Here is a 144,179-nt window from a genome sequence, read left to right on the forward strand (position 1 = left end):
CTAAGGACATCACAAACATCCATGCCCGAGGCAGGATTCGAACCTGCGACCGTAGCGGTCTTGCGGTTCCAGACTGCAGCGCCTTTAACCGCACGGCCACTTCGGCCGGCCGCCTGACTGCATATCGAGGAGAACGCATGGTCAACTGCTACCTCTCTCTCTCTGTTGCAATCTTTTGGAATGACAATTTTCTAGTCCATCGTACATGTGTTGCATTATGACCCACTGATTACGAGTGCAGGTTGTTTTCGTGGCAGCTTCGATGTATAATTAGAACAGTGAAGCATCTTCCAGTAGCTTGTATTGGCTTCAATTACCTGGCTGCAGGTTGATTGTCGATCAATGCAGGAGGGGGGTGTCTGTAGCAAACTCTGATGTTAATCGTATGCTTACAGGTGATACAATTATAAAACCCCTCTCTGACCAACATAAGCATCTCGTCGGCTGAGCACAATTTCCGTCAAAGAAATAAAGATAGTACGTTCCATTCCAGCCTTTCTCTCACCAGCTTATAGATGGGGGTAGAGTTTTAGTATGTCTGCTACTAGTTTCAAGTAGCACTCTGAAATTTTTTCTGAGCAGTGGAACATCAATTGTATGTTATCGTCAGTTTTTGACCTATATTGCGATTTTAGATACTACTTATGTAGCATTGTGCATATAGCTGTGTTATTACGATTGGTCTTTATCATTGGCTGGCTCTTAGCACTATGCGACTTAACTTTTGAGGTCATCAGTCGCCTAGAACTTAGAACTAATTAAACCTAACTAATCTAAGGACATCACACACATCCACGCCCGAGGCAGGATTCGAACCTGCGACCGTAGCGGTCGCTCAGCTCCAGACTGTAGCGCCTAGAACCGCATGGCCACTCCGGCCGGCGACCTTTATCATTAATTATGTAATTGGACCAGTGTTTACTTCACTTTCCCAACAAAAATAATTATATTATACTAACCTAACCTTCCTTTCCTGCAGCTGGACAGTTTCCTTGTGTCTGGAGGGTGGGAGGAGTACGCTTGGGCTTTCTGTCCAGAATGACCAGTGTTCAAGTCCTGGAAAGGGCACCGCCATTTTTAATTTCACTCCAATTCCCGGGTGAGGGATAGTGTGGGATTTTAGTACAGGACTGGGACAAAGAAATTCCCACCAAAATTGGGAATTCCACCGAAAACCGAAATTCCTGCAAAAGTTTGAAATTCCCACTAATAGGGTAGGTGGGAGTGGTGGAGGGGAGGGGGCGGGGACACACACGCTGGCTGAGAAAAACACATGACATCATCTGGGAGTAGGGTGGGCGTTGGATGTGGGGGTAATTAATTAATTAATTGGTTCAAATGGCTCTGAGCACTATGGGACTCAACTGCTGTGGTCATAAGTCCCCTAGAACTTAGAACTACTTAAACCGAACTAACCTAAGGACATCACACACATCCATGCCCGAGGCAGGATTCGAACCTGCGACCGTAGAGGTCGTGCGGTTCCAGACTGTAGCGCCTTTAACCGCTCGGCCACTCTGGCCGGCAATTAATTAATTAATTAAATTAAGTTGCATATCAATTTGATATCAAAACTCGGCTTGTGACGCCATTACCCTACTACTCATGTCTTTTGTACCAAAACTGCAGATACGGCAGGTACTTTGCAGTGAGATTGGCACAACTTCGACGCAAACACAAGAGATTCCAGCAATATCTACCACATGAACACGATCACATCTTTTTCATGTGAATGCGGCAGTGAGGAAGAGGTTAACCACAATTTTCTTTCAGTTCTGGCAGACGATACGGTCCTGTACCCACAGAAATGACAGCCCGATCTTGAAAGCTAATAACACATGAAAGCTTCACGAGTATAACAAAGGAAAAGTTATGAGGCAGGCAGGCAGCACCAGAGCATGACAATAGGGCTACATAAAATGTCAGATACTTCAAGTCACGTAGAAAGAATTTATCGATCCGGTCACACCAGAGGGATGCCAGCTGCACTTAAGAAATAACACTGCAAGCCGTAAATATCACTCAGAATAAGAGTAATAGAGACGTAAGGAAGACAGTCTCTGGAAGGTCTGGAAGGGGTTCATATTCGTCATGAAGCACTTATTTACTACAGAAGCCTCCTTCCCTCCCTCCTCTCAACTTCTAAAAAACTGCACGATTAGAACCAATCAGTCGGGAAGAGTTCTTCAACATTACGCCAAGTCAGGTACTGGCGGAGGCAAAGGTGACATTGATTAAAACTCGGATGCAGACGCTCTGAGGAGAGAGTGACGGCAGTTAGAGCAGACAGGAGTGGAGGACAGATACGACAGGCAGGTCCTAGTGGAAGTGGAGAGATGGCAGTATTTGTAGAAACAGCTGATATTATTAGCCGAACAGGGCTGACCAGAGTTACCTGCGGTGGATCGGAGATGTAGATGGTTCTAGCTGGGTAGCTGAGCACATTGCTTGTCGTGTCATGAGTACAGATGAAGTTAGTATCGACAGGTTCTTTTAATGGATGGAACGGTGCTATTTAGTCTCTGTGTAAAGACTTGCGCTCTCGTGGATACAACTCATTTAGACCAAAGATATACTAGGTTGACGGTATTCCCTGAATAAAATCAGAAGTTATAAAACACTCATAGTGATCGTCATTCGGTATTTTTTCAAGCCTTACGTTTTGTAGTATGGGAATTTAAACAACATCATCAGGTCAAGACTTCTCTCTCACTTAAACCAGTCGACTATTTCACTTTATTCCCGAATCCTATCGCCCAATCCCAAACTACAGCACCAAGAAACTACGAAACTAGTAGTGTCTGATGTCTTCTGGCTTCACCAACAACTATTCAAGTTCTTGTAGCGACAAAAGACATAAGAGTGTACAAACTCCTAAATGGTTTTATAGTAGAAGGACAAATGAAAAATAGAAAAAGCATTTGTTTTGTTTTCTACAATATACTACAGTAAATGAATCGGTATGGTTTGTATTATAAATCTTCCTTTGAAATTAATGAATTTTCTTAGATCATCAACTTGATTTCATGTTAAGTAAATGTAATGGGTAATTATTTTTTAACTTTTCAGGCTGTCATATATTTAAATGTTAAACAATCATTCTGTAGGTGCATGGGTGATTTCCAAAGGCCATTAACAAATTTTTAAAACAAAATTTCCTGCTTTGCGGCGGCTGGACATGGGTAAGGGATGGTCAACGGAGAGAAGTTGCTTCGTACGAAACACGACCACCTTGTCTAAAACGTAATCTGTGTATTTCCATCACGAATGTTAAAGTCATAAGTTCTTCAGTGTAAGTGAAAATGTTTCTTTGAAAAGATGACAGTTCACACCATTTACTTAGTTTATTGAGTTCGTAAGTAACACACTTCCTAACAATGGCCAGACCAATCCATGTCCATATTACCTGTTAAAGTTAGCTCCACTCTCACACTGAAGTTTGCCATTTGCTACACAGCGTTTCCATGTTAAACTATCGCGTTACAGAAGTTCATGGCAGCCATGATAAGCATTAATATAGCCCGCCAACTGATGCTACTAACTAAGAATGGCGATACAGAATTGTCTACTGATTTCGAGAGTAATTGCGCAAACCCTCCACGAATTTTATTTTATCAGTATATTTAGTTCGTTCAGTATTGATTGGCACTTCCTCTATAACTCCTGCCAAGTAGTTGTTTGAAGTGTGTGTCGATGTATGCATGATGGTAGTCTACAATATTGTCTTTCACCGCCAAATGGTGTTGCTACTTCCGATAAGTGGAACATTGCAGCAGAACTTGTTTCTGCTGCGAGTACGCTGGCGGACACCGATAATACAACATGGAAGCATACAAGCATGGGCGACGATGGACAGTGTGCTTTCCATGGAAGGAAGGAGTGACTGCTTCCAAGTATCCACAAATTATTAGTAGCCATAGGTGGGGAAACCGGCCAAATCGCAGATCTGTCTTTCGTTGGCTATCAGAATTTAGAGATCGCAGGGACTATGCTGAATAACGCGAAAAGCACCGGGCTTCCAACAATTGCACGCAAACCAAACAATATCCAGCGTGTCAATGACTTGATGAGGCGCAGGCGCATCGCGTTTGATAAATCAGAGAAGGCAACAGGTCTATCACAGGGAACTCTCCACACCATCATCCATGGGGATTTGAAGATGAAGAAGACGTGTGTCCACAATGGGTGCTCCATTCCCTCACAAGCATAAGCGTGTGGCGGTACGGCAACAGTTGGTACAACAATACAGTGCGAATCCAGTGGAGTTTTTTGAGCGTTTGGTCACCGTCGACGAGTCATGGTTCTTCCACGAGACTCTAGAAAAGAAACGCCATTCTATGAAGTGGAAGCATATTGGCACCCCTCGTTCCAAGTAGTCATGGCCGGGACTATTTGTACAGAAACAAATCGCGACTGTGTTCTGGGATCAAGAAAGGATACTGCTGTTGGATTGGCTCCCTCCCAATATGACTCTCAATAGTGATCGGTACTGCAGTCTGCTGCACCAACTCTGCCGACGCATTCAACAGCGCCGACACGAAAAATGGCCCGTAATGTTCTACTCCAACACAACAGTGCACAGCCACATGACAGATCATTGCCACCGTGCGTGAACTAGGGTGTACTGTGCTGCCATACCCCCCATATTCGACGCATCTGGCTCCGAGCAATTGCGGCCTATTCGATGCAATGAAGAAGTCATGTAGTTGTCCACCAGCTGTGCACGGATACACGCAAAGCATGGTTTGCTACGCAAATACGGAAGCTGCCAGAACGATGGCAACGGTGCATAAACACTGGCGGGGAATACGTGTAATATAATCTGCATTCGTTTGTTCAGTAAATGGTCCCTGTCGACACTAAAAATAGTGGTTCCAATCATTTCTGAACACCCAAATACAAGCCGTTCACACGACGTGTGTGAGAAAAGTCATGAGACTGGCAACACTGCAAGCGACCTGTCAACGCTGTGTTGTTTTATTCGTGCAGACCAGTGTATTCATCTCTTCCAGTCCGAGTTTCAGCTCTGTACAGCCATAATTTGATTTTTGAAAACGCCCTCAATGAAGTTGTGTTTTCCATGTGTATTACGAAAATGGAACAGCGGAATTTAAAGCACCATTATACCATCAATTTTTGTGTACAATTACCGAACCAGCGAGCTTGACCTCTGAAAAGTTGAAAGAAGCCTACGAGGAACATTCCTTACCAAGAGCATAAATTTTTCGCTGACACAAATCATTTTTGGAAGGCCTAGAATACGTTGAAGATGAGCCTTGTTCAGAAAGACGTTCCGGGGACATGTTAAAACACTTTTACCGTATATCAAATTTTGACCGAAGTTTTGCACATGAGAAACGTTTCTGCCAAAATAGTGCCGAAAACCCTCACCATTGAGCAAAACAACAATCGAAAAAACGTTTGCGTTTCTTGGTAGTGTGATCAGAGATGAGACAGCCAGAATGAGCAAATCAAAGTCAAAACAATACTGATTTGCATTTTGACATTAGGAGTATCGTGCGTAAGGAATTTGTTCCTCCAGGACAAACTGTCAACCAAGTGTTTTACGAAGGTGTCCTTGAAAGGCTGAGGAAAAGGGTGAATCGAGTGAGATGGGACACTGCGGGCAAGTGGATGTTGCATCACGACCGAGCTCCGTGTCACACGGCCACTGTCATCTCCGAACTCTTGGCCTCAAAAGGCATTCCTCTACACAGCCGCCCCCCCCCCCCCCCCCCCCTGTTCACCTCATCTGAGGACATTTTTCTTTTTCCGAAATTGAAAAATGTCATAAAAGGACGCAAATTTAGGACTCTAGAAAACATGTACACAACGTGACCGACATATTAAAGATCCTACCAGGTGAAATCTTTCAGCACTGCAGCCAATACTGGAAACAATGACGCCACCTAAGGACTCAGCTAAAGTGGGAGTCCGGGGGTCCAGACGCAGCCTATCACCTGCGTTAAATTACGCGCGACCTACGTACCACGCAGTGAAATTGAAAGGTGTTTTGATTTTTGATCATACCAAAGAAAGGGATATGCACTTTCGATACTAAACAAGGTCATCGATAGCACTATCGGCTATCGCCCATCCACATTTTCGCCAAGACCAACTCTGTACATTGATGACCTTACTTGAGCTCAGTTGTTGTCTCGTTAGTTCAGTTCTTACTAGCAACTGAATTTAATGTAAGGGCTGCCGTTTGTTGCCATTGTGCTGTACACTAACCTGACAGATTCTAATTATTATGGATAACTTTGCAACAATAAAGATGAGGAAAACCGATCTTATAAATTAAATATATGTTCGCACTACTAAGGCAACCTAATTACGTATCTAAAGCAATTTAATGTTAGCTCTGGAGTCGTTATTTGGAGACTGGTAGAACTTTGGAGTTGCAATAATTCAGTACTTCGCAAGGCAGAGGAGCGGTAAACACCATCACATTAATAGTAAATTAAAATCAGTTTATGCATGTGCTTGTGTCAGCCAAATATCGCGTTGATCAACAAAATAGCGCCTACACGACGATGGTTGTATATCCTTAAAAAATTACTCAAAATTCTATCGTTAGTAGCCGAAATGGCGAAATATCGACCACTCAGGTCACCCGGACGGTATTCAGCTATGAAAACCAGTTCCGGTACGGAACGGTGTGCAGGAATTTGTGGAGAGACGAAGGGGCATATTGTACATGACGACAGCAATTTTTCAGCTCTTTCATTTCTAAAAGATTTCTTTCAGCATGTTGCTTGAATTCTCTCGAGCTGCCTGCGCCCTGCCTTCCCAGCCGGCCGAAGTGGCCGTGCGGTACGGTCGCAGGTTCGAATCCTGCCTCGGGTATGGACGTTTGTGATGTCCTTAGGTTAGTTAGGTTTAACTAGTTCTCAGTTCTAGGGGACTGATGACCTCAGCAGTTAAGTCCCATAGTGCTCAGAGCCATTTGAACCATTTTGAACATGCCTTCCCGCCTCGCTCCCCCATTCGTCCAAAATCTATTTACGCTCTTGTAATACATTACCAAATGGAGCTTCTTCAAATTTTCTATGATTATCTTCTAACTGTATGTTTTTAAGTTGTAGAAACAATCATATAAGAAAATAATTTTTTCGTTACTTTTGTGGTTGTACTTATTTGATGTCGATAGTAGTTATTTATTTGTCAGGATGACAATTTAAATTTAATGTTGGTTTGCGTAAGATTTCGACAATACGCTTAGTTAATTGAAATTTGCATTGGAAAGTAGCTAGCGATCATCATTTTGTACTAGACGTATCTGTGCATAAAGATGGCTCACTGGTGGAACGCCGATATACGATGTCTTCAAGCTTTACTATATGAACGATATTTTGCTGTGAAATGTCTTATTCGTAATATTTAAGGAAGAGTGAGTCCAATTGTCACAACTCTAACGTATTTGTAAATAAACGTCGTATAAACGACATTATGTTGTACATCATAGAGAAGTTTATTGGCATCAAAGATATTGACTAGACACACACACACACACACACACACACACACACACACACACACACATATATATATATATATATATATATATACAGGGTGAGTCACCTAACGTTACCGCTGGATATATTTCGTAAACCACATCAAATACTGACGAACCGATTCCACAGACCGAACGTGAGGAGAGGGGCTAGTGTAATTGTTTAATACAAACCATACAAAAATGCACGGAAGTATGTTTTTTAACACAAACCTACGTTTTTTTAAATGGAACCCCGTTAGTTTTGTTAGCACATCGGAACATCAAATACGTAATCAGTGCCGTTTGTTGCATTGTAAAATGTTAATCACATTCGGAGATATTGTAACCTAAAGTTGACGCTTGAAATCTCCAACGTTCAGTTGCGTGTTGTAACAAACACGGGCCACGGTCGGTGAGCGGCATCTGCAGGGACATGTTTACGATGACGACCGTGTTTACGAGTGTGGCTGTAGTGCACTGTTGTGGTTTGGTCTAGCTGTCGCAGTGTCCGCATGTAGCGCTTGCTGCTATTGTTATTCTGCATTCGTCTCCGCACGCAGACCAACTGTACTACACCGTGTTACCAGATGTCTGTGATAGTGTAGTGTTGTAGGAACTGTGACCATGGTGTATTCGAACTCTGAAAAGGCGGAGATGATACTATGGCGAGTATCGATGGAATGCAGCTGAAGCCTGCAGGGTGTATGCAGAACGGTACCCGGACAGAGAGCATCCAACGTGCCGCACATTGCAAAACATCTACCGCCAACTGTATGCAACAGGTATGGTCGTAGCACGCAAACTGGTCCGTAACAGGCCCGTTACAGGAGAAGCGGGTGCAGTTGATGTGTGTTCTGTTGATGCCATGAACCCACACATGAGTACACGGGACATTGCGAGAGCCGGTGGACTGAGTCAAAGTAGTGTCATGCGCATACTGCATCGTCACCGCTTTCACCCGTTTCATGTGTCGCTACATCAGCAATTACATGGTGATGACTTTAATCATCGAGTGCAATTCTGTCAATGGGCATTAACAGAGAATGCGTTGCAGTTCTACCTGTTTACCGATGAAGCGGGTTTCACAAACCACGGGGCAGTGAATCTACGGAACATTCATTACTGGTCCGTGGACAATCCTCGCTGGCTCAGACAGGTAGAGCGACAGCGACCGTGGACTGTAAATGTATGGTGCGGAATCATTGGCGACCACCTCATTGGTCCTCACTTCATTGCAGGGGCCCAAACAGCTGCAACATACACCGCGTTTCTACAGAATGATCTGCCAACGTTGCTCGAAAATGTCCCACTGGAAACGCGTCGACGTATGTGGGATCAGCATAATGGTGCACCTGCACATTCCGCAATTAACACTAGGCTGACCCTTGACAGGATGTTCGACGGGCGTTTCATAGGACGTGGAGGACGCATAAATGGGCCAGGCCGTTCTCCTGATCTTACACCTCCGGACTTCTTTCTGTGGGGTACGTTAAAGGAGAATGTGTACAGTGATGTGCCTACAACCCCAGAGGATATGAAACAACGTATTGTGGCAGCCTAAGGCGACATTACACCAGATGTACTGCGGCGTGTACGACATTCATTACGCCAGAGATTGCAATTGTGTGCAGCAAATGATGGCTACCACATTGAACATCTATTGGTCTGACATGTCGGGACACACACTATTCCACTCCGTAATTGAAAACGGAAACCACGTGTGTACGTGTACCTCACCCCTCATGGTAATGTACATGTGCGTCAGTGAAAAAGACCAATTAGAAGGTGTTAGCATGTGGACGTAATGTGCTGTTCCAGTCTCTTCTGTACCTAAGGTCCATCACCGTTCCCTTTGGATCCCTACGTAATTCGGTGCTCTCCGATACACACGACTGAACAGCGGAGGAGTGGTACTCAAGCGTCAACTTTAGGTTACAATATCTCCGGATGTAATTAACATTTTACAATGCAAAAAATGGTTCAAATGGCTCTGAGCACTTTGGGACTTAAAATCTGTAGTCATCAGTCCCCTAGAACTTAGAACTACTTAAACCTAACTAACCTAAAGACATCACACACATCCATGCCCGAGGCAGGATTCGAACCTGCGACCGTAGCAGTCGCACAGTTCCGGACTGAGCGCCTAGAACCGCTAGAACACCGCGGCCGGCTTTACAATGCAACAAACGGCACTGATTACGTATTTGTTTATATGTTCAGATGTGCTAACAAAACTAACGGGGTTCCATTTAAAAAAACGTAGGTTTGTGTTAAAAAATATACTCCCGTACATTTTTTTATGGTTTGTATTAAACAATTACACTAGCCCCTCTCCTCACGTTCGGTCTGTTGAATCGATTCGTCAGTATTTAATGTGGTTTACGAAATATATCCAGCGGTAATGTTAGGTGACTCACCCTGTATATACAAAATCATTTATAAGGTCGCATACGTTAGACGTCAGGTTGAAATCAATGCGCAAATTAATATTAAGTTCCAAAAATTGTAGGTCGTAGCATTTGTGTATTGCACTTTATTTTACAAATATATTTGCTTGCTAAAATTTCAACTTCACTGCTGGAATAATGATTTAAAGAGACGTTCTTGATCGCTTAAGAAAACTGAAGAACTGCAATGAAATGAATGATATTTAATAAAATTTGAGAATCAACTGAGGAACTTGGAAAACTTTGATGCGCTGTAGGATTTCTGATTTGGTATCAAATTAGTGGTAAACTTAGATACTAGAGTGTAATAGGACAAAGATAGCTGTTGTCAAAAGAGGTTTCAACCTACAGGCTTTCTCAGTAATTTTTTGACCACAGGAACTCGTAACGTGTGACAGAAATAGAAGAATACATCGAGCATGAATTTTCACTCTCCAGTGGAGTGTTCGCTGATTTGATACTTCCTGGCAGATTAGAACAGTGTGGCGGGCCCGGATTCGAAACCAGAACCTTTTGTCTTTCACTGAAAAGTGCTCTGCCGACTGACCTACCCAGACAGGCGTCCGAATCTGCTTCCGGCAGTACCTTGAAAGGTAGGAGATGAGATGCTGGTGGATGTAATGATGTGGGGATGGGACACGAGTCGCGCATGGATAGCTCACTCGGTACAGCACTTGCACACGAAAGACAAAAGGTTTCAGGTTCGACTCTGGGTCCGCACACTGTTTTAATCTGCCAAGAAGTTTGAAAAGTAGACGTACGTTCTTCGTGCTGCTCAGTAGAGTACACAGTGTCAATCGTGTACGCGAGAATGAGCCTCCTAGGGTTATTTCTACGTCAACATCTACATGACTACTCTGCGATACACAATTAAGTGTCTGGCAGAGGGTTCATTGAACCACCTTCAAGTTATTACTCTACTGATCCACTTCCGAACAGCGCGTGGGAAAAAAACGAAGACTTAAATCTTTCCACACGAGCTCTAATTTCTCTTATTTTATTACATTGATCACTCCCCCATATCTACAGTTACATCATACTCCGCAAGCCAGCAAACAGTGTGTGGCGGAGGGTTCACTGGTATAACTAACTGACCCCCCCTTCAGTTTTCCACTTGCGGGATGCTCGTGGGGACATTGATGGACGGTAAGCTTCTGTATCAATTCTAATTTCTAGAATTTTCTAATTTTGGATGTAGGTGGAAGCCAACAAAATATTTTCGCATTCAGAGGCGAAGGTCTATGACTGAAATTTCGTGAAAAGATCTCGCCGAGAGAAAAAGAAAACTTTGTTTTAATGATTGCCAACCCAACTCGCATATCCTATCCATGACTCTGTTACTCTATTTCGCGATAATAAGAGGCGAGCTCCGCTTCTCTGACCTTTTTCGATGTCCTCTGTCAATATTATCTGATACGGATCCAATACTTAACAGTACTTCAACATAGGACGGACAAGCATAGAGTAGGCACTTCCTTTGGTAGAACTGTTGCATCTTCCGAGAGTTCTGCCAACAAAACGTAATCTCTGGTTCGCTTTCCTCCATAAAATTATCTGTATGATCATGCGCTTATTGTCCCTTTACTCATGAAGGTTGCCAGTTCAGGAGGCTGAAGCCGTATTGTCAGTTATCACAACGACATCATTCGAATGTTTAATCCCTATAGTGAGAAACAAAAGCAACTAAACATCTTCCTCGTAGTGGTCACTCGCGGCAGACAACACCAGATGATGACATATTATGGCACGTTAGTTGGGTTGGGGGTTGTTGTGGGGGAGGAGACCAGACAGCCAGGTCATCGGTCTCATCGGATTAGGGAAGGATGGGGAAGGAAGTTGGCCGTGCCCTTTCAAAGGAACCATCCCGGTATTTGCCTGGAGCGATTTAGGGAAATCACGGAAAACCTAAATCGGGATGGCCGGACGCGGGATTGAACCGTCGTCCTCCCGAGTGCGAGTTCAGTGTGCTAACCACTGCGCCACCCCGCTCGGTCTGCACGTTAGTACACATTGAACTGTGCGACCTCGTCGTACTTCAAGATCGTCCATTTCCGTCCTTAATCGTCTCAGCTGATGAGGACATAGACTGGCGCGTAGTCACTGTGTCAAATGCGAAGGACATAAAGGGACGGTCTTAAAGTGAGACGAGGACCTGTAGTTCAATATGTTTTTATGTAAATTGAAGAGGGAAGAGGGAGAAAGGAAAGGAAAAGAAAGAGGAGGAGCTATTTATGTCAGCTGCATCGAGACTTCCTGAGGAATCAGCGGCGAGGAGTGAAAATGTGTGTGGGACCGGAACTCGAACCCAGGATCGCCTGCTTACTAGACAGTTGCTCTAACCACTGACACAGTGTGTATCGCACTTGCACAAATTATCTCAGCACGCTTCCCGGCCGACCCATATTCCCACCTAGCGTCACATATCCGCAGTTCCGGACCGTACCCTCCCTGCTGATTACTTGGATATTCCCACAGGAGTCGAACATTATTGTGCATCCACAATGAAGGCGGTAGATTCATTGCTCATCGAGGCGAATCAATTACATGAATGTGGACATTCCGAAAGAACAGACATTGCAGACCATTCGCCTCGATGGGTAATGAATCCACAACCTACAATGCGGATGCACATTTACATCCGACCTCTTGCAGTAATCTCCAAGTAGCGAGTATGGAGGACATGTGTGAATCGGCCGAGAGGCGTTTCGAGGTAGTCTGCGGAAATGCGATAAACAACATGTTCGGATGGGGCAATGGTTAACACAACTACCTAATAAGCAGGAGATCCCGGGTCCGAATCCTAGTCTGGCTCACGTTTTCAGCGTCGCCGCTGATTCCGCATAAAATCGCGATGCACCTTAGATCAGCTGAATTCCTTGTCTTACCTTTCCTTTCTACTCCCTCTCCCTTCAATTTACATATCATAGCTGCGGATTTCACCTGGCGTGAATTCTTTCTGACGTGTACGAAAGAACAGACACAACATAATGTGCTTTTATTTTATTTTACTTCTTGAAAGCCACACATGGGTTGTTACGGTTTTTATTACTTTAACCTTATATACTGAGTAACGGCACCCTCACTGTGAGAACCTTATCTCTAGAAAAGAGTTGCTGGGTTGTGTTCGAATGTTACCACTTATTACTGACGTCTACTTTGTTGTAGACTTCTTTGTTCGGCCACGAGGACAATCTGTGCAGAGAGTTGTTGATTGGCAAGCCACTCCGGGAAACAAACCCGCCCATCGCGTACAGGAATAGTCTGTTGCGTGCTGTGTCGGTTGCGAGGCTACGTAGTGACGACATTCGGAATATCGACGCTTGCTGACGAGCTCGCACCAGCGCGGTTTCTAACTCACTGCGGAAAACTTTGTTGCCTGCAAATGCCCTCCGGCCCCTCGCCAGTTCCTCAACCTCTCCCACGCGATCAAGAAGTATTTGCAATTCTATGCATTCGCTTTAACCAGTCACGTAATGACGCTAGTTCTTGGTACGCATTTTGAGTTGCATTTGTTTATAACGCAATTCGTTGCCATATTTTCCTTGGTTTCAAGGGATTTTCTTTTTTCTTTTTAATTTCCCCTTTGAATGAGAAACAAAGTTCTGTCTCCTCTGTTTCGGCAGGAATTCTAATATTTAGTCGATTTATAAGCTTTTTTATTTTATGACGAAGTATTGTCTTTAATCCATATTGTGTAGCTTGTATTTCACTACAGACGTAGATATGTTTCTATGATGCTTGAATCGTTTTATTTCCGATTAATAGTTGCATTTCTTCTTGTGATAGCCATTTTTATCTGCTGCAGGCATATTCATACCTTATTTAAGAGGTCGTATCACTTTAGCTGTATAAGGGAGGAGTGCTTAGCTTCAGAGGAGTGCTTAGCTTCAGTTACTTTACAATTTTTTTTTAAAATTTAGCACCATGTGTTGCCGTATCCTTTACAATTACAGACGTTTTCTTACGATAGCGATATTCGATCCCCATTACTTCCGATAAATGTTTGTCTTGAAAAGCTGTGATTGATCATCGTTGTTCTAACTCAAAATACTTCGCAGTGCAGTAAGTTCTTGTTATCGATATTGACTGTCGTACACTGGGGTGACAAAGCTCATGGGATAGCGATATACACATATACAGATGGCGGCTGTATCGTGTACACAAGGAATAAAAGTGCAGTGCATCAACGGAGCTGTCATTTGCTGTTAGGTGATTCATGGGAAAAGGTTTCCGGCGTGATTATGGCCGCACGACGGGAATTAACAGATTTTGAACGCGGAATGGTAGTTGGAGATAGACACACTGGACATTCCATTTGGGAAATCGTGAGGGAATACAATATTTCGAGATACATAGTGTCAAGAGTTAGCCGAAAATACCAGGTTTCAGGCATTATCTCTGACTACGGACAACGCATTGGCCGACACCCTTCACTTAACGACTGAGAGCAGCGGCGTTTGCGTAGAGTTATCAGAGCTAACAGACAAGCAAAATTGCTTGAAATAACCGCAGAAATCAATATGGGACCTACGACGAACGCATCCGTTAGTATAGTGCGGCGAAATTTGGCGTTAATGGACTGTGGCGGCAGACGACATACGCGAGTGCCTTTGCTAGTAGCACGACATCGCCCGCAGCGCCTACGCTGGGCTCTTGACCACGTCGTTTGGACTCTAGCCCAGTGGAAAACCGTAGTCTGGTCAGATGAGTCCCGATTTCAGTTGTTAAGAGCTGGTGGTAGGATTCGAGTGTGCTGCAGACCCCGAAAAGCCACGGACCGAAATTGTCAACGAAGCACTGTGCAAGCTGGTGGTGACTCCATAATGGTGTGGGCTGTGTTGACATGGAATGGACTGGGTCCACCAGTCCAACTGAACCTGAATCGATCGTTGTCTAGAAACGGTTATGTTCGGCTTCTTGCAGCCATTCATGGACTTCACGTTATGGATAACAGTGCACCAAGTCACGGGACCGCAATTGTTCGTGACTGCTTTGAAAAGCATTCTTGACATTCCGAGCGAAATATTTTGTCACCCAGATCGCCCGACATGAATCCCATTCAACATTTCTGGGACATAGTTGAGAGGTCACTTCGTGCACAAAATCCTGCACCAGCAATACTTTCTCTATTATGGACTCCTATAGAGGCAGCATGGTTCAATATTTCCGCATGGGACTTCCATCGACGTTTTGAGTCTACGCCACGTCGAGCTGCTGCACTACCTCAGGAAAAAGGAGGTCCATAACGATATTATGAGGTATCTAGTCTCCTCAGTGTATGTACAGTTCAGAATTTGCCCAAAGAATGACTCCACGCTACTAGTCAAAGCCTTAGACCATAGATGATTCAAATGGCTCTAAGCACTATGGGACTTAACATCTGAAGTCATCAGTCCCCTAGACTTAAAACTAATTAAACCTAACTAACCTAAGGACATAACACACATCAGTGATCGAGGCAGGATTCGAACCTGCGACCGTAGCATCAGCGTGGTTCCGGACTGAAGTGCCTAGAGTCCGCAGCTCGTGGTCGTGCGGTAGCGTTCTCGCTTCCCACGCTCGGGTTCCCGGGTACGATTCCCGGCGGGGTCAGGGATTTTCTCTTCCTCGTGATGACTGGGTGTTGTGTGCTGTCCTTAGGTTAGTTAGGTTTAAGTAGTTCTAAGTTCTAGGGGACTGATGACCATAGATGTTAAGTCCCATAGTGCTCAGAGCCATTTGAACCATTTTTGAAGTGCCTAGAACCTCTAGGCCGCGGCGGCCGGCCTTAGACCATAGATGATAAACACTAGGCATGACCTCATTATATTGAAATCAACACCTCGATCAGCTGTCTGGTGGCTGCATCCATTTGCAGACGACATCTGGAATATTTTTCAGATCACTTTAATTGTAGTACAGTATTCAGTAAAAGTTTCTTTATTACATTGGTGACATATAGTGCAGCGCTTGGCTGCAGCGAAAGGTATGTGAAAGTTGTGTCAAAAACACACACACACGAAGAAACTAGGAACACATATTTCGAGATTAAGTTAGTGAATTTGCAGGTTGAAGCTACGGAGTGATCTCTTTATCAAGGAAAGGTGAACGAGCTTCTATTCAAGAGTATTTATTTGTGTCTAAATAAAACTGAATGATGAGGGTAATTCTGTACCTTTCTGGTTAAAATACGTTGGTGTTCAGATCTAAAACTCGATGAATGATGAAGATATTTAGAAGACAGTATGCTAATTTGTTACTCGCTACAAGACTTTTTTCTATAGTCAACGTTTTGTAATATACACTGATGGAAAAGGAAATGGCAGCACTAGGAAGGGGTTGGGCGACATTAAGGAAGTTGGTAGGGTGTTTCTACATCTCAAAGAGAATGTCTATTCAAATTTCGCGCCAGTCGCATAAGACTGGAGCTTCTGCGTCACTACGAAGATGCAAATCAGGTTTGCTTTAAAATACGCACCATACCCGTCGTGAGCGTTAGTAATGTTTGACAATGGGCGTGGTGAGTTGATGTCGGTTAAGAATGCCTCTAAGATGACAGACGCGATTATCAACACCTCACTAAGTTAGAATGAGGTCGTGTAATAGGACTGCGAGAAGCTGGATGTTCCTTCTTCGATACTGCTGAAAGGATTGGCAAGAATGTAGCCACTGTACAGGATTACTGGCAGGGGTGGTCACGAGAATGTACTGTTGCAAGACGCCCGGGCTCCGGACGGAAATTTGAAATTTGTCGTAAGATCGTATCGGGACAAACTGTTGAGCTCATCGGTCCCTAAGCTTACACACTACTTAATCTACCTCAAGCTAATTGAATATATAAAACTACTGGTACCAGTAGACCTAGAAGAAGGCTGTTGCAACCGTGGCTGAAACGTTGGTTTTTGTCCAGCAGCAGTAGTTTTATACATTATGACGCGGTACCATACCCAGTCGACTAACTTAAACTAACTTACGCTAAGGACAACACACACACCCATGCTCGAGGCAGTATTCGAACCTGCGACGGTAGCAGTCGCGCGGTACCGGACTGAAGCGCCTAGAGCCGCTCGGCCACCGTGGATGGCGTGTGAGCAACATCACTTATTTTACTGTCTAAATAGCAGAACTTATCTACAGCTTTTAATGTCTCATCTCCTAAATCCAGTTCCCTTAGCATTGTCTGATGTAATTCGACAGCATTCCATTACCCTTGCCGGTGGTTGTGGCCGAGCGATTCTAGGCGCTTCAGTCCGGAACTGCGTTGCTGCTACGGTCGCAGGTTCGAATCCTGCCTCGGACATGGATTTGTGTGATGTGCTTCTAAGTGTAGGGGACTGAATACCTCAGATGTTAAGTCCCATAGTGCTTAGAGCCATTTGAACCATTACCCTTGCTTTGCTTTTGTTTACCTCAACTGCTCTTCCAAGTTCTTCGCTGTCTCTGACGGAGTTACAATGCCGTCAGCAAACCTCAAAATTTTTATTTTTTCCCCTCATTTTTATAGAACCGTAGTAAAGCGTTTCGCACTTGTTAAGAAATCTTCGGGAAACTAAATGCTTCCCGCCAGACCGACATTTTATCTTCTGCTCCTATTGAGCCTGTAAACGAAATGACCCACAGTGGAACAAAAACAGCTGTTCATTGAAGAACTGTAATTCTGTGGTTAGTAAAAAGAAAGAAGGGACATTACTATGCTCCAAACTGTTTGTTGCCCCATCATCTGGTCAGACGTAAAGACTACAACCATAACATTAAAGTTGTTTTGGTGCACTACATAAACGGCGCAGTAAATGGTAGGATTACCGGTGCTTTCATTGGCCGGGAGGCCCCACTCAGGATAGTTCGGCCGCCAAGTGCAAGTCTTATTTCAGTCGACGCCACATTGGGCGACTTGCGCGCCGGTGATGAGGATGAAATGATGATGACGACAGCATAACACCCAGTCCCCCAATGGAGAAAATCTCCAACCCGGTCGGAATCGAACGCGGGCCCTCTTACATGAGAGGCGAGCACGTTACCACCCAGCTAAGCAGGCGGACACAGATGAATGTGTAAGAGAGAAACTGAAAGCCGACGACTTCTCTTTGTTTGTTGTGTGTTTGATTGTTTGTTTTGCACATAGCTAGAATCGCACATCATTTTGTGTTAGTCCATTGTGTATTTTATATCCTTACAGTAATTGCATTTTACAGTAATAAAAATTAGTTGATCGCGTAACTTGTGCATTTTTATGTAATCATAGCAATTGAACGGAATGGATGGTGTCTTGAAGGGAAGATATAAGATGAACATCAACAAAAGCAAAACGAGGATAATGGAATGTAGTCGAATTAAGTCGGGTGATGTTGAGGGTATTAGATTAGGAAATGAGACACTTAAAGTAGTAAAGGAGTTTTGCTATTTGGGGAGCAAAATAACTGATGATGGTCGAAGTAGAGAGGATATAAAATGTAGACTGGTAATGGCAAGGAAAGCGTTTCTGAAGAAGAGAAATTTGTTAACATCGAGTATAGATTCAAGTGTCAGGAAGTCATTTCTGAAAGTATTTGTATGGAGTGTAGCCATGTATGGAAGTGAAACATGGACGGTAAATAGTTTAGACAAGAAGAGAATAGAAGCTTTCGAAATGTGGTGCTACAGAAGAATCCTGAAGATTAGATGGGTAGATCACATATCTAATGAGGAAGTATTGAATAGGATTGGGGAGAAGAGAAGTTTGTGGCACAACTTGACAAGAAGAAGGGATCGGTTGGTAGGACATGTTCTGAGGCATCAAGGGATCACCAATTTAGTATTGGACGGCAGCGTGGAGGGTAAAAGTCGTAGAGGGAGACCAAGAGATGAATACACTAAGCAGATTCAGAAGGATGTAGGTTGCAGTAGGTACTGGGAGATGAAGAAGCTTGCACAGGATAGAATAGCATGGAGAGCTGCATCAAACCAGTCTCAGGACTGAAGACCACAACAACAACAACAGCAATTACTCTTGATGCAAGTACAGTTTACATGCACAAACATAAAATATGTATACAACTGTTATTGTTAGTTTGTACTCAGTAGAACGCTCTTCATCACGGTCAATGCCAAGAGTTTCCTCCTGTTACTGATAAATTAGAAGGTTGTTAAGAATAACAGAAACAAGTTTCACATAATTTCGACGAAGTATTAAAATGATGTTACATACGTTTTTGTTTTGCAGTTTTGTCTACTTTATCTTTTTGTCTGGGAAATTGCATTTCCTAGATCTATATGACAAATCTTTATTGTTTTCTTTATTTTTCTTTAGTATTCCTCTACTTCACGTAACAAATCAACAGTTATCGAATAAAACCTGTTTTAACATTGACAAGATCAGTTTTGCTACAAATACTGTTTATTTTTAAGTAACAGACAGGAGGATAAGTATGCAGAACAAAAATGTTCCGTAGGTCACACGGCCCTTTGTACATCCTCATGCAGTTTTTGGACGGTATACCGCTTCCGGTTTTTGGGGGACTCTATTAAGACTTGCGATGGTTATGAAGTAACGTTCGATAGGTATGCAACACACCTAAGGTGCAGATAACGCGGATACGAAATTAACTGATCAAAGCTACTAGGAAAACTACCTTAGTCCATGCATACTTATGACAGTCTACGGTAGCATACAGTAGAATTAAAACTACATGTGTAATTGTAATACAAGAATTTGTTCCGTTACTAAAATCAAGTCTCGACTTCAGCTATTAATGTAAAGAACAGTAACTGTCATCTCGTATAGTGCGTAATGACAGAAACACGGTTTTTTGCCTTCTTCACGTGACTCAGATGTTGGTTTGAAACCTTCAAACGGCGGAGATTAGGCTGTGCGCCTCATACCAATATCGCACTTTCTCTGAACCCACAACAGCGCGGCATTCCAACTCACCGCGAAAAGCTCTGTGGCCTGTACGTGGTCTCTCCCCCCCCCCCCTTCCTCATCCTTTCCCCTCCCACAGCCGCCTCCCCTCCCCCACTGCGGACGGGCGAGGACCTCACCACGTCTGTGACGCAACGCGCTTTGCTGACTGGCTAGCGCACGAAGACACGCGATACTCCGCCGCTGGACAATAGCTCGTCATAAGACACCGAGACGCCATTCTCCCGAGTGCACGGATATCATACTAACCTCAAACTCGTTGCAGCGCCGGCCTACCTAAGGTGAGTCGAGAGATTACACCCCGATGTGATGTAACTATCGCCGTGTGTGTTACGCTCGTTTTCTTCAGTGACCACGGTCGTCGGTGTTGTACCATAATTTGAAGATATGGAGCAATACCGGTACCGATAGCTTTAAACGTTTAGCTTTAAACGTTTAGCTTTAAACGTTTTTCGTTATACTAGTGTTCAGCAAAAAAATTTTACAATCCTTGTAAGCGGATTGCGCACGAGACAGGTTTGCTGATACGTGAACGAATAATGTATTTCAAACTTCTGACAGGTGTTGTTTTGGTTAGTTGCGATGTAACGCTAAAGTTCCTTCAGACACCTTAGCACCATGTGCATTTAATTTATAATCTCAGAGTTTTCGCAGAGAACGAAATTATCAACAAAAGAAGATATCTGATAAAAATTGTGATAACAGTCAGTGGAAGTGCGAAATATTAGTCTGGTACAAATAATCGCTACTAACACCAAAATGCAAACTCTGTTAAGTTGTGTTCCTATGCAACAAAAACTTTTTTAATAGCCTTCGAAAAAATGAGAAATGAATGACAAATGGAGTCAGTCATGTCGTACCTGAGAGTAACATTTCAAACTGCAGAATCCAAGTTTGAGGTAAATTCCTGGCTCAGTTCACCGATTGTGTTTCTGTCTCTTTCTTATCGATTCTTTCACTTCTGGCAATGATCCGAATCGGCGAAATATACCAAGTTAGCGTAGTTCGGATTCCTCGATTTCTAGGGTAAATCTGTTCCAAGGTCAGAGGAACGGAAGGAAATACTACCACCTTTAGAAAAAAGCGGTTTGCCTCTAAAACCAATAGCTTACAAAACACTTGGAGAGTGCATAGTGGAATGTTTCTAAAGTATATGGAATCCACATCAGGTCGAAGTAACAGCAGGCAACCAGACTGACAAAGGAAGGGCTGAGAGAATAATTAAATGTTAATGAGACTGACGAGGACATGGGAGTGAAATAATGAGTAATTTACAGAAAGACGGCAAGGGCGTCAAGGAAACCAGCTTACGAGGGAACCTCCCCATCGCACCCCCCTCAGATTTAGTTATAAGTTGGCACGGTGGATAGGCCTTGAGAAACTGAACACAGACCAATCGAGACAACAGGAATAAGTTGTGTGGAACTATGAAAAAAATAAGCAAAATATACAAACTGAGTAGCCCATGGGCAACATAGGCAACATCAACGAGAGCTTAAGTGCAGGAGCGTCGTGGTCCCGTGGTTAGCGTGCGCAGCTGCGGAAGGAGGGGTCCTTGGTTCAAGTCTTCCATCGAGTGAAAAGTTTAATTTTATATTTTCAGTTTATGTGACAAACTCTTATGTTTTCATCACTTTTTTGGGAGTGATTATCACATCCACAAGAAAACCTAAATCGGGCAAGGTAGAAGAATCTTTTCACCCATTCACCAAGTGTACAAGTTAGGTGAGTCGACAACATATTCCTGTCATGTGACGCACATGCCGTCACCAGTGTCGTATAGAATATATCAGACGTGTTTTCCCGTGGAGGAATCGGTTGACCTATGACATTGCGATCAAATGTTTTCGGTTTCCATTGGAGAGGCACGTCCTTTCGTCTACTAATCGCACGGTTTTGCGGTGCGGTCGCAAAACACAGACACTAAACTTTTTGCAGTGAACAGAGACGTCTGTGAACGAACGGACAGATCATAATTTTGGGCAAATAAAGAAAGTAAAATTTTCAGTCGAGGGAAGACTTGAACCAAGGACCTCTCGTTCAGCTGTTACTCACGCTAACCACGGGACCACGGCACTCCTGATCTCTCGTTATCCTTGATGTGGCCTATCTTCTGCATGGACTACACAGTTTGTATATTTTACAAATTTTTTTCATTGTTCCACACAACTTCTTCCTATTTTCTCGATTGATATTTGTTCAGTTTTTCAAGGCCTATCCACTGTGCCAACTTATAACTAAATCTGAGGGGGGTGCGATGGGGAGGTTCCCTTGTTAAAAAAGCCAAGAGTCTGCTTTCGGAGCGGAATTTACAAATATTTTCCAGCTACCTGCCTGTCCTTTCAGTAGAAACCGCCGAAACAAGATTAGACTAATCTTTACTTGAAATGAAATGTGTGAGAATCAATAAATGGAACGTCAAGAAACCTTATTTTGTGGCAGCATATAAAGTTCTTTCTAACATTCTGTTTATAGTGATTCGCAGAAAACAGATGCAGACATAGAGCAACAATGAGATGGCAGAACATACCTCTTTAATTGTTCTTTTTTCTTTTTCATGCAAACTCGCACTGAAGGACGACACTAACAAAATATGCGGAATATTCGATTTTACTCTGAACCGTTATGGAGCCGACCTCATTGTCAGTTACGGAAGTCGATACAACTGAAGTTCTGTGTCATTAGCTGAATCACTTCTCTGACGCAATGGAAAATATTTTCTTCTGTCATAGCGTTATCACGGAACAATAACCGCTGGTATCACCGACACACTCTCAGACCACAAATACCGAAGCGACATTTATACAAAACATTCAGTTAATGCACCATCAGCTGAATGTTAACAAGCCCCATTCTCTCAGCAGTAGATTCGTGTATGTAAATACAATACACGCTTCTTTACATTGTAATACCACCACAGTGTTTCATTTTGTTCCCCTAACCAGTGTTTCAGTTATGCATGCACTGCGTTATCTCAGAGCTGGTTCCGTAGCGAAGATAACGGGCGATACGTTACGTGAATTAATTTTGTACGCGACATTTCCCTGGCGAGATCTCGACGCATGTTTCCGATGATGAACTGCGAGTCTGCGAATCCAGAAGCGGCAGATGTTCCGATCGTTTTCATTTCCATCAGATAGTTACTTATTTCTCGATTTATTAGTATTCACATCAGCAGAAATTGGTTTCCAGCGGCAAAGCGGGGAGTATTTACTTACTGTTCGACAGTAAAGCAGTCGCCAATCGCTTTCTATAGCCGCATTTCGAAGAGGTATGTCTTTGCCTTCGGACGGCCACGTTCTGTTCATTTACGTGTATTTCGAAACACAGTGTTTTGTTTTTCTGCGAATATATTCATTTGGAAGTTGCCAGTTACTGTAATCACGTCTAGATTACAATCATTTAGTATCGAGATGTAAGCCTGAGATGTTTTGTAGGATTACTTGCATTTTCAAAATGTTCAAATGTGTGTGAAGTCTTAGGGGATTTAACTGCTAAGGTCATCAGTCCCTAAGCTTACACACTACTTAACCTAAATTATCCTAAGGACAAACACACACACCCATGCCCGAGGGAGGACTCGAACCTCCGCCGGGACCAGTCGCACAGTCCATGACTGCAGCGGCTTAGATGCATTTTTCACGAACAGATACTTCAGACAGTGTCAGCGACATACCGAGCTCATTGTTTATCCCAGAAGTCAGGCATATTCACGGAAGTTGTGGATATGAAGTAAGATTTATCTATAATCACATGTTCCTGAATTTGAAGTGATCTGAATAATTTCAGTGGTATCTGTCGCAAGGAAATAATTCGAGAAAAGCGCGGAATTACAATACAGTTTCACAGTAGGCCACAACTCACTTTGGAGTCTAGCTTGATTTCCTGTTAAAGTGTGTGGGACAGAATTAGCATTCTCAGTTATTTACATCATCCTGAAAATAACTGCTTCCCATCCAAACAATAAGTGCTTTCCAGTTGAAATAAAAAGGGCTTCTTTTTTTTTGGAATGGCTAAATTTGCTGCCAACTAAAACTTCGAATCAACATCCGAGACTCGTTCGGATAGCTCTGCTGGAAGAGCTGTTGCTCCGCCCACAGTTACAGCTTGTCGCAAAGTTAAAGTGATCTTTATTTCGGTTTGCTGATTTCTTCAAGTTGAGAATGTGATAGGGTGAGATACGTAGCTCAAAAACAAATTTGCATTACCAGTAGACTATGAGGGCTATTCGGAAAGTAAGGTCCGATCGGTCGCGAAATGAAAATCAAAAAAGGTTTACGTGCAACAGTTTGCTACACCTTACAGCTACTTCTGTATACAGTCGCCGCTCCATCTTAGACGTTCGTCGTAGCGTTGTGCCAACTTTCCGATACCATCGTCACAGGAGGCAGCCGCCCGTGCTTTCCTGCGCTTCTCTACGCTGGTCTGCAGTTCGTTGTCTGTACCGAAATGTTGTTTTCATAGCCAGCGGTTCATGTGAGCAGAGATGAACATCAGAGGGAGCCAAGTCCGGACTGTGTGGTGGGCGACCACGCACTTCCCCTAGGAAAGGATGCTGGGACGTCCTCAACGCCCCTGCAGTGTGCGGCCCCGAGAACTGTCATGAAGAAGGAAATGCATGACAGTTAACGTTGTTCGGGGTTGAATGAAATCAGTCGAAACCTCTCAGCGGGCAACCATACTTGGCGGGAGACACTATTGTTCTAGGTATATTTAGGTGCTCATTGTGTACTCAGAACTGAAAAGAGCGACGAGACGCGATCGACAGGTGTACTAGAAACACTGCCCAACACATCTGTGCAAAGCATCACCGGATTTTCACTATTGTTTCCATTTCGCGACCTATCGCAAATGGTTCAAATGGCTCTGAGCACTATGCAACTTAACTTCGGAGGTCATCAGTCGCCTAGAACTTAGAACTAATTAAACCTAACTAACCTAGGAACATCACACACATCCATGCCCGAGGCAGGATTCGAACCTGCCGACGTAGCGGTCGCTCGGTGCCAAACTGTAGCGCCTAGAACCGCACGGCCACTCCGGGCGGCGACCTATCGCACCTTACATTCCGAATAACCCTCATATATTTTTGCCTACTTGATTTATACACGCTTACAGTAGTGGAAGAAGTTTACTACTACTCAGAGGTACTGTTTACATCCTACAAATTCTTCGAAGAAGATTAGAGATTTGAATTTCTTTGTAGAAGAAGCGCTTTCTGACAAATCTTGTTCGACGTAAGGCGTTAACAAACCGGAAAAACGTAATCTCTATAAATTGTGTTCCTGCGTGAACGACCTCTGTTTCTGGGTGAGCAGTATATATATATTTAAAAAAAACTGCAGGTGTCTGCAGGTTCACTCTAACAAGGAACGAGGCGCAGCTGATTAGTCCTGCTTCAGTAGGTCACTGCTAAGGCGCGACTTCCGCTTGCAGCATGACTAGCTGCTTCCCGCAACTCGTGACCATCCGATCAGAAATGGAAGTGGCTGCATCACTGTGGAGTAAATAGAGAGGGGATTTTACTGCTGTGCCGTAGGCTATACGCGCTCGTAAATGTGTTTATTGAAAAGGAAACTGGCCGTAATGGTCTCGCCTGTGACCTTGAGCGAGAAACTGCCGTGGCGTTGCCCTAGAATGCTTTAAAAAAGACAACGTCCAACATTTTAAAACCGTAGGACCTCCTTGTGTCTTGCAGGTGTCTGACAGTCCGGTTAAAGTTATTCTGAGCAACGTAAAACGTGTTAACGAGAAGTACTATGGAACATTGTGCACTTGCGGCTCGTTTTGGACTTGCCGGCCTCTTATGTAGAGACAAACATGAATTATCATTTCAGATGTCTTCCGTCATTAATGAATCGCTAAATTGATTATTATTATCGTTTTAGTTAACAAAAAACAGACAAATACCGAGGAGCAAGTATATACCAAATCACTGTTAAAAATTTAAAAACATGGTACAAAAGACATATAAGAAGCCAAATATATCCATATAGCTATTCTCCCTTGCAATACATCGGATAAACCATAGACACGAAGCGTCGACAAAAGTGCACGTATAATCCACGGCTTTTCCGTTACGTGTTGCTGTTGATAAAAATGGTTCAAATGGCTCTGAGCACTATGGGACTTAACATCTATGGTCATCAGTCCCCTAGAACTTAGAACTACTTAAACCTAACTAACCTAAGGACATCACACAACACCCAGTCATCACGAGGCAGAGAAAAGCTGTTGATAACGTTTCGCATGATGAATGTTGGGTAGAGAACACGACGAGTCACGAGTCGGATGTGGGTAGCCAATCACGTTGCCCGTGTGTTATTTTCTATTTTTCGTAAATGAAATTAGCTGGTATTTTGTTTCACGTGCAGCAGTTAGTTAAGTTGAGCTATTAGGTCCCCGCTTAACCACCAACTCGGAAATCGCTGTATATTACAAGTGACTGTAAACATGTCTCTGCTCGTTTCAGTCGCACCAAATTAAACTGTGCTCTCAGGTCCCATCTTAACCACAATCTCGGAAACTGTGACACATTCCAGAAAAACAGCCAAATATTTGCGGCAACCAAGATTATAAATTTAATTGCCGCTCTTTCCGCTCACAGGAATGCAGTCTCTGCTGTTAGTTTCCAACCTTATCACAATCTCGGAATACAAGAAATATTCGAAAAAAAGAATCCGTGATAGAATCAGCGATTCTTATCGCCCTCCGTTCACTGTCGCCCGAATGGCTTCGACCAACAGTACACAACGGAAGAGCCGCGGACATCGTATGTGTACTATAGCAGGAGCATCTAATATGTAACGTGTGAAAGTTTTTAGCGTGGGCAGTTCTCAGAGAAGGATGCTTACTTTCCAGGAAGATTCTCATATGCAAAAATCTCTTCCGGTGATTTAGAAAGTAAAATTTGACTAAATTAATATAAGTAATAAGTCATTGATCTTGTTAACTGCTGAAAGAATAACAAACTAAGGTACAGAAAAAATCATACTAAATAATAACGCTCCTAATATAGTCTCGGGGAATGGCCTTGCCGCAGTCGGTACACCGGTTCCCGTCAGATCACCGAAGTTAAGCGCTGTTGGGCGTGTCCGGCACTTGGATGGGTGACCGTCCGGGTCGCCATGCGCTGTTGCCATTTTTCGGGGTGCACTCAGTGAGGATGACACGGTGGTCGAATGGCCCCGATGGGCCACTTGTGGTCTGAAGACGGAGTGCGTAAATATAGTCTCACCAGCAATTCCATTCGTATTAAACTGAACTGCACCTACCTGTCACAGCTTTAACAAAAGACGACAGAAAGGCACGTCGCGGCAGTCGGTAGTAATATAAACAATAAACACAATAAAAAAGCACGCTATTGATAAAGGGCGTTAGGTGTATATGTGTAAGTTAGTAACAGAACATCGTGGACTATATAGGTTAAGTAAAACACAGTTTCAACATGGCATAGATAGGAGGACAGGATCACACAAAATCGTTCAGTAGAACCAACGCAATGTTAAAACACTGATTAGCTTTTGCGTCAAACAGATGTTTTCCTTATAACAGAAGGAAGCTAACTCCAAAAACTTCAATATAGGAATGTCATAACAACTATTTAATCACAGACTAGAGAAGTCTAGAACAAACGTATAGTAAAAAGCAAAATACGTATTTTCGACACTGAGAATGCCTCGATAATAAAAGAAGAGAAACGTGTATGGTAGATAAGCGAAAAGCTTTATTTCGTGCTTGTAAAGATGTATGTTATTTACAGATAATACTACTAAAGCTGAGCCGGCCGCTGTGACAGTGCGGTTCTAGGTGCTTCAGTCCGGAACCGCACTGCTGCTACGGTCGCATGTTCGAATCCTGCCTCGGGCATGGATATGTGTGCTGTCCTTAGGTTAGTTAGGTTTAATTAGTTCTAAGTTCAAGGGGACTGATGACCTCAGATGTTAAGTCCCATAGTGCTCAGAGCCATTTGAACCATTTTTATTAAAGCTGAGTCCTGCTGAAGAGTTATTACCCGTGCCATCCTGCGGCGATAGAGGATAGCAGCAAGAATATCCGTTGCTCACGCCAGAATATGTCTGACAGTTTTAATTTAAATAATTTCCTGCACAATTAGAAGACAAGCATCTTATCAGTGGTAGTTGTCTACTTTGTCATCGTTAGGATGGCTACGTTCATCGACATACAAGACGTTGTTTTCATTGTTAAACGACGATTTGTAAAATTGTAGCTAGTTTCAAACGAAAATCTGTTTGAAATAATGAATGCAAAACAATGATTTAGTTTATTTACTTATGATTTAGTATATTTAGTTGCATGGAAAAGATCTGAAATGGTGGACTGGTGATCTAGGACAACTAACTGGATTAACTATTCTAATTGTATTTTTAGAGTTTAGCCTGTACCACACTGTGTGAGTCACTGTGATATCATTAGTACTATGAGATTACAACTTCTTTCTCCCCAAAACACAGCTATCAATCTGTAAGAACCTAGCTATCGACAGCATATAATACATTATATAGCCAATGAAATATACAGGGTGGTCCATTGATCGTGACCGGGCCAAATATCTCATGAAATAAGCATCAAACGAAAAAACTACAAAGAACGAAACTCGTCTCGCTTAAAGGAGGGGAAACCAGATGGCGCTATGGTTGGCCCGCTAGATGGCGCTGCCACAGGTCAAACGGATATCAACTGCGTTTTTTTAAAAATAGGAACCCCCATTTTTTATTACACATTCGTGTAGTACGTAAAGAAATATGAATGTTTTAGCTGGACCACTTTTTTCGCTTTGTGATAGATGGCGCTGTAATAGTCACAAACATATGGCTCAAAACTTTAAACGAACAGTTGATAACAGGTAGGTTTTTTAAATTAAAATACAGAACGTAGGTACGTTTGAACAGTTTATTTCGGTTGTTCCAATGTGATACGTGTACCTTTGTGAACTTATCATTTCTGAGTACGCAGTCTGTTACAGCGTGATTACCTGTAAATACCACATTAATGCAATAAGTGCTCAAAATGATGTTAGTCAACCTCAGTGCATTTGGCAATACGTGTAACGACATTCCTCTTAACAGCGAGTAGTTCGCCTACCGTAATGTTAGCACATGCATTGACAATGCGCTGACTCATGTTGTCAGGCGTTGTCGGTGGATCACGATAGCAAATATTCTTCAACTTTCCCCACAGATAGAAATCCGGGGACGTCAGATCCGGTGAACGTGCGGGCCATGGTATGGTGCTTCGACGACCAATACACCTGTCGTGAAATATGCTATTCAATACCGCTTCAATCGCACGCGAGCTATGTGCCGAACATCCATCATGTTGGAACTACATCGCTATTCTGTCATGCAGTGAAACATCTTGTAGTAACATCGGTAGAACATTACGTAGGAAATCAGTATGCATTGCACCATTTGGATTTCTATCGATAAAATGGGGGCCAATTATCCTTCCTGCCATAATGTCACGCCATACATTAACCCACTAGGGTCGCTGATGTTCCACTTGTCGCAGCCATTGTGGATTTTCCGTTGCCCAATAGTGCATATTATGCTGGTTTACGTTAATGCTGTTGGTGAATGACGCTTCGTCGCTAAATAGAACGAGTGCAAAAATCTGTCATCGTCCCGTAATTTCTCTTGTGCCCAGTGGCAGAACTGTACACGACGTTCAAAGTCTTCGTCATGCAATTCCTGGTGCATAGAAATATGGTACGGTTGCAGTCGATGTTGATGTAGCATTCTCAACACCGACATTTTTGAGATTCCCGATTCTCGCGCAGTTTGTCTGCTACTGATGTGCGGATTAGCCGCGACAGCAGCTAAAACACCTACTTGGGCATCATCATTTGTTGCAGGTCGTGGTTGACGTTTCACACGTTGCTGAACACTTCCTGTTTCCTTAAATAATGTAACTATCCGGCGAACGGTCCGGACACTTGTATGATTTTGTCCAGGATACCGAGCAGCATACATAGCACACGCCCGTTGGGCATTTTGATCACAATAGCCATACATCAACACGATATCGACCTTTTCCGCAACTGGTAAACGGTCCATTTTAACAAGGGTAATGTATCACGAAGCAAATACCGTCCGCACTGGAAGAATGTTACGTGATACCACGTACTTATATGTTTGTGACTATTACAGCACCATCTATCACAAAGCGAAAAAAGTGGTCCAACTAAAATATTCATATTTCTTTATGTACTACACGAATATGTAATAAAAATGGGGGTTCCTATTTAAAAAACGCAGTGGATATCCGTTTGACCCATGGCAGCGCCATCTAGCGGGCCAACCATAGCACCATATGGTTTCCCCCTTCAAACCAGACGAGTTTCGTTCTTTGTAGTTTTTTCATTTGATTGTTATTTCGTGAGATTATTGGCCCGGTCACTATCAGAGGCCTGAATGAAAATCATCTCTTTGAACTTCTGGTCTCTACAGAATCGTAAATCTCTCATTCTTCGGGTGGATTGTTATGGAGCGAAGTATTGAAATAGCAGTTAAAAATTCTGTTGCCCTATAAAATCCTCATTTTAGTATCACTGTCTGAGATGGCAAGTTTACGCATAAAGTGAAGAGTCGTTTTATGGAACAAGACTCATCTCCTCTTGAAAGTTGCTGTTTGACCTTTAGCAGTTTGCGCGAGTTATCTCTCCGTGTAAACCATGCGTCAGGCACGCACACAAATCTAATTTATCTCGCTCGGAGCGAAAGTCTTACTCTTCTCGGAATTTTCCTTAGCCAGGTCAAAACATCTTTATTCTTTTTATATTATCACGCCTTGTGAAATATTCGGTTTTCATCAGTCTTTCAACCAGTTTTCAGCTCTCGGTCTGAACCTAATTTTTACATATTTAGACTGTCTTACAGTGTGCATAGTTTGTTTTAAAAATTCCAGTCTCGGTCGTCCTCGGGCTATCCTGCCTTGTTCTTTCTAGGACATATACAAGGAACTGGTTGTGTCGTATTATGCGACCAATTCTCCCGTGTCTTATCCGCTCTGTTTGTCTCCTAAGTGACCTTTCTTCGCCAGTTCTTTGAACAGAGTCCTTACTGATGGTTTTATCTGTCCTCTTTATCGTTAACAGGCTTTTCCAGTACCATACCTCAAATGCTACAAGAGCTTCCATTTAATTTTTCCCTACCGTTCTGTCTCGCAGTCGTACAGCGCTACGCTCGAAATGAGGATCTGAACCGCCTTTTTTCTCGATTCAGTATTTATGCAGTTTGAAGAAAGTATTTTCCTGTTTTTCACGAACATGCTTCTCCAATTCTTTATTTTATGTCTTATTCGCTTATCCCGTCTTCAGTGATCTGACTTCCTAAATAGTTGTATGAGTTTGCTCGTTTTATATTATTTCCTCTAATTTTAATATTAATTTCTTTTGTTTCCTTTGAGCGCGTACTCAGTATTCAGCGAAAAAGAGTGATTGTTGTGTAGTGCCACCGTTGGGTTCCAAAATTTAGCTCTGACTCAATGCAGTTAGTGGAAATGAAATGTTGTTATGATTTTCTTCATCTTCGCAGCTGACCGCAGCTTTGTTACAGTGTCCGTCAAATAACAAAAGACTTCAAACATCGTATTTCAGTCTAAAGCACTACTAAAAACTTACTTTTACGTAGCATAAAGGATTCAGAATTCAGAATGACAGAGCAGTTTTGTAAATTTCAATACCAGTAAAGCCAGTCATATTTTCTTGCGTTTTATTCTGGGACCGTCGCGCTTCTCCAACGTAGGGCAGCATTACACGAAACGTCTACAGGGTGATTCCGTGATGGTTTCAAACTTTCAGGGATGATGGAGAAGAAAATGTGAATGTATCAATTTGAGGTAAGATACGCTGGTTCGGAAACGACCGAGTCGAAGAAAAGTATAAGCGAAAATCTACTCAAGTTCGGCTTTAGCTTCACGCAGCGCTCAAATTAAGAGCCCCAGCTTCCGAACCCTTATCGTGACGTACAGAAATCCTATTGAGTACTCCCCAGTAGACTCAGATAATTTCCTCTGCTGATGGTCAAGTAGTGCCGCACGTAACTTGATGTTAGAGAGACCGAAAATTCTAAATCTACCGTTGTTGTTGTTGTTGTTGTTGTTGTGGTCTTCAGTCCTGAGACTGGTTTGATGCAGCTCTCCATGCTACTCTATCCTGTGCAAGCTTCTTCATCTCACAGTACCTACCGCAAGCTACATCCATCTGAATCTGCTTGGTGTATTCATCTCTTGGTCTCCCTCTACGATTTCTACCCTCCACGCTGCCCTCCAGTCCAACCGATCCCTTCTTCTAGTCAAGTTGTGCCACAAACTTCTCTTCTCCCCATTCCTATTCAACACCTCCTCATTAGTTATGTGATCTACCCATCTAATCTTCAGCATTCTTCTGTAGCACTACATTTCGAAAGCTTCTATTCTCTTCTTGTCCAAACTATTTATCGTCCATGTTTCACTTCAATACATGGCTACACTCCATACAAATACTTTCAGAAACGACTTCCTAACACTTAAATCAATACTCGACGTTAACAAATTTCTCTTCTTCAGAAACGCTTTCCTTCCCATTGCCAGTCTACATTTTATATCCTCTCTACTTCGACCATCATCAGTTATTTAGCTCCCCAAATAGCAAAACTCCTTTACTACTTTAAGTGTCTCATTTGCTAATCTAATTCCTTCAGCATCACCCGACTTATTTCGACTACATTCCATTATCCTCGTTTTGCTTTTGTTGATGTTCATCTTATATCCTCCTTTCAAGACACTGTCCATTCCGTTCAACTGCTCTTCCAAGTCCTTTGCTGTCTCTGATAGAATTACAATGTCATCGGCGAACCTCGAAGTTTTTATTTCTTCTCCATGTATTTTAATACCTACTCCGAATTTTTCTTTTGTTTCCTTTACTGCTTGCTCAATATACAGATTGAATAACATCGGGGAGAGGCTACAACCCTATCTTACTCCCTTCCCAACCACTGCTTCCCTTTCATGTCCCTCGACTCTTATAACTGCCATCTGGTTTCTGTACAAATTGTAAATAGCCTTTCGCTCCCTGTATTTTACCCCTGCCACCTTTAGAATTTGAAAGGGAGTATTCCAATCAACATTGTCAAAAGCTTTCTCTAAGTCTACAAATGCTAGAAATGTAGGTTTGCCTTTCCTTAATCTTTCTTCTAAGATAAGTCGTAAGGTCAGTATTGCCTCACGTGTTCCAGTATTTCTACGAAATCCAAACTGATCTTCCCCAAGGTCGGCTTCTACTAATTTTTCCATTCGTCTGTAAAGAATACGCGTTACTATTTTGCAGCCGTGACTTATTAAACTGATAGTTCGGTAATTTTCACATCTGTCAACACCTGCTTTCTTTGGGATTGGGATTATTAAATTCTTCTTGAAGTCTGAGAGTATTTCGCCTGTCTCATACATCTTGCTCACCAGATGGTAGAGTTTTGTCAGGACTGGCTCTCCCAAGGCCGTCAGTAGTTCTAATGGAATGTTGTCTACTCCCGGGGCCTTGTTTCGACTCAGGTCTTTCAGTGCTCTGTCGAACTCTTCACGCAGTATCATATCTCCCATTTCAATTCATCTACATCCTCTTCCATTTCCATAATATTGTCCTCAAGTACATCGCCCTTGTATATACCCTCTATATACTCCTTCCACCTTTCTGCTTTCCCTTCTTTGCTTATAACTGGGTTTCCATCTGAGCTCTTGATATTCATACAAGTGGTTCTCTTTTCTCCAAAGGTCTCTTTAATTTTCCCTTGGCAGTATCTATCTTACCCCTAGTGATATATGCCTCTACATCCTTACATTTATCCTCTAGCCATGCCTGCTTAGCCATTTTGCACTTTCTGCCGATCTCATTTTTGAGACGTCTGTATTCCTTTTTGCCTGCTTCTTTTACTGCATTTTTATATTTTCTTCTTTCATCAATTAAATTCAATATTTCTTCTGTTACCCAAGGATTTCTACTAGTCCTCGTCTTTTTACCTACTTGATCCTCTGCTGCCTTTACTACTTCATCCCTCAAAGCTACCCATTTTTCTTCTACTGTATTTCTTTCCCCCATTCCTGCCATTTGTTCCCTTACGCTCTCCCTGAAACTCTGTACAACCTCTGGTTCTTTCAGTTTATCCAGGTCCCATCTCCTTAAATTCCCACCTTTTTGCAGTTTCTTCAGTTTTAATCTACAGTTCATAACCAACAGATTGTGGTCAGAGTCCACATCTGCCCCTGGAAATGTCTTACAATTTAAAACCTGGTTCCTAAATCTCTGTCTTACCATTATATAATATATCTGATACCTTTTAGTATCTCCAGGTGTCTTCCATGTGTACAACCTTCTTTCATAATTCTTGAACCAAGTGTTAGCTACGATTAAGTTATTCTCTGCAAAAAATTCTACCAGGCGGCTTCCTCTTTCATTTCTTACCCCCAATCCATATTCACCTACTACGTTTCCTTCTCTCCCTTTTCCTACTACCGAATTCCAGTCACCCATGACTATTAAATTTTCGTCTCCCTTCACTATCTGAATAATTTCTTTTATTTCATCATACATTTCTTCAATTTCTTCGTCATCTGCAGAGCTAGTTGGTGTATAAACTTGTACTACTGTAGTAGGCGTGGGCTTCGTGTCTATCTTGACCACAATAATGCGTTCACTATGCTGTTTGCAGTAGCTTACCCTCATTCCTATTTTTTATTCATTATTAAACCTACTCCTGCATTACCCCTATTTGATTTTCATCATCATTAACCATACAGTAAAGCTGCATGCCCTCGGGAAAAATTACGGCTGTAGTTTCCCCTTGCTTTCAACCGTTCGCAGTACCAGCACAGCAAGGCCGTTTTGGTTAATGTTACAAGGCCAGATCAGTCAATCATACAGACTGTTGCCCCTGCAACTACTGAAAAGGCTGCTGCCCCTCTTCAGGAACCACGCGTTTGTCTGGCCTCTCAACAGATACCCCTCCGTTGTGGTTGCACCTACGGTACGGCTATCTGTATCGCTGAGGCACGCAAGCCTCCCCACCAACGGCAAGGTCCATGGTTCATGTGGGGGAGGGGGGGGGGGAAATCTACCGTACAGTAGCAATTAATTCCATTTACCTGTGTACGTTTCACAAGCTTCCACATTTAGAGCAGTTTTCAGCATGGCGTCCCTTAGCGATGCCGGCAAGGCATCGTTGCAAAAAGTTCTGTCACACCAGTTATAATATCTGTGGTGTCGTTTGAACAGTGCCACAGGCAGCGAGAATGCTTGGCAGTCAAAAAGTGAGGTGGCATTCCACCATGTTGGAACCACATCCGTTGGCGAATAAGAAGTGAGATATATTCCAGGAACCTGGGCAGAATGTCTTTGAAGCACACAGCGTTCACTGGTGCAGTTTAACGACGAGGTCATAGAAACTGGTCTAACACGTAATCATCGACTATGTCTGCCCACGCGTTGACTGACAATCCGTATCAGTGGCTCTTCACAGCTGTAGATGGGGTTCTCATTGGCCCAAACATGACTGTTCCGACTATTCAAGATTCCGTATGTGGTGAAACATGCTACACCCGTGTGGTGAAAAGTACTTACATGTACACAGGAAAGTGAGGATCGACTGTAAGACGCTGGAAGAACAATTGGCTGAAAACGACACGAAGTCGGAAGTTAGCAGTAGTGAAGTCATGAACTTTCTATGGATGGCAGTGATGCAGTTTCAAACTCCGCAATACTCGTCACATGGTACTCTGCGAAATATTCATTTCATGTGCATCTGATCGAGTGCTGATTGCTAGCGCCTTATCTACTCGAGAAAGTACTGTATCTTCTAAATAGGGAGACGGTGTAGTTCGTCGTCCCCGGTCGTTGTACTGTGGTACCAGCTGCCCTGTTTCACTCAATCATTGGAAAACTCTTGGAAACATGGTGTTCAAATGGCTCTGAGCACTATGGGACTCAACATCTTAGGTCATAAGTCCCCTAGAACTTAGAACTACTTAAACCTAACTAACCTAAGGACATCACACACACCCATGCCCGAGGCAGGATTGGAACCTGCGACCGTAGCAGACCCGCGGTTCCGGACTGCAGCGCCAGAACCGCACGGCCAGCGCGGCCGGCAGGAAACATGGTAGAAGCAGGGTGTCTTCTACGTGGATATTTGGTCCTACACAACGTTTCTGCTACTCTGCTGCTTTCATTTGCTTGCACATGCACGAAAATCTTGTCTACAAGTTCCGTCACCGGGCACAACTCCATTTGGTTAGGGTTGACTGACGTTAGTACTTCAATTTATAAACACAGACTGCAGTTACTAGAGCACAGACAGTGTACATCAGGATTGCTCATGTCAGTACACAACACGCCATCTGCATTTGGTTAGTGCTAACCCTACGAGCCCAGCAACAACTGTACCGGTACACGCAGTGTCAGAGTTACCGTAACGACTTTCGATTATAACTTTCGGCTCGCTCGTTTTCAGACCAGGGTCCTTTACCTAAAATTGATACATCTACCCTTCTCCGACATCCCTAAAAGTTTGTAACATCACCACGAAATCACCCTGTACGTCGCGCCCTCGACGGTAGTGCCTGTCGCGAAGTTACTCGTATAGCCGTTCCATCTTGAAGACACGCCTTGTCCCCAGGCCTAGTTCTCCGCATGCACACAAAGCAAAAAATCCGCACAGTAGCTGTGCTGTTCTATATAATAATTTATATTATCGTTCCGTCGCTCGCGAGCATCATTCGTGAGTAAGGTGTACAAAGGTGCGCATTTCACTCTTCCGGAGTGATAGGTAGCACCATAGTTGTCACTGACAGGTTTGAGGTTCCTCCCACATTATTTGAACATGCGACGGGCCCAGTCAGTGTGCAGACTAATAAGCGCGTCTTTGTTTGTGGCAGATACTCAACGTCAAACGAAGATGTCTGGAAATACGGATTGGAAGTCAGCATCTACCATCTACGACTTTACGGCACGAGACATCCAGGGCAATGACGTGTCCCTGGAGAAGTACCGCGGTCACGTCTGCATCATCGTCAATGTCGCTTCCAGGTGCGGCCTCACTGCTACCAACTACAAGGTACGTAACTAGCCCTTTGCTGACAGAAATTAGCTGCCTGCTCGACTGCACAGTTTTTAAAATGATTTTTGAAGTTAAGGAAATGCACGAAAAGAGGTAGGATGTGAGCCTCTTTGGACGTGGACAACCAACTGAAAGTCGTTGTTGTAAACAATATTGTTATTTACTTTACTCACGCCTCCAAAGAGTAAACCAGCCGTACGCTTATGTGTCAGACCTGTGTAGCGTCAAATTTGGAAAATTATGAACACTCCGCTGCAGAGTGATTTGTTCTGGAAACTATCGATAAGGCCGTGGCTCAGCCATTTTTCCGCGGTATCCAGTCCCTAAGCTTACACACTACTTTACCTAAATTATCCTAAGGACAAACACGCACACCCATGCCCGAGGGAGGACTCTAACCTCCGCCGGAATCAGCCGCAGCGCCATTGACTGCTCGGCTAATCCCGCGCGGCGTCCATTCTCCCAGGAGTGCTAGTCGAACAATGCATGCTGCAGAACATCTGCAGAGTTTGGTAGTAGGAGACAGGTACTAACAGAATTGAATAGACAACGGCCGCTTGTGAATCATACGTGGATGCTCAGCCCGTAAAAAAAATATCCGCGAAAGCCAAAGTTCCCGGTTCGAGTCGCAGTCCATCACAGTGTTTTAATACACCAGGTAGTTTTCAAAACAGCGCACACTCGGCTGCACAGTGAAAGGTTCATTCTACGAATTTATAGCGGAAATAGGAATGATACACATGCGCCAAGATTACTACTTGTTTCATCGGAGAAAAATAATACACTCCTGGAAATTGAAATAAGAACACCGTGAATTCATTGTCCCAGGAAGGGGAAACTTTATTGACACATTCCTGGGGTCAGTTACATCACATGATCACACTGACAGAACCACAGGCACATAGACACAGGCAACAGAGCATGCACAATGTCGGCACTAGTACAGTGTATATCCACCTTTCGCAGCAATGCAGGCTGCTATTCTCCCATGGAGACGATCGTAGAGATGCTGGATGTAGTCCTGTGGAACGGCTTGCCATGCCATTTTCACCTGGCGCCTCAGTTGGACCAGCGTTCGTGCTGGACGTGCAGACCGCGTGAGACGACGCTTCATCCAGTCCCAAACATGCTCAATGGGGGACAGATCCGGAGATCTTGCTGGCCAGGGTAGTTGCCTTACACCTTCTAGAGCACGTTGGGTGGCACGGGATACATGCGGACGTGCATTGTCCTGTTGGAACAGCAAGTTCCCTTGCCGGTCTAGGAATGGTAGAACGATGGGTTCGATGACGGTTTGGATGTACCGTGCACTATTCAGTGTCCCCTCGACGATCACCAGTGGTGTACGGCCAGTGTAGGAGATCGCTTCCCACACCATGATGCCGGGTGTTGGCCCTGTGTGCCTCGGTCGTATGCAGTCCTGATTGTGGCGCTCACCTGCACGGCGCCAAACACGCATACGACCATCATTGGCACCAAGGCAGAAGCGACTCTCATCGCTGAAGACGACACGTCTCCATTCGTCCCACCATTCACGCCTGTCGCGACACCACTGGAGGCGGGCTGCACGATGTTGGGGCGTGAGCGGAAGACGGCCTAACGGTGTGCGGGACCGTAGCCCAGCTTCATGGAGACGGTTGCGAATGGTCCTCCCCGATACCCCAGGATCAACAGTGTCCCTAATTTGCTGGGAAGTGGCGGTGCGGTCCCCTACGACACTGCGTAGGATCCTACGGTATTGGCGTGCATCCGTGCGTCGCTGCGGTCCGGTCCCAGGTCGACGGGCACGTGCACCTTCCGCCGACCACTGGCGACAACATCGATGTACTGTGGAGACCTCACGCCCCACGTGTTGAGCAATTCAGCGGTACGTCCACCCGGCCTCCTGCATGCACACTATACGCCCTCGCTCAAAGTCCGTCAACTGCACATACTGTTCACGTCCACGCTGTCGCGGCATGCTACCAGTGTTAAAGACTGCGATGGAGCTCCGTATGCCACGGCAAACTGGCTGACACTGACGGCGGCGGTGCACAAATGCTGCGCAGCTAGCGCCATTCGAGGGCCAACACCGCGGTTCCTGGTGTGTCCGCTGTGCCGTGCGTGTGATCATTGCTTGTACAGCCCTCTCGCAGTGTCCGGAGCAAGTATGGTGGGTCTGACACACCGGTGTCAATGTGTTCTTTTTTCCATTTCCAGGAGTGTAGTTTCTAAAACCGTGTACGTTTTTTAACTTAGATATTCATGACTAGATTTCAGAAAGTGAGGAGAGCTGATTAAGACGTCGATTGTGAAACTTTTCTTATTATAGAGGAAGAACTGCTCAATGCTCCTGCTTATAGGTACTAAACCACGAACCGTTACATCTAAAGCTAAGGAGATGAAGTATACTTCCATGGAAATAGGGCAAAAGATTCAAGATCGTTCGCGTCATACACCAGCCAGTATTAAGCTAACTATTAATTGGTTTCTCCCATTGTTGGGAGGGAGATGAAGTATAATTCTATGGAAACAGGGAAAAAGATTTAAGATCGTTCGTGTCATACACCAGCCAGTATTAAGCTAATTATTGACTGATTCCTCCCATTACATTGATGCGCTAATCTCCCATATGCTGCCCATAAAAACACCGCCTAGCAAAAAAAGTGAAGCTCCCACAAGAGAATGTGGAACAGTGTAACTTTGAACAGGTACACATCACCATCGGGTGTCCAAATGATTAGAATTACAATTGTCAGTGACAGGTAGAATAGCCACAAGAGAGCATTAGTGTCGTTCGAGTTTAGTGCTTTTACGGTGTTTGGGAGGGTCAATAAGGGGCGTGAACAGCGTCAGATACTGAGTGATCACTGTGGGAGACACAGAGATGCGGCGTACTTGTCTGAGACAGTGTTGTCTGAGTTTGAAATGGGCCTCATTGTGGGTCCCCATTTGCCCGGGTTGTCGAATCTGCAATAATCAGATTGTTTGGTCGATGCTGGACTGCATGGGAACGTGAGAGTGGACATACTCACCACAAGCACATCGTAATATTTTTCGGATCTGCACATGCCATCGCAGAACAAATAATGGATTCTTTACAACGTTCTGTGTCATCCCGAACCACTGACCGGATACTAACTGCAGTAGCGCAAGGGAATTGCCGTCCCATGCGTTAGTTGCCGTTAACGCCGCAAGACAAACAGCTCCGTTTGGAGTGGTGTCGTCATCTGGAAGCACTGTCTGCTGATGAAAGGTACCACATTGTGTTTTAGCGATGAATCGCGGTTATTCCCCAACACGGATGTGAGCAACGAGTATGACGGCGACCTGGGGAGAAGTCCCAGTTTTTCAAAAGAAGGAGGGGCATAGCGGTAGTTACTGCTGGTGTCATTGTGTGGGGAGACGTCGGGTATGACCGCGTCGTGGGTGATAGTGATCGAAGGAACTGTTGCGGTGTGCCACAGATATTCTGCTTCCTCATGTGTTGACTCTCACGCAACAATATCGTGGTACCATTTTGCAACAGGACAATGCTCGTGCACACATGGCACATTGCTCTATGAATTGCTTGTGTGATACTGATGTACTGTCCTAGACAGCAAGATCCCCGATTCCCAACGGAGCGTGGGACCAGCTCGGACGTCAGTTCTGTCCCATTCTCTCAGTATCCGGGATGTCAAGAACCGATTACAACAGTTGTCGACCAGCTTGTCTCAGGAGAGGATACAATGGCCTTATGACGTCCTTACCAACCGAATTAGTCTATTCACCCGCAACAGAGTGGGTACGACGTCATGCCGATAAGTGGGGTCACACAACCAGGTTCTTTGTATGTTTTACTCGCTTTTGTAATCACTGACATAACATAACATACACTTTTATCGAACTGTGAAGTTTCGTTCTGTTCTCCTCATACTGGCTGGTGTCGATCGCGCGGCGTATATGTCTAGCTGCCGCTCGCCTGAATAACGGCGTACCCGGACAGAACCATCATCGTGATTCAGCTGACCAGGCGACACGTTTCCATTGATCCACGGTCCAATTTTGATGATCCTATGCTACTGCATTCATAGCGATATCATTGCCTCCAAATGGGAACACGGTGATTGTCTGCTGCGGGGCTTCATATAGGATAAACCTACCTAACTTCGTGATATTAAGGATCGTAAATGAACAAACAGAACAAATATTCAATTTAGAAATTGTATATTTTACATATAAGAGACAAATACTGGGTGATCAAAAAGTCAGTATAAATTTGAATAAATCACGGAATAATGTAGATAGAGAGGTACAAATTGACACACATGCTTGGTATGACATGGAATCAAAAAAATACAAAAGTTCAAAAAATATCCGACAGATGGCGCTTCATCTGATCTGAATAGCAATAATTAGCATAATAAAGTACGACAAAGCAAAGACGATGTTCTTTCCAGGAAATTCTCAATATGTCCACCATCATTCCTCAACAATAGCTGTAGCCGAGGAATAATGTTGTGAACAGCACTGTAAAGCATGTTCGAAGTTATGGTGAGGCATTGGCGTCGGATGTTGTCTTTCAGCATCCCTAGAGATGTCGGTCGATCACGATAGACTTGCGACTTCAGGTAACCCCAAAGCCAATAATCGCACGGACTGAGGTCTGGGGACGTGGGAGGCCAAGCGTGACGATAGTGGCGGCTGAGCACACGATCATCACGACGCGCGCAAGAGATCTTTCACGCGTCTAGCAATATGGGGTGGAGCGCCATCCTGCATAAACATCGTATGTTCCAGCAGGTGTTTATCAGCGAGGCTGGGGATGATGCGATTCTGTAACATATCGGCGTACCTCTCACCCGTCACGGTAGCAGTTACAAAACTATAATCACGCATTTCCTCGAAGAAAAAAGGGCCGATAACGGTGGATGTGGTAAATCCAACCCATACCATGACTTTTTCGTCGTGCAATGGAGGTTACACGACAGTTCTAAGAGTTTCGGTAGACCAAATTCTGCAGTTGTGGGCATTTACAGACCCTCGGAGCGTGAAATCAGCTTCGTCGGTCCACAACACGTTACTCAACCAATCGTCATCTTCCGCCATCTTTTGAAACGCCCACACCGCATATGCCCTCCGCTTCACTAAATCGCCAGGTAATAGTTCATGGTGCTGATGGATTTTGTACGGATAGCATCGGAGGGTACGCCTAAGTGCCAACCAAACAGTAGTGTATGGAATGCCGGTGCGACGTGCGACTGTACGAGCGCTGACTTCCCCGTGCATAGACGAACCCACTATAGTCTCCATTTCTTCCTGAGCTGTCTCAGCAGCATTACGCCTTGTGCTCGGTCGGCCACTACGGGGTCTATCGTCTAAATAACCCATGGCTTCGAGCCGTTACCCGTTCGAATCCCCTTCCTATGGCGATAGGATCGTAACGCTGAACTAGCACATTCCCCATTCTGATAATAGAGCTTCACTAAAAGCGCCTTTTCAGGTAACGTCAACATGCTGCGACTGCTGGCACTCTCTCTCATTACAGCTCCTTATATACACGCATATATATGCGCAGTCACTGACGTTTTGCTGTCCAGCCTCTTCTGTCGGAATTTTGTGAACTTTTTTTTTGTTCTAATAAAACCTCATGTCATTCCAAGCATGCGTGTCAATTTTTACCTCTCTATCTACATTATTCCGTGGTTTATTAAGTTTTCAAATTTATACTGACTTTTTGATCACCCGGTACATTGCTGTACTAATCCACGATAATGAACATTCAAGGAATAAAAAAGTGTTGAAGTTAAAACATGTAGTAAACAAACTTCGTTATAGCGTACCTAATTCTGTGACACTATATACCTAACTTAGTGATAATGTGCATAATTCCGTGGTAATTTTCTTTCACTTAATGCACTTTTAATTCATTTTCAGCACTTTGCACAAATATCACACATAAATACCGTAGCGTCAGGTGAATCGATGGACGTACAATTTTCATAGAACCATTGTACAAGAAAACAGTACTGAATTCAAGCACTTTTATTGCTCCCACAGCTGTAGCTCGCTTTACAAGTGGTGCAGATCTCATCATTTCTTTTGTTCTTTGACTTCCATTTTCCATTAGACACTAATTTCACTGTTACAAGGTTAGTGGATTATCTGGTTAACGTTCAGAACGAACCCTATTTCCTGCATTTAGATTATGAAATTAACTTCCAGTTCACTCGTAAAGGCAAAGCGTCTACCAATTTAGCTAATGATCACATTCTCTTTGTCACTATCGCTGCGGTCTACATAGTCTTTTGAAGTACTGCATGGAATGGAGAACCGTTTAGCACTTTTGTACATCGACCACTTTTCTTCCGAAACCTTCTGAAGTGCTTCACGAAAGTCATCAGTTGAATAGGATTGTCTTCTCTTGCTCACATAACCCACTTTTGACTTGTCCTAATTCGCACATTTGCTTAGAGATGGAGCCATTGTCTCTGGAACTGACACAAAACTTAAAAAGAGTTTTTTTCGTTATGCTAAGGGAATGATTCAGTAACAAGGCATTAAAATCCAATTATGATGACTAGGATTCCATTGGTAATACAACATCATATAACTGACTAATTACTTGAACAATTTACCTTAATGAGCTTGTATTACAAGATCAGTGCAATAGAGGAAGTATTTCTCACCATACAACAAACAATAAACTACCCGTTCCACATACAGCGTTTGTTCCCGCCTAGAATGTCTTTCTCGTGTGAAGGCATTCCTGCCATCTGTTAAGGATGATTGGAACTGTCTGTAGAAGTCCTGCCTTAATTAAGAACGAGGAATGTGAACCATATCACGAAATAAAATACGTCATGAAGTTAGGTTTGTTTACCCTATAACAATGTGCACTGGTCGGCTTGCTCCTAAACACTTGTGCCTACTTCAGTATTAAACTCTGTTGTCAGATGTGCTTCAGATCGCCTCCAATCCTCGTTTAAAGAGCGAGCGAACTTCCACTTCCTCACGACAACAGCAGTAAATGCATGTTCACACCTACGTCATACTCCTCAACCCACCTACTGGTGTGTGGCGGAGGGTACTTTCGGTACCACTATCTGATCCCTCCAACCTTGTTCCACTCGCGAATAGTGCGTGGGAAGAATGATCGTCGGTAAGCCTCCGTATTGGCTCTAATTTCTCGAATTTTCTCTTCGAGGTCTATACGCTAGATGTATGGGGGGGGGGGGGGGGGGAGGGGAGTAATATGTTGTCCGAGTGTTCCTGAAAACTGCTGTCCCGAAATTTCAATAGTAAATCTCTCCGTGATTCACAACGCCTCTCTTGTAACGTCTGCCAATGGGGTTTGTTTAGAATCTCCGTAATGCTCTCTCGCCAGCTAAAAGATCCCTTGACGAAACGCGCCGCTTTTCGTTGGATCTTTTTTATCTTCTCTATCAGTCCTACCTGAAAGGGATCCCAGGTAGATGAACAATACTCAATAATCGGGCGAATAGGCGCCTTATAAGCCGCTTCTTTCGTGGATGAGTTACATTTCCTTAAGATTCTTTCGATGAATCTGAGTCTGGTGTCTGCTTTCCCCACTATCTGTTTTATATGGTCATTCCAGTTAAGGTCGCTCTGGATAGTTACGACTAGATATTTTAAGGCAGATATTTGGTCATCAATAGTGTAGCTGTACCGTAGTGGATTTCTTTTTCGATGCATGCGCAATATTTTACATTTATTTACGTTCAAGGTCAACTACCAGAGTCTGCACTGTTCATCAATTCTGTGCAGGTGGTTCTGCGAATTCTTACTATCTTCTGGCGTTGCTACTCTGGTACAGACAACTGCATCATCTGCAAACAGTCTTAAAGAGCATCCGACGCTTTCTCTAGATCATTTATATATATTGTAAACAGCAACGGTCCAATCAGATTTCCCTGTGGTACTCCGGGTATTACCTTTACATCTGTCGATTCAGCTCCGTTAAGAGCGACTTGTTGAGTTATATCTTCAAGAAAACCTTGAATCCAATCGCAGGTCTGCTCCGATACTCCGTAAGCACGTATTTTTTTCATTAAACGGTAATGCGGGACGGTGTCAAATGCCTTATGAAATCAAGGAACACTGCATCAACCTGAGTGCTGTTGTCCACTGCGCCGTGAATCTCATGGAGGAACAGAGTGGGCTGAGTTTCGCAGGCTCTCTGTTTGCAGAATCCATGTTGATTTTTGTAGAGGAGATGTTCATTTTCCAAAAACGTCATAATTCTTATGCATAAAACATGTTCCATAATCCTACAACATATTGACGTCAAGACATAGATCTATAATTGTGTGGATTTTTCTTACGGCCTTTCTTAAAAACGGGAATGACCTGCACTTTTTTCCAGTCGTTAGGTACCTTTCGTTGCTCAAGAAATCTACAATAAATTGCTATTACAAGGGGACCAAGTTCTTTCACATAATCTTTATAGAATCTGATAGGTATCTGATCCGATCGTGAAGCCTTTCCACTAGTAAGCGACTGTAGCTTTTCTTTCACATTCCTCTGTTTTCCTGCATTTACTCATTTCTGTTTATCTCATTGATATTGCATAAGGTCTTCATATATTCTGTGGTCACAGTTCATAATTATTTCTTGTAATGAATGGTTTATGTATCACTTCCCATATTTTATATCTCTTGAAGTAGCCTTGTCACGTACTAATTTCATTTTATTTTATTGGTTTTGTTTATTAATACAAACCGTTACGTAGATATGCTTTTTCTGCTTTGTGTTAAGGTTTTTTCCTGTTTACTCCCTTTATATTTATTCATTGTGAACTTTTTTACCTTTTATGTTGCATTACCATCACACTGTCAAACATACAGAGTGTCCAGAAAAGGACTCCCTGATTTCAAAATGAAATATCTCGAAAACAAAGATCTATAGAGGAATGCAGTAAACGGTATGTTTATTGTGAAAGCTGTAAGAAGTTTATACAGCTGTTTCAAATAATAGTTACGAAAGCTGCTAACAGATGGCGCTGTAATCGCCATACGTAATGCCTAGTATAAATAGTGATCCGAAGCCCAGAGCGATCAGTTCCACTATTGAAACGTGAAAGGAGGTTAGCGTACCGAAGGAAGAGATTAACAACGCGTACTCCATTGAACAACGCGTTTTCTGGTGCTAGAGTACCACAGGTTAGAAAAGAGTCCTACGGCAACAAGGCGAAGTTTTCAAGCACGATTTAATGTTCCAAAAGGACCCGATGCGAAAACCATTCGTCCGCTCTTCGCAAAATTTCAACGAACAGGCAGCGTAACTGATGATGTAGTGGGGCATGTTGGCCGCAAGCAAACCGCAGTTACGCCTGAAAGTATCGCCACAGTTTCTGGAATTATTCAGCGAAATCCAATGTCATCCGTCCGTAGAACTGCATCTGAGACTGGTTTGAAGCGTTCCAGCACGCAGAAAATACTGAGAAAGAGCCTACACATGTTTCCATTCAAAATTCAAACGCACCAGGCCATACCCGTACGAGCTGTGCAACAAGGGGTTGCCTTTGCTAATCAGATGCTCACAATGATTGATAGTGAAGGATTTGATGTTGGCTGCACCTGATTTACAGATGAAGCACAGTTCCACCTGAATGGATACGTGAATAAGCAGAACTGGCGATTTTGGGGTTCCGAAAAGCCATATTGGTGTGAAGCGAAACCCCTGTATTCTCCTAAAGTTACTGTGTGGGCTGCAGTATGCAGCAGAGGCATTATTGGCCCTTTTTTCATTCGAGAAACGGTCACTGGTGCACGTTACGTTGCAATTTTGGAACAATTTGTCGCCACACAGCAAGCGTTAGAGGATCGGCCAGGTACTGAATAGTTTATGCAAGATGGAGCCCGACCACATCGGACCGGACAAGTGTTTCGCTTTCTTGAGGAATACTTCGGGAATCGAGTCATTGCTTAGGAATATCCCAAATTTACTGGTGCAGGCATGGATTGGGCTCCATATTCGCCGGATTTGACTCCCTGTGACTTTTTTTTGTGGGGCACTGTGAAAGACGTGGTCTACCCGAAGCATCCCGCCACGCTGGACGAGCTTGAATCGGCGATCTCTGTGGCATGTGAATCCATTTCGGTTGAGACACTACGAAATGTGATGGCGAATTTCATTCTTCGTTTGCGCCACCTCTGTAGTACCAATGGTGAACATTTTGAAAACGCTGTGATGTGATTGTTTGCAAAGGTTGTTTTCATACGATTGTTTCACTTATGTATGCTGATATGAGCTGTACAGCGTACAGCGCCATCTGTTAGCAGCTTTGGTAACTATTATTTCAAACTGCTGTATAAACTTCTTACAGCTTTCACAATAAACATACCGTTTACTGCATTCCTCTATCGATCTTTGTTTTCGAGATATTTAATTTTGAAATCAGGGAGCCCTTTTCTGGACACCCTGTATTATTTATTGTACTTTTGTGCTTCAATCTAGATGTGTAACTTCTTTAACAATGTCGTGTACAAAAATGTAACTTCTTTGGCGACAATAGTCAGTAAATGTCTGACGATAGCCTTGTAAGCCGAAATCCGGCTAACGCAGTAAATTAAACAATGTAGAACGAAAGCAAACTAGCACTTTTCTTCAGTTATTAAAATGTCTTTTCGTTCCTTGTTGTCTGATCAATATGTCTGAGAAATATTTGCCATTATTTGACAGGAGCTGGTGGAGCTGCAGAAGGAATACGGCGAGAGCAAGGGCCTGCGCATCCTGGCGTTCCCGTGTAACCAGTTCAACGGCCAGGAGCCGGGAAACAGCGAGCAAATAGCCTGCTTCGCGCTCAAGACGATGGGCGCCACCTTTGACCTCTTCGAAAAGGTACGCCCTCACTGGATTTTTTGCGTGGCATAGTTGATGCTGTGAAGATCTAATACTTGGAGGCTTGTGAAAAGTTAAAACTAAATCCTGAAGCGAGAACTGAACATAACTAGCGGCTTACATCAGTTTTGTTAGTATTCATTGCAAAATCTGGTGATGCCATATCCATCCATGCCATCATAGTCAATTACATCTGAGGACATTTCCTCTACCGCTGATTTCGTGAATAACATAAAACCTGCAATCAGTTCTCAGAGCAGTAAGGTTTAAATCTCTGGATTGATGCCAGATTTTCCTCCATGTGTTCCTTAAACGCCTGTGGATTCAATCTGAAAAGTCTAAAAGCACATTTCGCAGCTGTTTACTTCTGAAGAATTCCTTCGGCGTTTAGCTCTTCAGTTGCTTAAAAAATTGTTTCAGTGCTGCTATTTATTTGGTTTATTCCACTTAAGACTATGCAGAATCTTTTGTTTAATATCACTGGTTTGCTGACCTTGTTGAATGTGTACAGCAAGGCATTCCCGTTCTCTTTGGAGGCAATTCCTAAATAAGATATTTTAGTACTTGAAACGACCGCCACGGTAATACATGTGTCGTGACGAACGTGAGTAACTTGCGCACTGAAATCTACCGAACTAAAGTGAGAAGGAGAAAAAAAGGATTCGTTTATAGAGCGTCGTAATCTGACAGCTCACAACTACAAAGCATGTAGGGGAAAAAATAAAATAAAATAAAAAAATCTTCTCTCCACCACAGAAGTCAGTGACCAATGGGTGGATTCTTCGATTAGTGCCTCAGTACTGATGTGAAAACTGTATGTGGAAGCCGACCAAAAAGCGTTCGGAAAGTACTTTTCGTGAAAGCTTGGCCGTGAGAGTGTCACAGAGGTCTTCAAAAAGAGTCAGCCAAACACACCGCTAGGACCGACAACAGCTTCTACTGGCCGCTGGTTTCTCGCCATACCTTTGATGCCCATTTGGAGGGACATTTCCAAGGAAAGACAGCTACAGAGTTTTGAGTATCACCCATACTCAGTTTTAACTCTCACATGCGTTCAAAGTGGCATGCACTTTACTAAACGATAAAAACACTTCATTTCTGCAGTTATTACACTGCTTAATGGTACTTACCACGAGTAAGATAAAATTTGGAGAAACCATTTAAACCGGTAACTGCATCTTTGGTAGTGCGCTGTAGTCGCACTTATGGCCGCAGCTTGGAGGTATTAACAGAGCCGCGGATGAGAGATTCAGCAGAAACAGAGGACTGTCTCGACTGCCAGCCCTGACTCTCAGTGAACTGGGAGGCGCAGGTCTAAGTAAGTGGCACCGTAGCAGGCCTGAAACATGCTGCTTTTAATACTACTTGGCAGCATCTGTGCATTTTCGATAATTCTGTTTACTGCCCAGTGTCGGCATCGTAATTTCAGAATAACACAGACGCTGTAATATCGTATTTATCCCCCGGCACCGGGTAAGCGACTTCAAAGTAAAATGTCTCGCCTGTACGGAAATATATACGATGGATGTACGAGTGCAGGTTGTGGACACATGGTTGACGACGTATGGAAGTTTGGGTCTGGCCAAATGCTAATGTGACTGCTCGAGTCCCGACCCGGCACGAACTTTCATTATCGTCATTCCATTATACGGCTGATGGTAATTTTTATTAGCAATTGCGAATACATTTCATTTATTATCATTTTTGGTTCGGCGAGCTTGCAGATGTGTGATTTCATACTAAAATTCGCTACAAAGTGTCTCATCACATCACTGTCCATTTGAAAGTATTAGCTGTAGATAGATTCAGTACAGAATGTTTCAACTTTGTCTGTGATAAAACTGGAACGAACGTAACTGACTGCCCTAGTCGGAAATTCTGATTTATCCGTCATATTCTCTGTTCTTCCTCCATTAACATACTGTCGAGTTCGCAGAACATTCAGAATTTTTAAGATATATATTCCATAGTTGATGACCATTGAGACACCCAGAAGGTTACGCTTTGGTGAGTTATCGTTTATAGTCTTTAAGTGTTTTTTAATCGGTTTTAGTGTAGGGCTTTCACATCGGTAATGAGATACTAGTTGCTGAATGTCATCGGCTCATCGCTGATTTTTTTAAATTTTTGCTACATGCGTTGTAGTTCCGAGTTTGCAAAGTATGGTGCCGTATAAATGAATAATTTCTGATCTTTCCTTTATTTCTATAGATTTGTGCATGCAAACTGCTGTTTGTTAACAACAGTTGTATTGCCGTGGCAGTCATTTCTTGTGCTAAAAGACCACATTTCGGAATTGCCTTCCTAGCCAATGGGCTGCCTTGCCATTAACTCTCAGTATATGATATGTGGGAGACAGACTGGTTAGCGAACCACTGCTATTGAAATACAGGTAAGACGTAGTCTTCATTGGAGAATAAATGAAATAAATATCAACACTAAAACAATTTCCTCAACAAATTGAAGGGCGAAACGTCACCTCGACAGTTATTCTAAGTTAAAGAACAGGAAAGCACTGTTTCAGACTTTCGAAACCTAATCCACAATCGTTTAAAGAGCAGCTAGAGAACAGTCTAGCATCAAGGTAGAACTTCGTGTATGTCTGCCTTACTGCTCTGAAAACAAATGGCAACATCTGTCTGATCACAAAGAACAACGACAAAGAAAAGACTTGTGTGACCGACAACGATCACTGTATAGATTTGCATATGACATAATCGTCTCTCGTACTGAATATGTACAGAACTTATCTCTCGTTAAAAAACAGTATGAAAATCATAGTAATCCACAATTAAAATCATTAATATTGTACGACGAGCTTAGAGGTATAATAGTTCTCTTTCATTGAAGTTTCAATTATACATGGCATGATATGACTAAAATAAATTATGACCCTTTACGATTTTGATGCAGTTTTCATACTGTTGTTTTAAATTCACAATAGACTTAACATCAAAGATTTTTTTTCAAACTCGTACCTTATATACAGTTCTCTTTTTGTGCTACCTACCTCAGTTGGCGTTGGAGAAATGTTTCAACAGTTAGTCATGCGCAAGTGGAAGTATTATCTTTTTGTGTAACAAATATTTCGCCTAAAGAAAATATTACTGTGATTATCTGAACTGCACTGATACTTTTTTTTTTTACCTGTTGACAGTTCTGGTTTTGGACGTGAGCTTCTGCATCTGAATTTTCATGACCAAAATGGAGTTCATATGTGACCTTGCTATTTCAAGTTTCGTCTTCGTTGTTTGTGAACAGGAAAACATTTGTACTGATTGTTCCTACTAAGTTTTCATTGCTTTTTGACGTGGATTCTTATGGCTATACTGTGTTACCGTGCACATAGCAGTGCTTAACCGCTGTGTTGTTTACTTGACACAAATCTATTTCTGTTGGGCAGGGACATATAAAAGAAAAAGCTTTTTTAGTTACAGAAAACCAAATTGCAAATAAAAGTTCGTTTGTACCACATAGGTACACAGCCACTTACACAAACAAATACGTCAATGAAGTGTAATATTTACGAAATATATACAACGTAAAAGCTACGAGTCTTACCAGTAAATTCGGGGCAGCTAGAACAAAACAAGCCTGAATTTTTTTTGACATTTAGTGAAAACATAATCCAACAAGTAAGGAAATCACAAGAAAGCGAAGTTGCTCGGATATTTTCAGAAATATGGAGCAACAGTGCTTAACTCGGCACGAGTTCACGAAGCATTCGATGGTGAGAAGCCAATCAACAAAGGAAGTAAAATCTCCTGCTGTCCAAGATGATCCGATCTCTCTCTTGCTGAGATTTTTACCTGCGAGGAAAGCTGAGGATCGAGTGCACTCAAATTCTACGCACACACTGGAAGAACGAAAGCAGAACATTGGAAATGCTAATCCTGCTACGCCCAGAGCAACGATAATACAACCTGTCTCACTGATATACTGCGCAGTGTTGCACCAGCGCCAACTTTGGCCATTCCGATCGTCTGCAAAGAGTAAATCTTCTGTAGAGTTACTTGCGTAACTTATTTCCTGTCGGACTTAACAAACCTTTTGTAGGTTACTTTTGTTTAGTTAGGCCACCCCGCACCTGTTTGAAGATGATGGTGCAATATTAGCTTTTTATGGATAAAGCAAAAAAGAATAAACTGTATACTGCTGCAGATGGTGGTTAACTCAACGTACTCTATAATCAACTAAACGGGAGGCAAGACTACGAAGTTTCGAAATCCCCCAACAAGGTCGTTAGAATATTGTTTTCGTGGGAGAGCGGATCTGATGGATCTTAGTTCAGACTATTTTACGTGATGTTTTACTACTGCCTACCGCTCTGTAGATTCATTTTACTGCTCCCGCCAAAGAGGTTAAGAATTTTAATATTCCTTGCAAGGTCAGCGGACACTGCGAACCATAAACAGTAAGTTGATACGCCAGCTTCGGCAATTTTGGTTTTAGTTGTCGGTTAACAGAACATAAAAAATACCGAATTACTCGGAATGACTTTTATGTTAATTTTATTTTGTTTCGTGCAGTAAATCCAGTTAATGACTGTGTTACGCTATACGCCAGAACCTAAGACGCTTCGATTATTTTGATCCAAATTCATTAAACATTTATAACTGAGAAATCGCCGAGTGATAATATTCGCATGGACAAGGATTCTCTGTAGCTTTCTTCATATATTTTCCAAAGCAATGAATATGTGGGTGTTAGGTCGAAAAAAATTGTTCGTTCTTCTCTGTCCACTATCCAATCTTGCCTGCTATGGAGGTATTTGTTGAAATTGAGTATTTACTTGCAGAGCTTCCAAATCATTAACATGGGTGAGTTTTATGATGAGAAAAGCTGATAGGCTAATGGCTAACTTACGTAACTAGGTATTCGCTGTGTTAATACTTTGCATTTGTTACCGTAACAGTGCAACTCAAGGCGAGGCATTTGAGACACAGTTGTTCACCTTTAGTTCTTTGGTAGTAGCAGTACGTTTCTTTGCTCTACGGACGATGCCTCCCACTAAAGTAATTATGTATGTCCGACAGTTTAACGACTGCTCTAGCACGTGAGGAGCATTCCTATAGTCGTAAAAGTAACTCTAAAAGAATCATACTGATAAAAAAGTAACGAGGAGAAGGAGCAAGAGAGAGATGAGAGTACGTGGTCCTGGAGCTACCATCCGGGTAGTTACTGGTGTTTGGAAATATTTGTGTCATAAAATTTCTCACATTTGAAACTGTGCTTAGAAGTATTGTTTATAATTTCCCAAGAAAGTGTTACTTCATTTTATTGATTACACACAGACACATCACCTTGTTTCTAATAGGGCTACTGCATTACCTCACATTTTTACGCTCATAATTGCATTCTACTATTAAAAAAGTTTTAGAAAATGCAAGTTAACTTTGCATTATTAAATTTTACATATTTGTTCCGACCGGATTCGGTTTTTAACCGTCATCATGTAAAAGCAAAGAACAACACGACTTTTACATTTCATATATCACGCTACTGACGAATGCTATACTACAGGGCATATTATGATACACGTCAACAGTTTTCAGCGAAATAAAGTGACTCATTCAGCTTACATACAGAGTCTCTGTAACTGGAGAAGATGGGTCTCCTAAACCAAAATGCTCAGAAAATATCCCTGAACAACCTCCGAAATTTTTCTGGGAAGTTCGTGTTTATCCTGTCTACAGAAGCGTCAGCCGTCCAGGTGAGTAACAGCCTCCGCTCGGGTGTCGATCATACTTCACACGTTTGCTATAGTGAATTACACAGGGAGGCGCATGAAACACCGGCCCCGAGCACACATTACTGCGCGGGATTAGCCGAGCGGTCTAAGGCGATGCAGTCATGGACTGGGCGGCTGGTCCCGGAGGAGGTTCGAGTCCTCCCTCGGGAATGTGTGTGTGTGTTTGTCCTTAGGATAATTTAGGTTAAGTAGTGTGTAATCTTAGGGACTGATGACGTTAGCAGTTAAGTCCCATAAGATTTCACACACACACATTACTCGCCAATTATGCACCAACTGTTACCCGAAACGAGCAGGTACCACAACTGTTAGGGAAACATGTAATTAGATAACAAAGAGATAATAAAAAAGCTAATGCGAAGGTGTATATTTACTGAATTGATCTTATCTTTTACGTTACATTTCATTAGGTGCTGAAAATGACCTCCTTGTGTTTAGTGTACGTTTACGTATGCCCTAACATTTGCGCAAGTCTGCCGCACCAGTTCTCATAATTTCCTTTGGAATATTGTCGTTCAAGTCTTCTAAAGTTGTTAGGTTATTTGCGTACACTTTTTGCCTTAGACTACCCCACAGATAAAAGTCACAAGTGGTTATGTTCGGCGAAGGCGGCGGCCACAATCATTTGCCGACAGTCCTCTGGTTTGGGAATCTTTCATGAATTTGTGAGGCTGACTCGTTTGAAGTGTGGGAGGTGTCAACAGAGCGTAAAATTCGGCGAAGATTCGTATGAACACAGTAGTGTTTGCTGTCGTCTCAAAAAATATGGGACCCACAATCCGACTTGATGACACGGCGCACTACTTTTCGACTTTTTCACCACAAAGTGGTTCCAGATTAACCGTATAGCGATTGTTTGTTGCACTTTATCTGGTGTTCTTGGATTTCACATGTCCTGTCAGATGGAACCAGGCTTCATCACTCATGAAACACAGCAGCGGATCCAACATTCCGCTCTCAATTGTTCGACATAGCCACGTACAGTAATTCACACGTTTTGTCTTACCTTTCTCGTTCAATTCTTGTACACATGTCATCCCTATATGCTGTAATACATGTTGAAAAGACCTACGCGAAACGTTCACTTGTTGCGGCAATTTACGTGTCGGCTTCTTTGGAGTGTGGGATCCATGTTCGAATGCACGCTGTCACAGCAGGTTTATGAACAGACGGGGCTCGATGTTTTTTGCGTTTGTAGTAGATCCTGTAGTACGCCAATTTGTCATCAAAACAAGCATACCGCTCTTTGCTGGTATGGAAACACGAGAAAATCTCTTTGTATAAATGTCCGGCGTTTTCTTAAACGAACAGGTAAACATGTACGCCTCCATTATTGCGGTTCTTTCTGGAAGAGGATACATCTCGCTGAGACATTTACTTAACCAATTCGCAACGGCTTTCGTACTGATAATACAAAACATTATCAGAACTGCTTCGGAACAATAGATGACAACTGGTGGGCGACAAAGAGCAGTGTAGTACTAGGGCCGATTATTCGTGCGCCACCCTATAGTTGGACATCATTGACCACTCGTGAGTATACATTCTGGGTATTCACAAAGTTTTAGATCCAGATAAATTTGAGAGTGTGAAATTAATAGCATCTGCAAAATTTTTTACATGTGAAATTTCATCATTTTTCACTTACTATTGGCTGCATTTGTTGCTGTAGGTACACTTTTCTTCATAAGTAAGAGAGATTCTTCGATGAATTTTGCGCAGCATCCAAACCATACTTACAGGTGTATGAAATTCTAGAATTTTCCAAACCTATTAAAAACTATGGTAAAAATTGAGATAGTTAACTATAAAATTTGAGTTTTTTCTGAACATGAAGTTTAAAATGTAAGACCTCATTCATTTTTCATAAATTAAAAAAATTCTAGAGTATCACACACCTGTAAGTATGGTTTGTATTCTGTGCAAAATTAATCGAAGAATCTCTCTTACTTATGAAGAAAAGTGTACCTACAGCAACAAATGCACCCAATAGTAAGTGAAAAATGATGAAATTTCACATGTAAAAAAATTTACTTTGTTATATTTCTGAACTTCCACTGCTATGAGAGTGAATCCTGAAGCCTTCCTGGTCATGCTGATAAAATTTAATGAATTTATTTGTAAAAGTATAGACAGTGGAAATCAGAATGTCCTGTGGTGCCTCTCCTGCTCCAAGTCGGCCCGTTTGACGTTCTAACTCCTTTAAGATCGAAAATTTTTTTCCTCCATGCCCTAAAAAATTATCATAACGCTGTATTCGTGTCTAATTACAATGAAGGACAGAGTTTAAAGGTACGGTGTTGTGTTTACCTTCTGTTCACTTGTGCAGGTGGAGGTCAATGGTGACAATGCTCATCCCCTATGGAAATTCCTGAAGAACAAGCAGCCGGGGACGCTGGGCAACTTCACCAAGTGGAACTTCACCAAGTTTGTAGTCGACCGCGACGGCAATCCAGTGGCCAGGTTCGCGCCCACGACGGAGCCCAAGAAGATGGTGGACACGCTCAACAAGTTCTTCTGATCCGGACCGGGGGGCTTTCGGCGTTCAGGCGATTCCTACCAATCGCCTCTGTTCCTTGGGGACAGTAGAATTCATGCGTACAAATGCTGTTACACTTTAAACTTCTCACAGGGACTGTCAAAGCACATTCGAGACTGTTTTCTATCTGCACGTTGAAGCGAGATTATTTAGCGTAGACATTTTGGGAAGGGGGAGGGGCGTGGAGTCCTTCAAGGAGCTGTACTGATGCGAACATAGAATTGTTTTCAGAGATACATCGCAATAGCGCTCATCCATAGTGTAAAGTAAACTAAAATTTCGAGCATTATACACCTGGTATCTAATACCGTTTTCAAGCTTTTTCACTTTGAAATTATATTGAAATATATGTATTATTAACGTCTGTAGTCATCGTTTCGAAGATATTAATGCAAGTGTACGATGCTGACCATGAAGTCATCTAGACTGTTTTCCATCTCTTATTGCATCCTGATTTCTAGTGGGTGAATTTCATTTTGTGAAACTTTCAGCAGCAGAGGAAAGCATTACAACGTCGTGTGTCTTGAAAATCTTCAATTTTATGGTTGGACTGAAACCTCCTTGAGTTTGGATCTGTATCCTTTAACGAACTGATGCAACATTATTAACCACTTTGAATAGATAGTATCTCGCTGTAGAATTGATAAGATTTAGCCATTGTAAATTTTACTGTGAGTTCGAGTTCTTAATAAACTACATGTACAACCACAAAAAAGCAGTTTATTGTTTTTTCTTGCGTCGTGTTTCAGACGTATTGTGCTTCTCAGATAAAGATTGTGGTCACTGTGAAGAGACATATATGTTTCCAGAATGAGATTTTCCCTCTGCAGCGGAGTGTGAGCTGATATGAAACTTCCTGGCAGATTAAAATTGCGTGCCGGACCGAGACTCGAACTCGGGACCGCGTGTCGGTCTGGCACACAGTTTTAACCTGCCAGGAAGTATGAGACACATTTGTGTTCGCTATTGATACGTTACCAAAAATAAGATTTTTTTAAATCTATTTATTGCTTAAGGTGGTATAAAACTCATGAATGATAATGACCAGGTCTACTTAATGCTTCATCTTTCATGTTCTATGTTGTATGTAGCTCATGTTTACTTTTGATTCACGTTAGATGATGTTTGCTACACTTGTTTCCCGCATTGTTTCTCACTTATACGACTGATGGCTAACTGCTGCGAGGCTGAAATAAATTGTTAACAGTAACAGTAAGAGGAGTGCATCACTTGTTAGTTCCCCAAATCCTTGTGAAAATATATCTCTCCAAACTGGCTTAATGTAGAGAACAACACCTCGTATATTTAACTATTTGTAATAGTCTAAATATTGTTGATTACAATACTTCTGCCTCAAGAGGTGGAGCATGCAATGTGTGCCGACGTGGTATATTAAAACGCCTCTATATAGTACGCTGGTTAGAGCTAAAAAAATCTCATCGTGTTTAGGTATCAGAGTTTCAGAAGATCTGACTTTTTGCCTGTCGGGTTTCGTCTGGGATGCAGAGTGTATGTTTCTGTAGCGTCATCGTCAGAAAAATCATTAAATTACTGGCCGAAAATCTCGAGACGAGGCTACCAGGAAATTCCTTAACACATGGACATGGAAGCCACAACAGTTTTGTATTTCAGAGTATCTACTGAACAACACATTGTAGTTGTTTTTGTAGTCCAAGAAATCACTAAAACACACACACACACACACACACACACACACACACACACACACACACACACACACACGCTAAAACATTGTCACTAGCACATTGTAGTCTGCATTGCTGACGATTAGTTCTGCCAGTGAGAGAGAACAATGAATGTTCTACAGGAATGTTTTCCTTCATAAGCTAACACTCATGAGCTTTGTGGAATAAAGATACGTCATAGGAGGCAAACATGATGTATTGACCTTTCTATACACCTATCCTGACCTTTGATTCTGAAACCTGGACAGTGAATAAAAGGAATTTAAGCAAGATATAGGCATACAGGGGCGTAAGTACAGTCATCGTGGCCGTGAAACAGGTAAGTGAAGTGGGGTCCTCTTCCCCTCCTACATCTCTACCGCCACCCCATTCACACGCATCTCACAAAAGCGTCGCCCCCACATCGTCTCCCACAGACAGTAGGCTAATCTTAGAAAATAATATATTTGTGTGTGTTATTCGAGGTACTGTGCCATTACACAGAAATCCACACACGTGCAAACAATCACTGACGCTGTTTGTGTGTGAAATTAAAATATATTACAAACATATTATGACACTATGGCTTCACAGAGAGCTTGGATACAGTCAGAGATATTAAATTTGTTGTATGGATTACTGTATTTATATAAACCAGTCACTTGTAACTCTTACCTTTCCGTTACTGACTGTACGTGGAACTCAGGGTTGCCACATCTAGCTGAGGCCTCGTTGGGACCCTCTGAGATATTAATTTACTAAGCACAATTACTTTTTATTAAGAACACATTTTATGGAACTTGTTGCGGCAGAAGTAGTTGCTACACCACATTTTTCGGAAAATTTCGCATTTTTCAGCAAGTCTTTTTTCCCTTTTATTTATTTATAAAACTCCGCAAGTCAGCTTGTAGTTAGACTGGCACTGTAAGATTGATTCCACAGACCCTGGCGGCAGTCGATTTCTTTGGATTCAGGATATTCAGTTTTACGGTACAGTCAAGAGAATTGAAGGACTGATGATTCCTGACGACTTTGTAAACTCATAGTATGAAGGCTTTCACGACCGGATGACATATCTTCTGGTAAACTTTCCGGGATGTAAACTGTTGTCAGTTCTGCAGCAGTAACGAGCGTTACTTCTTGGCTACCTTTTCAATCAAGAATGTAAAATTAGCCTTTGATGCCGATGTTGCCTCGAATGTATTTGTAGATTCTTCGTAGAAATGTGATGCCTTATGTCTGCCTTACCTCTGTGAGTTTATGAAATGAAACAGCTACAAATGCCACACAACTCTTCCTGTTCCGTAAGTCCTTTCTTGACAAAAGACCACTCTTTCGTGTAAGGTGACAATTTTCTCTTTCCATCCTTAGGCGTAAGCTGTGATAATATTATTAGACGGTAATTAATCAAAAATAACACTTTAATAATCGAAGTACGCGTTATCGCGGTACTCGGGATTGGGAGTTTTGTTAAATTCTGTATATGCAGTGATTAATCAAGAAAATAAATACTGAATACTACAATATTATTTACTCTGTTAAATATTGTGGGCTCGCATGAGACTCTGAAATAACCCAATACCACGATAACATACGTACGGACATCAGCTATTCCGAAGTACGCACGAAATAATATTTTATTCACAGCGCGCAACTCACAGCCTTCTAACAGATAGTTCGAATGAGCGCTGCTAATATGGAGAGAAAATATGCGTGCTTTTACACAAACTGTAATGATTAACTTGGTTCTCAGAAGCTACTGGTCATTTATGTACCAACTTTCATAAAGAAACTGAGATATTTTTATGCTTATTAAACGGAATATTTTTCTGTATTTACTATTCGTTATCTGCAAGGCAAACACTGACGAGAATCTCATCCGCCGGTAAGTGGCCAATGTTAAACATACTGAACTTATTCAGTACGAAAACATTAATGAATGAAATTTGTCTTTACTTTACTAGCTTTGAAACTATTAAAACATCAGAATAGAGAAGTCTCCCGCATTTACATTTAATATAACAGACTGAATTTCTAACTAAAAAATATCGTCAGCGTAATGGCCGACAAATGCTGCTAGGGAAAGAGAGCTCCCCGCAACACAACTCCTGAAATAGAGTTATAATTACAATTAATGGTGGCTATTATGGGAGGTGCTCACTACTTCAATAACCAACACCTTCTAATAGCAATTGGACATATATTCAGATAATTTACAGACAGACTTATATTAAATATCAGACTGTGATACAATGGCGGCCTTTCGCCGGACGAAATAAAGCTAGGAAAAAAAGTCCAAAAAAAATTATCTCTGTTCTTCTTCATCTACATTACACAGATACTATAAACAAAAGGCTATTTGTTAATCGCATCGCTGTTTGCGAGCTTTACAGATAATAAACTATACTTTTTAATATTTGATGTTCATCGCGCACACGGACGCAGTCTTTCAATAATTTATAGTTCACACGTCACTAATTTTTAACACACAAAAAACTTTTAATTTTTCCCGAAATGTCAATTTATGTGACGTCCCGTCACAACGTCATTAAACACTTAACGCCCTATATGCCCGCAGTAAACACTTTAAATATTACTAACTTGCACTCGTTGTTCGTATTACTCCTAGATAGAACTGTCTTATCAGATCGCTAATCAAACTGGAACTGCTCGATAATTCCACGTGGCGCTGCTTAAACAGTTCCAGCCCCGCACTACTAGAGAAATCTGATATTTTCTCGAACGATGGCGCTATATTTAGAATGTGCTTGAATCTACATATATACATCTACATATATACTCCGGTAGCCAGCAAGCGATGTGTAGCGGAGGGCACTACTCGCGCCTAAATCATACACTCCTGGAAATTGAAATAAGAACACCGTGAATTCATTGTCCCAGGAAGGGGAAACTTTATTGACACATTCCTGGGGTCAGATACATCACATGATCACACTGACAGAACCACATGCACATAGACAAAGGCAACAGAGCATGCACAATGTCGGCACTAGTACAGTGTATATCCACCTTTCGCAGCAATGCAGGCTGCTATTCTCCCATGGAGACGATCGTAGAGATGCTGGATGTAGTCCTGTGGAACGGCTTGCCATGCCATTTCCACCTGGCGCCTCAGTTGGACCAGCGTTCGTGCTGGACGTGCAGACCGCGTGAGACGACGCTTCATCCAGTCCCAAACATGCTCAATGGGGGACAGATCCGGAGATCTTGCTGGCCAGGGTAGTTGACTGACACCTTCTAGAGCACGTTGGGTGGCACGGGATACATGCGGACGTGCATTGTCCTGTTGGAACAGCAAGTTCCCTTGCCGGTCTAGGAATGGTAGAACGATGGGTTCGATGACGGTTTGGATGTACCGTGCACTATTCAGTGTCCCCTCGACGATCACCAGTGGTGTACGGCCAGTGTAGGAGATCGCTCCCCACACCATGATGCCGGGTGTTGGCCCTGTGTGCCTCGGTCGTATGCAGTCCTGATTGTGGCGCTCACCTGCACGGCGCCAAACACGCATACGACCATCATTGGCACCAAGGCAGAAGCGACTCTCATCGCTGAAGACGACACGTCTCCATTCGTCCCTCCATTCACGCCTGTCGCGACACCACTGGAGGCGGGCTGCACGATGTTGGGGCGTGAGCGGAAGACGGCCTAACGGTGTGCGGGACCGTAGCCCAGCTTCATGGAGACGGTTGCGAATGGTCCTCGCCGATACCCCAGGAGCAACAGTGTCCCTAATTTGCTGGGAAGTGGCGGTGCGGTCCCCTACGGCACTGCGTAGGATCCTACGGTTTTGGCGTGCATCCGTGCGTCGCTGCGGTCCGGTCCCAGGTCGACGGGCACGTGCACCTTCCGCCGACCACTGGCGACAACATCGATGTACTGTGGAGACCTCACGCCCCACGTGTTGAGCAATTCGGCGGTACGTCCACCCGGCCTCCCGCATGCCCACTATACGCCCTCGCTCAAAGTCCGTCAACTGCACATACGGTTCACGTCCACGCTGTCGCGGCATGCTACCAGTGTTAAAGACTGCGATGGAGCTCCGTATGCCACGGCAAACTGGCTGACACTGACGGCGGCGGTGCACAAATGCTGCGCAGCTAGCGCCATTCGACGGCCAACACCGCGGTTCCTGGTGTGTCCGCTGTGCCGTGCGTGTGATCATTGCTTGTACAGCCCTCTCGCAGTGTCCGGAGCAAGTATGGTGGGTCTGACACACCGGTGTCAATGTGTTCTTTTTTCCATTTCCAGGAGTGTATTCCCCACCCCCCACACCTCTGTTCCACTCGCGGATCGCGTGAGGGATAAACGATTGTCTCAATGCCACAGTACCAGCTCTAATTTCCCTTATCTTTGAATGGTGCTCATTGCGCGATTTGAAAGTTGGTTGTAGTAAAATATGCTCTACATCCTCGGCAAAGATCAGATTTAGGAATTTAGTGAGCAGCCGCTTCTGTTTAGCGCGTCGTCTGTCTGAAAATGTATCCCACTTCAAACTTTCTATGAGTTTTGTAACGCTCTCGCGATGGCTAAATGTACCAGTCACGAATCTTGCCGCTCTTCTTTGGACCTTCTCAATTTCTTGAATCAGACCTATACAGACGAACAACACTCTAAGACTGGACGAACTAACGTATTGTAAGCAATTTCCTTTGTTGAGGGACTGCATCGCTTCTACCAATAGGTCGCAATCTAGAGTTCACCTTACCTGTTACTTGTGTAATATGATCGTTCCATTTGAGAACATTTCGAATAGTCACACCCAGATACTTGACGGATGATACCTCTTCCAAAGACTGGGCATTTATTTTGTACTCGTACACCAATGGGGATTTTCGCTTTGTTATACGCAGCAGTTTACACTTACTAATATTGAGAGATAACAGCCAGTCATTACACCACGCATTTATTTTCTGCAAATCCTCATTGATTTGTTCACAGCTTTCATGTGATACTACTTTCCTGTAGACTACAGCATCATCGGCAAACAGTCTAATGCCGCTGTCAATACCATCAACCAGATCGTTTATATAAATCGCAAAAAACAGCGGACCTATTACGCTGCCCTGGGCACACCTAATGTTACGCTTGTTTCTGTTGAAGTCTCCCCATTGAGGACGAGATACTGCCCTGTCTGTTAGAAAACTTTCTATCCAATCGCAGGGTTGTAACTTAAATAGTGGGAACTATTTATTCACAACCGATACAAAAGAGTTACATGTTTGCAGCTGTTACTGTATTTCAAAGTAGTCACCAGCGTTGTGCAGAACACGTTGCCAGCGATGTGGAAGGCGTAGTATACCGTTAGCAGAGCTTGTTTTGTTGATCGTTATTTTTCACAGCTATTATCCTATGACATTTTTTTCTGGTTTCAAAACAATAATGTTGATAAGAACCCTTTTTAACCACAAATGAAATGAAAGTCTGTTGTACAAGATTTAGCAGAGCTAATGTCGAGTTACCTGGAAGTATGCAGATGTGTCGTGATGTATTTAACAAAAACAACAGCCCATCCGGGAGTAGGGCAGGGGCCGACTTCGAAGTATGAGTCAATTAAACGGAATCCTCCGCCACGCAGTTTATAGTGACTCATAGAATAAAAAAGAGAAATAATTTTTCAGAACGTGAGAAGTCCTCAAATAAAAATGTTACAGAACTGACAAGTAAGTAATATCGAGTGCAGTTTTATAATAATTGATAACCTGAATATGAGTAGTTATTAATGATCCTGAACATAAAAAAATGGAATGGGTAGAAAAATCTCACTCTTTTATCATTTAAATTTTTTTTAGAAACTACGGACTTCCTGAATTTAACACCAGCCACAGGGACATTTCGTGCTTTGAACCAAATTTACACAGGAAAAATTTAAAAATCTAATCTATCTTTTATTTTGAGTAATGATAAATGATACAAGGAAACAAGATGTGTCCAACTGCAGTGTAAACAATACAATCAAAATTAATGATTTTAGGAGAGATTTCAGTTTATTCTCTGAGCTCTCATTCAAAACTATAATTGGGCAGTACAGTCTTAAACAATCTTTATTGAGTACAACCAAAATTTTAATTAAACTTCTTCTGATTATAAATTTTTTTTCAGATAAAAATTTTTATACTTCTTCAAAGCATTTGAGGAAAATAGTGAAAAAATTCCATCACCTACAGTTATTTCACAAACTGCTTCTCTAGTTTTAGCTTTTTTCGATATTTCAGCACTCTAGTAAGTTTCAATTTTGGTTTTTAGGATCTCTATAAACTGTTATTTATCCATTTTTATACTAGAAATACGTAAAGTAAAGAGTAATTAGGAGAAACCAGCAGCATCTTCATGTCAGTGGTTGTCTGTCGCGCTGCCCCTTCCCCCGCCATCACCAAGCAGTGAGCTGCTATTGTCCTTCGGCTCACAGTACCTCTTCACTGTGTGCTGTTCACGTGTTGTTGTTACTAATGCTTTAAAGTAGTGACTGTTTTGTTGTGTTGTGAAGTTGTTTTATGGACAATGGACAATGGCTACCAGAGGATGTATAAACTCGCCAGATTGTTTCTGCTACATTTGTGGTAACTACACCGTTAAAAAGCAACAAAGAAACATTTCCAATTTTGTTGAAAAAGTATATTTCGCCTATTTTGGTATGAAGTTAGGCGATCAAAATAAGCCTTGAGCCCCACACGAAGTTTGTTCAGTATGTGTTGAAAACTGAGGCAATAGTTTCAACGTAAAAAGCATTCCTTACGTTTTGGAATACTAATGGTTCGGAGGGAGTCTAAAAATCAAAGTGATGACTGCTATTTTTGTTCTTGCAACGTAAGAGGTTTCAATTTGAAAAATAAAATTGATATTTCTTACTGTAACATGGACCTGAAGTACCAAACCCCTCTCCTCCAGATTCTTTGGATGATACAGATGATCATGAGCCATTGGCTCAGCAAGATGATAGTGAAGAAGACAGAGATTGGTACGATCCTGGCGCAACCGATCCCATTCCATTCTCACAATCTGAACTGAACGATTTAGTTAGAGACCTAGGCTCTTCTAAAGAATCGGCAGAGGTTTTAGGACCTAGAGTCAAAGATAAGCATATATTGGCTCCGGGTACATCCTTTTCTTGGTATCGATTGAGGGAAAAAGAAGCTGAATTGGTGTTTTGCAGTGATGTTCATGGACTTATGGCGCGTTTCAAAATAGAATATGCTCCTGATGAGTGGAGACTTGTTATTGATTCTTCAAAAAGAAACCTTAAAACAGTACTTCTACACAATGGCAATAAGTATGCTTCTATACCAGTTGGACACTCGGTTCACTTAAAAGAATGTTACGAAAACCTTGAACTGGTTATAAGCAGATCACAAATGGACACTATGTGGCGATTTAAAAGTGATTTCAATGCTGCTTGGTCAACAAAGTGGCTACACAAAGTTCCCTTGTGTTCTCTGTGAATGGGACAGTAGAGACAGAAAGCAACACTACATAAAAAAAGCTTGGCCCTTGAGAAAAACCTTACAGCTAGGGGTTAAAAATATTGAGCGGAAAAGCCTTGTGGATCCCAAAAAGGTGTTACTTCCACCACTTCACATTAAGTTGGAAAAAAATGGTTCAAATGGCTGAGCACTATGGGACTCAACTGCTGTGGTCATCAGTCCCCTAGAACTTAGAACTACTTAAACCTAACTAACCTAAGGACATCACACACACCCATGCCCGAGGCAGGATTCGAACCTGCGACCGTAGCAGCAGCGCGGCTCCGGACTGGAGCGCCTAGAACCGCACGGCCACCGCGGCCGGCCATTACGTTGGAGCTGATGAAACAATTTGTTAAGGCATTGCCAAAAGAAGGGGAGTGTTTCAGATATCTTTGTGGACAGTTTCCTGGTTTATCCGAGACAAAGCTAAAGGAAGGAATCTTTGTCGGACTAGAAATTATAAAACTAATGACAGATCCCAACTTTTTGGACAAAATAGAAACAAAACAAAAGGCAGCATGGACATCTTTTAAATTAGTTGTTACCGGTTTCCTAGGAAACAAAAGAGATCCAAACTACAAGACAATCGTCGCAGACATGCTCGACAACTTTAAGAAGCTGGGCTGTAACATGAGCATTCAAATTAATTTTCTCCACTCACATCTTGACTACTTCCCTGCAAACCTTGGTGAGGCCACCCATGATGGATGCCCCTTCATAGTCTGGCCCTCAACACTTGCTCACAACTGGTTTATCTCATTCTATATATTTAATTAACTGGTGTTCGTATCCTAATCCAGACTGATTTTTTACCTAGACGAAGGAGGTAAATGATTCGCTTTTTTTTACGCCAGAACGATTTCCAAAACGATCCTCCATTATTTTAATTATAACGAAAGACTATTTTTCTTGACTTATAGATTATACTATTTTTCGCTCTTTTACTTCCTATATGTAGTTTGTTCCGGTTTCCTTTTGCCATTTTTCCCAGGGACGCCATAGCCTTGGGTCCACTTCCGTGGGTGTCCCAATCTAGTTACACTCCTGCTGTTATCACTGGAGATTTTCCTTAGTTGTAGAGCGATTGCTCTCCTCACATCACCTAGGAATAAACAACATATAGCAATATGACGCAGTTCTCAACAGTACAGCTGTTTTTGCAACTGCCCACGTCATTACCTAGCATCAATTGAGACAAAGTGACTGGTGCGCAACATACGCATTCAGCAGACTCTTAAGAAATCGATGAAACGCAGGAACAGTATGGAACATCGAAAGGACTCAGAAAGAAACCAGTCACCTAACATCTGAGCAACTCAAAACACAGCCTTTCTGCAGGCACATAACATGAATTCTCACGGGCACATATATTTAATGACCGTGGAGAACTTGGACACTGCAGTTACATTCAGGGTAATTTTATGCAGCAATCCAGTTATCCGGACTGTTTATCAATGTTTGTCAGAGGCAGTTGGTGGTGAAGAAACATGAGTTATATAAATTACAGAAAAATCGGAATACTACGAATTATATGTACTCCTACGAAGGTTCCATGCGAAGTGATGTCTATAATCGTATGCACAGACATTATTCGACAATTCATGTGTGCAGTCATGGTGTCCTGAAACACACGTTTTCCGTGCAAGTATTTATTTGTTTTTTAAACGACAAGCGCTGTACAAATAGTAAAATGTGTTTTGAAATTGTTGTTTCAGCGTATATTTCATTAAACAGAATGGGTCAGCTCTCATCTTCGTACCAGTACAGTTTGTACCCTCATTCCCGGTAATTTTTTTCAAATTACGTCTGCCACGAACTGCACTGGTAAGGTCGGTAGCACGTGAGCTGCCCATCAAATGATATGGTGCACCACAGGCCTGACACTATAATCTTCATTGTTTAATGCCGTGTTTCACTACGGTTATAAGTAATTTGCAGTAGTAAGTATCATTAGTAGACGACTTTTTATACTAATTTGTATCTCGTTGTCTCAGACAAAAAGCATTAACTGTTCACCATAAGAAGACACCGTAGCGGTGGCTGTCGTACATAGATGTTTTGACAGAAGTCAAAAGAGTATGTATGACTTGACATACTTTCTTGTGTCCGGTCGCTAACAGTCTTAGCTTTCAATAATATACACAAAGAGTATCGCCATTGAACGTACAAAGATATTTAAACTATTTCAAACTCTATTAGATTCAGCGTATCTGTGATCTTTAGTACACATGTTACTCCTGATTTCACTTATGAGTACGTAGACAACTGAACAGTGTTGTGCGCTAGCGTAAGTTGACTAATGATGCGCAATACTTTATAATAGTATGACTTACATAACTAACCATGTACTCACATGTTTAACTTGACGATGGTTTTTTATCAGAATATTTTAACGGTCTGAAGATGGCGGTAAGCCGAAACCGGTAATAAAGTGTAAAGAAACCTGTGTGATCAAGACGGACTTGTGAAAATAAAAGTGCCAAAAATAAAATGATTGCGGACTCATTTACATACTTCATGTCTTCAATTTATAAATTACATAACTAACTTTGATTGTTTTAATATAGGGAAATTCTGCGGAATTTTTAAAAAAAATTTCCATTTTTATTTCAATTTTTTTATATTTTTTATTTATTTATTTATTTATTTTTTTTGCGCCTGCGTCCCCTCAACGCCACAGTTGCCGCAGCATAATTATACACTTCCAGGCAAGTGAAATAAAATTTCAGAAGCTCGTAATGGGAGTAAACAGGATGAGGAGATTAGATAGGTGGTTGTGGAACTGCCCTTATGGGACACCACAGAACCAGCAAGGCGCAGAATGCTGTGGCCTGTAGATGCGCGGGCGACAGGGCACACCGGGGGAGAGCGGCAGTGGTGGGGGTTAGGGGCAGGCGTTGTAGGGGAAATGCGGAGCGCTGGACGGGTAGTGACGTTTTGAACTGAAGCCTACACTCACATTTTCTGTAAATATTAAGTGGGGCCTCTCCACGGCCACAATTGCATGGTAGCCATTCGAAAAGTTCACCTCAGCTTAGGTAAGTATCTAAAAAGATTTACTTTGATCCGGCTTGTTAACCATTTGCAACTTCCAGGGAGGCATCATAGTGGAGAATTATAAGTAAAACCTACACATTTCCCTGGCTGCCATGTTAAAATTCGCTTCTTTTGCCAAAACACAGTGGAGTTTACATAGTCTCACCTCACTAATATGTCATACAGACAAAATTGCGAGAGAATTCTTAAATAATTTTTATTAAGTTTATTAAGTGAGGGAAAGTAAGGTCAGCAGCTTATGGAAAAACAGATCCTCAGTACAAAGAAACGTGTAATGTGGTCACTTATGTTGTTCCAAAACCACATAGCATTACTCGTTTCACCAGCTGTCGAAAAATTAATATCTTTCAATGAAAAAGTGTGTAGTTAGTGGAATAACATGGTGTTGTTGTTGTTGTTGTTGTGATCTTCAATCCAGAGACTGGTTTGATGCAGCTCTCCATGCTACTCTATCCTGTGCAAGGTGCTTCATCTCCCAGTATGTACTGCAGCCTACATCCTACTGAATCTGCTTAGTGTATTCATCTCTTGGACTCCCTCTACAATTTTTACCCTCCACGCTGCCCTACAATACTAAATTGGTGATCCCTTGATGGCTCAGAATATGTCCTACCAACCGATTCCTTCTTCTAGTCAAGTTGTGAGACAAACTCCTCCCCAATTCTATTCAATACCTCCTCATTAGTTATATGATCGACCCATTTAATCTTCAGCATTCTTCTGTAGCACCACATTTCGAAAGCTTCTATTCTCTTCTTGTCCAAACTATTTATCGTCCATGTTTCACTTCCATACATGGCTACACTCCATACAAATACTTTCAGAAACGACTTCCTGACACTTAAATCTATACTCAATGTTAACAAATTTCTCTTCTTCAGAAACGTTTTCCTTGCCATTGCCAGTCTACATTTTATATCCTCTCTACTTCGACAATCATCAGTTATTTTGCTCCCCAAATAGCAAAACTCCTTTACTACTTTAAGTGTCTCATTTCTTAATCTAATTCCCTCAGCATCACTCGATTTAATTCGGCTACATTCCATTATCCTCGTTTTGCTTTTGTTGATGTTCATCTTGTACACTCCTTTCAAAACACTGTACATTCCGTTCAACTGCTCTTCAAAGTCCTTTTCTGTCTCTGACAGAATTATACAATGTCATCTGCGAACCTCAAAGTCTTTATTTCTTCTCCATGGATTTTAATACCTACTCCGCATTTTTCTTTTGTTTCTTTTACTGCTTGCTCAATATACAGATTGAATAACATTGGGGAGAAGCTAAAACCCTGTCTCACTCCCTTCCCAATCACTGCTTCCCTTTCGTGTCCCTTGATTCTTATAACTGCCATCTGGTTTCTGTACAAATTGTAAATAGCCTTTCGCTCCCTGTATTTTACCCCTGCCACCTTCAGAATTTGAAAGAGAGTATTCCAGTCAACATTGTCAAAAGCTTTCTCTAGGTCTACAAATGTTAGAAACGTAGGGTTGCCTTTCCTTAATCTCTCTTCTAAGATATGTCGTAGGATCGGTATTGCCTCACGTCTTCCAGTATTTCTACTGAATCCAAACTTATCTTCCCCGAGATCTGCTTCGACCACTTTTTCCATTCGTCTGTAAAGAATTCGCGTTAGTATTTTGCAGCCGCGCGTGATTAGCCGAGCGGTTTAAGACGCTGCAGTCATGGACTGTGCGGCTGGTCCTGGCGGAGGTTCGTGTCCTCCCTCGGGCATGGGTGTGTGTCTTTGTCCGTAGGATAATTTAGGTTAAGTAGTCTGTAAGCTTAGGGGCTGATGACCTTAGGAATTAAGTCCTATAAGATTTCACTCACATTCGAACATGTAGTATTTTGCAGCCGTGACTTATTAAACTGATAGTCCGGTAATTTTCACATCTGTCAACACCTGCTTTCTTTGGGATTGGAATTATTATATTCTTCTTGAACTCTGAGGGTATTTCGCCTGTCTCATACATTTTGCTCACCAGATGGTAGAGTTTTGTCAGGACTCGCTCTCTCAAGGCTGTCAGTAGTTCTAATGGAATGTTGTCTACTCGCGGGGCCTTGTTTTGACTTAGGTCTTTCAGTGCTCTGTCGAACTCTTCACACAGTATCATATCTCCCATTTCATCTTCATCTACATCCTCTTCCATTTCTATAATAATGCCCTGAAGTACGTCGCCATCGTATAGACACACTATATTCTCCTTCCACCTTTCTGCTTCCCCTTCTTTGCTTAGAACTGGATTTCCATCTGAGCTCTTGATATTCATGCAAGTGGTTCTCTTTTCTCCAAATGTCTCTTTAATTTTCCTGTAGGCAATATCTATCTTACCCCTAGTGAGAGAAGCCACTACATCCTTACATTTGTCCTCTAGCCATGCCTGCTTAGCCATTTTGGAGTTCCTGTCGATCTCATTTTTGAGACGTTTGTATCCGTTTTTGCCTACATTTACTGCATTTTTATATTTTCTTCTTTCATCAATTAAATTCAATATTTCTTCTGTCACCCAAGGATTTCTACTAGCCCTCGTATTTTTACCTACTTGATCCTCTGCTGCCTTCACTACTTCATCCCTCAAAGCTACCCATTCTTCTTCTACTGTATTTCTTTCCCCCATTCTTGTCAATTGTTCCCTTATGCTCTCCCTGAAACTCTGTACAACTTCTGGTTTAGTCAGTTTATCCACGTCCCATCTCTTTAAATTCCCACCTTTTTGCAGTTTTTTCAGTTTTAATCTACAGTTCGTAACCAATAGATTGTGGTCAGAGTCCACACCTGTTCCTGGAAACGTCTTACAATTTAAAACCTGTTTCCTAAATCTCTGTCTTACCATTATATAATCTATCTGAAACCTGTCAGTATTTCCAGGCTTCTTCCATGTATACAATCTTCTTTTATGATTCTTGAACCAAGTGTTAGCTATTATTAAGTTGTGCTCTGTGCCAAATTCTACCAGGCGGCCTCTTGTTTCATTTCTTACCCCTAATCCATATTCACCTACTATGTTTCCTTCTCTTCCTTTTCCTACTATCGAATTCCAGTCACCTGTGACTATTAAATTTTCGTCTCCCTTCAGTATCTGAATAATTTCTTTTATTTCATCATACATTTCATCAATTTCTTCGTCATCTGCAGAGCTAATTGGCATTGTACTACTGTAGTAGGTGTGGGCTTCATGTCTATCTTGGCCACAATAATGCGTTCACTATGCTGTTTGTTGTAGCTTACCCGCACTCCTATTTTTTATTCATTATTAAACCTACTCCTGCATTACCTCTATTTGATTTTGTATTTATAACCCTGTATTCACCTGACCAAAAGTCTTGTTCCTCCTGCCACCGAACTTCACTAATTCCCATTATATCTAACTTCAACCTATCCATTTCCCTTTTTAAATTTTCTAACCTACCTGCCCGATTAAGGGATCTGACATTCCACGCTCCGATCCCTAGAACGCCAGTTTTCTTTCTCCTGATGACGACGTCCTCTTGAGTAGTCCCCGCCCGGAGATCCGAATGGGGGACTATTTTACCTCCGGAATATTTTACCCAAGAGGACGCTATCATCATTTAACCATACAGTAAAGCTGCATGCCCTCGGGAAAAATTACGGCTGTAGTTTCCCCTTGCTTTGAGCCGTTCGCAGTACCAGCACAGCAAGGCCGTTTTAGTTCGTGTTACAAGGTCAGATCAGTCAATCATCCAGACTGTTGCCCTGCAACTACTGAAAAGGCTGCTGCCCCTCTTCAGGTACCACACGTTTGTCTGGCCTCTCAACAGATACCCCACCGTTGTGGTTGCACCTACGGTACGGTTATCTGTATCGCTGAGGCACGCAAGCCTCCCCACCAATGGCAAGGTCTATGGTTCATGGTAGATAATGAAAATTTGCATAATAACGATATGGCAAAATACTCTCCTCTTTGACAAAGTCTCATTTGGATATCTAACACCGTTTATTAAATATAAGGAATGTTGGAATATTTTACTCTTGTTTTATAGATGGCGTAGCGCGACTGCAAATGAATGTGCTATGTGAGATCAATTTTCTCGAGACTGGTGACACAAAGACTCCTCTACCCAAGTCTATAGGAAAATTCAATATGTTAGCTAAATTTGGTACACAGCAACATATTATGTGTTACGCACTAAACGCAAAACAGAACGACCTCTATTTTTCATCGCAAATTTTTCGGAATTTCGCGCATTGGCTTATTTTCACGTAAATATAAGAATAACAATGGTCATTGAAACAATGGGCACATCATTATGAACCTAACGTATAATGATATAAATAAAGAAAAATTGAATTTGTGTTTACCACATAGTTTCTGTAAAATCGCTTGCGAAAGATAGCAGGGAGTGTGCCTCGATTGTGTCATCGCCTACCAGCCGAAAGGTGACAAACAGTTGTCGGCGTCCCCTTCCGAACAAACTAATGAACTCGTCCAGCGCATTGCACGGAAACTGGTCTCTGCACGTCGGTCACCGGTCTCTACAGGCATGTGAGTAGAATGACATGTGATAGAATTACAAGCAAGATGCACTGTACTCAAGCTCCAAGGCAGAGGAGCAACAGGAAGGACCAAGGGCGACGGAAAAGAGAGAACTGGCGCAGGGTGGTGGCAGAGCGGTGGCGAGTGTACAGACAAAATGACAACCAGACCCCGGAAGCGGCTGGAAATTGTTCCTAATGATGTGATTATAAGGAAAACTGCATCCTTCTGAGGCATCATTTCGCATATAGCAAATGAAATTACTCTGAGACATTGCGTTAAGGAAGAGAGACTTATCGAGCATCAACCTTAGTTGCTGTTAACTCGCTGTCATCTTCATAGATTAACTTACGTAAAACTTTATCATCGAACTAAGATATGGGATAAGGTGCTCCAGATACGCAATCGAGATGCGATGCGAGTGGCACCACTGTAGCGGCGCAGCGGGCAATGCTGAGGTACGGCGCAGTGGGAAGGAGGTAGGGATGCGCGTGACGCATGCTGACTCGTCGAAACCAGCTAGTCGGCCTTGACCGGCGTTCCTCGCGTAATCGCCTCGGGCTGAGGCGTAGGTGCGCACCCAGTGAATGGAGACGCTGGCGAGGTTTAAAGACTGGCGCAGCTCACGTAGGCAGTCTTCCGTGGCCATTGTCAATCGAAATAATATTAGTCTTCCCGTCTGCGTGTAACTCCTGCAGCCGAGCCTTGATCTCCATGTACAGTCCCCACCTCTCAATACACACACATACTTCCGTCCATTAGCAAATGAACTCTTGCTTTCTTCCTTGATGCTAAGGATGTCTCCTATCAACCTACCTATACTATCTATCAACACTAATAATAAATCTATGAAGCCGTCGTATCCGTCTGTATTCGCCAACGTCCAAAGCTACTAACCAAGACGCAGTCAACACCTTCAATGCGCAATAGCAATGATGATATCATTGACGACAATGCCACTAAAGCAGAGCCGCTAAACACGGTTTCCCGAAACTCCTTCACCAAAGAAGGCGAAGTAAATATTCCAGAATTTGAATCTAGAACAACTGCCAGCATTAGTAACTTAGAAGCAGCTTAAATAGCTCAAGAAAGGCGAAGTCTCCTGCCCAGACTGTATACAAGTGAGGTTCCTTTCAGAGTATGGCTTTACATTAGTTCCATACTTAGCAATCATATGCAACCGCGCGTTTATCGAAAGATCTGTACGTAAAGGCGGGAAAGTTGCACAAGTTACACCAATATCTAGGAAAGGAAACAGGAATAATCTGCTGAATTACAGACCCATACCACTAACTTCGATTTGCAGTAGGATTTTGGAAGATAGATTGTGTTCGAATATTATGAATTACCTGGAAGAAAACGATTTATTGACAAGCAGTCCGCACGGATTAAGAAAGTATCGTTCTTGTGAAACCCGACTAGCTCCTTATTCTCACAAAGTAATGAGTGCTGTCGACATAGTGATTCCATATTTTTAGATTTCCGGAAGGCTCTGGACACCGTTCCTCCATAAACGACTTCTAATTAAATTGCGTGCCTGTGGAATATCGCCTCGAGTGTGGTAATGGACACTTAGTTCCTGTCAGAAAGGTCACAGCTCGTAACATCGAGTGAAACAGAGGTAATATCTGACGTTCCCCAAGGAACCTGATCTATGTAAACGATTTAGGAGACATTCTGAGCAGTCCCCTTAGATTGTTTGCAGATGATGCTGTCATTTACCATCATGTAAAGTCATCAGATGATCAGAACCAATCTCAAAATTATTTAGACAAAATATTTGTAAGGTGCTACTTTTATGCGACGGATTGATTCCAAAACCGACCAAACTGATGATGTTTAATAGCTATTTCATACCAATATTGTCCTACGATATTGAAACATGTATCCTCACAAAAAAAAATCATCAAGGCTGCAAGCATCAGATATGATATTTCTTAGATCCACCGTCCAGAAGACCAAGATGGACAAGTTAAGGAATGAGACATCCCTATTAGATCGAAATGGTGCATCTAGATTTCGATGGTACGGACATGTGATGAGAATGGAGCCAACTAGAAAACCCAAAATAAATTTGGAAAGACAGGTGGATGGGAAGAGACCTCAAGCAAGACCTCCAACCCGATGGATTTGATTAAGGCTGATCTAGTGACCAGGGGATGGACAGTGGATTATGTTCTCCGTGAACAGGTGTATTTGGACAGAACGAAGTGGAAGAGGCTCATTACCAATACACAGGAACTGTTAAATGATGATGATCTGTATGGCACGAAAATGGCAACTGACTGCAAATAATGAAAAGTATGAAGTCATCCACATGAATACTAAGAGAAATGTGCTAAATTTCGGTTACACGATAAATCACACAAATCTAAAGACTGTAAATACACTCCTCGAAATGGAAAAAAGAACACATTGACACCGGTGTGTCAGACCCACCATACTTGCTCCGGACACTGCGAGAGGGCTGTACAAGCAATGATCACACGCACGGCACAGCGGACACACCAGGAACCGCGGTGTTGGCCGTCGAATGGCGCTAGCTGCGCAGCATTTGTGCACCGCCGCCGTCAGTGTCAGCCAGTTTGCCGTGGCATACGGAGCTCCATCGCAGTCTTTAACACTGGTAGCATGCCGCGACAGCGTGGACGTGAACCGTATGTGCAGTTGACGGACTTTGAGCGAGGGCGTATAGTGGGCATGCGGGAGGCCGGGTGGACGTACCGCCGAATTGCTCAACACGTGGGGCGTGAGGTCTCCACAATACATCGATGTTGTCGCCAGTGGTCGGCGGAAGGTGCACGTGCCCGTCGACCTGGGACCGGACCGCAGCGACGCACGGATGCACGCCAAGACCGTAGGATCCTACGCAGTGCCGTAGAGGACCGCACCGCCACTTCCCAGCAAATTAAGGACACTGTTGCTCCTGGGGTATCGGCGAGGACCATTCGCAACCGTCTCCATGAAGCTGGGCTACGGTCCCGCACACCGTTAGGCCGTCTTCCGCTCACGCCCCAACATCGTGCAGCCAGCCTCCAGTGGTGTCGCGACAGGCGTGAATGGAGGGACGAATGGAGACGTGTCGTCTTCAGCGATGAGAGTCGCTTCTGCCTTGGTGCCAATGATGGTCGTATGCGTGTTTGGCGCCGTGCAGGTGAGCGCCACAATCAGGACTGCATACGACCGAGGCACACAGGGCCAACACCTGGCATCATGGTGTGGGGAGCGATCTCCTACACTGGCCGTACACCACTGGTGATCGTCGAGGGGACACTGAATAGTGCACGGTACATCCAAACCGTCATCGAACCCATCGTTCTACCATTCCTAGACCGGCAAGGGAACTTGCTGTTCCAACAGGACAATGCACGTCCGCATGTATCCCGTGCCACCCAACGTGCTCTAGAAGGTGTAAGGCAACTACCCTGGCCAGCAAGATCTCCGGATCTGTCCCCCATTGAGCATGTTTGGGACTGGATGAAGCGTCGTCTCACGCGGTCTGCACGTCCAGCACGAACGCTGGTCCAACTGAGGCGCCAGGTGGAAATGGCATGGCAAGCCGTTCCACAGGACTACATCCAGCATCTCTACGATCGTCTCCATGGGAGAATAGCAGCCTGCATTGCTGCGAAAGGTGGATATACACTGTACTAGTGCCGACATTGTGCATGCTCTGTTGCCTGTGTCTATGTGCCTGTGGTTCTGTCGGTGTGATCATGTGATGTATCTGACCCCAGGAATGTGTCAATAAAGTTTCCCCTTCCTGGGACAATGAATTCACGGTGTTCTTATTTCAATTTCCAGGAGTGTATAACCAAATACTCAGGGATTACAATTACGAATGACTTAAATTGGAATGATCAAATAGGTAATGTTGTGGGGAAAGCAAACCAAAGAGTGCCATTTATTGCCAGAACAATTAGAAACTGCAACAGTTCTGCTGAAGAGAACGCATACACCACGCTTGCCCATCCTCTTCTGGAGCATTGCTGTGTGGTGTGGGATCCGCGTCAGATGGGACTGACGGAAGAAGTCACAAAAGTTCAAAGAAGAGCAGCACGCTTTGTATCATCGCGAAATAGGGAAGAGAGTGCCATGTAAACTGGTATCGCAGTCGTTGAAGCAAAGGCGTTTTCTGTTGCGACAGGATCTTCACGTGAATTTTCAATCATCAGCTTTCTCCTCTGAGTGCGAGAATATTTTGTTGGCGGCGACCTGCTTAGGGAGAAATGATCATCGTAATAAAGCAAAAGAAATGAGAGCTCGCACAGAAAGATTTAACTGCCCGCTTTTCCCCGCACACACTACGAGAGAGGAATGGTAGAGAAATAACTTGAAGGTGGTTCGATGAATCCTCTGTCAGGCACTTAATTGTGAATTGCAGCTTGATCATGTACATGAGTTTTCATAGCGATTTTGAGCAACTTGAGCATAGTTTGGGGCACCGTATAGGGTTAGTTCACCAAAATCGGATGACGGAAAAAAATATTATAACTTAATGTTTTACTAAAACTTTCTTGTTTATCTGAAACGCTAATCACCCAAACTAATTGACGGATTTCTGTGAGGTTTTCCTTGGTAACTGCAGCGTAGGTAGGGGCACCGTCTAGGCTATATTTCATGAAAACCAGATCACCAAAGAAAAAAAAGAAAGAAAAGATATTAATACACATTAATACACATCACTTCCGAAGCCACTGGACCGATTTCAACCAAACTTGATACACGTATCACTTACTGTTTGCAAAGAATCGCTGTGGGAGTGAGATCCACGTACTTAGTCACTTGCAACAAACTTTACACATTATTCAAATCTTTACGAAATTTTTCTCGCTGACACCCCGCACGTAATAATGAAAGGAAAAAATTTACCGCATATTGTATTTTCGCTATACATTTTCGCATCAGCCATGGCGTTTTAATTTAATACTTCTTAGCTTCTAACTCTATTCGCAATACATTTTGCATACGGTCAGTGAATGTACCTGAAACACTACGCTTAGGTGACAAAATTATTGGGATGGCGGTAGTATCGCAAAGAGAAGGTATAAAAGAGCAGTACGCAGGCGGAACTGTCATTTGTACCCAGGTGATTCATGCGAACAGGTTTCCGATGTGATTGTGGTAACACGACGGGGAATAACAGACTTTCAACGCGGAATGGTAGTTGGTGCTAGGCGCGTGGAACATTCCAATTCGGAAATTATTGCGGAATTCAGTATTCGCAGGTCCACAGTGTGAAGAGTGTGCCGAGAATACCACATTTCAGGAATTATCTCTCACCTCGGACAGTGCAGAGGTCGATGGTCTCAACCTAATGACCAACAGCAGCGACGTTTGCGTACAGTTTTCATTTCTAACAGGCAAGCAACAGTACATGAAAAAACCTCAGAAATCAATGTGGGACGTTCGGCAAACGTATCCGTTAGGTCAGTGCGGCGAAATGTGGCGTTAATGGCGTATGGCAGCAGACGCCCGACCGAGTGCTTTTGCTAACAGAACCACATCGGCTGCAGCGCCTCTCCTGGGCTCGTGAATACAGGGTGTTACAAAAAGGCACGGCCAAACTTTCAGGAAACATTCCTCAGAGACAAATAAGGAAAAGATGTTATGTGGACATGTGTCCGGAAACGCTTAATTTCCATGTTAGAGCTCATTTTAGTTTCGTCAGTATGTACTGTACTTCCTTGATTCACCGCCAGTTGGCCCAATTGAAGGAAGGTAATGTTGACTTCGGTGCTTGTGTTGACATGCGACTCATTGCTCTACAGTACTAGCATCAAGCACATCAGTACGTAGCATCAACAGGTTAGTGTTCATCACGAACGTGGTTTTGCAGTCAGTGCAATGTTTACAAATGCGGAGTTGGCAGATGCCCATTTGATGTATGGATTAGCACGGGGCAATAGCCCTGGCGCGGTACATTTGTATCGAGACAGATTTCCAGAACGAAGGTGTCCCGACAGGAAGACGTTCGAAGCAATTGATCGGCGTCTTAAGGAGCACGGAACATTCCAGCCTATGACTCGCGACTGGGGAAGACCTAGAACGACGAGGACACCTGCAATGGACGAGGTAATTCTTCGTTCAGTTGACGATAACCCTAATGTCAGCGTCAGAGAAGTTGCTGCTGTACAAGGTGACGTTGACCACGTCACTGTATGGAGAGTGCTACCGGAGAACCAGTTGTTTCCGTAACATGTACAGCGTGTGCAGGCACTATCAGCAGCTGATTGGCCTCCACGGGTACACTTCTGCGAATGGTTCATCCAACAATGTGTCAATCCTCATTTCAGTGCAAATGTTCTCTTTACGGATGAAGCTTCATTCCAACGTGATCAAATTGTAAATTTTCACAATCAACATGTGTGGGCTGACGAGAATCCGCACGCAATTGTGCAATCACGTCATCAACACAGATTTTCTGTGAACGTTTGGGCAGGCATTGTTGGTGATGTCTTGATTGGGCCCTATGTTCTTCCACCTACGCTCAATGGAGCACGTTATCATGATTTCATACGGGATACTCTACCTGTACAGCTAGAACATGTGCCTTTACAAGTACGACACAACATGCGGTACATGCACGATGGAGCTCCTGCACATTTCAGTCGAAGTGTTCGTATGCTTCTCAACAACAGATTCGGTGACCGATGGATTGGTAGAGGCGGACCAATTCCATGGCCTCCACGCTCTCCTGACCTCAACCCTCTTGACTTTCATTTATGGGGCATTTGAAAGCTCTTGTCTACGCAACCCCGGTACCAAATGTAGAGACTCTTCGTGCTCATATTGTGGACGGCTGTGATACCACGGTACCAAATGTAGAGACTCTTCGTGCTCCTATTGTGGACGGCTATGATACAATACGCCATTCTCCAGGGCTGCATCAGCGCATCAGGGATTCCATGCAACGGAGGGTGGATGCATGTATCCTCACTAACGGAGGACATTTCGAACATTTCCTGTAACAAAGTGTTTGATGTCACGCTGGTACGTTCTGTTGCTGTGTGTTTCCATTCCATGATTAATGTGATTTGAAGAGAAGTAATAAAATGAGCTCTAACATGGAAAGTAAGCGTTTCCGGACACATGTCCACATAACATATTTTCTTTCTTTGTGTGTGAGGAACGTTTCCTGAAAGTTTGGCCGTACCTTTTTGTAACACCCTGTATATCAGTTGGACCCTAGACGATTGGGAAACTATGGCCTGATCATATGACTACCGATCAGTTGGTAAGAGCTGATGGTAGGGTTCGAGTGTGGCGCAGACCCTAAGAATGCATAGATCCAAGTTGTCAACAATGCACTGTGCAAGGTGGGGGTGGCTGGTGTGGGCTGTTTTTACATGGAATGGACTGGGTCCTCTGATTCGGCTGAATCGATCATTGACTGGGAATGGTTAAGTTCGGATGTTTGGAGACCATTTGCAGGCATTGATGAACCTCATGCTTTATTGACAACAGCACGCCATGTCACCGGGCCACAAATGTTCGCGATTGATTTGAAGAACATTCTGGACAATTCGTGCTAATGATTTGGCCATCCAGATGGCCCAGCGTGGACCCCGTCGAACATTTATGGGACATAATCGAGATGTCAGTACGTGTACAAAATCCTACACGGGCAAAACTTCCGCAATCATGAACTTCTTTTTTTCACTTGCTGCTATTTTCTAACCCACCCTCTGATTTCTAATGGTGGGTCGTTGTGTGCCTCTTAGCCGCTGTGACTGGATTCGGGGCCCGAAGTGAGTTATTGAGACACCCACCCGTCTCCCGACCCCACTCACACCGTTGCCTGTGTCCCGCCACGGGGAGGCGGGCTCTTTTGTGGTATATGTACAATTGTTGTATCTCGTAGTGCAGCATTATAAAACATTACAAATAATTTAAGGGAATAATAAAGAGAAATACAAATGGATTTGGTCTTTAAGAAGAATTAAAAAGAAGATAGGAAAGTGTATAGAGTGAGAATGAGAAGTTCCCGCTACCTTATGTGTGGGTGGTGGCCAGGGCCTTGGAATGACCTTCAAGACGCCGGCACCACTCACCGTTCCCTTTCTATTACTACCATACTTAAGCTTACATAATTACAAGAATAGAAGAACTATATTTATTATTTACAATTGTACAGTTGTGGTGCAGTTGACTTGCATGTGTTATGACATGTGCACCTCTTTTAGACTGCTTTGAAGAACTTGGTTGCCACATTCGATTCATAGTCTATGTTAACAAGTATTGGGATGACGGTGACAGTGACCAGGAAGGATATGTGAGGGAAGGATGTACAGGAGAGGTATGCACAGGAAGGATATGCACCTCCCGGCAGGCAACCCAGCCTGGACGGTGGTTTTCCCCGATCTACGTAGAAGTATCCGTCGGGTTGGGCCCAGCTAAGGGGAACCACAATTAAGATCCTTCCATCCAGGCCGCGTGTCGCCGCTGCCCAAGAGGTGTGGGTTCCTGGGATAGGTGCCTAACTTAAGATATTTTTGATTTGCAGGATGTCGGGGATCTACTTAATGTTAATCTATATACTATTGTGGTATTGGTTGTTTATAGCTATATGTGTATATGTGTGTGTCGGACCGTTCGTGCTGTGAGATGGACATGCGTGAAAGAGATATGCACAAGAAGGATACGCACCTCCCGGCTGCGCAGGCAACCCAGCCTGGACGGTGGTTTGCCCGACCTACGTAGAAGTATCCGTCGGGTTGGGTCCAGCTAAGGGTAACCACAATTAAGATCCTTCCATCCAGGCTTTGGATCGCCGCTCGCCAGGCGGCCTAGGTTCCAGGGATAGGTGCCTAACTTTAAGCACCTTCTTGATAGCAGTTATGGTGACTTCAAGTTCTAAGGCCTCCGATTTTTTTTCTCCGGACTGGAAAGAGATAGAAACATGCGCATTGTTTTAAAATGAGGCTGCGTTCATTGTCAATACGTCCCAGAGATGGCAGCACCGTACGGCAGATGGAATTTTACCGCCAGCGGCGAGAATGAGAACTGTTTTAAATACTTAAAATAGCGACGTTTTCCTTACTTGAACAGTGTGCAGTCATTCGTTTTCTGAATTTGCGTGGTGTGAAACCAATTGAAATTCATCGACAGTTGAAGGAGACATGTGGTGATGGAATTATGGATGTGCCGAAAGTGCGTTCGTGGGTGCGACAGTTTAATGAAGGCAGAACATCATGTGACAACAAACCGAAACAACCTCGGGCTCGCACAAGCCGGTCTGACGACATGATCGAGAAAGTGGAGAGAATTGTTTTGGGGGATCGCCGAATGACTGTTGAACAGATCGCCTCCAGAGTTGGCATTTCTGTGGGTTCTGTGTGCACACAATCCTGCATGACGACCTGAAAATGCGAAAATTGTCATCCAGGTGGGTGCCACGAATGCTGACGGACGACCACATGGCTGCCCGTGTGGCATGTTGCCAAGCAATGTTGATGCGCAACGACAGCATGAATGTGACTTTCTTTTCGTCGGCTGTGACAATGGATGAGACATGGATGCCATTTTTCAATCCAGAAACAAAGCGCCATTCAGCTCAATGGAAGTACACAGATTCACTGCCACCAAAAAAATTTCGGGTAACCGCCAGTGCTGAGAAAATGGTGTCCATGTTCTGGGACAGTGAGGGCGTAATCCTTACCCATTTCGTTCCAAAGGGCACTACGGTAACAGGTGCATCCTACGAAAATGTTTTGAAGATCAAATTACTTCCTGCACTGCAACAAAAACGTCCGGGAAGGGCTGCACGTGTGCTGTTTCACCAAGACAACGCACCCGCACATCGAGCTAACGTTACGCAACAGTTTCTTCGTGATAACAACTTTGAAGTGATTCCTCATGCTCCCTACTCACCTGACCTGGCTCCTAGTGACTTTTGGCTTTTTCCAACAATGAAAGACACTCTCCGTGGCCGCACATTCACCAGCCGTGCTGCTATTGCCTCAGCGATTTTCCAGTGGTCAAAACAGACTCCTAAAGAAGCCTTCGCCGCTGCCATGGAATCATGGCGTCAGCATTGTGAAAATGTGTACGTCTGCAGGGCGATTACGTCGAGAAGTAACGCCAGTTTCATCGATTTCGGGTGAGTAGTTAATCAGAAAAAGAAATCGGAGGCCTTAGAACTTGAATGCACCTCGTATGGCTGCGTGTGAGTATGTGTGTGTCCGTGAAACTGGTGTTAGTTTTTCAGATCATTCGTGCCGCCACACAGGTTGCCACAATGGGTCATCGACGTGAGACGCCTCAATATCTGAGTCGTTGCCTGGATCAGTATCCGTGTCTTCTTCTCCTGAGGTGTCCGTGCTGCTATCCATCCCATGGGCACTCTACCGTCTGCGTCCACCGACTTGCCTATGGTCTATTGCGTAGGTACTATGTATGCAGGGTCCTGGAGATTTCGTCGGTCAGCGTGTTGAGTGTGGTGCATAGGTTCGGGTCGCGTAGTGGGCCGTACAGTTCGTTCTGAGTGTTCTGGTGGTTGATGTGTTGTGTGTGTCTCATGTTTCTGCGCTGCCCGCAGAAAAGGACGATGTGTTCTGGGGAACCTTCTTCCCCGCATGTGCATCTACTAGTCTGTTGCAGACTCACGCGGTTCAACTGCTATAGAAACTGCAAAGCTCAATACTTCTGCATGGAACTTCCAACGACTTGTTGAGTCCACGCCTCGTTGCGTTTCTGCACTACGCCGGGCAAAAGGAGGTCCGACACGATATTAGGAAGTATCCCATGACTGAAATGTAAACCCGAAATGGGTTACCATGAAGGACAACAAATTCCATCACTTCCCAGGGCGTCTCCCGACACGTCTTCGCTGGTGACGGGGATCAATTCGAAGCGGGACTCATCACTGAACACAATTCTACTCCAGTCAGTGACTTTCAAGGCCGAAAACATGTCTGTAGATGCCCCAGACAGCGGTCGGATACCGACCTGGCTGTCGTCCGCCGAACGGTCCGATAACCAGAAGCGTTGGTCTGGGGTGCCATTTCATTTCGTAGCACAGCCCCTCACGTTGTCACCCGCGTCGCTCATACAGCACAGCGGTATGTCAACGGTATTCTATGGCCCGTGGGCCGGCCGCGGTGGTCTCGCGGTTCTAGGCGCGCAGTCCGGAACCGCGCGACTGCTACGGTCGCAGGTTCGAATCCTGCCTCGGGCATGGATGTGTGTGATGTCCTTAGGTTAGTTAGGTTTAAGTAGTTCTAAGTTCTAGGGGACTGATGACCACAGCTGTTAAGTCCCATAGTGCTCAGAGCTATTTGAACCATTATATGGCCCGTGTTGTCGCCCTTCTTGGAAAACCATCCTGGGCTTACGTTTCTGCAAGATAATGCCCGCCCGCACACGGCGAGAGTTTTTACTGTTTGTCTTCGTGCTTTTCAACCACTACCAACCATCACCAGCAAGGTCACCAGATCTCAATTGAGAACGTTCGGAGCATTACGGGCAGGGCCCTCCAACCATCTCGGAACTTTGACTATCCATCGTGCCAATTGAACAGAATTTGGTACGACATCCCTCAGGATAACATTCGACGACTCTATCACTCAGTGCCAAGCCGAATAACTGCTTGCATAAGGGTCACAGGCGGAACAATGCATTACTGACTTGCTCAGTTGGTGAAGCTCTTTCTCTTGAATCAGTCAGCCAATTTTTCTGAAACTGTGATCATTCGTTTGTACATGTAACACACAGCTACCGATTTCCGCATCATTTTGATAATTCCTTTGTAGCGCGTCGTAATTTTTTTTTTTTTGTCTTAGAGTGTACATTCTACTGCAGATCACCAACTATGCTCGCCAATATTTGGCGAAATGATACGTTACGCGGTTTGCTGCCGCACTGTACGGTGGGAACGAACCTTTTACGAAAGTAAGCCAGGTTCGTTTTTCTGTAGAAACCTTAAAACAATTACGTAATTGTGAAAATGTGACCTTTAAAACGTTTACACTTTGCCGAAACAATTACTACTTCCCCTTTTTACGCTGGATATCACCCCAACACTTGTAAAACATCAGCTGTAAAATAATTAAAGTATCTACTTTCATATACGAAATTCTCGTGTACGTCGTGCAATACCAAATTTTCTTTTGCCTTTCCTCTTCAGGTCTTTTATGAAAGTATTAATAATAAATACAATATACTAAGCATTATTTCGGTTTATTTGCAGTATAAGTAACGTGAATATTGGAAATCAATAAAGGTTAATGCATAGGGACTCTGTCCCACGACCTTCGGGTTAGAGTATTGCATTTTTTCCGCTGCGCTAACCGCTGCGTGGCATTTGCGGTAATATAAATGGTTCATGCCTCGCCCTCGCAATATCTGAACTGCTGCTGTTTCTAGAGTTTCCGTTTTCTTTTCAGTTCAGTCTGAGTGTGGGATACCAAAGCGAAACCGCCGGCGTACTATCAGTGTCCCAATTTTTTTTGGTACAGATTCGTGTCAATATAGTTTTTCTCTTGAATTCATCTCATGATTTCCTCTCCTGCCGGATAAGAAAGAATTGGTGACGACCCCTTTGTTAGGCCAGTCATGATTTGGATGCCCGGAGCAACTTTATTATTTATTTCAATGCTCGCCCCCGTATTTGCCATACACAACTGCACTAAATTTCGGAGTTTCTTGTGAATGTCATCTTCAGTTTGGGTCTTAATTTGATTTCTCCTGGAAATCAACAAAAATAAGATATAGGTTTCAGAACTGTATTCTTGGAATACTTGGAGATGACTGTTTCAAGACAAATATATTATAATCTGTTTATATTCATTTTTGGAATAATTCCTGTTCGTACTCTGCACTTAATTTTGTTAAAAAAGTTCTGTTCTGAGTACATTAGCAGTTTTAATTACTTGAGAGTTCTACTGTTGGCGAAATATTTTTCATAGCAAGTTTTTGTGCCTGAGGCAACCACTACTGTACGAAAGATTAGCACCAAAGTAACAGTTTAAAAAACCATAAGCTGCCGCATTTAACTGTATTAGTTTGGTCTGCTGTACTTTGTGGCGCATCTTCTCACAAGTTTAGACCGCAGTATTTTCGCTGGTGCTCTTATGAATGATGTTATTGTGGTATTTTAAGAGGACACACTGTTTTTCATTCCTAGGCGCGTGTGTGTTCCCTTTGTTATGCATTGCTAGTCGTGTGTCACTTTTCACGGCTAGGAATGGAAAACAGTCCGTCCATTGAGATTGCCACAGACAGTGTCTTTCAGACGTGTGCCAACCAGAATCACTTAGACGAAATTTACCTGAAGGTTCCATAATGAGAGGAGACTTGTGCAGTGCTTCTGTACCGAGGCGTTTATCCATTCGCGTGGTGAGCGTAATAAGACGCGATAATGAACGTTGTAACTGAGGTGCACTCATTGTGAACTGCGGTGTGTGACTCAGATTATGGAGACAAAGAACACCAGTCCCTATGACAGCCAATACTGATTTTTTCCACTCTGCGCCTTACGTGCTATGAGCGGAAGTGGTGAGATGTTGCTTACTTCATGGGATGTGTTAGTTGCAACCTCAGTATATAATGACATGAGATCAGACGACGGATGATTATAAGGTGAGGAGGAACAAGTTGAACAGTGTTTACACTTGGTTCATCGAAAGACAGGTCTGCGTAAAAGGGCGTTGGTACACGTTAACACAAATAAAAAAGAGAAAGATCGTCACACTACAACATTAGCAATAAGCCTTTGCAGCCTGTCAAATTGTTTATGCATCTAGCAATAACATTAGAAAGAATTATCAAATGAACGTGTGATTGCAGTGGGAGGAAAAGCGAATGGTACTGAGAAGCTTTTAGGAAAATTATGGTAAAATGCAGCACGCCTGGTGATGAAACTGACAAGACTCTGGTGTGATAGATTCTCGAGTAGTACGTCAGTATTTGTGACACGTTGTCAGAGTATTTCAAGACGCACTGTTTTGACCGTTACAGGTCGATTTAGCCCTCACCAAAGGTGAACAGAAAAACACATGCAACTCAAAGCACAATATTTTGCTAGAAAAACCCAGTTCGGTGAAGTAACAGAATCTGTGTTTGAAGCGGACAGTGCGACAGCTCTATTGGCTCCATAGTATACCTCGCTTAGGGATTGCGCGAATGAAATAAGAGATCAGGCGGAATACAGAATCATTGCGCCACACTCCAAGGGAACAGAACTAGGAGCATCTAATATTGGTACGAATTATCCACCACCATTCACCGCATACTAGCCTGTGGACAATACACTCATGAGATCTGATGCAGAGACACCAACTTAGAAGCGTACAGCAGTCGCTTTGATCATGATGAAGGCGACTGTGCTTCATGTTACGAACTGAATAGGGCAACTACAAGTCACGGATATTGGAAGACTGCTGAGAGCTGGGCCTAAGTTGCGTTCACATCGCTCTGTGGCAGCCCAGATGATCTGAACAGAAACGGGGTCAGGTGAACTGGCAGTCTCGAAAGTACTATCTTGCAGGATGAGTTTTGCTCGTAGCAACATGATACAATTTGAAAGTGAATTAGTGGTGAATTAATTTGTCGAATGCACAGATCACCTGCGGTGCACTGTATTAGACCAAATGGGTGCACATAATCGGAATCCTTCATTCATTTACATCTGTATCTACATTCACACTCCACAAGCTATCTTACGTCGTTTGGAGGAGAGATCTTCTGCATCGGCAGCCACATCCCGCAAACCACTGTGAAGTGCATGACAGACAATACCTTCCACTGCACCAGTATTAGGGCTTCTTCCCGTCCCTTTCGCGTATGGAGCGTGGGAGAAATGGCTGCTTCATTGACTCTGCGTATGTTGTAATTAATCGAATCTTGTCCTCGTGGTCCCTGCGGTCCTGATACGTAGGATGTTGTAGGACATTCCTAGACTCTTGACTTAAATTTGGTTCTTGCAATTTTGTAGGTAGGCCTTCACTGGATCTTCATCTATCTTCAAGCATCCGCCAGTTCGTTTCTTCAGCATGTCCACAAAGCTCTCCCATGGGCCAAACAAACCAGTGACCGTAAGTGTTGCCCTTCTTTTCGTTTCGTCAGGTGCAAAATTTTACATTTATGAACATTTAAAGCGAATTGGCATTATTTCAAAACGTTATCAAGACCTGAATAAATATTTGTACATTTTTTTTTCAGAGTATATTATAGACAAATGCATAATCTGCGAAAATTCTGATATTACTATTGTTACTCGACAGTTTCGTAATGAAACGGGAGAGTGAAATTTTCTAAGTTCGAACAGCCATCGTTACTCAGTTATGCGGAAGTATCAACAGGCGCCAGCGGGGAAGTGTAAACATTTCGACAAAGTTATTCGCTCAGGAAGACATCAGTCTCGATCATCTTTGAGCGAGATTGTCAGCGGGCTCAGCAGAATATTGTTAGAAGACTGCAGAGCGAACTGCCGTCGTAACGTTATGTAAGAGACACTAGGTAGGACGCAACACGGCCTAACGGGGATTTGACTAAGCAGTAAAGACTCTGTAACAATTTTGTTACGCAAATGTAGCGGAACTGAAGACCGCTGGCGACTCCAGAAGAATGGTTCAAATGGTTCTGAGCACTATGGAACTTAACATCTATGGTCATCAGTCCCCTAGAACTTAGAACTACTTAAACCTAACTAACCTAAGGACATCACACACATCCATGCCCGAGGCAGGATTCGAAACTGCGACCGTAGCAGTCACGCGGCTCCGGACTGAGCGCCTAGAACCGCTGACCACAGCGGCCGGCGACTCCAGAAGAACAGAGCCGTTTCGGTCATTACGAATGAAGCCGTAGAGCGCAGCCTCTCGTCGGCGACTGAAGTACTCCACCCCCACCAGCTTCTGGCACTCGATCAGTAGGATCGATGGCGTTCATTTCGTTCTTCGTTGAATATCTGGTTATGGAATGGTAACATCTTATGCGTGAGATTGTTCTAGTGTTGGTCTTACACTTGCTGCACATTCATGATGTCCTGGAAGTGTGGCAAGAAAACGTCCTAGCTCGTGTGCCATTTAGAGCAATAAATCCTACAAAGACTTCCTAAATCACGCATAATATGTTATTCAGGGTTGGACGCATGTCTATAGGATGAAATGAAAGTAGGTCTAATCCTATGCCTCTTTAACATTTCCACCCATCGTTGCGATCGAAACTGTGGACTGTTATCCGAAATAACCCTTTCCACATGTCCCAACTGCGGCAAGAAATCTCTGTCGAATGCTTTCGAAACCGTCACTTCTAATGCTTTGCGCAATGGCGTGAGTGACACTTATTTTGAAGTAAATTCTATGACAACAAAAACAGAACAGAAACCTTGTTTTGACCTATACAGGAGCCCTAGAAGGTCATAGGCCGCGAGCTGCTTTACTTTCTTCGGAATAATCTGGAACGTAGGTGCCTGCATACCTTGTGTTGAGGGTTTACCCTTTTGACCGTCCTTACAATTTGCCAACATCTTTTTAATCCTCCTTCCATATTTTTAAAATGACATAATGTCCTTAATTTGGAAAAGCATTTTCTTGGTCAAAGTGAGCGGAGCTCAAATGAATGTGTCGTATCGTAAGGTCGATGAAATCTTCTGGAAGGCAGAGCAGCCACAGCGACGCATCTGTGTTCCTTCTACAGAGTAATATTCCTTTTCTCAATAGGTACTGCCTCATATTCGCTTGGCTCTTGTGCTTCCATCTATTCTGGATGGCTAGTAGTATTGCTTCTTTATCTTGACGTGACTATGAGAATCTCCCCGGCTACGTTTCTAAAACTGAAGCCATTTTCTTCACATTCTCATTCATATGTTCCGTTAACCCCATTGGTAACCTCGATAATGCGTCTGCCACAACATTCATCCAACCATTATTGAAAAATCAACTGCTGAAGATATAATATCCATCTTGTAAAGCGATCATATCTTAGTTTAATCATAAGCAGGAACTGCAATGCTTTACAGTCGGTGTAGACTCTTACTTTTCTCCCGAACAGAAAATAACGAAATTTCTGGAGGGCCCACATTGCTGCCAATGCCTCTAGTTCTGTCACGGAATAGTTCCGCTCACTCATAGATAGCCTATTATTTTCCTAACCATTCTTCTATCCTCTTCATATTCTTGAAAGACCTCTACACCAAGCCCCGTCCTTGCTGAGTCTGTTATTATGCAGCAATCTTGTGACAGATATGGATGGGCCAGAATGGGTACATTAATCACTACTGACTTTAAGGCTTGGAATTCTACAAAGACTTGGGGCGCTAATGTTTCAATCTTCACAAATTTGTTATAAAAATTAGTGATACCAAGAAAGCTTCTGAGTCTTTTCCTGTGTTTGAGGAAGGGAGTTTAGCAGTTGCTTCAGTCTTCTCTGGATCGGTTCTATTCCTTGTGCTGAGACAATGTGTCCCAAAAGGTTTACACCCAGCGACCCAAAAGACGACTCGTATAGATTGACAGTAAAGTCATGACTTTTCAGGGTGGTAAGGAGCGTCCTCAGTACCTCATTGTGCTCTCTCCATGAGCTTTCAGCTATCAGTATATCATCCACGTAGCTGATCATACATTGCTTTAAAGTATCGACCAGTATGCTATCCGGACAATGGATAAAGTCAAATGACGATATAGTTAATCCAAACGGTAGACGTTTCAATTGGTAACATGTACCGTAAGCAAGAAATGACGACGTATATTTGCTACGGCATGGGTGGAGCTCTGTCTGCCAAAAACTCTCTCGTAAATCCATCATCATTAATAATGAAACTTCCTCGCAGATTAAAACTGTGTGCCAGACCGAGACTCGAACTCGGGACATGGAGAGTTTCTATGAAGTTTGAGAGGTTGGAGACGAGGTACTGGCGGAATTAAAGCTGTGAGGACGGGGCGTGAGTCGTGCTTGGGTAGCTCAGTTGGTAGAGCACTTTCCCGCGAAAAGCAAAGGTCCCGAGTTCGAGTCTCGGTCCGGCATACAGTTGTAATCTGCCAGGAAGTTTCATATTAGCGCACACTCCGCTGCAGAGTGAAGATTTCATTCTGGAATCATTAATAATGACATTTCATGAAACTTCTGTAATATACTCTTCGGGTTCTCCAGCCTGTCCGACTCTGGCGCAGTTATAGTGTTGATCTGCCAAGAGTCGAGTACAATGCTGACTGATTGATCGTTCCTTACCACAACATGCAAGGGGTTGTTGTAAGATGTTGTTGTGAGCTCGATTATTCCTTCATTTATCATCTTGTTCAATTCTTCACCAACTTTTGTCTAAGCACAAGAGGTATTGTATGTGGTATTGCACAAAACGTCTAACAGTCACTGATTTCGAATTTGTATTGGAGATTTCTTATTGCCTTGGCCTAGAATGCCTCCACATTACCCTGTAAAATTACCATATAACTCTTGCTTGTGTTGATCCTCGATGTCACGCTTTGCCTCTACTATTTCCCTAATCTATCTCACGCCTCATCTGTGTCTCCTCTTGTTAGAATCGCTGCATCTGGTTCCGGTAAAATTCTACGTTGGATCCTATCTTCGTTTCTGGTACCACGAGCAATCTTAGACAATTCACTGGGATCTGTGCTCTAATAGCTTTTCCTCAAAAAGTATTAGCATTTCTTTCTCTGTCTGAAGCATAATTACGCCACATCTCATATCTAGAATGGCCTCAGTTTTCCCCGTGTGAAATCTATGCCGGATATCAGTTCTGTGACAAGCTTATACACAATGATGAAATTATACTCCAATTCATGTCCCTGACATGTAAATTATATTCCAGTCTGCCTATTTACTTCCGTGTATGTGCCTACAATCCCCCCTCTACGTGTATCTTTTTTAAATACAGCACCGGCCACCGAGACTCCTTCTCATATCTTTCAAAGGGGACATTGGAAATCGCAGAAATTTCACTACTATCAAAAATTCTCTTCAGTTCTACCTTCACCATTCTTATCTTCATCATTGGGTGTAGTTCCTGCCCGCACAACGCTTCCTTTTCTTCCAACAAGATCTCCGACATGTCTTCGTACTTCAGTAAGTTTACATTGTTCATCATTTCCATTTTCACCCTACGTTCACTTGATGTTTCCGTGGGTTCGTCTGTTTGACCACTGTTTACTTCTTTCCAATCTCTCCTGCTTTGACGTAGGTTTTCCACTACCTTTGGTCCAGCCTGTATTTCCGAATTCCCCTCATCATACTCAAAATTTTCTTTCCAAAGATCTAAATATGATTTTTCATTTACGTCTCGTTCGTTGTCTGGAATCGTCTCCTGCCTCACGTTTCTCGTCCTCTAAATCATGGATTAACATATAAATGCTTATTCTCTGATACCCATCATTATTTGCAACTCGTTCCTCTTCATTTCCGCTGTCGCGCCCATATTATGCATCTCTCTGATCGTTTTCGTCTGTTCTTTGCTGCTCCCCCTTCTAGCGTTGAAAGGTTTTTGTTTTTCACATTTAACCAAATATAACATTGATGATGATAATTTATGGCAATGTTTGCCGACAAGATAAAGAATGCAACCTTGAACACTAGATTGCGTACTCACGGCAGTTCTCCTTGGCCGTTTTTTGGTACGACTTGGAAAGAGAGAAAAATTAATGAATGATCGCCGATGCGTCGGTCCTCGATTGTGTTCAGGAGACGTACAGATTGATTGCGCGAAAATAGTTTCTCAAATGACCTCTTAACCCGGATGGATTTCACGCAATCAGACTCTTCAATGAAATTACCTAAGGGACCTATTTGAATAATAAAAAAAATTGGAAATAAATACAAAACAGTGAAATTTTGTAAAAAAAGTTGTCAGATCGGAAATTGAACACATTAATGGTCTCCTAAATACAATCGAGACACCGCGATAAAGAGCGAACCTGTAACAAAGTTCATTTAAACATAAACATTATTTGTGGTTAATTTAAAGAAAAGAATAAGCATAGATTTTCTGTACAGTGAAGCATCAATATATTCTCAAAGCACAAAGGCGTTAAACTATAAACATTAACAAATTTACAATGAATACAAAACTTACATTTTTATGTTTTTCTCATACATGGAGCAGTCCAACAATCGCTGCTTTTGTATGTATGATATTTTGTAAAAATTAAATGTCCTGGCGTGCGCGTAAGTATTTTTTATCGTCACAAGGTTTACAAAAGCGTTTTTTTTTCTTGGTGATAACGTGGTTTTTCACACTAAATGAAATATAACTTGTAGCGGTGCTACACAACACGTCTTAACAAGTCGGCGACCAAACATCAAAGGTAATGAAGTACATGTTAACATATCGGCGACCAGAAGTACAACTAACTATAAAGACTCTAGAATTTTCCTAACAAATGATAAATTGTTCTTTCTTCTGTTTCGCAGCTTCTTGTTATCAAGCGCTGCGGCAAAGATTTTAAATATCTGCGCCCAGCGAGTCATAGTGTTTAAAAGTACCTTTTAAACGCTGGCCGCGCGTCTTGGTATAGGCGCACGTTATAAACAGATTTCGTTTCTTAACTCTCGTGTTGTCATGCTTAGTATCATTACAAACTACAGCTCGATGGCTGTCCTTTTCTCATATGCAAAATGTCTGAAATCCAATAATATCACACCCTACGATATATTTACAAAATCTACATCGTCCTGGTTTGCTCCGAGTTGTTTTTCCGGTGTTCTAATACCGATCTCACTTCTGATATCTGTCGTTGTTGATTCTTATATGTTGAGTGACTTGGTAGAGAGCATCACGTGGCCTAATTCCGTGATTTCCTCTCGCTGAACTCTTTCATTAGGATGTGGCCATGCTGCTATAAATTATGGGTGATTTTCCGGGTGGAAATGGTTTCCTGCGCCTCTGTTTGGTGGGAACGGCTGAAACTGCCCACCCATGTCTTGTGGTCTATTCCTCTCTTTCTTCTGTTACTCTTCCATTACGGCGATCCACGAAAATTACTAGAATTGCTTCTATTGTTCTCCGCTTCCCTCTTCTTTCCTCCTTCTGATTGTCGTTGGAAGCAAATTCTAACTCCCGTAATATGTTTTTGAATGCTTCTATGTCTCCATCACATTTGCTGACCAATACTTGCTGACAGCTGGTAGGTAATTTCATACTACTTCTGTCGCATCACCCTTTGCTTCCGTCGCTAATCTTTTTACATATTTCAAATTTTCGCTCAAAACATCCCATTTTTCCTTTAGCTCCTTCCTGGTTACCTTCATTTCACGTGAGATTTCCTTTCTCGCTGCCTCATTCTTCTGTTCCATTTTTTGCAAGTTGTAGCAGAGCAAGTTCTGGGTTACTTTGCTCATTTCTTCTACAGGGAGTTGACGCTCATGAACTCAATTGAGAATGCGTCTGCAGTGGTGAAACTGCGCTGCTGCTCCCCCCCTACCCGGTAATCTCTGATACTTTTTGCCGTTGCCCTCGTATCGTGAAGCGACCGTTGCGTACTCTTTCTCATTCTCCTTGTCACATCCGACTGCGCCCTCTGACTTTAAATTTTCCGTCTGCTCAGTTGGAAGCACGGGTGGACTCTGAATCGTCCGTTCCGCGGGAAACGTTATCTTTTCCTCCCCCATATCTGATAATTCCCTATCTTGATCTCGCTCTATATTCGAAATCTCCGTTAACTTAAATAACTCCCTAACAGCTCTCACCTGACTCCTAGTTATCATTCAAACATGTATTCAAAACACCTCGCGTACATAAAATATTATCAAATCCATTAAAAATAGAGCGAGGTGGCGCAGTGGTTAGACACTGGACTCGTATTCGGGAGGACGACGGGTCAATCCCGCGTCCGGCCAGCCTGATTTAGGTTTTCCGTGATTTCCCTAAATCGCTCCAGGCAACTGCCGGGATGGTTCCTTTCAAAGGGCACGGCCGACTTCCTTCCCCGTCCTTTCCTAATCCGATGAGACCGATGACCTCGCTGTATGGTCTCCTTCCCCGAAACAACCAACCAACCAACCAACCATTAAAAATAATCTCGACGCTGTACCAATGCTGATAGATCGACAGGATGTGGAGCAAAAGCCACACAAATCAGAGGAAGCTGAAATAATACATATTTGGATTACTTAATTTGTGCCTGTAGAAGTTTTATGACTAACGTGGATTTATGTCTCTAGAACTGTGATTGTAAACGAGTCTAACGGTCAAAAATTTTAATGATCTATTTTTTCTTTGAGCATTACGTTAGGCACAATGTTTTAAAAATATTCCTGAAAATTTAAGGGTGCAAGTTTTTATTCCTGACTTCATCACCAAATCGCCAATCACTGTTGTGATCCTGGCACGGGTGCACCAGAAATGTACTACCCCACGGCCTATGCCTTTAGGTAATTAAACTGTATCGTTATGTAGATGTCCAATAAAGACTGTAAACTATCATTTGTTATTGCAAGGATTTTTTATTAGCGCTATATTATGGGCCTTAATTACTTATTTAATCCTCGGCTCCACAGCTCACGAAGGGTCTTGCCCTGCATCACGATATCCTGCCATTCTATCAGGACTATGGCTTTCCGTTTCCATCCTCCGACACCCAGCTTTTTCATGACTTCTTCAATTCCGTCCACCCATCTGTTTCTGGGACGTCCCTTCCGACGTCTGCTTGCAGCCATGCCATAAAAAATCATGTTCTGTCCTCCATTCTGACCACGTGTCCTGCCCCGTGCAGTCTTCTCATTTTAATGGTGATGACAATGTCAGGTTCTTCAAAAAGTTGTTCTAATTCTGTATTTGTATTATGGGTCTACAGACTTCAAAACTGTAGTGGAATAGTGACACTGTAATTTAATTTTGTGACCGGGTAAGACATGTATGTAACGAAATTCAAAGTTACCGTAAGTTATATTGTGTATTATAAAGCCTCACAGAAATCGTGTGCAACAGTTGCATTGAAATATAACAGAAAAGTATTTACTAACATCCTAATAACTTACAGATTATCGCAAGACCATGAAATAGCTATAAGTAAGTAAGCTGGCAGATACTCAAGACAAGAAACTGTTAGATAGGTTACTACATTATTAACACACTGATCCGATTCCGCTATCCGAAGACAGTGGCTGCCAAAATCTGAGTTCGTAAAGTTATGCATGCCCGAATGGTATCTTCCTCCTACTCATCTAGCCCCTCAAGAGCAGTATCCAATGATAGGTGTCAGTTATCCTGGAGCATCCTCCCACTTCTCAATAATTTTACAAAACTATTACGTTACACTAGGCTGACCAATGAAATTACTGCATTTTTGCGTTCCAGAATCCTAAAGCTAAAGATAAGAGTTTGTTTTGACTCTGTCTTGTTGGTGCCTCAAAGGAGCGCATTAGCATGTTGTTTCTTACGACCCTCTAACGATTCCTATCTGCTTTATATATTTGAGGGGCCAGCTACAGGTATTCATGGGACGAGAAAGCTAGTCTCCCACTTATAGAATCCTCACACCTCACCTGTGATGTTCTGCAAAGAGCACAGAGCAGTAAATACCTGTACCTTTCACAGGGCCTGTACAGTGTCCACTGGTATACTGCTCTCCTATCGGCAGACTGACGCCATCTTCTCTACATTCTCCGCCTAAGGCTCATTTCTGCCCACCTTCCGGGATCTTTACTGCACTGTACAACGGCCTCACCGAAGAAAAACGCCTTAGGAACGTGGGAGATGCTATCATTTCGTGTAGAATTCCACCGACTCCACTGTGATTGCCCGGACGGCCGCGGCGTTACTTGCTGTCTACATTGCGTAGACATTTTACTGGCATCCCTTCAGGCTTCCAGCAGATACAGCCTTTGGTAAATGCTGTCCTACCTGGCGTCGGCGCCATCTTATACAACCTGATTTAAATTAATGGTGCCCTTTAGCATGCTTTGATCTTATATCTGTCTGTGAAATTGCCAGCCCAGCCAAATGTAATTCTCAAGAAGTAAAACACCTACAAGTACTTCATGTATTGGCAATCACTGGCAGACAATCTTTAATAAAAATAAGGGAATACGCTGTGTCACGATAATGCGAAAGTTGACGAATCCGTCAGTTTCGCAATCTTTCAGATGTTCAATCTTCTGAGAAAAATAGGGGAAATCTATAGATAAAGATGAGGAACGTACAATATGTACAAGAACTAAGAGGGAACAGTAGGAGTGAAAGACCAAGAACAAAGTTCGCAGATTAAAGAGGGTGCAGGACAGGGAAGTCGTCTTTCGCCGCTATTGTTCAATCTATACATCGAAGAGATGATGGAGAAAATAAAAGAAATGTCCAATATGGAATTAAAATTCAAGGTGAAAGGATATCAATGATAAGATTTGCTGAAGACATTGATATACTCAGTGAAAATGAGGATGTGTTGAATAGAATGAACAGTTTGATGTGTACAGAGTATGGATTAAGAGGAAACCAAGGGAAGATGAACGTAATGAGAAGTAGCACAAATGAGAACAGCTAGAAACTTTATATCAGGATTGTTGATAAACTAGATGAAATTAAGGAATTCTGCTACTTAGACAGCAAATTAATCCATGATGGACAGAACAAGGAGGACACAAAAAGCATACTGGCGCTGGATGAAAGGGCTTTTCTGGCCAAAATAAGTATCAGACCTAGGTCTTAATTTGAAGAAGAACTCTTTTGGTAATGTAAGTTTGGATCACAGCATTGTATGGTAGTGGGACATGGATTGCGGGAAAGACAGAGAAGATGAGAATCGAAGCATTTGAGATGTCGTGCTACAGCAGACTGTTGAAAATTAGGTGGACTAATAGGGCAAGGAACGAGAATGTTCTCCACAGAATTGGCGAAGAAGGGACGGGATGGTAGGACATATAGACAAAATTGTTCAAATGGCTCTGAGCACTATCGGACTTAACTGCTGAGGTCATCAGTCCCCTAGAACTTAGAACTACTTAAACCTAACTAACCTAAGGACATCACACACACCCATGCCCGAGGCAGGATTGGAACCTGCGACCGTAGCGATCGCGCGGGCTCCAGACTGCAGCACCTAGAACCGCTCGGCCCCTCCGGCCGGTGACATCTGGACATCAGACAATAGCTTCCATGGTACTAGAGGGAGCTGTAGATGGTAAAAACTGTAGAGAAAGACAGAGAATGGATATACGCAAGGCACAGGAAAGGAATTGGTGGCGGGCCGCAACAAACCAATCACAAGACTAATGACTTAAAAAAAGTATCCTGAGCCCAATTAGTTCACCTTATTGTAGGATATGTGCATTGTTCGCCAATATGACGGCGTGAAGTCTGCTGGGGTTATTTTCAGTGAGGTATTTGAATGTCTGTGTGAAGGAATGATAGATCATTCTTCCACAGATGCCGAAATCAGAGAAGGCAGTGATGTAGGACATGGGGTCTGGAGCGAAGCTAACGCTCAGATTCGTCCTATAGGGGTTACGCTGTTTTAGGCTGGGACTCTGGGCAGGGTAGTTCATTTCCGAGATATTATTGTCCACAAACCATTGTCTTTATGACAGGATGCTTTGTTATGCTGATGTAATTATCGTCTCCGAACTGTTACTCTACTGTAAACAGCACAATATCATGGGGAATATCAAATTCTTCGTATTTATCGTTTTATAAGTGCAGTAAGGAGACTGCGCAATAACTACGAACACCCCCATACCGCAACATAACATCGTCGTACTTGACTGTTAGCACTGTATATGGAGACAGGGAACGTTCTACGGGCATTCGCCAAAAGCAAACTCTTCCATGAATTGCCACAGGGTATGTCGCGATTTATTTCTACATTTACATCTACACTCCTCCTGGCCGTGTGTAGACGAGGGTGCTTCGTGTACCACAGTCGCTTATCCCCACTTCCTGTTACAGTCGTGAACAGTTCGCAGGAAGAACGATTGCCAGTAAGCCTCCAACTGGACTCCAGTTTCTCCGATTTTATCGTCATGGTCTTTTCGCGAGCCATACATAGAAAGAGCAATGAATTTGTTGCTCCTTCTAGGAATCTACGCTCTCGGTACTTCAATAATGAACCACATCGTGATGCAGAACGCCTCCCTTGCACTGTTTGCCTCCAGAGTTGATTGATCATCTCTGTGACTCTTTTATGCTTGCTAAATGAATCTTTAATGAAACGCGCCGTTCTTCTTTAGACGATGTGTTCCCTTTACCAGTCCTATCTGGTACGGATTCCATACTGACGAGCAATATAAAAGTACTGGTCGAACGAGTGTTTTGTAAGCTTCTTACTTTGTTCGTGGGCTATATTTCCTGCGGATGTTTCTTGTGAATTTCAATCTCCCATTTCCCTTATGTGCAATTACTTTTATGTGGTCGCTCCATTTCAAATCGATCAGTACACATAGTTCCAGGTATTTTATGGAAGTAGCTGCTTCCAGCGATTGTTCTGAAGTTGTATAATTTTACCATAAAGAGTGTTTTTGATAATATATTCGTACTGCTTTACGTTTTTTGACGTTGGGAGTCAACTGCCACGCTCTGCACCATGTGTCAATTCTCCGCAGGTCTTCTTGCATTTCGCTAGAATATTTTAGGAGCATAACTTCTCTGTATACAACAGCGTCATCCGCGAGAAGCCTCACGGAACTACCGATGTGATGTGTTAGGTCATTTATATACAATCTAAGGAAAAAAAAAGACAACGCATCACGAAGGAATTACCCGAATAGGACGAAGAGCGGTAGATGTAATGTACATGTACAGACAAGCAAATGATTACAATTTCAGAAAAACTGGATTATTTATACAAGAGAAAGGGTTCAACAAATTCTGCTAGTCAGTAAAGCGTTGATCTACTGCTGGCACTTATGCAAGCAGTTATTGGGCTTTGCACTGATTGATAGAATTTCTGCATATTCTCCTGAGGGATATCGTGGCAAATTCTGTCCAGCTGCCGCGTTAGATCGTCGAAATATCGAGCTAATTAGAGGGACCTGCCCATAATTCTCTAAACGTTCTCAATTGGGAAGAGATCCGCCAACCATGCAGGCCTGTATAGAGTTCGACACGCACGAAGTAAAGCAGTAGAAAATATCATCGCGTCCTGGTGGGCATTACCTTGGTGAAATGTATGTCAAGGATGGGTGCCATGAGCAACAACAAAACGTGGCGTAGAATAAAGTCGACGTGCCACTGTGCTGTAAGGGTGCCGCGGACGACAACTAAAGAGAATAAAATGGAACACCAGACATTACTCCTGGTTGTTAGGCTGTATGGTGAGCGATAGTCGGTTTGCTATCTCTCTGTTGCCTGGGGCGCCTCCAGACGCGTCTTCGGTCGGGAAACCCACTGACTGGAGTAGAATTGACTTCAGTGATGAGTCCTGCTTCGAACTGAGTCTCGATGACAAGTGAAGATGTATCTGAAGACATTGGTGGTATACCGAACTGACTGCTAGCCGCCATTCGTCCCAAAAACCAGGAGTGATGGTCTGGGGAGAAACTTCATTTCATAGCAGGACCCCTCTGACTGTCATTTGCCTCACCACCACAACACAGCGATACATCGACGATGTTCTGCGCCCCGTTTGGTTGTCCTTCATGGCAAGCCATTCTGGGCTGACGTTTTAGCAAGACAGCGCCCGCCCATACACGCCGAATATTTCTTCTATTTGTCTTCGTGCTTGCCAAACTCTGCCTTGGCCAGATCTCTCCCCAGTTGTGGAAGTTTGGAGCATCATCGGAAGGACACTCCAGCCAGTTCGGGATTGTGACGATCTGACGTACCAGTTGGGCGAATTTGCTACGACATCCTTGACGAGGACATCCAATAACCCTATCAGTCAATGCCAAGCCAAATAACTGGTTGAATAAGGGCAAGGAGAGGACTAACGCGTTATTGATTTGCTCAAGTTGTGAAGCTCTTTCTCTAGAGTAAATCATTCAATTTTTCTGAAACTAATCATTTATTTGTGTGTACATGTGCAACACGTCTACCGATATCCGTTCCATTTGGATAATTCCTTCGTGATGTATCACTTTTTGGCTTAGAGTGTATATTACGTAAACTGATGGTTCTGTAATACTCCCCTAGGGGACGCCCAAAGTTACTCTTACGTCTGAAGATTCTCTCTATTTAGAATGACTTGCTGTGTTCTGTTTGCTAGAAACTATTTAAACCAATCACACAGTTCGTCTGATATTCCATACGCTCGTATTTTATTAACGAGGTGGCACTGCGGAACTGTATCGAATACCTTCCGGAAGACAAGGAACACAGCATCTATCTGGGCCCCTGTATCTGCTGCTTTCTGGGTCTCGTGGACGAACAAAGCGATCGTGGTTCCACACGATTATTGTTTCCGGACCCGTGTTGATTCCAACAGAGGAGTTTTTCGGTTTCCACAAATGTAATAAACTAAACTAAACTCCGTCCGAACAAGTCTTGGAAGACCCAACGGTACCGACTGGCCGCCGTGTCATCCTCAGCCGACAGGCGTCACTCGATGCGGGCATGGAGGGGCATGTGGTCAGCTCACCGTTCTCGCATCAGTATGTCACTTTACGAGACTGGGGCCGCTACTTCTCAATCAAGTAGCTGCTCAGTTTGCCTTACAAGGGCTGGCTGCACCCCGCTTGCCAACAGCGCTCGGCAGACAGGATGTTCACCCATCCAAGAGCTAGCCCACCCCGACAGCGCTTAACTTCGGTGATCTGACGGGAACCGGTGTTACCACTGCGGCAAGGCCGTTGGCACAAATGTCACAATACGCGATAGTAAAACATGTTCCAAAATTCTACAACAGACTGACGTCAGAGACATAAGCTTATAGTTTCCTGCTTCTGTTCGACGGCCCTACTTGAAAACGAGAATAATTTGCGCTTTTTACCGAACATCAGGAACGCTTCTCTCCTGTACAGAGCTACGTACACTGCTGTTAAAAGAGAAGCAAGTTCTTTCGCACTCTCTACTGAGAATCGTATTGGTATCCTTTCAGGTTCAGTCGTCTTCCCTATGTTGAGCAATTTCGGTTGCTTTTCTATTTCATTTTTGAAAAAAATTGGTAATTTGTGGTAAGGACTATGGGCCCAAACTGCTGAGGTCATCGGTCCCTAGGCTTACGCACTACTTAATCTAACTTACGCTAAGGACAACACACACACCCATGCCCGACGGGGGGAGCCGTGCGAACCGTGGCAAGACGCCTTAGACCTCACGGCTACTTCGCGCCATTTTGCCGTTCGTGCGATGATTTAAAAGAACCGGTACAATGCGATCTTCCTCTGTGAAACAGAGTGGGAAGATGACATTTAATATTTCGGCCTTTTCTATGCTGTCCTTTTCTTTACTGCCTTTATGGTCACAGAGTGTCTTGGCAGTTGACATCTATGATTTAACATAAGACCAAAACTTCTTTGGATTTTCTGTCAAATCGGCAGACAGAATTTTAGTTTCGAATTAATTGAACGCTTCACGCATGGCTCTCCTTACGCTGCAAATCACTCGTTTATAGTTATCCACTGTCCAGTGCATCGCTCCTTATACCACTACAGGCATCGGTTAGCAGCGTCTAAGACGAGTTACTCGATCATTGTATCCCATTCTTTTTCACTCACTACGCACAGTCGTTGTGCTAGCTAGACTGCTAGCTTTTTGAAACTCACGGGTGGTTCCTTCCACTGATTTCATGCGATGTCTTACAACCACCGTGCACAATACTCGACGGTGAGTATCTGTCACTACATGAGACCTCAATACATGAGACCTGCCTGATATTGGTTTAGCCGTGTTTGAGCCTTCGCGTTTCCACTTCACCAGTAGCCGACTTTAGTAGCTTTGGAGCGGTTGAAATGTCCATTATGGACTCGTTAATCAAGTGACAAACAGCGACTAATTGGCATTCGAAGTCACCCAGCTGTCGTGGTTGACTCGTTCTGCTGTTAGTGCTTTTGTATTGACAACACATCAATCCCTATCTCCTTTTATACTAGCGGCTGTGCCTCTCGTGACATTTAGTTGTCAATCCGCATTACCTAAGGGTGTCCGCATACTTTAGATAAGATAGTATGTGAGCTGATCTATTGGAATAGTGTCTCCTTTTTCTGACTGCTGGAAGTTGGGATTACAGTCCCTTACGTCTCCACATCTCTTCTGTTATCACCGTGTTGATTTTTATCGTATTCGATCACATTATTTTGTGGTTGACTGTAACCACCATTAATATTGTCACTATTGTACAACTACCATGGCTCTTGTTATCCCCCCTGTAGGGCGGAGAATAAGTTCCATTATTTGTGTTATTCTTCCTTCTATCTTGCTGTATAAGATCGAGAGAATCTATAGTGGCTAGGAATTTTCTAAATCGCGTACAGAGAGGTTTCTTAGCTGTTCTCTCAGCTGGATGGGTAGTTTAGGTTTAAGGATATGTAATACTTCTTTCGTAGTCATGGATTGATCCCAGTAGCGAGTTTTATTGATGTAGTCTTGAGCATCTTGACGTATGCTACCAAATTCTGAGTTGTGCATTGTGGGATTGTATACCTTTTGTCTTTTGGATGCACTGGCTCCGATATTTGGCTAAGAATACCTTCTCAAACTGTTCTAAAGTTTGACAGCTATCTGCCGTCTCTGTAGCCCAGAAAGCCGCTTCAACAACAATGTGCGAATTTCTAAACCGTATCTTCTGACATTCTGTCCAGACTATTGGCAGAACGTCCTTAGAAATCTTGAAGAAGTTATAGGGTGTATAGTCTTTATCTCAGTTGAGACGGTCGGAAATTGCATATATATGATTAGGCTTTGCTTTAATTTGGTATCTGCGTAGCCTGGTTTCTGTTCCTCGGCTACTACCATTAACCTCTCTGGAGCTGGACTGTAATTGTTCTGCTCCGGAAAAGCTATCAGTTCATAATGATTTTCGTTCCTGTATCTTTTACCATAGTGCATCTTATTTTGATCACTATCCTGCACACTAGATGCCTTCCGTTGTAGACGTGCAATATGTGCTGTAATTTCATTTTTCCACCGTGTAAGTTCCCCATCTAACGTTTGTTGGACCCCGAGTAAGTCGGTTCTTAACCCGGTTGCAGATTCACCACTACCAAATGCGGCTTCGATTGTGACTCTTTGTACTACCGCTTGTACTTCAGTGGCTACGTGTTCTCCAATCTCAAAATCTTTCTTTGCTAACCACTGAGTTATTTCAAATTCTGTTTTCTCAGTTTGAGCCTTCATGTGCTCTTGTGTCTGATCAATTTGTTGTAGAGAAAGCAGCTTCAATCTAACAGTGATCATGTCCTGTACTTTAGTGTCCAGGGCATTTTGTGCTTCCTGACACTTTTGTACCTCATTCGTGACCTTGGTTACAGCATTAGGTAGCCCACGACAAGCTTCCTTCATAGGAGTCATTTTAGTTCTTATGGTTCCTAGCCGTTTAATTTTTTGTAATAAAGCTTCATCAAGCTTCATTAAAACTTCATTTAACTGACGGGTGATGTTTCCATCCCGCACTTTCTTTCTAGCTTCTAACCTCTCACTGTGATATTTTTCTTTAAGAGCTAACCTCTCTTCTTGTTCCTTTTCTTTAATGGATAATGTTTCATTCACTTGCTTATCGCGATCCTCAAGCTGTTGATTCAGCTTTGTTCATTTAGAGCTTCGTCACGTTTTTTTTCCTCTAAGTTCTCATTTTTGAAGAACTAATGTAAATAAATCATCACCCAGCCTGTAGATCCAGGTCGTTTGGAATTTAGTCTTGTAATATTTCGTTCTTTGCGGTACAGTTTCTCTCGTCCGAGCAAGGAAAGATTCTCATTAGTTTTCCATTCAAGCATCAGTCGATGAACATGTGCAAAAAATATGCACAAACGAATTTCAAGCACAATACAATAAAGCAATGTATTTTCTTTTCTATTCCTTCTGTTTCCGTAGAAATTAGGCCACGTGTTGGGCGTCAAATTATCAGCTCTCTCTCTCTTTTTATTTCATATAAAAGGTGTTGGTTTGTTACTTTTGAAATTGTGCATACTTCGTACACTCGTCTAAAATATATGGAAACAACCACCAATGTTGCTAAGTAGGCAAATATTTCTGAAGGTTTCTTGAAAATACTGCAACCAATCCTCTGAGTAATGCTACAAGATTGAGTTATAAGGGTACTAGGTTGAATTGTAACAATTTATTTATGATGTCAACGCACACGGCTAATTCAAAAATACGCGTGGTTTTTTTAAAACTGTAGTAGTTAATGTCCGATAAATAAATGTTGCTGCAGAGAAAGACACGATATAATCACCAGTGTAGCTGCACTGTTATTCTCTACGTCACGTGAATTATTTATTAAACAATGATCTTTTATGCTGTTAGTTATGATTTGAATAATATTAAGTGCAGTGAAAACAAGATTTTTACCAGTCAGCTATTAACTCATGAACAAGCCTGAGCCTCATTTTATTATTTATTATCTTATTATTCAGCCAAAAATATTTTTTTATTCCTGATAGCAAAGTATTTATTTTTTCTTGTTATCTTATTGGTGAAGCCCGAAAGTCATTGATTAACAACGGTATAGTTCACGTTATGGCTGCCAATGTACCACTGCGACAAAAGAATGGCAGATAGCCAATGATAAAACTTGGATTCTAACGATAATTAATTATTTCCGTTTAATTATATTGATGTGGAGGGAGATGTATGAAATGAGATTAAGAGGACAAATACTTTATATATATATATATATATATATATATATATATATATATATATATATATATATATATGCGATGTGGTACCCAAAAAAAACCAGAATTATTTTTTAACATCTTTTACAAAACAACCTTATCCCTTTAAAATACTCTCCGTTACAACTAATACATTTGTCCCATTGGTGTTTCCACTATTCGAACATTTTTTTGTAGTAATCTTTAAAAATGGCTGACAGCTCCTCTTTCGTTTATTCCTTCATTTCCTCAGTGACGTCAAATCAATGCCATGTCATGCCCCTTTTCGTGCACGGAAACTAGAGAAAGTTGGACGGAACCAGGTCAGGCGAGTAAGGAGCGTGGGGCAGTGGAACCGTGTCATTTTTATCCAAAAAGCGTTTAACAGAGATGGCTGTGTGTGCAGGTCCATTGTCATGGTGAAAGAACCAGTCTCCTGTCCGCCACAAAACACGTCTTTCTGGGAGAACACCGAGCTCCAAGATAACCCAGTAATCTCTGATAGTTGATTAAATGTCTGTCGACGGTCTGTGAGGACAAGCTCCAGAATTTTGCAATATATTCGTCGATTCGGGAAACTGATGGACGTCCAGAAGGAGGTTTGTCCTCAGTCAACAGGCCGCCATTCTTAACTCGAGCAAACCACTCATACACTTGAGGTTTTCCCACAGAGTCATCTTGGTAAACTGTCCTCAACATTAAAACGTTCCAGACGCATTTTCACCGAATAGAAACCAAATTTTCACAGCTGCATGTTGTAAATTTAAACTTGTCCTCATAAAAATCGAAACAAGAAAAAAATGGCGGTAGCAAAAAGAATCACTGCTGAAGAACTGAACAAGCCAGGTCGACAACAGAGGTGGCACTGAACTGTGCGTTCAGAAGCAACCTCGAACAAAACCGTTTAATAGATTTGAGAGCTGACATCGCAGTAATCATTTTGTTCATCGAAGCCTTTTTTCCACAATTATATAGAAATCCCATGACATACATACTCATAGTTTTACTATTCTTAGTATTCGTTACACAGAAATGCATTTGTTATTAATACTTTTATGTTCAAAACACATAAAGGTGGAGAGTTGTCTCGTTCCAAAGTAATATTTCGACATTGGTAACACATTTACATGTATAAACACGCATAGTTTTTATTCATTATTGAGACAGTTCACTTGTGGTTATCGTAACATTTCACTACGGCTTTTGGAAGGCGTTCCTTGAGATGACACAACAGCAGCTATCTCCAATGCTGATTTGCAGAAACGTAAATGTTTGTGCTTAAAATCTCAATCATACATATCCCCAGATTGACTCAGGTGGCGACCCTATAGCACATTAGGCAGTTGTTTGTATTACTCCCGTCCTCTTACTGTACTGGTGAGCACACCAGAAATGGATGTCGATTGATGGTCACCATGCCTGCCGACCTTGTTTGCAAATATGCCGCGTCATGAATGTTGCCAATGTGTTAGTTTAGCAGAGTTGTGTGATAAGAGCGTTCAGTGCAAGCGTAAGAGGTCACGTCTTTCACTGCCGCAAGCGCCGGACTAATTAGCAAAGCCCCAGGTGGAAACAAGTAGTTACCAGCTGTCATTACTGTGGCGCAAACATTCTCGACACGCACGGCAGAACTGCACGTTTCTATACCATCGACTTGATGTAGTCTCTTATTCTTGTACTTAGAGGAAATGGATTCACTATTGCAAATACGATTAGACTTCAGTTGCACAATTTATTGACGATATACAAAAGTTTGCGCCGGACCAGGACACGAACCCGGATTTCCCACATTACGCGAGTGGTCGCCTTAACAACCCTGGTTATCCGAGCACACTTCCCCGATCGACCCAAAGGCCTCCACCAATGCACTGCGAAATACTCTTCTTATATTTGTCAGGTGACATTGGCAGATAATACCTGCTGAACCATTCACGCCTACGCGATCAGAAGATAATACAATTTATCGTAACTTTCTCTTTATAATCTGACACAAAGTCCACATTTCGACAGTCAGATCCCAATATGCAACCTTAAAAACTGCTTGTGTATAATCGTCCAGACGCCGGCAAGTTTTATACAGTAATATATTCAATTTAAATGCTGCCTCACAACGAAAGAGAAAAAAAGAACAAGGCGTTATGCGATCCGTTAGAGGCCACTGTCTAGGTGTCTAGTAGACGGTTGTAAACTGTCTTTTATTAAGCTGAAGCAAACTAAATGTGCTGACATCTGTAGAACTCGGCTGGGTCAAAGATCTTGTAGCAAAGAAGCTTTTGCTTGTAACGTTTCCTCTTGTGCTGTAAAGGCCTTTGAAACAAGCTCTCATTTAATTACCTAAATACCGCGTGCGTCACAGTACTATGAGTTACCGCGCACGGACCAGGGTGCCGATTTCCAGCATAGTACCATCCGTACGTTTTTGAGAGTATTATTACATGCATAATGTCAGTACAATACAAGGACATTAAAGTTCAGAGAAAATAATACTTAACTTTGGTACCACGTTAGGGGATAAAGATAAATGAATACGTAACTAATGCTTCATATATACATAAAAAAAATTTGCTTCACCTCGGTTCCGAGAGTTCCGGAACCTGTACAGAAAATTGGGAGAGAGATCAACAGAAACATTATTGCCGCCCTTTTTTTTGCTCATGAAAACCACACATTGCATGTTGTACCACCATACAGCGAGACCTTCAGAGGTGGTGCTCCAGACTGCTGTACACACCGGTACCTCTAATGCCCAGTAGTACGTCCTCTTGCATTGATGCATGCCTGTATTCGTCGTGGCATACTATCCACAAGTTCATCAAGGCATTGTTGATCCAAATTGTCCCACTCCTCAATGGCGACTCGGTGTAGATCCCTCAGAGTGGTTGGTGGGTCACGTCGTCCATAAACAGTCCTTCTCTATCTATCCGAGGCATGTGCGATAGGGTTCATGTCTGGAGAACATATTGGCCGCTAGTCGAGCGATGTTGTTATCCTGAAGGAAGTCATTCACAAGATGTGCGCTATGGGGACGCTAACGTCCACGAAAGCCTCGCCAATATGCTGCAGATATGGTTGCACTATCGGTCGGAGGATGGCATTCACGTATCGTGCAGCCGTTACGGCGCCTTCTATGACCACCAGCGGCGTACATCGGCCCCGCATAATGCCACCCCAAAACAGCAGGGAACCTCCACCTTGCTAAACTCGCTGGACAGTGTGTCTAAGGCGTTCAGCCTGACTGGGTTGTCTCCAAAAACGTCTCCGACGATTGTCTGGTTGAAGGCATATGCGACACTTATCGGTGAAGAGAACGTGATGCCGTTCCTGAGAGGTCCATTCGGCATCTATTCCTCGTTGCATGGTGTCGTGGTTGCAAACATGGACCTCGCCATAGACGTCGGGAGTGAAGTTGCGCATCATGCAGCCCATTGCGCACAGTTTGCGTCGTAACACGACGTCCTGTGGCTGCACGAAAAGCATTATTCAACTTGGTGGCGTTGCTGTCAGCGTTCGTCCGAGCCATAATCCGTACGTAGCGGTCATTCACTGCAGTAGTAGCTCTTGGGCGGCCTGAGCGAGGCATGTCATCGACAGTTCCTGTCCCTCTGTATCTCCTCCATTGTCTGAATAGCATCGCTTTGGTTCACTCCGAGACGCCTGGACACTTCCCTTGTTGATAACTCCTCCTGGCACAAAGTAACAATGCGGACTCGATCGAGCCGCGGTATTGACTGTCTAGGCATGCTTGAACTACAGACAACACGTGCCGTTTACCTCCTTCCTGGTGAAATGACGGGAACTGATCGGCTGTCGGACCCCCTCCGTCTAATAGGCGCTGCTCATGCATGGTTGTTTACATCTTTGGCGGTTTTAGTGACATCTCGGAACAGTCAAAGGAACTGTGTCTTTGATACAATATCCACAGTCAACGTCTACCTTAAGGGTCCGTGGATTCATGAGGTTGTGTATATACTCGTACACGTCTATCTGCTCGATCAATTTGGAACGAGACTCGTCCGAACAGGCAACGTATTTCCAGTCAAACAATCCAACGTCGGTGTTGACGGGCCCAGGCGAGGCGTAAAGCTTTGTGTCGTGCAGTCACCAAGGGTACATGAGTGTAAATATTATATTTTTCTTGAAGTCTGAGGATATTTCGCCTGTCTTATACATCTTGCTCACCAGATGATAGTTTTTGTCAGGGCTGGCTCTCTCAAGGCCATCAGTAGTTCTAATGGAATATCTGTTCCCGGGGCCTTGTTTCGCTTTAGGTCTTTCAATGCTCTGTCAAATTCATCAGGATCATGTTTCCCATTTCATGTTCACCTACGTCCTCTTCCATTTCCATAATATTGCCCTCAAGTACATAGCCCTTGTACAGACCCTCCATATACTTCTTCCACCTTTCTGCTTTCCCTTCTTTGCTTAGAACTGGTTTTCCATCTGAGCTCTTGATATTCACACAAGTAGTTCTCTTTTCTCCAAAGGTCTCTTTAATTTTCCTGTAGGCGGTATCTGTCTTACCCCTAATGATATATGCCTCTACATCCTTACATTTGTCCTCTAGGTATCGCTGCTTAGCCATATTGCACTTCCTCTCGATCTCATTTTTGGGACGTTTGTATTCCCTTTTGCCTGCTTTATTTACTGCATTTTTATATTTTCTCCTTTCATCAGTTAAATTCAATATCTCTACTGTTACCCAAGGATTTCTACTAGCCCTCGTCTTTTTACCTACTTGATTCTCTGCTGCCTTCACTATTTCACTATTCCATTTCTCAAAGCTACCCATTATTCTACTGTATTTATTTCCCCTGTATTTATGTCCCCTGTTCCCTAATGATCTTTCATAAACTGTGTACAATCTCTGGTTCTTTCAGTTTATCCAGATACCATATCCTTAAATTCCCACCTTTTTGCAGTTTTTTCAGTTTTAATCAACAGTTCATAACCAATAGATTGTGGTCAGAGTGCATATCTGCACCTAGAAATGTCTTACAATTTACCTGGTTCCTAAATCTCTGTCTTACCATTATATAACCTATCTGAAACCTTGCAGTGTCTCCAGGCCTCTTCCACGTATACAACCTTTTATCATGATTCTTAAACCAAGTGTTAGCTATGATTAAGTTATGCTCTATGCAGAATTCTACCAGGCGGCTTCCTCTAATGTTCCTGACCCCCATTACTTATTAACCTACAACTTTTATTTCTCTTCCTTTTCCTGCTATCGAATTCCAGTCCCCCATGACTATTAAATTTTCGTTCCCCTTCACTGAATAATTTCTTTTATCTCATCATACATTTCTTCAATCTCTTCGTCATCTGCGGAGCTAGTTGGTGTATAAACTTGTACTACTGGTGTAGGCGTGGGCTTCGTGTCTATGTTGGCTACAATAATGCGTTCGCTATGCTTTTCGTAGCAGCTTACCCATGCTCCATTTTTTTACTCATTATTAACCCTACTCCTGCATTACACCCAATCAATTTTTTTTATTTATAACCCTGTATTCACCTAACCAGAAGTCTTGTTCCTCCTGCCAACGAACTTCACTAATTCCCACTATATCTAACTTTAACCTATCGATTTCATTTTTTTAAATTTTCTAACCTACCTGCCCAATTAAGGGATCTGACATTCTATTCTCCGATCCGTAGAACGCCAGTTTTGTCTCTCCTGATAATGACGTCCTCCTGAGTAGTCCCTGCCCGGAGATCCGAATGGGGGACCATTTTACCTCCCGAATATTTTACCCAAGAGGACGCCATCATCGTTTAACCATACAGTAAAGCTGCATGCCCTCGGGAAAAGTTACGGCTGTAGTTTCTCCTTGCTTTCAGCCGTTCGCAGTACCATCGTAGCAAGGCCGTTTTGGTTTAATGTTACAAGGCCAGATCAGTCAATCATCCAGACTGTTGCCCCTGCAACTACTGAAAAGGCTGTTGCCCCTCTTCAGGAACCATACGTTTGTCTGGCCTCTCATCAGATTCGCGCCCGTTGTGGTTGCACCTATGGTACGGTTATCTGTATCGCTGAGGCACGCAAGCCTCCCCACTAACTGCAATGCCCATGGTATATATACAGGGTGGTCCATTGATCGTGACCGGGCGAAATATCTCACGAAATAAGCGACAAACGAAAAAACTACAAAGAACGAAACTTGTCTAGCTTGAAGGGGGAAACCAGATGGCGCTATGGTTGGCCCGCTAGATGGCGCTGCCATAGGTCAAACGGATATCAACTGCGTTTTTTAAATAGGAATCACCATTTTTATTGCATATTCGTGTAGTGCGTAATATGTATGTTTTAGTTGGACCACTTTTCTCGCTTTGTGATAGATGGCGCTGTAATAGTCATAAACATATGGCTCACAATTCGTCTGAACATTTTATTTCGTGTGTTCCAATGTGATACATGTACCTTTGTGAACTTATCATTTCTGAGAACACATGCTGTTACAGCATGATTACCTGTAAATGCAATAAATGCTCAAAATGATGTCCGTCAACCTCAATGCATTTGGCAATACGTGTAACGACATTCCTCTCAACAGCGAGTAGTTCACCTTCCGTAACGGTCGCATATGCATTAACAATGCGCTGACGCATGTTGTCAGGCGTTGTCGGTGGATCACGATAGCTAATATCCTTCAGCTTTCCCCACAGAAAGAAATCCGTTGACGTCAGATGCGGTGAACGTGCGGGACATGGTATGGTGCTTCGACGACCAATCCAACTATGATGAAATATGCTATTCAGTACCGCTTCAACCGCACGCGAGCTATGTGCCGGACATCCATAATGTTGGAAGTACATCGCCATTCTGTCATGCAGTGAAACATCTTGTAGTGACATTGGTAGAACATTACGTAGGAAATAAGCATACATTGCACCATTAGATTGCCATCGAAGAAATGGGGACCAATTATCCTTCCTCCCATAATGCCGCACCATACATTAACCCGCCAAGGTCGCTGATGTTCCACTTGTCCCAGCCAACGTGGATTTTCCGTTGCCCAATACTGCATATATGCCGGTTTACGTTACCGCTGTTGGTGAATGACGCTTCGTCACTAAATAGAACGCGTGCAAAAAATCTGTCATTGTCCCGTAATTCCCCTTGTGCCCAGTGGCAGAACTGTACACAACGTCCAAAGTCGTCGTCATGCAATTCGTGTAACATAGAAATATGGTACCAGTGCAATCGATGTTGATTTAGCATTCTCAACACCGATGTTTTTGAGATTCCTGATGCTCGCCCAATTTGTCTGCTACTGATGTGGCGATTAGTGGCGACAGCAGCTAAAACACCTACTTGGGCATCATCATTTGTTGCAGGTCGTGGTTTACGTTTCACATGTGGCTGAACACTTCCTGTTTCCTTAAGTAATGTAAGAATCCGGCGAACGGTCCGTACACTTGGATGATATTGTCCAGGATACCGAGCAGCATAGATAGCACACGCCCTTTGGGCATTTTGATCACAATAGCCATACATCAACACAATATCGACCTTTTACGCAATTGGTAAATGGTCCATTTTAACACGGGTAATGTATCACGAAGCAAATATCGTCCGCACTGGCGGAATGTTACGTAATACCACGTACTTATACGTTTGTAACTATTATAGCGCCATCTATCACAAAGCGAAAAAAATGGTGCAACTAAAACATTCATATTTCTGTACGTACTACACGAATATGTAACAAAGTTCTTTGTACTTTTGTCGTTTGATGCTTATTTCGTGAGATATTTGGCCCGGTCACTATCAATGGACCACCCTCTATTTGATAGTGGTCGACTACAAATGACAAATGAATCATACAACAATGACTAAGGTGTACGTTTGACGTTCTCAGTGTACAAGGGTGTATAGGTGTGATACTGTTAGTTACATAAGCCCATCCACCAGGGAAGGTCATATCACATCGGATGGGAAAAATCGGTTTGTAATTGTCCTGAGGCCAAAACCGCATAAAAAGCGTCATTTACATTGGTTTCTAATTGTTCTAATGGCAAAAACCGCATAAAAAGCACCATTAAAAATGAAATCGGATTATTAACTTCCGTGTGACTGGCTCAAAATATGTTCAACATGATGTCCACCGTTTTCTGCAACAACTGAAATCGAGAAACAGCATGTTCCATAGCTGATCGAAATGTTTCAGGGGTCACGTTCAGAATGTGTTGTGCAATGCATGCCTTCAATGCAGCTAAGTTTGCAATCGGAACACTGAACACAACATCTTTAAGGTAGCTCCACAGCCAGGAGTCACACGGATATAAGATCAGGTGATCCTGACGGCCAGGCTGTAGGGAAATGGCGGCTGATAATTCTAGCATTTCCGAAATGGCGTTTCAGCAGCTGCTTAACTGCAAAGTGCGGATGTGCGCCATCCTGCAGAAAAATGAACCTGTCCACACATTCACGATTTTGGAGAGCTGGAATGACGAGGTTGCGCAAAAGGTACTCATAGCGCTTACCAGGGACGGTACAGGTAACAGGATCGGACACACCTGTTGTAGCACTATAATTAATAAAAAATGGTTCAAATGGCTCTGAGCACTATGGGACTTAACATCTATGGTCAACAGTCCCCTAGAACTTAGAACTACTTAAACCTAACTAACCTAAGGACACCACACAACACCCAGCCATCACGAGGCAGAGAAAATCCCTGACCCCGCCGGGAATCGAACCCGGGAACCCGGGCGTGGGAAGCGAGAACGCTACCGCACGACGACGAGATACGGGCTATAATTAATACTGTAAATACACTCCTGGAAATTGAAATAAGAACACCGTGAATTCATTGTCCCAGGAAGGGGAAACTTTATTGACACATTCCTGGGGTCAGATACGTCACATGATCACACTGACAGAACCACAGGCACATAGACACAGGCAACAGAGCATGCACAATGTCGGCACTAGTACAGTGTATATCCACCTTTCGCAGCAATGCAGGCTGCTATTCTCCCATGGAGACGATCGTAGAGATGCTGGATGTAGTCCTGTGGAACGGCTTGCCATGCCATTTCCACTTGGCGCCTCAGTTGGACCAGCGTTCGTGCTGGACGTGCAGACCGCGTGAGACGACGCTTCATCCAGTCCCAAACATGCTCAATGGGGGACAGATCCGGAGATCTTGCTGGCCAGGGTAGTTGACTTACACCTTCTAGAGCACGTTGGGTGGCACGGGATACATGCGGACGTGCATTGTCCTGTTGGAACAGCAAGTTCCCTTGCCGGTCTAGGAATGGTAGAACGATGGGTTCGATGACGGTTTGGATGTACCGTGCACTATTCAGTGTCCCCTCGACGATCACCAGTGGTGTACGGCCAGTGTAGGAGATCGCTCCCCACACCATGATGCCGGGTGTTGGCCCTGTGTGCCTCGGTCGTATGCAGTCCTGATTGTGGCGCTCACCTGCACGGCGCCAAACACGCATACGACCATCATTGGCACCAAGGCAGAAGCGACTCTCATCGCTGAAGACGACACGTCTCCATTCGTCCCTCCATTCACGCCTGTCGCGACACCACTGGAGGCGGGCTGCACGATGTTGGGGCGTGAGCGGAAGACGGCCTAACGGTGTGCTGGACCGTAGCCCAGCTTCATGGAGACGGTTGAGAATGGTCCTCGCCTATACCCCAGGAGCAACAGTGTCCCTAATTTGCTGGGAAGTGGCGGTGCGGTCCCCTACGGCACTGCGTAGGATCCTACGGTCTTGGCGTGCATCCGTGCGTCGCTGCGGTCCGGTCCCAGGTCGACGGGCACGTGCACCTTCCGCCGACCACTGGCGACAACATCGATGTACTGTGGAGACCTCACGCCCCACGTGTTGAGCAAGTTCCCTTGCCGGCGGTACGTCCACCCGGCCTCCCGCATGCCCACTGTACGCCCTCGCTCAAAGTCCGTCAACTGCACATACGGTTCACGTCCACGCTGTCGCGGCATGCTACCAGTGTTAAAGACTGCGATGGAGCTCCGTATGCCACGGCAAACTGGCTGACACTGACGGCGGCGGTGCACAAATGCCGCGCAGCTAGCGCCATTCGACGGCCAACACCGCGGTTCCTGGTGTGTCCGCTGTGCCGTGCGTGTGATCATTGCTTGTACAGCCCTCTCGCAGTGTCCGGAGCAAGTATGGTGGGTCTGACACACCGGTGTCAATGTGTTCTTTTTTCCATTTCCAGGAGTGTATTTTGTACTGATTAATTCTGTTCAGTGTCAAGTATGTATTTTCTTCTTTGACCTATTGTAATGAAGTGGAAAGTTGTGTAAAATGTTTTCTCTTTACTACTTAAATTCCTTGTGTTAATTGGAGGAAAACGTTGTATAATTATGTGGCTTTTGTCTCGAGATGTTAATGTATTTAAATAATAAGATTTTTTAAAAGATGTTTGTTTACAACTATGTACAAGCTGTTTCATACCTAGGGACTTGCATTGTATAAAATGAAAAGCAACAGTACTTCCCATTTGCAATGGAAGTGAGTTGGCGCGCGCCAAAATGTGGTTGGCGCGGGCTAAAAGGTGGAATAGGAGTCAGTCGGCAGCTAGGTAGCTTGGATAGTTGTCTGAGCAACAACAGAGTGAACTGCGAAAGAGCCAAGGGTGGCATCCAGTACATGGAGTAATATGGAAAGGCCTCGGATGTGTGTACGGCTATAAAATGGTGCTCTATTAATGGAAAAGGCTCTAATGTTGGAAATATCGTCGCCAAGAAGAAAATAATAGAGCCAGTTACATTCAGAGGAGAGACCAGTAGCCGTTATGTACTCGCCACCGATATTGCGCAATCACTTCGGCAGTTATAAGAGGCCAGAATTTTATCGAAGTATCAACCAGTACATTTAAGTGTTGTTTAATTTGCAATAATCAGGCAAATTATGTGAAACGTGTGTCCGATTCTTGATTTGGTTCGTCTCATGATACCTTTTACGATCCACTCCACAGAAATACTGACAGCCGAGTATCCTGTGTGTTAAAATCTAATGGAAATAAATGGTTGATTATTTGCACAGTTCTGAATGCAAAAAGATATCTAGAGATACTGTGGTTTTAATTGAAGGGAGGAAGTTAGCGTTGCATTTGTGAAAACCTCCATAGTGACTTATTTGCTTCATTTCAAAGGGTTTGTGCTTTAAAGATTAACTGCATTAAATTTTGTTAGTGAAAATTATTGGTTGTTTTTATGACCATAAGACAGCACGTTGTTTTGAGTTAGTCAGAGTGTAAATGCACTTAAAGTCATACTTAAAATTTTATAGAGAAAACTGCCAGCATTAACTGTTTTAAAAGCCATGAAAGGTGAGCGAAATTAGTGAAAGAATAATACCAAAATTTGCATCTTACAAATTGTCTCAGAAAAGTGTATTTCGTTTGCTTTATGGTATTGGACAGTTTAAGTGTCCTCAATTTTGAGTTACTTAAAATGAAGTAACTTGCTTGAATAATGAATGCATTAATTGCAGTTGAAGTAAATTTTGAATTTTGTGTACTTTGTGTGACGAAAATTGAAAAGCCAGTTTGAGAACCCCCACCAACAATTTTGCTTATTGAAGATAAAGTTATTGTAATTGTCCTTACCCATAAAAAATAGAAACAATATTACTTCTTAATGAGTATAAAAATCCTATAGCAAGTGACCTTTAATTATATTTGTACTATATGAAAAGTAACTATTGAAACAGGACTATGTCCAGCTTCAATTTTGGTTTAGTAGTGTCTTTCACAACATTTGGCATATGACATTTTATATATGACAAAGTATTACTGTTGAGAAGAGATAAAGCTGTTAACTGTTTCGATGAGAACTTGCATATACTATTTATAACTGCTACCATCACTGTACCAGTTATCCGATTATAGTAGAGTTCATTGCACTTCTGTGGGAAAGAAGTAATAGGAGCTTCCCTTCATCATAGCTCTATAAACATTATAGAAAAGTAATATTTCACATTACTAAGCCTAATTAGGCTTGCGACCGTTTTTATTTCATTTAAGCAAACTTGGTTGCTTAAATCATTTCCATAATTTAAATCTTTAGCTTTCTGGTTTCGTCTGTAGCACTAAATTCAGGTTCGATAAGCCAAATCCATTAGGTAACTCGCGGTCTATTTTCAAAAATGCTAGCCAGAGGGTAACATTAACTGCGTCGTAATACAATAATTGGTAATACACTGTATGTTGATATAACAGGTGACGCAGTATAGTGTTATACTGTGTCTTCGAAAAAATATGGCCCTGTGATAAATGATGTCGTAAACCCACAACACAGTGACCCTTTCAGGATGAAGTGGTACTGGCTGATTTGCGTGTGGATTTTCCGTTGCCCATTTTCGACAATTCTGTGTACTGACATACACTATGTGATCAAAAGTATTGGGACACCTGTCTGAAAATTACTTACAGGTTCTTGGCGCCCTCCATCGCTAATGCTGGAATTCAATGTGGTGTTGGCACACCCTTAACCTTGATGATGTTTTCCACTCTCGCAGGCATACGTGCAGTCAGGTGCTGGAAGGTTTCTTGGAGAATGGCAGCCCATTCTTCACGGAGTGCTGCGCTGAGGCGAGGTATCGATGACAGTCGGTGAGGCCTGGCATGAAGTCGGCGTTCCAAAACTTCCCAAAGGTGTTTTATAGGATTCAGGTCAAGACTCTGTGTAGGCCAGTCCATTACAGGGATGTTATTGTCGTGTAACCATAACGCCACATGCCGTGCGTAATGAAAAGGTGCTCGATCGTGTTTAAAGATGCAATCGCCATCCCCGAATTGCTCTTCGACAGTGGGAAGCGAGAAGGTGCTTAAAACATCAATGTAGGCCTGTGCTGTGATAGTGCCACACATAACAACAAAGGGTGCAAGCTTCCTCCATGAAAAACACGACCACACAATAAAACCACCGCCTCCGAATTTTACTGTTGGCGCTACACAAGCTGGCAGATGACGTTCACCTGACATTCGCCATACGCACACCCTGTCATCGAATCGCCAAATTGTGTACCATGATTCATCACTCTATACAACATTTGTTTTCAATTTTTACGCTCCTTACACCAAGCGAGGCGTCGTTTGGCATTTACCAGCGTGATTTGTGGCTTATGAGCAGCCGCTCGACAATGAAATCCAAGTGTTCTCTCCTCCCTCCTTAGTGTCATAGTACTTGCAGCGAATCCTGATGCAGTTTAGGATTCCTGTGTGATGGTCTGGATAGATGTCTGCCTATTACACATTACGACCCTCTTCAACTGTCGGCGGTCTCTGTCGGTCAAAAGACGAGTTCGGTCTGAACGCTTTTGTGCTGTACGTGTCCCTTCACGTTTACACTTCACTATCACATCCGAAACAGTGGACCTAGGGATGTTTAGAAGTGTGAAAATCTCGCGAACGGACGAATGACAAGTGACACCCAATCACCTGACCTCGTTCGAAGTCCGTGAGTTCCGCGGAGCGTCACATTCTGCTCTCTCACGACGTCTAATGACTACTGAGGTCGCTGATATGGAGTACGTAGCAGTAGGTGGCAGCACAATGCACCTAATACGAAAAACGTATGTTTGGGGGGTATCCGAATGCTTTTGATCACATAGTGTATCCTGTCAGACGGAAGTGGGGTTCGTCTGTTCACAAAATATTCCATGACCAATCATTCTCCACTTTCATGCGAGCAAGAAATTCTAAAGCAAAGGTTTCTCTTGTTGGCAGATCACCAAGAAGCAACTCGTGTACGTGGGTAATTTTGAATGGATAGCAAAGAATGATGTTTCGTAGGATTTTTCGCACCGTGCTCACAGGTATGTCCAATGTTCTGGCAGTTCTCCGTGCAATACACGTTTGCACACCACCAGTCGTCTCCTGCTGCATTGGTGTGGCCACTGTTTAGTCATCGGGCCAACGCTTTTTTTCAAGCCCTTCAGTGTCCGGAACTACTGCAGAGCGAAGTGTGCACAGTCATCATTCTTGTGATACAGCTTCACAAGCAGAGCGTGATCCTGCGTTGAGACAGTCATGGCGAACGTCGCAAACGCGAAATGCGTATCTGGCGTGTATCTGGCGTGTTTATACCAACTCCATTGGGTTGTACGCATTACAGGTGTCTTCATTTACGTATTCTGACACGTACAGAGCCATGCATTGATCAATTTTCACACAATTTTTTTCTTATGCCGTACGTTTTCCCCCTTCTCTGATAATATTCCGTTGCAGTTTGACGCTATTCTGACCAATGTGTTATTTCGACAGCGTCTTGAAAGTTTAACTTTAATTATAATCACCCTCTCTGTCTCTCCCTATATATACAGGGTGAGTCACCTAACATTACCGCTGGATATATTTCGTAAACCACATCACATACTGACGAATCGATTCCACAGACCGAACGTGAGGGGAGGGGCTAGTGTAATTGGTTAATACAAACCATAAAATAATGCACGGAAGTATGTTTTTTAACACAAACCTACATTTTTTAAATGGAACCCCGTTAGTTTTGTTAGCACATCTGAACATATAAACAAATACGTAATCAGTGCCGTTTGTTGCATTGTAAAATGTTAATTACATCCGGAGATATTGTAACCTAAAGTTGACGCTTGAGTACCACTCCTCCGCTATTCGATCGTGTGTATCGGAGAGCACCGAATTACGTAGGGATCCAAAGGGAACGGTGATGGACCTTAGGTACAGAAGAGACTGGAACAGCACATTACGTCCACATGCTAACACCTTTTTATTGGTCTTTTTCACTGACGCACATGTACATTACCATGGGGGGTGAGGTACACGTACACACGTGGTTTCCGTTTTCAATTACGGAGTGGAATAGAGTGTGTCCCGACATGTCAGGCCAATAGATGATCAATGTGGTGGCCATCATTTGCTGCACACAATTGCAATATCTGGCGTAATGAATGTCGTACACGCCGCAGTAAAGTCTGTTGTAATGTCGCCGCAGGTTGCCACAGTACGTTGTTTCATATCCTCTGGGGTTGTAGGCACATCACGGTACACATTCTCCTTTAACGTACCCCACAGAAAGAAGTCCAGAGGTGTAAGATCAGGAGAACGGGCTGGCCAATTTATGCGTCCTCCACGTCCTATGAAACGCCCGTCGAACAACCTGTCAAGGGTCAGCCTAGTGTTAATTGCGGAATGTGCAGGTGCACCATCATGCTGATACCACATACGTCGACGCGTTTCCAGTGGGATATTTTCGAGCAACGTTGGCAGATCATTCTGTAGAAATGCGATGTATGTTGCAGCTGTTTGGGCCCCTGCAATGAAGTGAGGACCAATGAGGTGGTCGCCAATGATTCCGCACCATACATTTACAGTCCACGGTCGCTGTCGCTCTACCTGTCTGAGCCAGCGAGGAATGTCCACGGATCAGTAATGCATGTTCCGTAGATTCACTGCCCCATGGTTTGTGAAACCCGCTTCATCGGTAATTAGGTAGAACTGCAACGCATTCTCTGTTAATGCCCATTGACAGAATTGCACTCGATGATTAAAGTCATCACCATGTAATTGCTGATGTAGCGACACATGGAACGGTTGAAAGCGGTGACGATGCAGTATGCGCATGACACTACTTTGACTCAGTCCACCGGCTCTCGCAATGTCCCGGTACTCATGTGTGGGTTCATGGCAACTGCACCCGCTTCTCCTGTGACGGGCCTGTTACGGACCCGTTTGCGTGCTACGACCATACCTGTTGCATACAGTTGGCGGTAGCTGTTTTGCAATGTGCGGTACGTTGGATGCTCTCTGTCCGGGTACCGTTCTGCATACACCCTGCAGGCTTCAGCTGCATTTCGTCGACACTCGCCATAGATGAGTATCATCTCCGCCTTTTCAGTGTTCGAATGCACCATGGTCACAGTTCCTACAACACTACGCTATCACAGACGTCTGGTAACACGGTGTACTACAGTTGGTCTGCGTGCGGAGACGAATGCAGAATAACAATAGCAGCAAGCGCTACATGCTGGCCGGCCGCGGTGGTCTAGCGGTTCTAGGCGCGTAGTCCGGAACCGCGCGGCTGCTACGGTCGTAGGTTCGAATCCTGCCTCGGGCTTGGATGTGTGTGATGTCCTTAGGTTAGTTACGTTTAAGTAGTTCTAAGTTCTAGGGGACTGATGACCACAGATGTTAAGTCCCATAGTACTCAGAGCCATTTGAACCATTTGAGCTACATGCGGACACTGCGACAGCTAGACCGTTTCACAACAGTGCACTACAGCCACACTCGTAAACACGGTCGTCATCGTAAACATGTCCCTGCAGATGCTGCTCGCCGACCGTGGCCCGTGTTTGTTACAACACGCAACTGAACGTCGGAGGTTACAAGCGTCAACTTTAGGTTACAATATCTCTGGATGTAATTAACATTTTACAATGCAACAAACGGCACTGATTACGTATTTGTTTATATGTTCAGATGTGCTAACAAAACTAACGGGGTTCCATTTAAAAAAATTTAAAAAAACGTAGGTTTGTGTTAAAAACATATTTCCGTGCATTTTTGTATGGTTTGTATTAAACAATTACACTAGCCCCTCTCCTCACGTTCGGTCTGTGGAATCGGTTCGTCAGTATTTGATGTGGTTTACGAAATATATCCAGCGGTAACGTTAGGTGACTCACCCTATATATAAAACAGACACGTAGTAGAGAGGACTTCCTGGGAAATATGGTTTTCGGGCATCTTTAAAAACTCTACAAAGACCATGCAAAACTTTAAAATTTGGCTATATATATATATATCGGGGCGGTTAGTGGACCCGCAACCGAGCGCCTCCCCAGTTGGTGGATAGGGGAATGCCTCCTAGATATAGGTGGTACCGAGGAAATGAAATACTCGGGGCGCACCAAAACTACTAGCAGCGTCTATTCCCACAGTGGGCGGTTACAAAAGACGTCTGCTCCACATGTCAATGGCGGCCTCAACCAATCTCCTGATCTTGAAAGTCAGGCTGTACTCGGCAGCATGCCATATGTCCAACTACTAAACATCATGATGGTACAGCGAGAAAAATCTCATTACCCCGGGCCCCAGTCAATAGACTGGGATCGTCGTGAGCATCGGATTCCGGGGGTTCACGGACGTCATGAGAAGAATCTGAGCTGCTCAAACTCCCTCAAGACCAAACGCAAACACTACATCGGCACACTCAACGTGAACACACTGATGGAGACAGGAAATATGAAACAACTCACAGACACTCTCGAAAAATTTCAAATCAAAATATGTGCACTGCAAGAAACTCGATTCACAGACGAAGACCATTTCAACACCGAGAACTTCAGAATATACAAAGGAAAACCATCGAGACAACTGAAAAACCTACGGCTTTTTGGCACATGATTTGCAGTACACAGGTCCATCACGGACAGCATAATCAACTTCTTGTCACCAAACGAAAGAATCAGCACCATCATAGTGAAATCAGCCAACAAATCCTATACACTAATCAACGCACATGCAACGACCAATGACTACAACAGGAAAAACCCGGACGAAATTGATGACTTCTGGACGACAATGGAAGAAACTATCAGGAAAATTCCTGCACGTAGAGTCAAAATAATACTGGCAGACTTCAACGCCAAACTCGAAAAAGAAAATATATACAGACATACCACAGGAAAACATACTCCACACAAGGACACAAACAAAAGTGGAAAACACCTGATAGACTTTTACAAAAACCACGACCTCACCATTATGTTAACAAAATTCAAGAAACCAACACGGAAACTACCACATGGAAATTCCCCACCGGAAAGCAAGAACTACAAATCGACCACGTAATAGTCCAGAAAGACTCACAAAAAGAAATTTTGAACATAGACACACGTAAGGGCTATTTCGACTCAGACCACCACCTACTACAGATCAAAATTCGTCTTTTGCCCAAGAAAAAGCTCCAGAAGAACAAAATTGTTAGACCAGATCCATAATACCTTACTTTAAACCAGGCACAAATATTAGACAAAATTAAAATGGAGAAAGCGACAGACTGGACACAACTTTCAGGAAGAATCCGAGAGGCCATGATACTAGCACAAGCTCCACGCACAAGGAAACACCGTTGGTGGAACCACACATGTGACTAAGCTATTGACCAACGAATCAGTGCATGGAAAACATTTAGTAGCCATAAACCCCAAGAGAATTGGATGAACTTCCTGTAAACACAAAAACAATCAAGCAAAATCATTCGCAGTGAAAAACGACAGTATGATAAACGGCAACTGACGGAGATCGAATCGGACTTCGCGAAGAACAATACAAGAAACGTCTACAGAACATTCAGAGAAAATATGACTGGATATCAACCACCCAACCTGTGTTTCAGAAGACCGAATGTAACCCTAGAAACCAATACCAAAAACAATCGTGACATTACGGCAAAGTACTTTGAAAAACTCCTCAACACAGACCCCCTATGGAAGAAATGACGACAGAAACGAGCACCTACAATCCAGATAGTGAACCTCCAACTCTAGAAGAAGTTAAAGAAATAATCAAGTCACTCAAGAATCGTAGAGCACCAGGAGAAAATGGCATCATCGCGGAAATCTGGAAGTTACAAGACCCAGAACTCACCAGAGACATCCACAGGATCTTGAAAGATATCTGGAAGACCATGATAATTCCTGACGACTGGAAAACTGCCCTGATATACCCACTACAAAAAAAAAAAAGGTGACAAGACTGACCCGAACAACTACAGAGGAATATCCTACTGCCTGTCACATACAAGATCCTCTCTAAAGCTTTACTAAACAGACTAGAATGCCAGACCGACCACTTGATTGAGGAATACCAAGCAGGCTTCCGTAAAGGACGGCCTCGTGCGGAACAAATTTGGAACCTGAAAATGATTTTGCGACACAAACAGAACCTGATCATTACCTTTGTCGACTTCAAAAAGTCGTACGACTCTATCGACCGGAAAACTCTCTTCAAGATTCTAGCAGAATACAAAGTAGACAACAAAACACGGGCTATCATAGAGCAAACTTTGACCAACACGACCTCCAAAGTAAAGTTCTGTGGGGAACTATCAGAGCCCTTTGAAATTCGCACTGGTGTTCGACAAGGCGATGGTCTCTCACCTCTCATTTTCAATCTAGTGTTAGATAAGGTAATAAAAGAATGGGAAACATCACAACAGGTGATAACCTTAGGAAACCTACATATTAAATGCCTGGGTTTTGCAGACGATTTGGCGATTGTCACGAAAGGTATAAATGAAACAAAAGACGGTATTGAAAAACTACACGAAATCGCTTCCAAAACTGGACTACAGATCTCTTACGAAAAGACACAGTTTATGAGCACAAAGAAACTCTCATCTCTGAACTCAAATTACGACACGATTTACAAAACGGCAAACTTCAAATACCTCGGTGAAACACTACAGATGAGCGGACATAACAGAGACTCAAACTAAAAAAGAAAAACTAAACTGGACAAGGCATACAGAGTAGTGTGGAAACATGTACAAATACCGAAGAGCGCCTTTCTCTGGATTTCAGTTCCAGAAATACTGAGGGGATTTATTTTTTATTCTTCTTCATTGTACCAAGAAATGTAAAACCGTTCCCCAGAAGAAACTGCGCCAATGGATAGCTAGTGTAGTAGTTGTGGGTGGTCACAGTTCTGTGAGAACCTAAGATGGGCTGAACCAGTCTCTTGACTACGTCGTACGGTTTGTTCGATGTAAAGTAAGGACCTTCCCATTGTTTGCCGCAGTGTATCTCAAAGCTGTGCACGTAAAATGTTCTACAGTCGCACATGGCATACAGTTTCAGGCCGTACTTTGCCGGCTTTGCAGAAATATACTGGACGAAGCTATGTCGACCTCGAAAGGCAAGCAGCATTTCAACAATGGTCACAAATTCTTATAGGGAATAACTGTTTCTACTTTTACTTTAAAAGTCCTTGTACATCTCTCTAATGGTTGGTAGTGTATTATACTTGTCTCGTATTCGTCTAGTCGCCCTCTCATCATCCCTGTACCATGACGTTTCCAAGCTCTTCGGGCACTGGCGGAGCTAATTTTGTTAAAAGCGATAAAGAATAGAAATCCACAAAGAGCTTTCATTTCCGAAGAATAAGTAAAAGTAGAATCTCTTTCCCTCGTATACTGAATTGTAAATCTCCATTCTGAAATATATAGGTTTATGTAACCAACAATTTTGTGAATCATATTTGAAGGAATGAATCTTATACATGCGTCCAGTTCCGAGGAAATATTTCAGCCCACGCGGGTTGGCCCTGGCAATACCTTTATAATGTTTTTTTTGACTTCGTTTTATTCGACAGAGATAGGGAGTTGTTTATCCAAAGTATTTCCCATCTTTTCCGACGTGTCAACAGTAATCATTGCCTTGAATAACATTTAAGGCATTGGAGTGTTCTTTCCCGGATTGTTCTGAGTCGCTACTGTGGCAATCCAAGTTCACACTTTCTTCCTCCTCTCCACTTTCATAGGTGAAACCGCATGGAGGCTGTAGCCTTTCGTCCTCAGACAGCCCACGAATATTTGAGGTGTAACTTCATCATGTGTATTGTCTATATTCCTAGAAAAGCAAAAGGGAGCAAAGACGCAACTATGTGCATTGCACATATCGCAGTATGCAGCGACAGTTAGCACAAGGAATGGTAAAAGCTAAGGGACATACAACAAAGGAAATACGTACACGATTGATCGCGAGCGGTATGCAGTGCCGCCTCTGCGATGTTTGCAGTTCAACGGACAATTTCTCATTAACTATACAAGGAAACAGGAGATAGACATGTGTAATACTCGGGGATAGTGCAAACCTCGGAATTCCTATAAACAGAAAGTGAGGAGAGTAAGGACTAACACGTACTTCCGCAAACACTGAGGTTGCGACACTCTCTACCGCCACGCGGTGTTTAGAGGGTTAACTAAGCACAGGAACGTAATCCACACAAATGTCACACCTGCACGGAAGTTTTTACATCAGTTTATATTGTAAAACGCGAAAACTAAATGTGATTCTCGCACTGTTTACAACTGTCTAGGCAAATACTCTTCTCCACACTAGAAACACAAAAGACACCGATACACAGAAAAAGATACATGATTCCTTTATTCACAGTGTGCATTACTTTTTCTCCTGTGAAAGTAGTTGACGCTGTGGTGAGACGACTGGCAACTAACTGCAAGAAAGGGGTATTGTCTATCATGTTAGGGTGCCAAGAACAGGAACAACGCCTGTGGAGGTAAATGTTTATAAACAAAACGGCAGAATGCACATACTTCTGCCTTTCTCACTATCTCATAAAAACACAAACACGCACGCACGCACACACACACACACACACACACACACACACACACACACACACACACGAAAGGCAGTGAGCGTGCCAATAGGAGATTATTGTGTGTGTGTGTGTGTGTGTGTGTGTGTGTGTGTGTGTCTGTCTGTGAGGTTGGATATAATCTGAGACTAAAGAACTACAGCCAGGAATGTTCCCGTTCAATGACGTGCCAAATCAGATCAGTAATAAACTGTTGGTAAAAAGTTTTGTTAAATATGTATTACTCTCTAACACCACTTGACGCTGATCAGTATGACAGCATACTTACTATTTGGGGTGTATCATCGTGCTATGTTTCATTGCGAAGAAGTCTACTTACATGAATGCAATAATGTGGTTCAAATGGCTCTGAGCACTTAACTGCTGAGGTCATCAGTCGCCTAGAACTTAGAACTAATTAAACCTAACTAACCTAAGGACATCACACACATGCATGCCCGAAGCAGGATTCGAACCTGCGACCGTAGCGGTCACGCGGTTCCAGACTGAAGCGCCTAGAACCGCACGGCCACACCGGCCGGCCAATGTGGTTCAGTCAGATAGTCTTATTTAGTGATTATCGCTCATAGGTTCTATGAATTTACAGAGAAACGATGACGTATATGTCTCAGTAACGATTATAGAAGCTTTGTCGGACCAGTGATGAGAAGTTTGCTTGTTTCCAAGTACCTCACGAGAAAAAGTTTGTTTCACCAGTGGACAATATTAACGGAACTGATATGCTAGTAACTACTAGTCGTCGACAAAACTACAGTAATTTAGCTGCGTAACCTTCTATCGATTTCAAACAGATATGATATTATTCCTATTGTATTTCGTTCCCCTGTTACGGACCAGAGGTTTTGGAACCTGTGGTTATGGATAGGTCCTTACTGAGTTATTTTAAAGCGAGCAGCAGCGATGTTGCTGTGATACTACGCCTAAGGCTTTACTCGAAATTTATCACACTACCATCTCCTCAAATATTTACCTCATTTCGTGTGCGACCTGTTTTAAATCTGTTGCTGCAAAAGCTGTCATAACTCTCTAGCAGAGGTGGGCCGTATTTCCAGTATTACGTAAGTTGCAGAATTTATCGTCGCATGTAATCCGAAAGTGAATGGCAGATGTTAACAGATCTACAAAAGTTTAACACATTAACTCAGATTTGTGCAATATACTTACACATATTGAGTATATACACGGACAGACTTTCATTTCTAACACGTAGTAGTACTTTTCTTTGTTTGTTCTGAATATTTAGTGCCTGATTCAGAAACGATATACTTTTTCTATTTTTCTCAATGTATAAAATTGTGTGAACAGCTGACATGTTAATGAAAAAGTGTAAAAAAAATCAAACTGAAGTAAATCAACGAAGTCACCAAGTTAGGTTAGAAGTTATCGTTGAGTGTAATCAGCTTTAGTAAAACACAAATCAGAAATAACAGAACAGCGTCGAGAGTCTGTAATTGCTCTCCCAACTTGCATGATCCGAGGACGCTTGTAATCAGAAAAGATAAAAAAAATGCCCGATGGCGGAGCTTCTACCGAATAACAATTTCCTCAAATGGAAGCTGAAATAATAGCCTACAAGCAGTACACTGCGGATTAAGCTCAGAGGTCGAAATGTTTGTAATAATTTAACGTTGGGAGGTTAGCTGTGCAGAAATTTCTGAGGATAAATATTGGATTCCGGTGAGCTAAATATTGAAGCGGACTCCCACTTGCGGAAATTAAACCTTTGATCATACCGGGAAAAAATAAAGTTCTTATTAATGTCGCAGTTGTGGTATATTTATCGGAACCTCTGCTTCAAATTTATTTCTTGATTTCTCGCGTTACCAAAATCTCATCAAAGGATTATTATTTGGATAGGCAGAAGAACACATGCTTCCAATCTGAAATTATGAACTTATTTCTCCAGGAAATTCGGATCAGCCGCCGCCGTTGTGATATTGATACCGAGGAATATCGGAAACACACTACAATAGAACAAAAGACAAACGACGCCGCAGTTCGGGTGCTCTTAATATCGGTATTTTAGAACGATTTGTGATTCAGAGAACTATTTCTGGTTGTACTACAGAGCCATTTTTTTGCTTGTAAGTACAGAGCCACATGGAACTTACATGTCAATAGCGATTCCGGGGAAAGGTAAGTAATCATTTGTTAAATAGGAAACTTTAAGTCTCACTTAATAGAAAAAAGAATAAAAAAATAATTTTAGTAAAAAATTAGCCAGCGACAATCGTATTTTAAGCAAAATAACAACGAGAAAGGACGCAGTAACCTCCTTATCCCCAGCAGAATGTGCTAAAACCATCCCAAATACACAGCCTTGCCCTTTACAGGGAATATTTGTTAGGGAAACTGCCAAATTCTTCAAAAGCCGAAGATGAGACTAAGAAAAAGAATAAAACAAACGTTCGTAATATAGGCGTATTCCTCTCCTTCCTGCCACAGACTTAGTGTATTCATGCTAAAATGTGAAACCCGTTCATCATTTTACATAGGCCAAACAGGCAGAATATGTTAAGACGAGATTTACAAAGCATCCGAGTGTATTTCGCGCACATCTTTCTTGCTCACAACATCTCTAAATGATATAGATGGAAATTTAGAGCTCATTGCTTGTGTAGACGAGGACAGTATCATGAATATGCTGGAAGAAATTAATTTTACATGTGAAAGCATATCGATAAGGAACATTTCCGCGAAATTCTCTTCCAAGTTACGATACGGGATGGTATTACCAGCGTAAATATGTATGTCAAATGCACATAATACCAAAAATCTGCACATATCAGTTACAATCGCAGGAATTACGTATAGTGTTTCTTCCATTGGTGTCATCCCTAGTGTTCCAGTTAACTAAGCACACAGCCTAACTCTGAATACAAATCAGCCAATATCGATCATAGATGATGTCTGTACTTCATTACTAACAGCCGTTCGTTGTGTAGGATCCTTTTCTACAAAACCCTTCGTTGCAGTTTCCCAGTTATTTTATTCATAAATGGTAATCAGCAGATACCTATCTTTTGTAAGTCAACGTTATTTTCAGGCAGCAGTGAGGTACAGCCTACAGACAAAAAGGTAGTTTTACGCAGCGGACAGTGCGCATCGATACACCTTTATTACGCGTGCAATTACCATCAAACACCACGAACTTTTTTTCTTCAGTTTTTCGCTTTCGGAACGTGCCAATTCAGCCACATCACTAGTGAAAAGTCAATTACACTGAAGCGCCAAAGCAACTGGTATAAGCATGCGTATTCAAATACAGAGATATGAAAACAGGCAGAATACGGAGCTGCGGTTGTAGTGTAACGACGTAAGTTCTTTATAAATTATTTTCGTTTGACATATGACCATGTGCAGACTTCGTCACCTACGTCAGTTACAACCCACTTCAAAATTATTTATATTCTTTTTAAATTATCTCAGAATGGTTCTTCAACGAAACTGAAAAACATCATTTGAGTCGTATGCACAGAATTACGTCACTCGGGCCAATTGGTTTGCGTGAACTTTTTTAAATTATTTTTGACGTCGTTTGTTTCTCCTCAGAAATTATATTGAAACACTATCTTGATTTAATCGATATTAGAACTACATTAAATAAACTTAGAGATTCAAAGTCGCGATGAACACTGTCAAAATTCAATAATCTCGTCAAATATATTATTAATTCATTCACATAATTCTTCGTAAATAAATCCTCAGAACACGTATTTCAACTTTAATAGCATCCACCAGTTTATTATCTTCCTACATACAGACGTGAACCTGAGCCTTGACGAGATAGGACTAACATTTTCAATAAGATTAAACTTCCTATGATATCATTGTTGTACAAAAAAATTACATATTTTCATTTATCAATTTTTAGAAGCACGACGCAACAACTTGGTTCCAGGATCTTCTGTTGCTCTTTGGCTGTCGACCCGCGACGTATAGTGGCCAGCAATTTTCTCTCTGGTCGCGGCAGCGAAGATGCTGTCTCCGTTCGTTGCGCCGCCCTCTCCGTACATGAAACATAAAAAAAAACACAAAACTTTAGGCAATTCACAACCATTACAAAAATACATAAACAAAAACTAAATTAAACTTATATTCACCTGCAAACTGGGCTGACACTGGTGGATGGGTGACGCTTCAATTTCGTCCCACTACATACCCCACCCACAAGCTCAGTTTGTCAGGTTTTAACCGAAAATAAAACTTTTTCTATATACCATATTTAACTGTTAATACATTTTCCTCACATTTTACGTAATCTAGAGTCCTTGTTCTTAGATAGATTTAATCCTTTTACTGCGATAGTGTTGTGACTAGTTGTCATTTACTCTTAATTGTGCTATTATGGTAATTCATAACCGAATATATGGAGATAACTCCTTTTCATTTAATAGTTGCTAGTAAATACTAATTTAGTACGTTCTTTAACGTCGTTACATTAGGACAGAGCGTTCAAATTGTGATAAATTAGTTTCAGTTTTATTCATTTACTAGAGTTATTCTTTCCAAAAATGTATATTACTAATAAGTTTCTCACAATAACTAATAGTACTATTTACTTTACTTCATTCTTTTCCCTAGTGCCTTATTGATGCCTGAGGTCAAGAAGAAATCAAGCAAAACTTTCTTTAGAATCTCGGCACGGTTTTCTTTACCTTCGGACACCATGTTGGGTAATGGCAATTTATTTAGGAGAAACAAGCGAGAGAGCCCCATTTGGTGTGTTCTATATTAACACTATTACAAACCTCTATTAAAGGCACTCAGCTATGTTCTCGTGAGCCATATAGCTCTGGACGCCCATGGTCCCTAAAATTATTAACCATCCCCTTTGGTTCCTACTATCCGAGTAAATTTAAAATATACAAATGTAAGTAGGCTGTTTATGTTTTCTTATCGGCAACGTTACGTAGCGCTCGGTATGAAAATCACTGGATGTGCTGTGTGCAGTCTGTGGCTAGTTTGCATTGTTGTCTGCTATTGTAGTGTTGGGCAGCGGCAGCTGGATGTGAACAGCGCTAGCGTTGCGCAGTTGGAGGTGAGCCGCCAGCAGTGGTGGATGTGGGGAGAGAGATGGCGGAGTTTTGATAATTTGTAATACTGGATATTATGAACTACTATATATATTATGACTGTTAAGGTAAATACATTGTTTGTTCTCTATTATCATCTTTCAATTGCTAACTATGCCTATCAGTAGTTAGTGCCTTCTGTAGTTTGAATCTTTTATTTAGCTGGCAATAGTGGCGCTCGCTGTATTGCAGTAGTTTGAGTAACGAAGATTTTTGTGAGGTAAGTGATTTGTGAAAGGTATAGTTTAATGTTTGTCTGGGCCATTCTTTTGTAGGGATTTTTGGAAGTCAGATTGCGTTGCGCTAAAAATATTGTGTGTCAGTTTAAGCACAGTCGTGTACAATTTTTCAAAGGGGACGTTTCATATGGCGACCCTGCCAGGATATCTCACTGGAATCTTCTGATTTTTTCTTGTAGTTTGTGTAATTAGTGTAGATTTTGTTTATTGCTAGCACGTAATTGTAGAGAGAATCTCCTTTGTAGTTGCAGCCTTTCATTGCTGTACAGTAAAACAGTTGTGGCATGCATGTAGATTTGCACCAAGTATTTTGCAGCTACGCTTGCAATTAACTAGATATTATTTTCAGTGCTATGTTAATGTGTTCTCCTACTTTTGCTCTTCAAATTGTGTTTTTCTGTGTTATCGTGTGAAATATTGTGACAATAATGGCGTGTGAAAAACGTAACACTAGGCTTCAAAGTAAACTGAGAAATAATAGAGACGACGAGTGTAGCTTATCAGCACCACTGTGTAGTGAATTAACAGATATTCAAAGTAGTAATTTGGTAACTGTGCATAGGGAAATGGAGCGGGCATCAAATAATGGTGTAGACAGTGAAACAATTAGTGAACAGGGAAGCATTATCGATCGATCGGTCGGCAACAGCTTGCCTCAGCAATCCGAAATGACAGGACACAATCTCGCAAATACTGTAGACTCAGGTTTTGCGTCCTCACCCTTTTCTCAAATAAGTCAAGACACATTTTCTGCTATTCAAACTGCGAATATTGCCGGTTCAAATGCGTTGCCGAATAGCACTGAGGAACATGTTTCAGACACCAGTGCACTGTTATTACAGTTAATGCAACAAATGGGACAAAGGCTACAAAAGTTAGACACAACGCTTGAACAAAATCAGAAACAAATGGGACAAAATCTTCAAAAGTTAGACACAATGGAACAAAATGAGAGACAAACACAGCAAAAGCTTCAAAAGTTAGACACAATGGAACAAAATCAGAGACAAACACAGCAAAAGCTTCAAAAGTTAGACACAATGGAACAAAATCTTCGGAAGTTAGACACCACACTTGAACAAACACGTGAAGTTTTAACTACTGAGTTACATAACATTGAATCGAAATGTCAAAAAGTCTGTAATGACGTAAAAACACAAATTTGTGAGCATTTTCAACCTATTTTTTCGCGGCATGAAAATGCATTACAGAATCACGAAGCAGCCATAAAAGAACTGCAAACCATTGTTCATGAAAATCATGAGACCTTGTGGGCTAAAACTGGCTCAGTTGCATATACCGATTCGGTTACGCAACTTGCAAAAACTCAGGAAAACTTAAAGGACACAGTAGATTCGATTTCAACACAAATGGACACTCTGAAGCTTGGTTCAGAAAAACACACTGAGGAAATGTGTTCACTATCGGAGAAAGTAGCCGAACTTTCGGATCAGGTCACTAACTTATCTACGAAGGTAGATGATAATCTGAATGACACAAAACCGGTAGTCTTTAATGACACAGAAGAGTGGGAACAAATTAGGAAACTGAAACAAAATCTGAATCAAATTAATACGCAACACCAAAGAGAAATCCGGGAAGTACAAGATCAGCTGACACAGGTAATACAAGAATTACGTATTTCAGAGGACACTCGCACCCCAGTACGGGAAGAGGGACATAGAAATACGGAACAGCCACCAAATAATAACACAGGGCATTTCGGAAGTTATGAAAGAAATTGGCAATGTGCACCGAATTTTGAGATGGAACCGCCGAAACGACGTAACAATTACCGACATGCGACTCACCAACACGATGATTTTGACTATAAGCTGTTCATTACTACACGTAAATTCAAAACGTTTAAGAATTCTGCCAACGACATTCATCCACAAGTGTGGCTCCATCAATTCTCTCATTGTTTTCCTCCCAACTGGTCATTGGAGCACAGGTTAGAATTTATGTGTGGCTACTTGGAGAATGAACCAGCTGTAAGAATGCGATCGGTCATTCACGATTGTCACAGTGAAGGAGAATTTTACCATGCGTTCCTCTCAGCATATTGGTCTCAAGCTACACAAAACCGAGTAAAACATAGCATAATAATGATGAAACGTTTCGAACAATCTGAATTTTCCAGTCTTATGAAATATTTTGAAGACATGTTGCATAAGAATCAGTATCTTTCAAACCCATACAGCCCCTCAGAACTCATCCGCATTTGCTTAATCCAACTGCCGGAACATTTACGACATATTTTAGCAGGACGTTGCAAAGACGACATTGAAGCTTTTCAGGGACTGTTACAAGAACTGGAAATTGACACTGACAATCGCGGAACGCGAAAACAGGAGCACAACAATTACAGGTCACATCTGTCACAATTCCACGATGACAGAAATAATACACGACAAGGCTATTCTTATAACGTAAATCGTGACCAAAACAGACACCACCCGTATGACAACCGTTGGCAGAGTAGTAATAATTACAGGGAAAGATCACCTCTCCGCGGTAATGACTATCACAGAGACAATCAGAGAAACAGACAATATGGGAACCAAAATAATTATTATCAAGGGAGACAGAATAACTTTAGACGCAACGGTCCAGCGCGCAGTTACAGTTCAGGGAGAAATTCTCCACCACTTAACCGACAAGAAAGAAACTACAGGAACTACCGACTTGACGTTAGACGATGTGATCATAACGACAGACGTGAATTTCATCAGAACTGGCGAGCTTCAAACAGAGCAGGGCCCTCTCGGCAAGGCGAATTTGTAGAAGTTAGGTCTCCTAACCCCAGTAACGACGCGCACCAATTAAGAAACAGACAATGACTCGCACTGCAGGCAGCCACTTGCGCCCGCTGGCTCAGGGACAAATAACATAGACACTAACCTTGAGAAAAATTCCAGTATTCTTTTCCGACATATACCACATGATAATTGCATTAAAGTTGAAACTCTGCATACTAGGAAGAGTGAAGGGTTACACCACATTTCTAATGTAAAACCATTTATTGAGAGTAATCTGCTTTTTAACTTTGTCTTTGCCATAAAACGTTTCACTACACATTTCTAGTATGCATTGTCAGACTTAGAAACTGTTACCATGCAACAATGTTTGAAGTTAAATATCCAGTCAAGAACCAAGAGAACTTATTTAAACAGAAATTACGAATGCATTGTTATTGCGAACAGACGACACAGTGTTATTGTGTGTGTACATTCTTGCTTGTTAGTTGCATGATTACGTAATGACTATAAGGCTCACATACTTAGAACATATACTGGTACTGCTAATGAGATTCTAATGCAACATTTTGGTTTACTTGAAAATACATTCTGAATTAAAGTACTTTCTGAGAGATACCAGATGACACAGTGGTTAGTTTATGACAGCTACACGATTATATCACGACGTTACTAATGAGTGACAATTTACAATGCTGCTTTTGCGGTGTATCTGTTTTATATCTGCACAGTTTTTCTGTATTATTCTGGAAAGTAAAACATGTTTTAGTAGTAACTTTTGTGGTATAGCTACAATGAGACAGCCTTTTCCGTAGCACAACAATACGTTACAGCACAGTACTTTCATCATCACAACAATAAGTGTAATAACTAAGATATCTATACGCACAGCATTTCACTTTTGTTTATCATGAGGTAAGTACATTGGCTTCTGCAGAACTTAGCTTTTGGAGGAAAATAACTACGACACTTCCACAGAGATTATCTTACAACAAGATGCACATTTAGCGCTAAAGGACACGCGTTTAAGTGCTTAATTTTGTACTTAAACCATTTATTTTTCAAGATTTTTGAAATACAAAGAAAGTTTTCTGTGATACATTTCATTCCATTGTTGTAATCTGTAACACCTGAAGGTATAATTACATTAATCCTCAGGGGGGTACACACTTACTTTGTGTACCATGTGTTTGGCAAGCACAAGGAGCCCTAGCTAATAAGGTATTTGCTTATACAACTTTACACATTGGTACCATATTTCTCTAACACACAAATTACACAGCTATCTGATCATTTAACTGAGAGAGACAAACATTTATTTTACTACATCAGTGACAGATGTTTACATAATTGCACTGTTGGATAACTTCACACTTCCGAAATTGTATTTTATCTGTACTTTGTGAACTGTTCATATTTTTTCGGAACCATTGTGATACTATGAGAGCTTTGAATGATGTATTTGGTATGAGATCATGATTTTTAAAGTACGTTTGAGGTAGATGACACTACTGAAATGAGCAGAGAATTTTCTTTAGGTTTTGAAATTATTGCAGAAAGCTATGACGTTTTTGAGATTTGACTGAGGTGTTATGATGTTATTATTACGACGACGATGTGTATTATGCTGCTGAGGTATGTTTATGACTAATAGGCTGATGCTATATGAGTTATTTGATTATGATACGTATCTCTTATGATGAAATATTGAAGAAGTGTCGACGAATATGTATATGTATAATGAGGTAAGGAATAATGAGTAGTGGTTAGGGACTCTGGTTTGTGAATAAGGATGTTGGAAACCAAGAATCGTACTTTAAGAGTTATGAAATGTATGTAAATGCGTGAATGTATTACAATGCCTACGAAAATTTTTTGGACACTGTTATATTCATAAGATTTTGTTTCTACACATTTGCAACGCAAATTCTCGACCCGTGAAATTTTGTATATGAGACTGTCACTGTAGCGGAAACTGCTGTTGTAAATATTTCCGTAAGAAAGTTAAGTGACCACCTGCACGTAATGCATCGTGGGCACCCAGCTGTGTCAGATGCCTGGAGAACAAGCCATTAGGGTGTGCCTTTTCGGAAGCACAGGTAGAAAAATAAAGGTGAGGCCATTATCCTCGCTATTGACATTTCCTTGTTGAAAGCATACTGTGGAGCTCGTAATTTATGATATTTACTGAAATGCCTAATGAAACGATGAGAAACATTTCACGGCTATTGTCTTGCTAGTTGAGAAAAATGCCATATGGCTTGCTTTATCTATTTATTTACACATTTTCTTTAATATCAAGTTTCTAGCTGCACTGCAGCATTGGTTAAAATAGAGTTTTATAGATGTACTAATATAAATATTTTCTGTCTACAAATCCAGTAAATACTAATTTTGTAATACATTTCCCAAAAATGGGGGAGCACAAAGACACTTCACAGGAACTGCATACATAATTTTCTTTTCAACTACTTGGTAATTTTTTTTTGGTAGAGTAAGTTTTTGTGATGTATCACTCTAGTGTTAAGATGTGACATAAGTATTAAACATGGCCATTTTTGCTGTAACATTTTTTCTGCTTGAGCTTTGTCATGTATAGATATAAGTTTTATATTTTTTATATTTTTTATATTTGCTGTTGCTGTTTGCCAGGCATAGTGGTACTGAATTTTAATTTGTGTTACTCTCCTAAGCTAGTTTTACTACTGATTTATTTTTCTTGTTTGCTGCACAGTGCCTGATCTTAGTTGTAATATTGTTGCTTCACCAATTTCCATTTTTTTGTCATTGCTGTTTGTATTAATTGTTTTGTGCTGCTGCATTGCCTCGTCCCGTAGTTTATGCATCTGAGCTCAGTAGATTTAAGTTAGCTTAAGAGGGGGTAGACTATATAAGAAACTAACTATGATGAATTGGAAGAAATGCATTGAGAAGCTATAAGAAAATGGTGCGGCCAAAAAAAAGAATTTTGAAAGAGGACATGAACAAAAAAAGTAGGGTTTAGGGACAACAGGTTTAGGTAGGATTTTCTTGGAAATAAATGTTGAGGTAAGATAATGGTAAATGAATAATGAGGTAAGAAATGTGTGAACAGAATACAGAAAGCATGCTTGGATAGAATTTTTTGGCTGGAGCAAATATCGAAATAAGACGAAAGATCTATGGAATGAAGTTTTGGGTTGGACTGCAGTACCAAATGTTACACTGTAAACGAACCCTGTCCTTTCCTTTTGTGTTATCCCACTATGTGTTTGTGTACCCTTGTGTATTTGTTTTCTACCTGTCTCTGTGTAGTTTCATAGAATTTTTTCTTCTTCTAATACTAAGCTACATTCACTATGATGAGGAATACTGTTATCCTCAAATATAATTTTCATTAATAATATGTTATTTACCTTGTAAATATGCTTAGACATTATTTATTCTGTTTTGTTTTAATGCTCATGTGTAAAGTTGATGTTTCAAAAGTTATTCTGATCTTTTATGTATTTACTTATGTCATAATTCATGTAACACTGATGTATATGTTAGTTCGATTCTTTTGTAAAGCCTGTACTACAAATGTTATCTCTATTGTTATGTTTTTAATGATGTATTTTGTACCTTTGTTATTGTATTCTTATGTTATAAAATTGTAATTGACACCAGTTCATCATATTGTTGACTTGTAAGTTGCATTTCACTGCACATGTTTCTGTTGGTCATAGTATATGGACAATATGTGAGAAGTAGGGACTGATAGTGTTTGCACGTGTGTTAATAATTCAGCAAGGGACTGGATAACAGCATTGCTGGTTCTAAGGACAATTCCAAAAACTTTGTGAGTGCAAAAGTGGTGATTATGGACTTGCTATATTAACTGCAAGACTTTTCAATGGTGATTGTGCACCCGCACAGTCACAACAGGTGGCTGCTGGCCATCTCTACAAGGACTACATTGGGTCTGCACCTCTGGTGGCCCACCAATACCATTATTTCTACAAGGACTACAGTGGGTCTGCATCTCTGATGACCCACCAATACCATTATTTCTACAAGGACTACAGTGGGTCTGCACCTCTGGTGGCCCACCAATACCAAAATCTCTACCAGGACTACAGTGGGCCTGTCCACAATTTCAACAAGGACTGCAGTGGGTCTGCACCTCTGGTGGCCCACCAATACCGTAATCTCTACCAGGACTACAGTGGGTCTGCTCTGTGATGACCTACCTACCAATATTCATCAAAGTCGACTGACTCTGCTGTGGGTTTGCTCTGCAGTGGGTCTGCACCTCTGGTGGCCCACCAATACCGTAATCTCTACCAGGACTACAGTGGGTCTGCTCTGTGATGACCTACCTACCAATATTCTTCAAAAGTTCGAATGACTCTGCTGTGGGTTTGCTCTGTTGTGGCCCCATTACCTGCCTGCATGTCAAGAGTCAGCACTGTCTTTCCGTTGGAAGGACAACACTACTTCTTCAAGACTGCATGGAAATCCACTACTTCCCTGTGCATTGCCTTTTACTGCTCAGACTTTGAGAAAAGAAACGGCAGTTTTACTCTGATGAATGATCAGGACTGTCTTTATTGACTGTGAGAAAATTTTAGCTTTTGACCAACATTGTATTAATAAGTGTGTGCATTTGATATTTTAGTTATAGTAATTATGAAAAATTTTTTCAAATCTATATTGGCCACTGCCCAAAATAATTTGTAAAATTTTTTGTGGGGAGCATGGGGGCTATGTAAGTAGGCTGTTTATGTTTTCTTATCGGCAACGTTACGTAGCGCTCGGTATGAAAATCACTGGATGTGCTGTGTGCAGTCTGTGGCTAGTTTGCATTGTTGTCTGCTATTGTAGTGATGGGCAGCGGCAGCTGGATGTGAACAGCGCGTAGCGTTGCGCAGTTGGAGGTGAGCCGCCAGCAGTGGTGGATGTGGGGAGAGAGATGGCGGAGTTTTGATAATTTGTAATACTGGATATTATGAACTACTATATATATTATGACTGTTAAGGTAAATACATTGTTTGTTCTCTATTATCATCTTTCAATTGCTAACTATGCCTATCAGTAGTTAGTGCCTTCTGTAGTTTGAATCTTTTATTTAGCTGGCAATAGTGGCGCTCGCTGTATTGCAGTAGTTCGAGTAACGAAGATTTTTGTGAGGTAAGTGATTTGTGAAAGGTATAGTTTAATGTTTGTCTGGGCCATTCTTTTGTAGGGATTTTTGAAAGTCAGATTGCGTTGCGCTAAAAATATTGTGTGTCAGTTTAAGCACAGTCGTGTACAATTTTTCAAAGGGGACGTTTCACAAAATTCCTTTTGACCGAATAGCAAAATTTCTTCCATATAAATCCCCCCTTTGGTTATCTTTCTCTTTTTGAAGTACCAGTAGATTATTGTAGAACACTTGTTTAAACTGTCTGTTATTTCTTTAAAATAACACGTAACTATCACGAAAAACTTCACATGAATAAACTATGAACGCTCTTCCGTATGTAACATATACTAAATATTAACTTATTTAGGATGAAGAGTTTCATTTGATCAACACTATATAATCCTTTAAGTACACCTGATGAAGGTTCCATAAGAAGTAACGCTTTGGGATGTACAATCTTATGTACAACATATGGACCTTCAAAGATAAAGAAGAATTTTCTACCTTCCTTACTGATCTTCGAACTTTTAGGACGAGATCGTACTAATACACGATCACCTTTTCTCGTTCGGATGGATAATTCGTAGAATAACATTTTTCTTTCCTTTACATAATACGGCAATCCACTAATTAGGACTCGTATTAGATGACTTTCAATCATTGGGTCTCCAATTAATTTAGAACGGTTTAAATGCCATTCGAAATAATTCCTATAACATCCCCACCGTTTAGAATATGGAGGAGAGTCTAGCAACTCTAAAGTTAAGTGTTGTTGTTTCCCTCTTGACCAATAATGTTGTTTAAACTGCTTAACAAAATCATCCCAGTCCCTAAATTCAGTTCTATGCAGTACTGCCCATTCCGCAGCCTCTGCTTCTAAATGCCCTTTTACAAATTGAATCTGTTTTTCATTACTCCATTTAGGAGATAATGAAGTTTCAAAAGCTTTTATAAAGATTATAGGGTGAAGTTCGCCTCCTGGTTTGAATACAGGAAATCGACCTGCTACATTTGAATTTGTCGTTATATCATCCCAACATTCTGCGAGAGACCTAGTTAGATTTTGTTTAGATTGCAGAGACGGAGTTGCGTCGGATTTGCTTGCCGTGATTTCTTTATTTGTGTTGTTGTCCTCCGAGCTAGCAAACACGAGGCGACTGTTGTCTCTGATTACGTTATTACATCTACTACTTGAAATGTTTTCATTATTATCTAATTCCGATAACCGTTTAGTAATTTCCTGTATTCTTATTTCTGTATTGGATACACGGTTAGCTAATATCGATTCTTCACTGTGTTCACGATGTGAACGCTCTGTACCTTCGTCAATGTTATTATCTTTGGAGGTCTCAAGGTTACTGCATATTTCAGTAATTAAAAATTTCATGTTTTCTATTTCAGTATGATCTTTTTCTACTTGATGAGTTAATGTCTCTAATTCTACATTATCTATTGAAGAAATCTCTACAGGTGTGGTAGAGACCTCTTTAATAGATTCTAATAATTCTCTACGAACAGTTTCTGTTTGCATAGAAAATTCATCTCGTAACTTATCGTTATTTTTCTGTATTTCATTTACAACTAAGATATTGACATTATCTAGTCTCTCGGTTAAGTCAGTAATATCATTTCGCATGCGAGCTTTTTCCTCACGAGATTCCTGGATATGTTCTTCCAACCTTTTACAATTACCAGCAATCTTATTACTAAGTCCTACTAGTTTTTTCTGTATTTCAACTTTAGAAGCCTCTATTTTATCACTTAATTCTCGACTGGTTTCATTAAGATGTTCCTGTAACCTGTCTGTCGATTTTGTTAGCTCCCCTTTAAGTTCCTCTTTTAATCTAGCCGTAGATTCTTCGTTAGACTGTTTTAATTCCTGTTTTAGTTCCTCTTTTAATCTAGCAGTAGATTCTTCATTAGACTGTTTTAATCTAGCAGTAGATTCTTCATTAGACTGTTTTAATCTAGCAGTAGATTCTTCGTTAGACTGTTTTAATCTAGCAGTAGATTCTTCGTTAGACTGTTTTAATTCCTGTTTTAGTTCCTCTTTTAATCTAGCAATGGATTCATCGTTAGATTGTTTTAATTTAGCAATCGCCCTAAAAAGGGATCTCATGCTCCTATCGGACATAGACTGCTCTTCGTCTGACATTTCACTTCCCGACATTATTGTAAGATATTAACTAGGTACACACGCAGACTTGTAATCAACAATCCTGTAAAAGCACACTCCCTATGTACAACACTCCACTTCCAACTTGAAACAAACTCACAGGACACTAATATTGTAGTTCGTAGTTCTCGATGATCAGTGTGATGCTATGGGCTGCAGATGTAACAGCCGTCGATGCAGCCGCTGAGATGCTGCGACCCCGCTTCCGCAACCGGCAGGACGCTGAGTCGAACACCGGAGACGTCACTGGCTGCAACCACGCCCGGCCCACCGTTGACAGGCGAAGCCCTCAGCAACACCTAATACCAGCCGGAGGAACGCCCCGCAGCTGACGTACTGGGCCTATTAGTTTAGGGAGAAAAAGGGTTGTCGGGGTTTGCAGCTTTCAGCTGCTGCCCAACAGATGCGCCTTTCCGTGGAATAACTGCGTGACCATACTGCTTGGCTGCGCTCCGTCAGATGCCCACACCCGCGAAGTCGCCGCTGGCTGGTGAAGGCTCCACGAAAACTCGCGTTGACTTCCGAAGGACTCTTGATGTTTTGTTTCGTACCTGTGTGCCTTAGTTGCACACAAGTCCTGTTTATAAGGTCGCCACGGTGTAGTGTAACGACGTAAGTTCTTTATAAATGATTTTCGTTTGACATATGACCATGTGCAGACTTCGTCACCTACGTCAGTTACAACCCACTTCAAAATTATTTATATTCTTTTTAAATTATCTCAGAATGGTTCTTCAACGAAACTGTAAAACATCATTTGAGTCGTATGCACAGAATTACGTCACTCGGGCCAATTGGTTTGCGTGAACTTTTTTAAATTATTTTTGACGTCGTTTGTTTCTCCTCAGAAATTATATTGGAACACTTTATCTTGATTTAATCGATATTAGAACCACATTAAATAAACTTAGACATTCAAAGTCGCGATGAACACTGTCAAAATTCAATAATCTCGTCAAATATATTATTAATTCATTCACATAATTCTTCGTAAATAAATCCTCAGAACACGTATTTCAACTTTAATAGTATCCACCAGTTTATTATCTTCCTACATACAGACGTGAACCTGAGCCTTGACGAGATAGGACTAATATTTTCAATAAGATTAAACTTCCTATGATATCATTGTTGTACAAAAAAATTACATATTTTCATTTATCAATTTTTAGAAGCACGACGCAACAACTCGGTTCCAGGATCTTCTGTTGCTCTTTGGCTGTCGACCCGCGACGTATAGTGGCCAGCAATTTTCTCTCTGGTCGCGGCAGCGAAGATGCTGTCTCCGTTCGTTGCGCCGCTTTCTTCGCACATGAAACATAAAAAAAAACACAAAACTTTAGGCAATTCACAACCATTACAAAATATTACAAAAATACATAAACAAAAACTAAATTAAACTTATATTCACCTGCAAACTGGGCTGACACTGGTGGATGGGTGACGCTTCAATTTCGTCCCACTACACGGTCCGCAAAGTCTATGTAAGACAAGTGACGGGCGCAGTTGTTAGATCGGATACTGCTGCTACAATGCCAGGTTATCAAGATTTAAGTAAGTTTTAACGTGGTTTTATAGTCGGCCCACGAGCGATGGGGCACAGCATCTCCGAGATAGCGATGAAGTGGGGATTTTCCGGTGCGACCATTTCACGAGTGTACCGTGAAAAGTCCTGCAAGAACGGGACCAACGACGACTGAAGAGAATCGTTCAACGTGACAGAAGTGCAACCCTTCCGCCGGCTGTTGTGGCCGAGTGGTTCTAGGCGCTCCAGTCCGGAACCACGATGCTGCTACGGTCGCAGGTCCGAATCCTGCCACGGACATGGATGTGTGTGATGTCCTTAGGTTAGTTAGGTTAAAGCAGTTCTACTTCTAGGGGACTGATGACCTCAGATGTTAAGTCCCATAGTGCTTAGAGCGATTTGAACCATTTTTTTGAAGCAACCCTTCCGCAAACGGCTGTAGATTTCAAAGCTAGGCTATCAACAAGTGTCACCGTGCGA

At 42.6% G+C, this 144,179-nt stretch overlaps 1 protein-coding gene across 1 annotated transcript; it reads left to right on the forward strand.

Moving 5' to 3' along the window:
* The first annotated feature begins 19,946 nt into the window (after window positions 1–19,946).
* On the forward strand, window positions 19,947–57,228 carry LOC126177113 (glutathione peroxidase-like). The gene is made up of 4 exons (XM_049924384.1): window positions 19,947–20,103; window positions 36,746–36,924; window positions 47,593–47,751; window positions 55,833–57,228. Exons 2-4 carry the CDS (start codon window positions 36,766–36,768, stop codon window positions 56,022–56,024), a joined length of 510 nt encoding a protein of 169 aa, XP_049780341.1. The 5' UTR covers window positions 19,947–20,103; window positions 36,746–36,765; the 3' UTR covers window positions 56,025–57,228.
* Window positions 57,229–144,179: the final 86,951 nt, after the last annotated feature.

Source organism: Schistocerca cancellata, chromosome 1 (genome assembly GCF_023864275.1).
Source record: "Schistocerca cancellata isolate TAMUIC-IGC-003103 chromosome 1, iqSchCanc2.1, whole genome shotgun sequence".
Taxonomy (NCBI): Eukaryota; Metazoa; Arthropoda; class Insecta; order Orthoptera; family Acrididae; genus Schistocerca; species Schistocerca cancellata.

Coding starts and splice junctions, on each gene's coding strand:
- LOC126177113 (XM_049924384.1), top strand. CDS start 36,766: ATGTCTGGAAATACGGATTGGAAGTCAGCATCTACCATCTACGACTTT. Junction 36,925..47,592: donor TCACTGCTACCAACTACAAG/GTACGTAACTAG, acceptor ATTATTTGACAG/GAGCTGGTGGAGCTGCAGAA. Junction 47,752..55,832: donor CCTTTGACCTCTTCGAAAAG/GTACGCCCTCAC, acceptor TCACTTGTGCAG/GTGGAGGTCAATGGTGACAA.